General features: G+C 31.3%; 5 protein-coding genes across 6 annotated transcripts; 2 read left to right on the forward strand and 3 right to left on the reverse strand.

Moving 5' to 3' along the window:
* Positions 1–2,962: 2,962 nt before the first annotated feature.
* Positions 2,963–32,917, reverse strand: LOC143076991 (uncharacterized). Of its 2 annotated transcripts, none has more exons than XM_076252885.1 (13): positions 32,757–32,917; positions 22,782–22,967; positions 21,948–22,058; positions 19,709–19,863; positions 18,821–19,201; positions 17,815–17,876; positions 16,861–16,990; positions 15,881–15,999; positions 14,940–15,153; positions 14,140–14,211; positions 8,372–8,533; positions 7,812–7,875; positions 2,963–6,210 (listed from the first exon to the last, which is right to left on the reverse strand). In XM_076252885.1, exons 1-13 carry the CDS (start codon positions 32,890–32,892, stop codon positions 5,060–5,062), a joined length of 2,943 nt encoding a protein of 980 aa, XP_076109000.1. In that variant the 5' UTR covers positions 32,893–32,917; the 3' UTR covers positions 2,963–5,059. The 2 variants fall into 2 exon arrangements, with proteins under 2 accessions (XP_076109000.1, XP_076109006.1); XM_076252891.1 differs by lacking the exon at positions 32,757–32,917 and adding an exon at positions 28,067–28,134.
* A 215-nt stretch (positions 32,918–33,132) lies between these two features.
* Positions 33,133–49,656, forward strand: LOC143077008 (uncharacterized). The gene is made up of 10 exons (XM_076252901.1): positions 33,133–33,233; positions 38,146–38,296; positions 38,748–38,834; positions 39,676–39,769; positions 42,250–42,369; positions 42,591–42,740; positions 43,559–43,696; positions 44,061–44,249; positions 46,658–46,732; positions 48,762–49,656. The coding sequence occupies exons 2-10, from the start codon at positions 38,156–38,158 to the stop codon at positions 48,902–48,904; spliced, it is 1,137 nt and encodes a 378-aa protein (XP_076109016.1). The 5' UTR covers positions 33,133–33,233; positions 38,146–38,155; the 3' UTR covers positions 48,905–49,656.
* Positions 49,657–54,874: 5,218 nt separating this feature from the next.
* Positions 54,875–66,840, reverse strand: LOC143077019 (ankyrin repeat and SOCS box protein 11-like). The gene is made up of 5 exons (XM_076252911.1): positions 66,760–66,840; positions 64,954–65,192; positions 62,371–62,564; positions 61,027–61,155; positions 54,875–59,146 (listed from the first exon to the last, which is right to left on the reverse strand). Exons 2-5 carry the CDS (start codon positions 65,144–65,146, stop codon positions 58,886–58,888), a joined length of 777 nt encoding a protein of 258 aa, XP_076109026.1. The 5' UTR covers positions 65,147–65,192; positions 66,760–66,840; the 3' UTR covers positions 54,875–58,885.
* Positions 66,841–67,003: 163 nt separating this feature from the next.
* LOC143077030 (uncharacterized) lies at positions 67,004–86,245 on the forward strand. The gene is made up of 14 exons (XM_076252921.1): positions 67,004–67,059; positions 72,877–72,979; positions 73,285–73,377; positions 75,009–75,089; positions 76,719–76,787; positions 77,179–77,304; positions 77,896–77,955; positions 78,501–78,573; positions 79,350–79,413; positions 81,150–81,240; positions 82,355–82,449; positions 83,664–83,824; positions 84,182–84,256; positions 85,861–86,245. The coding sequence occupies exons 2-14, from the start codon at positions 72,881–72,883 to the stop codon at positions 86,058–86,060; spliced, it is 1,287 nt and encodes a 428-aa protein (XP_076109036.1). The 5' UTR covers positions 67,004–67,059; positions 72,877–72,880; the 3' UTR covers positions 86,061–86,245.
* A 5,600-nt stretch (positions 86,246–91,845) lies between these two features.
* Positions 91,846–110,301, reverse strand: LOC143077040 (uncharacterized). The gene is made up of 3 exons (XM_076252930.1): positions 110,222–110,301; positions 98,206–98,470; positions 91,846–97,596 (listed from the first exon to the last, which is right to left on the reverse strand). The coding sequence occupies exons 2-3, from the start codon at positions 98,419–98,421 to the stop codon at positions 96,034–96,036; spliced, it is 1,779 nt and encodes a 592-aa protein (XP_076109045.1). The 5' UTR covers positions 98,422–98,470; positions 110,222–110,301; the 3' UTR covers positions 91,846–96,033.
* Between the last annotated feature and the right edge of the window lie 6,853 nt (positions 110,302–117,154).

Genomic DNA, 117,154 nt, shown 5'->3' on the forward strand with positions numbered 1-117,154 from the left:
TTGCCAGACAGACAAAACAAAGCAAAAACTTAATATTACGTAATAAACCATAAAAACTAGGTCAAGGTCAAATAATACATGCCAGACTGTCTTGTATATAGTCATACACTAATTATAATTGACCTATTACAGTATTAGAAAAAACAGACCAAAACACAAAAATTAACCACTGACCATAAAAATGAAGTCAAGGTCAGATGACACCTGCCAGTTGGATCTGTACACCTTACAATCATTCATACACCAAATAAAGTAGACCTATTGCTTATAGTATCTAATAGTGGACTTGACCACTTGTTCAATGATCCATGAAATGAGGTCAAGGTCGAGTGAAAACTGTCTGATGGTTATCAGGACCTTGCAAGGTATGCACATTCCAAGTATAGTTATCCTTTTTCTCATAAGAGAGAAAATAAGAATACCATAAAAATGAGGTTAAGAACAATGGACATATGACAGACAGAAACTTCATAACAGGGCATCTATATACAAAATATGAAGGATCCAGGTCTTCCACCTGAAAACTTGATTGGGTGATAATATATTAGAACTCCAGCTCCTGTGGAGATAAGAGTAAACATAACATAAATATACAGATATAACACATTCCCATGTCTTTCTTTTGAAATAAAAGTTAATAGTCTGTTGGCAAAACTTTAAATGTTAATGGTATATTACATGCGAGAATTTAAAATATTTAAGAAAACAAAACAAATGTCTAAATCTTAACATTGTCAATTTTAAATGTTCTGTTTCAATTTCATGGTCCTTTTCCAGTACAGAGAACATTGATCAAGGGATGGAAATCAGCTCCTGCTTTAGTTAAAAAATCAGATATCTTGCTTCTATTTTTATCCATGTGACTATGATCTCACCAAGACTAACACTTTCTTCGATGCTAGCTAAATCTAAACACAACCGTTTCTCAGAAATAAGTTTTGTTGAGTTAATGGATTTGTTATCTGTGAAACACTTGATTGGAATAGATTCTCCTGCATTTAATTTTATCATCTCTTGAAGAATGCTCCTTACAAAATAGGAAGCATATAGTCCTTCAACTAGTGATAAATCTTTCGCAGCTAGAGTACTTTTAACAGCTCGTCTGATTCTTTGAAGACCAAGAAATTAGATATAACACCACCTTCTTAAATATAAAACTTTTTAAGAAGTTAGCTAACGCAGCTGCCGCCAGATCACTATCCCTATATCAAGCTGTTTGTGACAAAAGTCGCAGGCTCAACAAAAACTTGTTGTCTCATTGGCAATCATACCACATTTCCTTTTTTATATTCATAGAATATTATATATGCCATCAAGCCATTGCTTTAGATACACTGATGATGACATTTGACATGTGACATTAACTGTTCTTTTCTCTCACAATTTTTATATCTAATATACAATTGAAGAGTCATCAAATGAAGTTTCAATAGCTCACTTGGCCAAGTGAGTTATGCCATCACTTGCAATCAGTCATCCATCATCAGTTTTCCTTATACATTTTACATTTTAATCTTCTAGACCGCAGAGTTACTTTCACTTTCTTGTGCATTTAATAAATAAACTGTTTACACAGAGATATATCTCTGGTTTTGTAATTTTTATGGTATTATGAAAATGTTGAAATTAAAATGGCAACTTTGAAACATGTAAACTATGGAAATCATTCAAAGTCAATGAATCCTGTCAGGTGCAGGACCAAATAATCTCCATGGAAAAGTGAAGTGGAGGTAGGTCCCTTTAAATTAACAATGACACTTTTTAATCTGAAATTTATGTTCCGTAAGTATGTAATCTTAATTCCTGTAACACTTAAGGAAGGGTGACAAACTTCTTAGATTTAAATTTTCCAAATATTTTGTGTAGTATAAGATTTTCCCCTGTTTGCTCAACATGTGTTGGAAGTGACAATGCCTACATTTTAGTCATGTGGTGCTGGAAGTCACATGACAGATTCAACTAACAACCATTTTCCGGAACTGGCCTATATCATTGACTTACAATAAGTCATCCAAAGCAGTCTAATGACAAACGTTAATATGTATTTAGAATGCAAAACATTCAAAGTCATGACTGAAGCAATGAGTTATGAGATGCCAATGCTAATACATCTGCATACCAAATATCATTGACCTACCACTAATAGTTCCCCTTAATCTGACCTAATCACAAACCAATACATGTAAACTAAAACAAAGTTTTCAAAGTCAATAGACCATGAGTCTATGACTAAGAGGGTGCAGGGCAAATAATCTCCTTGGAAATGAGATGTGTCAAAAACTTTTAAATTATTGTTGACGCCTCCAACAATAACAGCATGCCAAAGTCTAGCTTTTTCTACTTTGTCAGTGCGAGACAAAAACAACAGGAAAGTTTGTACAGCAGATACTGTTACATTTTAAAGTTATATGTATTGAGTTGTAAATTCAACAGTGAAGATGAAAAACAGCAATAACAACATTGTACCTTTATTACATTAATTCATATCCTAGTAATTTAATAGATATTAGCCTCATATACAACTTTCCAAAATTCTTTTTTGTGTTCACCTTAAAATGGCATTTTTCTTTCTTACATGTATACACTTTTTGATGCTACTGTCATACAAGTCAGAGGTTGAGCTAGCTATAAAACCAGGTTTAATTCACCATTTTCTACATGAGAAAATGCCTGTTCAAAATAATATGACAGTTGTTATCCATTTATTTGATGTATTTGAGCTTTTGATTTTGCCATTTGATTAGCGACTTTCCATTTTAGAATTAGAAATTTCAGTATTTTTGTGATTTTAATTTTTATTCTAAACCAAACAATTCTTACTGAACTATATGAGTATTACTCCTTTAGCAGTATTGCACCCAGGGCAAATACTAATATATGGACAGGGTAAACCTGCGTCTAATTGCAATCCATTTCATTCAAGAGATGGAAATAAAGACTAAATTGAATTCCACGAAATTACTTTAAACAGTTAACAAACAATTTATTGATATATATTATCTAACAAATCTTCAAAACCTTATAGTACTAAACGTATTTAAAAATATACAATCAATAAAACCGTATTTTATAATATCACAAACTACGTATACACATGTATACTAAAAATAAATAGTTAACTTAGCATTCCTTATTACCTACATGAAGCATTACAATAATCATTCAAAATATTAAGAGCATTTTTAAAGGCAATTTAATTTTTAGTAGAAACTTATTACAATGTACCTTTAGTGCTGCTATTTGAACATCAGCTTTTACATATATGTTCTATATAGACTAGGACAGTGGGCCCAAAATTTTATTACATTATCACATTATTATTAGCTGTGTCAGTTATAAATCAACCTTATGCAAGTGCACATACTTGTATAAGACTTGATTGACTTGGGTACATTCAAATACAAAATGAAAGATGAGTGTTGGTCTGTTTTGAAGGGTTGTTATTAATAAGGTGGTACCCAACACTTTCACTAAAATTAATTTGGCTCGTTTAATTTTCCTAAAATTTTGACAAAGTATTAACTTTGACCATTTAACAAAAATATAAAAATTTCACAAATTTTGAACCAACCATTTTATCAGAAAACTTACACTGGTTATATACCGGTAGCAGTTTGACAAACACCAATTTTGATCACTGAGAAGCTTACTATTCCCTGTACAACACAACGTAATTTAAACGTTTAACTGACTTTACAGAGTTATCTCCCTGTAGTGTTAGGTTCCACCTTAACTCAATTTTCCTTCAATTATCATATGATACAATTCCGAACTTGAAAATGTTTAATAGATTGCAATATTTACAGCAAAGATACCCTGAATCAGTAAGGTTTCGCATCCAAACTATGACTAGTCTCATTGGGGTTCATCACATTTGGACGGTTATTATGCATTAAAATCATATATTCTGAAATCAAATCATTATTATATGAATTTTTCTATCTTCAAATAGTTTGGACAAATTAAGATACTTTACATGTGTTAAAAAAATGAAAGAGGTTAACAAGTAAAAATTGCACAAATTCTGTAAACAAGATTTTAAAAACTATCTTTTTTTTTAATTTCTTATAAAAATATATATGAACATAAACATGCTTAATTGAAAAAAATGATAATTATAGAAAGTTGTATCTTTACAAAAATTTGAAGCACCATTTGGAAAGAGCGATTTTCTTATTTTTTAAATGAAATAAATACTTTATAAATTAATTATGTACATACATGTAGTACTATTCTAGTTTTACCTTCTTTAGGAACTTCCAAAACTTTATGCTTAAAAGCCAGGGATGCAAAAAATACACTGAAACCAAAGGAGTTATATTATAACCAAAAGGGACCTTAACATTCTGATTTCATTAACATCGATGTATTGATTACATTTGTAAAAGTTAAATTGATTTGCTGCTTCCAAGAATTAGTTCAACCACAAATGGTTTTAGTGTTATGAGTGAAATTGAATGTTGCTTCTAAATTTTAATACATTGTGACAATTTACCATTACTTCTAAACATACAACTTCATTAGCATGATTTTGGTTATTTTTCTATTCTAAGAAATTCATGTTTAGTAGCAATTATTTTTGTTTTAATCTTTATTGACACGAAAAATCTAGGTATTTTTTTCTCTCTCAGAGGAAACTACTTAAAATGTTAACCACACTATAGCACTATAGCTCTAACATGAAAAAAATACTTTCAATTCTATGTTGTAAGTATGAATTCTTTAGTATAAATTAAAGTGCAGTATTACTGATTAAATGTAAAGGTTTTAGCAATACTGTGGATTCATTATTATTCGTTGGATACCAATTTTCGTGGGTTTCGTGGGTTCATGTGAACCATAAATTCAAATGTTCAACGAATATCATATTTTCAATAGGCTTTGTATACAGAGATTGACAAAACCACGAAATCCAATATCCATGAATATGCATATTTTTAGCAATCCACGAAAATTAATACTCTCGAAAATAAATGAATCCACAGTAGTTTCAAATAGTAAATGCAAAGATGACTTTATCTAAGTTGGTTTTAACTAATATGAAAAAAAACATGTTTATTTACACATAGCATTCCCCTTCTGAGGCCTCAGGTCTCCTTTGGAGCTGTTGCCAAGTAAAATTGTTTTTCTGTGATAACTGATTTGTTATGACATTTAAATTAACATTAACATCACCATCAGTTTCTATTGATAAAGCTGTACCAAAGTCATTGATTAAAGAATTCTCACTTTCATCTTCACAAATGTCTCCTTCGAAAGGTCTTTGATCACGTTCAATTAACTCTCCTACAACTTTTCCATTCTCATCACTCATCTCTCTAGCAATACTTTGATAATTATCACATTTCTGTCTGTGAGCATCCAGTTTGTCTCCCTGATCGTAATTTATATTTGTTTCCGTGTTTTGAATGGGAGCTTCAACATTATCGTCCATTTGACTGAATAGCTGATTTGAATCGTATTGTTCTTCATTTTGATCATTATACATATAAGCCGTATTTTGGCTTTGTACATCATCATTGTTCACTAAAGTGTTATCTTCATCATCATCTTCTTCTTCATTTTCACACACGGATTCATCAGAATACTGTGTGGCAAACATTAATTGCTGCTGAAATCGGGCAAAGAAATCGTCTCTAGATTTTGTAAACTTTTCCTTTACTACTGGGTCTTCTTCTGAAACTAATTTCAGATTTTCTGATCGTCTTTCTTCACGGTCCATTCGTTCTTGCTCCAAATCAAGTTCTTCTTCACACTCTGGCTGATGATCATCGAGTTGCTGAAGTGATTCCTCATTTTCACATTCAAGAGATGATTCAGTGGTTTCATTTGCATTGTTTTCTTCAATATTTGCAACTTCGTCACTATTTTCATATGTGTTTTCCTCAATTTGAATAACTTCTGCGTTTTCCTCTACAACAACCATTTCCTTAGTTCCATTGAATTCCTCTTCATATTTTTTAATCTCTGCTAATTTCTGTTGCACTTGGAGTTCCGTTGCAACAGTACCGGGAACTCTATGATCATATCCCATCTGGAGTAGTAAAGGTTCTGGTATAGGTTGACCTGGTGGGAATTGAGACAACATGGATGCCAAATGTGGATTAAAACTTGACGGATCAATAATCACACATCCACCGTGAGAACTAGCATCCACTACATTTGAATACTGCATAGTTGTTTGCTCAATCGTGCTGACTGAATCATAGACTGAAAAAAATATAGCAAACAATGTTAATTCTAAAAGTCAGATTTTAAAATGTAGTTCTGCACCTAGCCCCAAACTAACTGTCACATAAAATTAAAGAAATTAAAAAAATAAAAAATTATGCCAAATTCATATATTTGACATAAAAAGCAGAAATCATATCTTAGACTCCATAATACAATCAAAATTGATTTTTTTTTCTCTGAAACATGGCAAATGCTCTTTTACTGTAACATCAAAAATTTAAAAAACAAGAGTGCACACACTGAAATGTCTCGCCTTCTTTACTAACCATTGATATTATGTTGATAGTCCTAAGTATAAAGCGTTATTACAACTGTCACATAAACTTAACATTAAACAAGATAGTTAAACAAAGACCAATGAACCATGAAAATGAGGTCAAGGTCAGATGAACCATGCCAGGCAGACATGTACAGCTAACAATGCTTCCATACAACAAATATAGTTGACCTTTTACTTATAGTTTAAGAAAAATAGACCAAAACACAAAAACTTAACACTGTCCAATGAACCGTGCAATTGAGGTCATGGTCAAATAAAACCTGCGGGACTGACATATAGATCATAATATATTTCCATACACCAAATATAGTTGACCTTTTGCATATAATATTAGATAAAAAGATCAAACTTAAAAACTTAACTTTGACCACTGAACCATGAAAATGAGGTCAAGGTCAGATGACATCTGCCCGCTAGACATGTACACCTTACAATCATTCCATACAACAAATATAGTAGACCTATTGCATAAAGTATTAGAAAAACAGACCAAAACACAAAAACTTAACTATAACCACTGAACCATGAAAATGAGGTCAAGGTCAGATGACACCTGCCAGTTGGACATGTACACCTTCCAGTCCTTCCATACACCAAATATACTAGCCCTATTGCTTATAGTATCTGAGATATGGACTTGACCACCAAAACTTAACCTTGTTCACTGATCCATGAAATGAGGTCGAGGTCAAGTGAAAACTGTCTGACGGGCATGAGGACCTTGCAAGGTACGCACATACCAAATATAGTTATCCTATTACTTATAATAAGAGAGAATTCAACGTTACAAAAATTCTGAACTTTTTTTTCAAGTGGTCACTGAACCATGAAAATGAGGTCAAGGACATTGGACATGTGACTGACGGAAACTTCGTAACATGAGGCATCTATATACAAAATATGAAGCATCCAGGTCTTCCACCTTCTAAAATATATAGCTTTTAAGAAGTGAGCTAACACCGCCGCCGCCGCCGTAGCCGCCGCCGGATCACTATCCCTATGTCGAGCTTTCTGCAACAAAAGTTGCAGGCTCGACAAAAAACCACTGTGTTTGCAATTTATTCATTTTAAAATTATTGCTTGTCAGTATACATAGTTCGTAACATAAGGCATTTGAGAGCAAAATATAAAATATCCAGATCATCTTCCTTCTAAAATATTCAGCTTTATGCAAATATCTACTACCACTGTCATTCCCCCTGGTTTAGCATCGCTACATCTCACATTTTGTAACAAACCTTGTATGTGATTTATTTGAAAACTTGAATGCTATCAAACGGTGACTCTTCTTTCTTACCTCCATTTCTTCTATTAAAACTATTCATGAAATCCTCCTCTAGTTTTTCTAAATCTGTAAATGCCTGCAAATGTAAACATATATCTAATCACGTTTTTTTTTTTTATCATTTTCATTAAAAACATATTCTTATTTTATTTACTGATTGTTGAAAAAAAAACATCTGATAGATTATTTTTTTCAAAGTTTTAATGTTTACAGAATTTATTCCTAACTTGCTCTGAGCTTAAATAACTCTGAATTATCAGTGTGTGAATGAAATAAATAAACAAATCATGCGCAAAAGAAAAAGACAATAACATAAATAAAATAACTTAAAAATGGTACTAAAATTTGGGTAAGTAAGCTTCATGAAACCGATATTCCATATAAAATAAAGTGTCATTTAAATATGGTCAAATATGATATAATACAACTTTGGATATATAAAAATATACAATTTCTCCAAAAAAGATATTCCTGAATGTTGGACCATATGGAATTCTCCAGATTTGCAACAATGAAATGGCTTTTTTAATTAACACTCAGCTAGATTCAGTAGGAAAAATCCTAACACTTACCATTTTCATTTCTGGTCGACCTTTCTTTAATTTGGATGTGCATGCCTGGGCCAGTTTGAACACAGAATTATACAAATCCTGAGGAATGTTTTTATCATTTGGATCACACATGTTGTAAAATTTCTCTTCATTATCACCAACCATTTCAATTATATACTCAACCTAAAAAAAGAAATTTCAAATATTAGGCCACACCAATTTAATTCCTTGTTCGACGGACCCACCCGCACCTTTTTTTTCAAAACAGATTTTTAAAATTTTTTGTATATTCCCCCTTCCTGCATCTGGAAATGTAATCATGTCTATATCCCCCACCGTTGTTTTGTAAATATTATAAAAAGATATCAACATTTGTTTTTAATATCACAGTCTAACCTGTATATAACGATTTTAAACCCATAAGCACCCCATCACACTGTGTAAATATCTGTGTGAATATTTATTTCAGCATGAATTGATTTATCCCACGTGGGAGTGCTTCGATTGATAACAGTGGAAATACCTGTACAGAACAAAACATTGGTTTCTTTCCCCCTTACTTATATTCCCTACCAAAAAATGTTCGTTGTTAGAATAAAGTACAAAGAACTTCTGAATGATTTGCCTTCAACTGCAATTATATTGTATGCTGGCAAAACAAAACTATCCATAGCCACTGCATGTTTATTCACCCGTCCTGATTGATTCAGGGGCCTGTCGTTCAGCATTTCTCATTTGTTGATGTGGGTCATTTGTATTTTCCCGTTTGGATATATAAATTAGATAGTCGGTTTTCCTATTCAAATTGTGTACACTTATAATTTTGGGGTCCCTTATAGGTTGCTGTTTGGTCTGGATCAAAGCCCTGTGTAAAAGGCCGTACTTTGACCTGTGTTGGTTATAATCAGGTTGGAAACAACCCTCTTCTTCTGATGATGATGATATACAGTTACAGCTTCATTAACCAATTTAATATTGAAGATTACGAACTGTTGCATGCGCGGAGTATATGATTAAAAAATATGAACAAAAATTTATCTTTAAATTTGTAGAATACTTGGTGATATTTACATGAAAGAAAACAACAAGTGACAAGGGGTCATTTTACTGTTGTAGAAAAGGAAATATAAATACAAAGGATTTGTATAGTGCTACTATAAAAAAAAACCTTTGAAAACTAAGATTTTTTTACTCAAAAAGAGGAGAAATACATCACATTTTAAACAACTTTTCTAAAAGAGGGGTCCACTTATTTTGAATAATATGAAAATGTGTTAACATAGTTTAAGTCCAGAAATATTAAATAAACAGCTGCGCCATGAGCGCATGATACGCCTGACGTCTTATGTGGAAGTCTTATGCAATAATCATAAATAGTTTCTGAGAAAGTTTTAAGCAATAACCATATATTGTTTTAGAGACACGACGGGACATGTGATACCCCCCACCCTGTTTTTTTTTTTACAAAAAACTAAATATTACCAAAATAAAATTTTGAATCAAAACCAAAAAGTATACAGATCTTTAGATTAATATAACAAAGAAGTGTGTAAAGTTTTAAGCAATAATCATAAATTATTTTTGAGATACGGCACGACATGTAAAAAAACCCTCCCCTGTTTTACAAAATACTCAATAACTCAAAAAATAAAATTTTGAATAATCACCAAAAAGTATACAGATCTTTAGATTAATATAACGTGTAAAGTTTTAAGCAATAATCATAAATTGTTTTTGAGATACGGCACAACATGTAAAAAAAACTCCCCCTTTTTTTACAAAATACTCAATAACTCAAAAATGAAATTTTGAATCATCACCAAAAAGTATACAGATCTTTAGATTAATATAACAAAGACATGTGTAAAGTTTTAAGCAATAACCTTAAATAGTTTTTGAGATATGGCGCAACATGTAAAAAAACCCTCCCCCTTTTTTACAAAATACTCAATAACTCAAAAATGAAATTTTGAATCAACTCCAAAAAGTATACAGATATTGAGATGAATATAACTAAGAAGTGTTTAAAGTTTTAAGTCATAATCAAGAATCGTTTTTGAGATACAGTGCGACATGTGAAAAAAACACACCCTTGTTTTAGTTATAAAGTGCTGTAACTCAAAAAGTTTAAATCTTATGTTCACCAAAAAGTATACAGATCATTTGACCATCATAAGAAACAACTATATTAAGTTTCATGAAATTTGGATAAGTCGTTCTCAAGTTACGGTGCAACATGTTTACGCCGGACAGACGGACAGACAGACGGATGGACGGACGGACATTTGTATACCATAATACGTCCCATCAAAATTTTGACGGACGTATAAAAATTCTTGGACATGTTTTGACCATATAATACAAGATAGAGATATAGCTCTTTGGGAAAATATGAGCCCTGTCAAAGTACAAGTGATAAATCAAGTTTTAATATTTTCAAAACCTACTATTTTATGTTTACAAAAAAAAATATAATCGCTCACCTTTACTTTTTAAGCTTCGCCTCAAAAATTTGCAAATTAAATATTTTTTTATTAAAATTTTCAAATCGCTCGGCCGCCCCAATTTTTGGAGTCCAAATATCCGTAGAACAAGAAATTAAATTGGTGTGGCCTTATATATATATATATATATTATATGTTATTCAGGTCTCAGACAGGGTATATACTGGGACATTCTCGGCTTAAGAGTTTATATTCCCTGAGCCAAAGGCGAAGGGGATATAAGCCCTAAGGTGGGAATGTAACAGTATGTACCCTGTTGGAAACCTGAATTACACATATATTACGGATTACCCCTGACTTAATGTTATTTTCCAGTACAGGTATTTGTTGAACATTCACAATGCAGCATGTATATTTATTACATGTTTATTGTTTCTTTAATATTTTGAGTAATCCATTAATCCATTTAAATGCACCTTTTTAATCTTGACAATTTTTTCCAATAAAAAATAGTTTCAATAAAGTTTTTAGATATCATATTTTGAGTTTGTATGTGTGTGTGGCTTTGTTTTTTACAACACATATATTGAAAAACCCAACCTGATATGTTTGGCATACATGAAGGATTTTCTAATTTGCTGTGAACATAATTATATTGTGTATGTAATAATTTATAATAACACTTTTAACATTACATTTAAGTATTAAAAGTGTAAATTGCGTGATTTTGTATTAAAAATGTATTATTAACTGAAGCACGTCATTATTTTCCCTCTGTGAGCCTCTGACATTCCTTACTAATAGTGGTCTGTATAGCTTTTGACTACGTCACATAGTAACCGGTGTTATGATGATGTTTTTGAGGTTCCAATTAGGGATAAAAACATCGTATATACCCCGGCAGTTTCCTGAATATATGCTGACATCTCTGTGTTTTTATCCAATCACAAACCTCGACACATTTGTAATCCATAATATTATATATATTGATATATTGTGATGAAGAAATCCTAAAATTATATTTACTCTCAATATCTTTTTATAATGCAAAATATTGTAATTACCAGTATCATTAATGCGGTATAAATCCTTGAACAATGTGCATGTCAAATTCAACAACCATCAATTCGCCTTTTCAGAATCTAAAGGACTATGGGTAATCTCATAGTTCGTACACCAAAATGAAAATCACGTTACATTATTGGATGGATCTCCATTGTTTAGAACATCCTTATCCAAACACAAGGTTTTGGTGTACACTTTTGAAAATATTACCCAGAATGCACTAGATTCTGAAATGGTGAATTGATCAGTATAAACTAGACAGTTATGTCTCTAAAAACTTCAACTGTAAAACCTGTCTTGACAAAACCCCTATCTTAGCTTTATCCTAATTCAAAGGTTTTTGGTGTTCACAATTTAAAAAAGTAGAACATATTGATTATACCGGTATGTCCATTACAATAGATCAGTCTAGACAAGTTTCAAGTTTATTCTATTCAGGTCCTGTCTGTTTTTGACAGTTTTCACTTTAAATCATCATTGATTGTGTACAAAAAATCATGCATAATATGAAAAAAAATTATCAAACATTCCTGCAAAATATATCATGTGTAATTAATCCAACAACAAATGGAAGTTTTTAACAGCCTTGACTGGCTATACAGCCCTTGCATCGTCAGTACTTAATCCATGGCTAAGTGCTTGTTTTAAAACTGCCAATTTTCTTTCACACTTATTCATAGTCAGAACAAATGATTTTAAAAATGAAAGAATGTGAATACTGCATTGCACTAGACAAACACTTCTCTATAGTATTTATGTGCTCTTGAGCCGAACAGTCTATGATCATTTTCTTTAAAAGCAGATCACCGTCAAATAGGTATAACAACCAATCACCCAGAGCTCCAGATAAGCTGCGTATTTGCGTGATCACGCAATACAAATAATAAAAAACCCAATGCAATTGCCCATTGCAGGGTTCAATAATCCAATTAATTCAAAGGAAAACCCAATAATATGCCAAAACCATGAGTTCTCAACTCTTTTATTGGCTACTATTTGCGTTATTTACCCTTATCTGTTTACAGTCGTCGCGTAAACTATTTTTATAATATTTATATTTGGAAATTTCCTTTCGTTCTAAAAATAGATCCCTGCATCAAGTAGCTGAAATGGGTCCCTGTTAGAGTTTTCCGTTGCTCAAAGGGTACACATGTTTTTGAAAACATTTCGATCTTCTCGGCGTTTATCCAATTAGCGTGTGTCATGTAGTCATATTTTTTTCGCATTGCTCGGGATTTATCATAACATACATTGAATTAAAAAGAAAGTGAATGTCCGGTAAAAATATTGAATAGAAGCATGTTTTCTGCTTCTTTTGAAAAGCTGAGGAAAAGTTATGATGATAACAAGACTCAGCCAGTGTTTTTAGGAAGTGTCCATCAAACACACGGGCGTGTGTGCGGACCTTAACGAGAACATTGCTAATAAAAACAGGCAGGGTTTCCTCAAAAACGAAATCAGATGGAAAAAGTGAAAGGCCAAATCAATTATGACATGATAAAGCATCAGAAACCAAAAGTTCTAATAAAAGACAACTAAACCCAGATTTATGAAAATTGGAATAAAACAAAACCGTTCAAGTATAATTAGAGTTTATATACTATTTTGTTTTCATTTTATTGTTAAATAATGAATACACACATGCAGAATTTATTAAATAAAGGTATATTAGACGAGTGCCTGTGAATACATCTATCCGTTTTTTTACAGTTTATATGAGAAAATACAAAATTGGCAGAAGGTTTGAAACGGAACACAAATTAAACCTACAATTGCTCCTCAGTGAATAAACCAAATAAAACAGCTATCAAATAACCCTAACCCTAAACCAAATAAAACAGCTAAACAAAGAAAGAAACATATTTAAGATGGAAAAAATCTGGGGTTGCTATTGCCTAAATATTCAATATTGTGTTGATGAGAAACCCAATACATTAAGGAGCTTGGTGGTGAAAAACCCAATTTGATATTAACATGAGGGGTGAATTGGAATTGACCATGCAATTAAAAAACTTTTTCACCCAATTATATTTGAAAATAGTGGGTTAAAAACCCAATTTGTGAATTCTTATCTTGAGCTCTGAATCACCCCAAGCACTAGAGGTTAGAATGTTACTACGTGACCACTAAGGCAACTCAACAAAATGAACTATAAACAGCCAATGACTAAAAGTCATAAGAAAACATATTTCATTGAAGTTCAGTGAAAAATTATGTACATTCTCATCACTTAAACATTTTTCATTTGGTTTTGACTAGAAACAAATTATAATTACTTACCAAAAATTTATTATCAGATCCTTCTCTTCTTTCATCATAAGATTTCTCCCCTGTACAGACTTCATAAATTACCTGACATAAAACAAAAGCATATTTGTTTAAAACAAGATTGTGTCCCTAGTACACAGATGTCCCACTCACACTATCATTTCCTATGTTCAGTGGCCATGAATTGGGGTAAAATCTCTAATTTGGAATTAAAACTAGAAAGATCATACCATAGAAAACATTGCACTAAGTTTCAAGTTGATTGGGCTTCAACTTCATCAAAAACTTCCTTGACCAAAAAATTTAGCCTGATGAGGGACAGACTGACAGATTGATGAATGGACGGACGAATGGACAGACAGACCGAAAAACATCATGAACATAATGCCCCTAGGTGGAGCATACAAAATTACAGAATAAAAGAAGAAGAAAAAATAAGATGCGACTTTATGTATATACTGTGGATTCATCATTTTTTGGGGGGGTACCAATTTTCGAGGATTTCGTTGTTACAGGTGAACCACAAAATTAAATGTTCAACGAATGACAAATTTGTTTAGACTTATATATACACAAATATGCAAGTTTTCCTTTATCCACAAAAATTGGTACCCATGAAAATAAATGAATTCACAGTAAAATAAGGTCTGATTTCAATCTGAGAAAACATGATCACACTTTTCTTACACATATTCAATAGGCTGTGTTTAAGGGAACTAAAATTCAACTTTGTAAAGTTGCAAATAATTTGTTTACATTCCAAAAAAATAATGCAATCATAATATACTATTTATGAACATCAATATACTTACTACACCATATGAATAAGTATCTCCTTTGACAGACATTTTAGACCCTCTTTGAGCCTCAGGGGGCAGATATGCCCTGGTCTGATACTGTTTAGTATCAGCTTGCTTTTTTGTGATATGTGTCAGTAGACCAGTCTCGGAACCAGTTGTTGCATGTTGTGCCATTCCTAAATCTGATATTTTGGCTTCAAAGTTGCTGTCTAATAGAATGTTCCCACTGAAAAATTTATTAATTCTTATTAATTTTTACATTAAAGATCATCTACTAAAACTGCATGGTTGTAAATCTAAGAGAAATAATAACATTTCACAAAAGATGCATATAACCAAGGATTTGTATAGTTAACTATACAAATCCTTGATATAACTGATCTCAAATGAAGTATATTTAAAGATACAGTTAACTTAATTGTGAAAACTCAGGTTATTGTTCATCAATATTTCTGATATGAGCACAGATGTAAAATTTCATCAATGTCAGTGAAGTAAGTGTAGATCATGGTGACAACTAGTTACTGAGATTTTACTGTTGACACAGACATGCATGCTTACACCAACATGGATAAAGGGTTACTCTCATAGTTCTTCATCTAATTCATTGACAGGAACTTATGAAAATAATCAGAACTCCAAATTCCAATACCAGGCCTTGAAGGCATAAAACTTTGCTCAGTGCTCTGAGCACAAAAATTATGCTCGAAACATGAAATCCAGCAATTTGATTGGTTGATTTTCGAGTCTGAGTACAAAAATCATGCTTGAAAGTTTTATGACTGTGAGGCCAGGTTATTAAACCTTATGATAAGACATCAGTAATAACGCTCATAATTTAATTATAAAATTAATCATATGTTAACATTTTAATGTCCACATGTATGAGCAGTGATTCTGTCAATGTATGTAGAAACTGTAAACCACAGGCAGCACCTCTCAGGATTCCTTACCTTTTAATGTCCCCATGTATGAGTGGTGTATCAGTCAATGTATGTAAGAACTGTAAACCACAGGCAGCACCTCTCAGGATTCCTAGTCTTTGTTTCCATGTTAATGCAGGGGTATTGTTCTAAAATTACAGTTATATGTGAGGTTAAATCTAAGAAAAATATTTAAATATAAAATAGTTTTACCATGATTCAATTTATTTTATACTTTCTGCTAAATTTTTCATGAATTGTTCATTTTGTAAAAAATAGCAATAGCAAAAACCTGTTTTTTTTTTCTAAATATTGTAAACTCAATTAAGTGCTCTAAATTTTATTTTCAATCTTCATAAAACTTTTTTACATATTTTAAAAAAAAAAATAAATCCATTGTATAATTTTTAAATAATGTTAACCTTTTAAAATCATCGATTCAATTAAGATTCAGGTTGACACAAATGCATGAAACTTAGATTCGTGGATGATATCTCAACTGATATCATCAATTGATATACAAGACAAACATCAGCCATGGAGTCATCTGATTGGTCAATCATTACAGAGATATATACCTTGCATGCTATTCTATCTTCCAGAGAACCGTTAGGCATCAATTGATATACAAGACAAACATCAGCCATGGAGACATCTGATTGGTCAATCATTACAGAGTTTCATACCTTGCATGCTATTCTATCTTCCAGAGAACCGTTAGGCATCAATTGATATACAAGACAAACATCAGCCATGGAGTCATCTGATTGGTCAATCATTACAGAGATACATACCTTGCATGCTATTCTATCTTCTAGAGAACCATTAAGCATCAACTGATATACAAGACAAACATCAGCCATGGAGACATCTGATTGGTCAATCATTACAGAGTTTCATACCTTGCATGCTATTCTATCTTCTAGAGAACCATTAGGCATCAATTGATATACAAGACAATCATCAGCCACAGAGACATCTGATTGGTCAATCATTACAGAGATACATACCTTGCATGCTATTCTATCTTCCAGAGAACCATTAGGCATCAATTGATATACAAGACAAACATCAGCCATGGAAACATCTGGCTGATCAATCATATAGCCATACAGTAACACTATGTTGTTGTGTCTATACCTAAAATAGAAATTGTAGACAATATTACCCGGTAACATATTTTTCTTCTTTTATTTTGTAAAATGAATTTTGCCTGATCAAACACAAGAATTTTATATGAAAGCCAAATTATAGATCTTTCTAGCTTGTTACTCTGTTCTTCACTCATACATTCTCTAGCACTCAGTAAATAATTGAAGTCAGTAATAAATGGAGAAAACAAGAGAGTGCTGAGCATAACATCAATTATCACACTTAAGGTTCAAGGGTCGATTTCACAAAAAAACTTACGACTAAGATTGATCGTAAATATTACTGATTTGTTCATGACTTAAGACCAATCTTAGTCGTAAGTTTTTTTGTGAAACAAACTCCAGAGATCCATCAACAAACTTCATTCGTAACAAAAAAAAATGTAAAACATTTAATAATTAAGACACTAATATGTCTGACCCCGTTTTTGATTGTGTTAACAAATTTTTTTTTTTTAAGGTGAAGTATTTGTTTCCTGTTTAAATAACAAGAAGGCATGTTCATTCTTTAAAAGGTCATACAAGTAGATTTTAAAAGAAACAGATCCTTTTATTGAGTTGATATCAATTTGCAATGATTATTTGCCAGAAAGAAATTCATCTGATCTTGCTTAAATAGGAAAATCAAGAGAAGATCTACTGTAATACCTTTGTTGAGCACGAGATAAGTTTTGTTTGTCAGTTTGTTTTCAACTTATGAGTTTGAATATTCCTTTGGTATCTTTCAACTCTCTTTTTGAAGAACATGAGGAAATAAAAATCTTTAACAAAGGTGAACATGTAATGAAAATAAAGGGTCAAGTATCTACATACTTGCTTAAAGTTGCTAGCTCTCTTTTGACTTGCTGTTCTATATTGCCATTCACATCTTCTCTCTGTAATGGTTGAAACTAATATTATTCAAAATGAATGAAATGAAAACAAAAATTAGAAAAAAAATTGTGCTTCTGAATATTTGTTTTATTTATAGATTTAATGACTTTCACAGAATTTAAATCTACATGAATGGTCTCACAGCAGTGTTCTTGGATTAAATGATGAAAGTTGTTGGTTCCTTCCCAACTTGAGTTAAACCAATACCTTTTAAATTTGTTTTAACTGCTTTACCTCTTTCAGGTGGTACGTAAAACTACAGGGAGATAACTCCGTAAAAATCAGCTGAACGTTTTAATCACACTCTCTTGTAAAGGATATACTGTGGATTCATTTATTTTCATGGGTAGCAATTTTCGTGGATAAAGGAAAACTTGTATGTTCGTGGTAATTTAATTTCGTTGTTTTGCCAAGGTCTTCATACAAGCCTATATAGAGCATTTGTCATTCGTTGAAAAACAAATTTTGTGGTTTACCTGTACCCACGAAATCCACGAAAATTAGTATTCAACGAATAATAAAGAAGCTACAGTATTTGCTTCTCAATGATCAAAATAAGTGTATGTCAAACTGCTATATATCCAATGAATTTTTTTTATAAAGTTGGTGGTTCAAGATTTTGAAATTTTAAGGTCAAAGTTAATATTTTGTAAAAATTTTATGAAAATTAATTAAGACAAATTAATTTTAGTCAAGGTGTTTGTCTTTTGTATGCAGCATTTTACTTAACTGACATCAATAAGTCTCACATTCCGGGTTCGAAAATCAATTGAATAAATACATGTAAAAATACTGAATTCACAGTATTACATTTTTTTATCCAATATTTTTTGCATGTCAGATTGCACAATTTCACTAAACAAAACTCATAGAATTCTTCAAACAAATATGACTTTAAAATATACAAATAATTCTACATGAAATAAATCCAAACACAAATACTTACTGAAAATAGTTTTTTAACAGCACATTTAGTATTTTTCAAAACTGCATGGAAAACTTTTCCATAGGCACCCTGTCCAATTAAATATTCATCACTGAATCCATTCGTTGCTTGAACAATTTCTTTGTAACTAAAACCATGAATTCCGTTTAAAGCTATAGAATAATCAACATCGTTATCTTTGGATTTGTGGTAACTTGAGGAACCATCGTCAATATCTTTGGATTTTTGGTACCCTGAGGAACTTTTGTTATTTTGTAATCTCTGTCTTAATGCCGTATTAGATGCCATATTGTCCATACTTTTTCCTGGGCCACTAACTCCTACTTCATGCATTATTGTTTTGTCTTCACTTTCAACTTCTTTACTCATTTGTTTCTTCATCTGCAACATTAAAATATTTAATGAATAAATTAAAACTAAGTAAAATTACTAGCATACCTGGGTCTAGCACAGACAACATGGGGCTTTTCTCCCTTATCTTTTTACCTAAGTTTCTAAACACTGAGACAGATACATACTTTGATATTACAGAAATACATAATATTACAGAATGAAATATCATACCATTTCTCTACCAAAAGCCTTATTCCAATCCCAAATCATTTTCACTGACATTTCAATTACTGTTGCAATAAAATATGATTTAAGGTGAAATAGACATAACTCTTGAAGGAATTTATTAAGGTTAAATATACAAGTACAGGCCCGTAGCCAGGAATTTCCAAAGGGGGGTTCGTTGGACTAACAAACTCGACTTTAACAGTCACAATTCGAACAGAACATCGACTTTAACAGTGCTATTTGTTTTCAAGGGGGGGTTCGGACGAACCCCCCGAACCCCCCCTGGCTACGGGTATGAAGTATTGTGCAAAGTTGATTCAAACTTACTGAAGGTTTAGAAATCAATCCTCCATCTAAATGTTTACTACCCATTTCCATTTTGTCTTTGAATGTATCACATCTGTTTAAATTGACATTGACATCTTCAACTTTTGGAGGGGAAGTCTTTCTGTTTTGTCCTTTCCCTGGCGGCTTAAGGCTTTCTAAAAACACGTACAAAATCTAGTAAACTTTATATTAAATTACAAAACAGTTGATTTAGATAAAACCCTTAAAAATTTCACAACAGGACTTCCACTAATTTTTACTTCCCTATTTGATACAGGTGAGACATGCCCAAAAATATCTCTCACCTTTAATGAGATTTCTGCTGTAGTACATTTGTACTTAGAAATATATTGTTACTACTAAAACATAACAAAATCATTTGGTGGTTGTTTCCTAGAACATGTGATTTTCTCTTAAGGATGTACTTAGGTGAGGTTAGGTAAAAATTAAGAAATTAAGAAATTAAAATTGATACTATAAGCTGGTAGAGCATCTATTAAGGATAAAGATAAGCTAAAAATATTGATAGGTCATGGACCTCCTTTTCGAGATATTTGAGATTTAAAATATGGCGGGAAATACTGACTCGGACTTTTACCTTATATAAGCATTGGTACTATTTGGGTCTCAAAACAAAAGAAAGAAAATTAAGAATCTTCTAAAATTTTAGTAAATGACCTTTCATGAGCTATTAAGTCTTATATGAAAAAATAAAGGGGTGTTATGGGGCAAAATATTTTACATTGTATTGTATGGAAAAACACCAAGGAGTCCGAACATTTAACACAAATTCCAAAACCTCACCTAAGTACATCCTTAAGGTTAAACCTAAATAGTTTTCTAACACCTTTTGAATTTTATTTTTACTTAATGTCTAGGCTCTACTGCATGATGTAAAAAAAAATAATGAATGTACCATTAAAGCTTAAATACGAAACAAGGAAATATGATTGTATTGCCAATGACACAACTAAATTACTATATATCCACCATAGAACATAGGACAAGGATGTATTATTGTATATAATCACAGGTCATTTTTAAAAAGACCTTAAATGGAGCAATAACCAAAACTTTAAAGAAAGCGATACAAGGCCTGTGAATAGCAAAAAGATAAGATCTTCAAAAAATATGTCTTACATCCTGATTCAAGTAAAAATCATCAGATAATAAAAAGCAATTATGGTAGAAAGCAACAAATGAAAACAACTGAAGCATGTATTTTCAATATAATTCCACCTTATGTAATAATGCTGTATTTTGATTGGATGAGAAACATGGTATTTTTCACCAATTTCTATATATTGAGATTTTCTTTTCTCTGCCGGGGTATTTGCCATTAGGGAATTCCATGTGCCGGGGTATTTGCTAGCAAATACCATGGCAGATGGGGAATACCATGTCTAAAAATAATTCAATGAATTATTTCTATTCTAATATGACAAATTCATGGTCATTCTAAATATATGGTTCCAGATGAAATATTAAGGATAAAAAGCATCATTATTGAATTTGGACCGAATGATGTAAAAATTCCGGGAATGACGTCATAAATGAAACTCAACGAAAACGAATTGTCAACCGGTCACATAAAACTGGAATCCACTTGTATTACGCTTCACTGAAACTGATGAACAAAGTGTAGTAGTCAGCCGAGAACCAGCTTATTATCATTAAAAGGGAGATATATATACAGTCAGTGACTGTACATAAAAAAATTGATAAGAAATGATTATACGGTCAATGTAATTTGACTGCGCAAATAGCACAGCTGCAGTGTATACAAAATTATACATTCAAGTCAAAATTTCATATGATACCTGGTTATAATAACGTTCTGAGGTGGAATATTCGGTGGAATTAAACAATTATATCATGCTTACAAGGGGTATTTGCCAAAAATACCGGTTTCAAGGTAATCAAATTTCCCTCGCCTAACGGCTCTGGATATTTGTACCTCTCAACAGGTATTTTTGGCAAATATCCCTTGTAAGCATGATATATTTGTATAAAATTCAATTATAAAAACACAACTGTTTTTTGTTTAAGACTCAATGTTCCATGTAGTACAATTTTTTCTCTCATTTATTTGTAGTGTTTGGCAAAAATCACAAAATATTATATCTATGAAAAATATTTTTTCCTTGATCAACAATGAATGAATCGGCTGTTTTCCTTACTAAAAAAATTATTTCTTGCAACAATAATTTGCTTCATTAAATAAGACCCAAATACTTACTGCTATCAAAATTATCTAAAGCTGCTTGTATTTGTGATGCCGTCCGGTCATCGTTACTGTTAACTTTCTTTGGTGAATAAAATGACTGAGTATCTCCTGACTCACTCGTAACTAGAAAAAAATACCAAAAGAAAAGTTAAATCTATTGCAAGGTCATTTTTCTGAGAACATGAGCTAATTTTATCTTAAGGTTGATGAGGGAGGGGGGATCTAAATTGAAATAATATATTTTTTTACTTCTTTGCCTAAGCGTAGTTTTTATGATAATGTTTTCTAAACATAATAAGCTTACTGTAGTCTGTATGGATAACAGAGCTTTTTTCAGCTGTTGAATATGCAAAATTGTAGGATTTTGTTTATATCCTCTTGGAAAAAACAAAAAATATGTGAATTGAGAGAAAACTAAACAATAGAGGTTTGAATGAAATATAAGCAAAAAGTTCATATATTTTTTTTTGGCTTTAAAAAGAAACCCAGAAAAATGGGGTCAGGGAACTTGTTTCTTACTAAAAAAAAATAGATAAACATACATTATAAAGGATTAATTTCCGGTATAGCACTGAACAGGAAATCAAATTACAAGTTCATTTTAGTTAATTACAGTGGATTGGAATTCATAATATAGCACTTTGAAGAACATCATTGATTTTGGATTAGATTTCACTTGAACCTTTCAATCAAAGTTGGCAAATTTATCTCTTTCTGATAAAGGAGAAAAAGTTACTTTAACCTAACTGCATTTTTTTTTTTGAAAGGTTAGATCTAATACATAATGGCCTGCAAGTAAAACATAAATAAAATTAAATTTGTCAATAAAAAAGTTGATCTTCGTACACCATGCTTCTAAAATTTGCATCTCTCTTCTCCTGTTTATCTTGTGTAACTTGTCATGAAGATCTTGTGCTGTAGGATTCTTGCTTTGCCAATCTGTTAACACTTGCCGAGTAGGACTAACTCCAGGTCGCCTTTGTTCCATTTCAAATAGTCTCACTTCCTGATGGGTGTAACCTATTTCTGCAGCTGTAAAATGAGTGCAAAATGTATTTAATTCAGTATTTTGTTGGGATTTATATTTTATCAAACAACCTCTCAGGGAATACTATGCCTTTAGATTTTCTGTCAGGCTGATTGCATTACATACATGTAGTTCCTTTACCCTTTTTCAAATTCAGGGAGAAAAAAAAATCAAAATAATTGTGGAAAGGCTTTTATGTCATTTGGTCTTAATGCCATGATTGACCACTGAGTGAAATTGTACTTCCTCAAAGAATATATATCTTTTTCAGTTATAATACCGTTTAAACTAAACTAAATCTCTCAGAACTTTGCTGTTGTTGCTGTAGAAAGACGCAAGATTGGGACAGACATATGTAAAGTCTTAATTTACAAGATTGTGAATGCTGTATCCAGAACTGATTTTTTTTTTTATCTCAATACATATAAAGATGCACACAAAAAATGTGGATGCTGACTTCTAAAAGAGCATATATATATATATATATATTTATATAACCCACATCCACCATTGTCCCATGGAACTTGGTCACACAATTGACACAGGTCTTCTTGACTGAAAAAGGTTTTTATGCTCCATTTATGGGCATTATGTTTTCTGGGTGTGGGTCTGTGCGTCTGTTCGTGTCTGTTCATCTGTCTGTTCATCTGTCTGTCCTGTTTCAGGTTAAAGTTTTGGTTAAGTTTTTGGTCGAGGTAGTTTTTGATGAAGTTGAAGTCCGATCAATTTGAAACTTAGTAAACATGTTCCCAATGGTATGCTCTTTCTAATTCTAAAGCCAAATTAGAGATTTTATCCCATTTTCATGGTCCACTGAACATATAAAATGATAGTGCGGATGGGGCATCTGTGTACTTGGAACACATTCTTGTTTTAACAGTGATGAACATGTATCAAGATTTTTTTTAATGGAAGTTGATAATGGAACCCAAAAAAAGTCTTTTAAAAAATAAGAAGGGGAAAGGGGTTGGGCATAAAACTTTCAGGAAAACCAGCTTCACTTTAATAGAAATCATGATGTATGGGCATTTTATTTACCAGCAATATATAATTAATTTCTACTTTTAAGTTTGCTCTAAGGTTTTACAGAAAAAAAACTTTCTGATATCATAAATATGCATGACAATAACTCACTAATGAATCTTTTATTTTACGCATTATTAAAAACAATTCTACTTATATTAATTAATCATGTTAATTCGTTAGGCAAAATTCCTAAACATACTTGAAAAACCTGAAGCAAAGCAAGAGTGGTGTTATTGCTTTACTCCATTTCAAAATGAAGCATTCAATTTTGAGATAAAGTAAAATTTAGCAATCATAAAATTGAGAATGGAAATGGGGAATGTGCCAAAGAGACAACAACCCCACCATAGGTCTTCAATGCAACGAGAAATTCCCGTACCTGGAGGCGTCCTTCAGCTGGCCCCTAAACAAATATATACTAGTTCAGTGATAATGAACGCCATACTAAACTCCAAATTGTACACACGAAACTAAAAGTTAAAATAATACAAGACTAACAAAGGCCAGAGGCTCCTGACTTGGGACAGGCGCAAAAGTATGGCGGGGTTAAACATGTTTGTGAGATCTCAACCCTCCCCTATACCTCTAGCCAATGCAGAAAAAGTAAACACATAACAATATGCACATTAAAGTTCAGTTCAAGAGAAGTCCGAGTCTGATGTTAAAAGATGTAAGCAAAGAAAATAAACAAAATGACAATAATACATAAATAACATCAGACTACTAGCAGTTAACTGACATGCCAGCTCCAGACTTCAAATAAACTGATTGAAAAATTATGTCTTCATCATATGAATATCAGGCACAATCCTCCCCATGAGGGGTTTAGTATCATACCATCATAACATATATGAGAAGAACATAACCCATGTCATGCCAACAACTGGTTTATCAATAATAAATGAGTTTAGTTCTGATGCAAAGACCCTATTTAAGAATTGAATGCTTCTTTTTGTAACTTTATTGGGGTGTAAAAGCGTTGACCGAAGTACATTTTGTTTCCGCGCTTCATTCTAAAAATGTGCGCATGGTCAACGCTTTTACAACCCTATGAAGTTACAAAAAGAAGCATTCAATACTTATAATTACATTTTTTAGCTAGGATCATGAAAACACGATTTACATCAAGTTTTTATTTAATTTACCTGTGCACTTTATTATGGGACCTCGTGTCATCATGAATGATAAGTTTTATTGTGTGATACAACTGCTTAAGGAATAACACGTGATGTGCAGTTAGCCAATCAGAATAACGTATTATAATGAAACATACATCTAATGTAATTATAAGTGAATCAATATTAACACCAAAATATGCAATCTATAATGACCTGACAACAGTATTGTAACTATATCCCTTCTTAATAAGTCTATTTAAAGGTTTTGTTAGCTTCTGACATGTCTGAGGTGAATACAGACATTTTTGTGCTTTCTAAAGAATATTTCCATAAAATATTGGATGTGAAATACCTGAATGTATAAGAAGTCTGCATGTTGAGCTATATTTCCGAATGATGTCCTTATACCGATGATAAAATTTAGTAAATGTTTTGACTAGTTTGTGCGATATCGAAAACCCTGGTGTAATAATTTTTCAGTAATACATAAATTTCTCTCGTTAAAATCTAAAACATTGTTACATACACGAGCGAATCGTACAAGTTGAGATATATAAACACTGTAAGATGGTGGCAAGGGAACGTCACCATCTAACAAGAGGCTCTCAAGAGCCTGAAGCGCTCACCTGGTAAACAATGCCTTATTGAACATATTGAACCATGCCAGGCAAACATGTACAGCTAACAATTCTTCAATATTAACCTATTTGTAGATCTTACTTTGCTGATCATTTTTGCTGTTTACAGTTTATCTTTATCTATAATGATATTCAAGATAATGACCAAAAACTGCAAAATTTCCTTAAAATTACCAATTAAGTGGCAGCAACCCAACAATGGTTTGTTTGATTCGTCTGAAAATTTCAGGGCTGATAGATCTTGACCTAATGAACATTTTTACCCCATGTCAGATTTGCTCTAAATGCTTTTGTTTTTGAGATATAAGCCAAAAACTGCATTTGACCCCTATGTTCTATTTAAAGTAAGGGCGGCCATGTTTTTTGACAGATCAAAAATCGAAGCACACACTTTGTGCAGGATAATCTAAGGAACTATCATGCTAAGTTTCATCCAAATCCATTCAGTAGTTTCAGAGGAGAAGATTTTTTAAAGTTAGCAAATATGATGAACAAATTGTGAAAAATTGTCATTAAAGGACATTTACCCCTTAAGGGGTCAATTGACAATTTTGGTCATATTAACCTATTTGTAGATCTTACTTTGCTGATCATTTTTGCTGTTTACAGTTTATCTTCATCTATAATAATATTCAAGATAATGACCAAAAACTGCAAAATTTCCTTAAAATTACCAATTAAGTGGCAGCAACCCAACAATGGTTTGTTTGATTCATCTGAAAATTTCTGGGCTGATAGATCTTGACCTAATGAACATTTTTACCCCATGTCAGATTTGCTCTAAATGCTTCCGTTTTTGAGATATAAGCCAAAAACTGCATTTGACCCCTATGTTCTATTTTAAGTAACGGCGGCCATGTTTTTTGACGGATCAAAAATCGAAGCACACACTTTGTGCAGGATAATCTCAGGAGCAATCATTTTAAGTTTCATTCAAATCCATTCAGTAGTTTCAGAGGAGAAGATGTTTGAAAAATTGTTAACAACGACAGACGACGACGACGATGACGACGTCGACGACGACGGACGCCAAGTGATGAGAAAAGCTCACATGGCCTTTTAGGCCAGGTGAGCTAAAAATGGATAATTAACGATAGGAAATGAGAAATCATCTCTTTTATCATAAATTTTAGTATTAAGCTTTCCGTTATTGATATATTTATCAAGATTGAGAAGGGCAGAGGTCATTGTTAGTACTAGCTTTATTCAAAGTAAGTTCAACAGGATAAATTTCTTTAGTATACATACTGAAGTCGTCATTATTGAGAGCCAAAATATCATCCAAATATCTAAAAGTATTATCAAATTTGTGTATCAGATATTGTTTTGATGGGTCTTTGCTGATATTTGTCATAAATTGTAACTCATAGCAATACAGAAACAGGTCCGCAATAAGTGGCGCACAGTTAGTCCCCATTGGAATTCCGATAACCTGACGATATACGGAATCTCCAAAGCGAACAAAAATGTTATCTAGTAAAAATTCAAGGGCATATATAGTATCAAAGCATGTCCAATTGACAATTTTTTTGTTTATTGCTACTAAAAAATGACCTAAAAGAGTTCGCCTCTGTTATTATTCTAGTGGTGATGAAATCCTGGAGTCCATGTCTACATATCTTAAGTGCCTAAAAAAATATAAACATTGTATACAAAGTTCTCAATTCAAACATAGTTATCTCTATATTTGTATTGGTTTGAATAAAATGTAAATGGAATGTGTTTTTTTTATTCTTTTAAATATGGAAGAGCTCTTATATGAGGTGTCAGAATTTCAGGGAACTGAAGGGTATTTCTTATTTCAAAACCATAAATAGATGATGAAAATTCAAGATTTATACAATAAAAGGTAACACAATACAAAAATCTGATTATGAATTGAAAAAAAAGTAATGATTACATAGCTCTTATTTCAGAAAATGTTCATCATAAGATTTTAATGGACAAAATAGTTATTACCTTAACATACCTCTTTTCATTAGCGACAAGGAAAAGGTTTATGATTTGTCAAGAAGTTAAAAGACTGAATTTTTATTATACATTTATATTTTAAGTATTTCCTTATTGGAATTTAATTCATTATTTTCAACAGTAGTTAGATTGGAGAGTGTGTTGGCAATTACATTTGTACTAACGGATACCTTACTTCACTTCAAGATAAAACTATTAAAGTCATTCATTTTTTTTGTTTATACGTAAATTAATAATTCACATGTGTATTTAATTCATTTTAAATGAATTCCCCCAAAAAACAAAAAAGATATACAAACAATAGTGATTTATTAAAATACGAGAAAATATACAATTACAGGTAACACTTACCAGGAAAATAAACGATGATTTCTACAGGTGAATTATGTTTACATCTTAATAATTAATTGATTGATTAACATCAGAGGTTTATCATGCCTGTCAAAAACCAAGTCAATCGTAACAAATTCTTTTCAATTTTTTTCTGACATTTTCATTGGTTATTAGGCCAGCCAAACAAATTTTATTCTGTTGTGAAAGAGGATATTTCTACTTGAATACATAAAAGCACAATGTCACAAAAGGAAAAGGTTGCACTTGCAGATGTGACTGAATAATAATATGTAATCATGCTTTTAAAATAGGGGTTTCCTAGTGTTACTGTAAGAAAGGTCAAATTATTTGAATGTAAAACATGTACTTGATTAAATCAACAACTATTTTGGTTGATCATTATTATAGATTCACTCATATCTATCTGGTGGGACATGGTTAAAATTAGACATGAATATATTACCCTAAAACACAGAAGATATGTATCACCATTTCTTCTAAACCTGTAATAAAATAAACAAATACCCTCCTGCAGGCTAGTCAACTTTCCTTATTTATGGGCAATTTCTCCCATAAAAGATGTTGACCCAACTCATAAAATTGTCCACTTTAATAGATGACTTTTGATATTTTTTTAAGGTTGTATGGCGACTTATAGTTGTTTTACATAATTAAAACCCCAAGGGTAACTGGGGTATAAAAGTTTTTGGTCTTCTTCTGACTTTCAGTGAAACGCTTGCCAAAGAGGGGCGTCTGTTTGGCTGTGTCGGATTAACAAGTTTGCAGCTACATCCAATAAGAATGGGAACATTAAATCCAATGCCTCATGTAAAGAGAGTGCCACGCTCTCTGCACGTTAAAAACCCTTGCAAAAACTCTTAGAGGGGTCCATTGTTGGCCTGTTGCAAGGCAACAGTTACATTTCTGTTCCTTTCCAATATACCCTCAATTTCTATTGGCTGTTCAAAGTTCCCTGACCTTCATCCTGGATGGCCTCTATTACCAGACCTTCCTAATGTATGAATTGTTAATTTGTTCTCAACCTGAACATGCATAAAATATTTGCCACTGGATGTTAAGCAACCAAAAATCTATCAATCAATCAATAATTTAAAATTTGGTGGAGAGTTGTGTCATTACAAATCTTCATATTTGTATATGAATACCTCAAACAGGCATTTTTGAGAGTTAAAATGGCTTTTCACTTTTAATTAATTTAATTTAAACATATTTATTTATAGTGGATTGGGAAACAAGTTTTGCAACTTACATGTATATTAATCCCTTTCCACTTTGCGGGTGCGAGTGCTGCCTTGTAGCGGCATTAGCCTGCTCTTTTTCGAAATCTACAAGGGTGTCTTTAACGTGCAAGAGATATGGCTCTCTCTTAACACGGGTCAGCCATTTATCGTCCCCTTCCGACGGACTATCATCGTTTCCTCGAGACCATACTCGCAAATGGTGTCAAGGGAGAGCCGAAAATTCAGTTCCTGAAATTTTCATCCTCGACGGGAATCGAACCAGGAACCTTTGTGTTAGTAGTCTGATGCACTAACCACTACACCACGGCACTTTTAAGCTCATATACTTATTTAAAACCATATAATAGAAGTTTATTAACACAAATGCCATGCATATGATATGATATATGCATTAAGTCCTCTAGATCTGGTACTTCAAATTCCTGAATGGAGATTTTAAAAAGTTAACAGCTATGTCCCCCACCCCTTCAACAAAATTTTCCATAATATATTATCTTCAATAAAAAGCATTACTAGCATGACTAGTATGTCCAGAAGAAATATAAAAAAAAAATAGACCTTTTGCTCATCATTCTACAAGAACTAACAACCTAACTTTTTATCTTACTTACTACGAGCCTAAGAATGGAATTTGAAAATATATATTAAGGAATAAGATGAATTAGCATATGATGATTTACGACAACATGAAATATTGAAGAATTTGATAAATGTCAATCAATAAAATAAATAAAAATGTAATTGAATTAATCATCAATTAGCATATTCAATTCCTATGTCATCTGAACTATTATCTTTAATTTTAATGTCAAAAGGAAATGATTACAAAATCATGAGTTATTTCTCTTATTATGTAATATTATTGTTACCAATTATAAGGAAATTATGGCTGCAGTCAAATTAATTACTTTCCCTTAAACAGGAAAATAATTTCAATGCAATGAGTGACATTGTATAAATAACATGATATTCTTGATAGTCAAACTGCCTCAAACATGTTAGACATTGTAAAATTGCATTAGCTAAGATTTAGGCAGAATATTAAAATGTGACTTTTGGTTCAAACATTTTCAAATGTACATGTATTGAGTAAAATTTAAATATTTTTGTTATTAGAAGTCAATTTTGTTCAATTTTGTCAAACAAAGCTTAAAAAAAAACATTTCTAATCTTTAATTCATTGACTTTTCAGTGATTGATTGATGCATTGGTGTTTTAATGCCACTTTCAATACTAATGTGCTATTTCGTGTCGGAAGCCAGATACCCAGGGGAACTGTTGACCTTCAGAAAGAAAACTGAAAATCCTAGTCAATTAAGACCAGTGCAGGATTCAACATATGCGAACTCATAACCTCAGTGTTGACACGCTAGTTGGACTACTTTGACAGCTCACCAACTCAGAGGCCCCTATTTAAGATCCATTTTCAATTTTGATTACCAACATAAGGACCTATAGCAAGCTTTCATCTCAATTTTCTCATCTGTTTTTCAACATGTTCAAAATAAATGACACAGGCATCAAACCATCAAAATCATTTGAATATTTAATTTTGTTCCAATACTGAAATTTTTTCATTCCTGTATTTTCTAACAAACATATGGAGCCCAGTATCATTTCAACTGCACACATTTAACATTTTACAAAAATCCTTCAAAGACCTGATACACAATCTGTTGTCTTACCAATCAGTATGATCAGTGAACCACAAATTATTTCCTCTTTTACAAATTTGATGGTCTTTTTTAAAAAACTTTATGGCTTCTATACTATTAAACGAGAAGACCTCATTTTTGGTGTCGCTTCTCTTCTTTCCACAATAAATTAATCAACACGCCTCTGTGTCCTATAGGTACAGTGCATAGTCGCATTTGTCATTCATTCATATGATTATTCAGATTGAGTTATTTTAGGAGAAAAACGAGAAAAAAGGCATCTGGGTATTGTCCCGTCATTGTACGAAATTTTAAGTCAGATTAGACTTCCGGTTTGCGTTTTTCTGTATACTTTGAACATACATATACTAAGAATAAAGTGTATTTTCAGAATTTTATCTGCTATCATTTTATGATACCGCATACTCAGCTTCAAAAGGCCCCGAAATGACAATGTAAAACAATGCAAATGAGAAAACTAGCGGCCTTATTTATGTAAAAAAAATGAACGAAAAACAAATATGTAACACATAAACAAACGACAACCACTGAATTACAGGCTCCTTACTTAAATAAATGTTCATAACATACTAAATGTATGTTCATATTGAAATTAATAGAAAACCAAAAATTGGGAACTTTGGAAATAAAGGTGGAGGGTAAAAAAAAACATTTTCCTGTCCCCAATAACCTATGACTTATGATACTTTTGCTGAAATTCTCCAGTCATTCTGTATTTAACAAAATTCTTCCAACAACACTTTACCTACTGATACTTTAAACTACACTCTGAATGCCCGCGGTTTCGCGGGTGTGTTCTAGTAATTATTCATAATTGTAAAGTACATTTCAAGCTAATGAATTCTTATTTGACATTCTTCAAACGCTTTGAGTAGTAACACCTATGGTAAAATTCTAATATTTCATATGTCTATATTTAGCATAAAGGACTAACCACTGGTAAAATACATTGTAACAGTATATTTTTAAAACATGTTTAAGTCCACATGAATTATTTCTTAAATTAAAAAAAAAGTGAGATCAAAGACCTAGTCAGAAATAATAAATTTAAAGCAATTCAATAGAGAAAACTAACCACCTAATTTATGTATTAAAAGAAAAACAAATATGTTACACAAGATTCAAGATTTTATTGTCCAATCATGGGTTATACATGTACAGCAACTAACGATAATTCGTTATTATCACTGAATTACAGGCTCCTGACAATGCCAGAGTTAGGACCAGCATATACATAACGTCACTTTGACAGTGTTTAACTATTAAGAAGACGTCAAACACTTCCTCTTACTTTGGACAGTGGTACAACAACACAAAACAAGAACACAATATACAAAAGAATAAACTAATAACAAGTATGATAAAGAGCAGCAAACAACTACCACTCATTTACAGGCTCCTGACTTGGATCATGCACATAAATAATGAGGCATGGTAATTACCCTCCCCTAATCTGGGATAGTGGTGTAATAGTACAACATAAGAATGAATTATAAAAATACCCTACATTTATATCAAAGTTATGTCAGTGTTTTAAAAAACATACAAGACAAGGTTTCTTCATATTCTTTACAGGCGTCAAAAATTTATTTTTTGGTGATTCCTGTTATATTTTCTGTGAATGTAATTATCAAATGAAAAACCCATAATACATATGAAACGCATTGTAGTTATAACCTGTCAGAGGTTGTAACACATGTAACTTTGACAGATTTGTAAAATGGGATCTGGTAACATAAAACATAAAATAACAATGAATTTTCCACAAACCTAAATGTTGCCATGCATTGTCGATGTCCAAATTTTGAGCAATTTGTCTTGTTATACTGTATGGAAGATGGTAAATGTATCTGTTCTGTTTTTCGTGCATCCTGTCTTTCAGTTTCGGAAAAACTGTAGCAGCCATATTGAACAGGAAGTATTTTGATATTAAGGGGGTTTCCCTTAATTTCAGAATTATTTTTAGAACATGAAATATTTTTGACGTTTTATGTATAAAATAAATCAATGATATGTCATTTAAATTTCCATGTTTTCTCCAAAATGCTTCACATTTTGAAATCATTTAGATATTTCATATTATTTTATATGCCATGAGAACAATTTTGAATAGAATGTAAAATGAATAATATAATCTCTGCGCAATTTTAGTTTCGGAGAACCATGAGTATCAAAAACATTTGCTATCGGTTTCCTGTTTGCCTCCCACGTGAAGTATTTCCCTGTCAGTGACGTCTGAAGTAAAATGTGTGTAATTCATCCAATGAAACCTTGTTTACTTTATATTTGTTAGGAATTGATAATAGTTGTGTTCAACAAAGTTGATCACAACGGATGAGAATAACAATTTTCACTGGTTTTTCAAACGGTCCACTCGATCACTTTGTTTAATAATGCTATGACCTTTCTGTAAAATCAACATTAACTACCTGGTTCATGACTGATGGGTTATATACCCTGCTGTTTCCACCATGTATCCTGACAGCCCCGTATACTCTTCGGCCCAGTTCACTTGAACTGTTGAAACTCTCGAGTTAACTTTACTTACTCGGGTTTCAACTATGGCCGAGTTCACTTGAAACTTTTGAGGTAACTTTACTTACTCGAGTTTCAACAATATGATTTTACTTGAACGACTCGAGATAACCCCTCATACTCTAGTTCCAACCCTCACTGAGCCAGGGTTAAACTCGAGAAACTCTTGAATGATGTCAAAGCAATGAGAATATTTTATTTTTTATGCTTGGTCAGGGCCTTACCCTAGAGTTACTTAGAGTTGTTCCGAAATATATCAACTCTAGTGCGTTCATGTGATAATCTTTTAACTCTGACAAATGTCTGAAGTCGATTGTAGAGTTTCAAGTGAACTCAGCCTCTGAGGTAGCTTACAGTGGGTTGCTCTTTGATAATATCTAATGAAATTTATATACAACACTTTATTTTCTGCAGAAACTCGGAAAAAGACCTTCTGTGATGTTCAGATTTATCTGGGACTTGTATAATAACTAACTTTAAGGTTCATCATAACAAATGGACAAATATGGCCATCTTTTCACCTAAAAAAACTACTCTGTGTACAGACTTACCTGTGCTGTTTGGAAAGTTTTAAGGCCTATAAGCATCCACTAGATATATAAAAGTTAAATGCATTTTGTGTTTTAGAAAGATAAAATCTTTCTTGGTTTTTAATGGGCATTTTTTTTCCTTTCTGCAGAAGGTGTAAAAATAAACAAACACCTGAATTAGTTTGATACTGACTCAGATAAACTCTGACTCACCTATAGTTGTGAAGATACCTCTTGTCCATGTCAATTAAGGACAATCAAAACAATACAAACCAGTTTTTACCTAGGGAGCATCTCAAAGATGTACCACAACTTAGTTAATTTTCACACCTCATGCATGAAGGAAAAAAAATGCCCATCAAAATCCAAAAGAGATTTTATCTTTCTGTAACACAAAATGCATTTAACAATGATATATCTAGAGGATACCAGGCATTAAAATTTTTCCAACTGCACAGGTAAGTCTGTACTCAGAGTAGTTTTTGGCATGTAAATACAGCCATATTTGTCTGTTTGTTATGATGAACCTTAAGTTTTAACCATCTTGCTGCCAGTAGTTTTTCAAGGTTGAATTTTGTGTGCCAGAAAATATGACAACATGATGGCTGTGACGTCACAATACCAACAATGACTTCATTTGATATATATATCGTCCCGCCATAAGGCCAAAAAAAAATATATGTCTGTTTAAGGTTACATGCTTCATACCTGCCAACTTTTGAAAGTGCCCCTGGGGGTTTTAGTGCGCGACAACAATTTCAAAGTTTAAGTTCTTTGCGACATATTTTGCGCGTGCTGTTTTGTGGTCTAGAAAAGGTGTCATATTTGTATGATGAGCTTACAAGCCTTTTTCTTAAGGATATTTGCATGATTCTAGTTATTATATCAATAGAAAAGATGAACATGTAGCTATAAGACCAGGATTTATTTTCATGTGTAAAGATATTAAATGATTGTTGGCATGACATGCTAGGGGTAACCCCTCAATGTAAGGCCATTAAAACCCACTTTTTAACAAATGAGCACATATTCATGCTATCTGAAGAAATTTTCCCAAAGAACTACAAATGTATACATCTTATGATCTATCTGGTATTATATGGTCAACACATGTACAATAATTTTGAAATGGTCTGAGACCTAAAAAAAAATTGGAATCCTAATCCTCATTTAGAAAAGTTTTTCCAAATATAATGAATTTTCCCATTTTCAAGTAAAAAAAAAATTCTAATTTATTTTTTTATTATAGTCAAATGACCCTTGTCTTAGGGACAGTTCCCCATTTACCTGTTTGTTTGGTCCTTGTGAAAAATAAAGAATAGTACATTGTACTTTAATGATTTGGTTATGTATAATTGAATAGATAAATAACATATGTTAAAGCAAGTGTAATGTCAATAAATTAGTGAATAAACTACTATTTATTATCTTTATGGTAGTACTGCATCATTGAATTTTGTCAATCAGCCATGCTTTTATTCTTAATCTGTGTAAGAACCTCATTGAAGGTGAAAAATCACCCATGTTCAAGATTTTAAAATTCTACAACACAAGTTCAAAATCTAGCACGTTAGAATAATCTTGAAAGAAAACGTTTTTGATTGGCTCATTAATTTGATCACAAGAAACACTGAATTTGATTGGCTAACACGATTGTCTCCCTTGAACACAGTTCAAAATCGGGAACAATGAAATTTTTCGTGTAAATTTACACAAAATCGTGTTTTATAGCTTTTTTCACGATCACGATCGTGCAATCGTGACAAAGGGTCAAAATCGTGTAGTACACGCCTAAATCGTGAAAGTTGGCAGGTATGATGCTTTAAAAAATCGGGTAGGTAGGTCGGTATTTTCATTTTTTTTTTTTTAAATTTTGTGACATGATTTTGAGTGTGCAGTTACGTCTTGTCGTGGTCCAAGTTGATCATGGGCCGAGTTTACCTGTAATTTTAATGATTGGATTATTTCCCTTTGTTTTTGATTGGGGGAAAATGGCTACAAAATGTTTATTTCATCACACGAGTCACAAATTTCCTTAAAACAGCTATCATATTCATGATTATGAACATTGGGGTGTATCAGGCAACACTATCTTCACTTTTAACACGAGTTCAGTTTATTTTTCACTTTACAACGGAAATAAAATGGCTTAGGGTCGGCGCTCAAAATAGGGTCGGTCGTGTAACCGTAAACAGACATATATTTTTTTGGCTAATAGGGCTCTTTGTGGTTAGTTTGGCCATATTGGATAGGTGGCAGATTTTTTTGAAAGAGGTGGAAATAGTATGAAAGTATGGGAAATCCTATGCATGTTTTCAAGAATCAAGCTGCGCCCTGCAGAGCATTTTATTTATCTGTATAAGAATGAGTTTCTATACGACCGCAAACATTTTTTTGGGATCGCATAATGGTATGATGTTGTCGTCGTCTTCCAAAGACACATTTGGTTTCTGGACAATAACTTCAGTTAAAGTGAATGGATTTCTATGAACATTCAACACCACCAAAGGAAGGTTGGGATTGATTTTGGGGATGATGGTCCTAACCATTTAGGAATCAGGGACCCAAAACAAGCATTTTTCTATTTTCAGGATAACAACTATTGTATAAGTATTTTGATTTCTCTGAAATTGTCCCACAATGTTTAATACCACAAGTAGAAGGTAAAGGTTGGGTTTCATTTTGGTGGTTATGGTGCCAACAGTTAAGGAATTAAAGGCTAAAAAGAGGCCATCAATAAGCATTTTTGTAGTTTCCAGACATTTGCACCTGTCCTAAGTCAGGAATCTGATGTACAGTAGTTGTCGTTTGTTTATGTAATTTATACGTGTTTCTCGTTTCTCGTTTTTTTTATATAGATTAGACCGTTGGTTTTTCTGTTTGAAAGGTTTTACACTAGTAATTTTGGGGCCCTTTATAGCTTGTTGTTCGGTGTGAGCCGAGGCTCCGTGTTGAAGGCCGTACATTGACCTATAATGGTTTACTTTTTTTTTTAAATTGTTATTTGGATTGAGAGTTGTCTCATTGGCACTCACACCACATCTTCCTATATCTAATAACTTGTGTTTAAGTGTATGGATCTCTCTTTTCAAATTTCAAATTATTTTAAAAGTTTCAGGAGGAAATCTCCAAAAGACAGTATTGCACAATAAATTTGTAAGATTTTTGACCCATTTATTTTCTGTCAGAAACATGTTTTATTTCAAATATTTGATCACAATCCAAATTCAGACAGTATCAAGATTGAATATTGTGTCAAAATTTGCCCCAACTGTTTAGAGTCGATCTCTGCGGTCGTATCAGGCTGCGCTCAGAGAAGCATTTTATTGTAGATTGAATCAGTCAATCAAACGGTCTACTCTTGTTTCACTTTCAATGTTGACATTCTTTTCCTTTTATTAGCCAAACACACACATATCATGTGTAACCCGTCTCTAGCTAAGAGGTTCAATTGAAGTTTACATGAATACAGATTTAATGAGGTCAAATTATTCAGTTGTCCATGAATAATTTATTAACAATGTTTATTTGCATAATTTAACAAAACTGAAACAAATTTGCTGCTAAATAAAGGCAACAGTAGTATACCGCTGTTTGAAATTCATAAATTGATAGAGAAAAAACAAATCCGGGTTACAAACTAAATACTGAGGGAAACGTATCAAATATAAGAGAACTACGACACAACAAAAACACACTAAAATGTAACATACACAGAAACGAACTATAATGTAACAATGGGCATTTTCCTGACTTGGTACAGGGCATTTTATGAAAAAAATGGTGGGTTGAACCTGGTTTTGTGGCATGCCAAACCTCCCGCTTTAATGGCAATGTTAATTATAACATTAAAATGACAACATTACACAACAGGGCTACAATAAATAATTGGGAGAAAATATAGGACAGATAAATAAACAAATAATAGCCATCAAAAGGTACCAGGTTAGAAAAAAAAAATTATATGCCAGACGTGCGTTGCGTCTTTATTTTGTTTATTTGTAAGCAGTTGTATTATCTTTCTGATTTACACATTTGGCTATATACATATACAGGGTTTGCAGTCTTTTATTCTTATATTTCTATCATTTTAGATCAATAAAAATGGGATCAGAAAAACTGGTGTCAGAAATGACAAGGTCAGAGTTAGAGCAATACAAACACAGTGCAGAAACAGAGTTAACTGCCTTGGTTTGTCAGGCCTGTGAAAGTGGAGATTTCAATTTGCTAACAGATTATCTCAGGGTATTATATTATTGATGATGTGCTATGTGGGTTGAAATTTTCAAATAAATTGAATAGAAAAATAAAATATTATCTTAGGATTGTAAAATGAGTACAACAACACATTTTTAAATTCATGTTGGTTGGCTATTTGAAATAGATGTTTACATTTGATAATAATTTAAATTTTGTAAAGTTTGTAGAGTAATTATTAAACGGAATTGGTATGTTAAGTTTCCTTTTGGTCTCTTGGTATGAATAGATCTTTATATCTTAATTTTTTTAATTGATAAAAAAAGTGATTAATGTATAAAAAAAATTTAAGGAATGACTTATATTTTTTCTTTCAATTTCGACTTCACGGTTACATGAGAAAAATGTGTTTACAAGCTGATAGACAAAACACTGTCAGCCAATCAGAAGACATGTTACATCCAAAATTAAATTATAAAAAGATAACCCTATTTTTCAGATATTATGGGATACAGACCCACAAAGAGTAAATGCCACAGATAAAGCAGGAATGACTGCATTACATTTTGCTGTTTCTTGTCAGAATGTAAGTTATTGTCTTAAGTTTATTTTCTAACGATTGAGGTGTGTTTGTATAGAATAAACATTTTGTAAAAAAGTTAGATCTACTTTAGCAATACTTTTCAGAATTTTTGCTTTTTTCATTCATTTATTTCACACTTATTTTAAAAATCTTTTTAAAAAGGGTTAGACCATTTATTAATAATACAATGCTATTCATATTTCTATACTTCCAATGATGCTTATTTAAGAGTAAAATTATGTTAAAAACATATATCTACTCAATATTTATATGGCATGTATATAGTGTAACAAATTTTATTGTGATGAAAAATGTCTATGATATTGCTGTTAGAAAATGGTGTGTGCTCATTTAAAAGGGCTAATTGTATAAAGCATGTGTTTTATGTGGTAATTCAGCATAGCAAATTATGGCAGGGCAGCATGAACAATTACATGTAGTTGTATCTCCATAGTTTAGATAGATTCACATCCATGACATCTTTTAAGTCTAGTTATAATTAATACATCTTTTTCATGTCAGACTCTTAAGCCTGTTGACATATTTTGTTTTATTGATTTATTGTTAATGTTTTTTGAAATTCCAAAATTTATGGAATACTTTACAGTCATGACAGTAAAAAATGTAGAAACTCTATTGAAATTTTTATGATTTTTTGTTTTGAATTTTTTAAGTTTTCATATTTTTCAGCCTTTACTGCATGACTGCTTGATAGTCCATTCATGACTTACATATCATTTAAAATAAGTAAAAGCAGCTTTAAAACAAGACATTATCTGGGATATATTAAGTTTTGCAAGTTTATGTTTACATCTATTTTATATCACTTATTATCTGACAACAGATTACTGCAGTTAAGATACTAATGACCTATGGTGGGTTAGCATCAGTTCACATACAGGATGCTTTAGGTTTCACACCATTGTTTTTGGCCACAGGTCGGTAAAAGTTCAAAAGTTCAAGTTGTTGCACAGTTGGCTAACAATGTTTCAGTTTATTTATAGTTTTAAAATGTATAAATATTCATTTTCTTAGATTATTTTTTTAGCATTTCATCCAACACTTCAGATTTATTCCTTTCATTATTCCATTTCTGTCCAATAAAGAATAGGGTTTTATTCATAAGTCTTTTGAATATGTCATTTCATAACTGCCAATAGTCTAAATAACAACACCACGTCATAATTTTAGTCTGCAACCTACTTTTCATCCAAGAATGTCTTTTGTTAAGTTACATGTTAATATCTCAGAAATCTTTAGTTTAATGTCAGTGATATTTCACCTGAACCATGATAACAATATATACACTTCATACTTGAATGACCTTTTAAAATCTTTTGCTTTCAAAGGCTATCGTAATACAATAAAAATCATATAGTTATAACCACTAATTTCTATCAATATATATGAAGTATATCAAGAGTCAGCAAGAAATGTGTCAAATCTGACAAGAATTTTTTTCATAGCTTTTACAGCGTTGTTTTACAGATTATCATTTAATTAGGAAATATTGAAATTTATGAGAATAAAAGACAAATAAGAAAATGAATATTTATAATTCTTAAGATCTCTAACACAATTAGTAACAGAGGGCTAATTCAGAAATGTCTCCAACTTATTGTTCAAAAGCAAACTATGATTTAGATATATACATGTACTTTGTATAAAAGCAAAATTCTAATCTATTATGGGTGGTGATGATTTTGCACAGTTGGATATCTTTTGATAAATAACCATACATTGGAATGACAACATTTGTATTCTGAATTAGTCAAGTTATTTTGAACTACTGTTACTTGTTCTTATCTTGTTAAATTGTTAAAAAGTTATGCCAGTGATCAAAGGAGGGGGTATTGTACATGTTGTAAGAGCAATAATCTAAAATTGTAAGGTTTTTGGGGAGATCACTCTCAGATTGATATATGAGCTGCGTCGTATAGAAATCAACCTTATGCAAATGCACGTATACATGTATATTTATAAGACTGGTTGATTTTGGAACATTCAAATACCAAACAGAAATTGAATTTTGGTTTGTTTTATAAGATTCTTATTAAATAAACAACACATTTTTCAAAGATATACAGACTTTTCGTAAAGATTTGTTTGACTGGAATTAGGTGAACAGATGCATTGATTTCATTTGCATAAGGTTGATTTCTATCTCATTTGCATAAGGTTAATTTCTATCTTATTTGCATAATGTTGATTTCTATCTCATTTGCATCAGGTTGATTTCTATCTCATTTGCACAAGGTTGATTTCTATCTTATTTGCATAAGGTTGATTTCTATCTTATTTGCATAAGGTTGATTTCTATCTCATTTGCATAAGGTTGATTTCTATCTCATTTGCATAAGGTTGATTTCTATATTTGCATACGGTTGATTTCTTTCTGACACAGCTCCTATATTAAATACATGGTTGATTTTAAGGGGCCAAAAAGTGACCTTTATCATACCTTCCTCTTAATGAAGACATCCATGGAATGTTAGTCCATTAATGTTATTCAATAGACTTTCAGGATAAAAAATTACAGGGTTTCTCTGTAGCCATGTTTATTTCAAATTTGTGTTTTCATAATTGGATTTGGTTGATTCGAAATTTATGTGCATGTACCCTAAACTGTGGATCAAATAACAACAAACATTGTTTTTTCTTGATCCATAAAGATTTGTATAAAAATAATGAGTTCACAGAAGATTGTAGTATACAACCTGTTAGTTTTGTTATTGCATGAAATCATAAGTTGGACATCATGCATGCATCTCAATGTTATAAAGTTGATTCCATGAAAAGTTCTAATCTGATAGATCAAAATAAAAGACATAAGATTCAATCTGAATACTTATTTGGACATATACATCTTAAAATCATTAAGAACATTTATACAACATATTGAATGGCAATAGATAGTGTCTAGTAATTCACATTGTTCTGAAAAATATTTCAACCTTTGAAAAGAAATTACTTTTAATACAATAAACACAATTTTAAACCTGACCTTTTGTGAAAAATGACAAAGCTTTTAACAAATAAATCATTATACAAATAAATCATTATAATTATGACCATAAGCTGCAATCAATTGATGATTTCAAAAATGTTCATGGATAGGACTTGATATCTAAGTCTTCAAAGGTTTATCACTACCTTTGAAATACACAATTTGAAATTTAAATATTGTGCATTGACCATAAAATTCTATACATCCTATCCATGAACATTTCCAGAAATTGGTCAATGAAATATATTCTCAGATATTTGAGTTATCGCCCTTGGTCAAGAACACTACAACCAATACTTTATTTAGTTCTAATTCCCACTAAAAATAATTTCAATCTTTACCCTTCAGTGCTTACAAGCACTTTGATTGACATTTTACTAACTATGTTTTGTTTATCTCTTTAAAAATCAGGTCGCTATCCTAGTGTTGAAATTTCCAAACACTTAATAGAACAAGGTAAAGCTGACATAAACCTGAAGACATTAACAGGAGCCACACCTTTACATGGAGCAGCCTTACAAGGAAATATAGGTATGATATTAACAGAATTAACCTGATGGATCCTGACTCTTTGGACATGTACTATAAAACCTTGGTGCATTGTTTAAAAGGAAAGATCATCTGAAATTAGAAAAACTATAAAGGTCTTTTCTAACATAGTGGGAAGACCTTAAAGATGATAAGGGTTTTAATGCATTGATCATGTTCATAAGGGAATACTATAGCTATATATAGTTATTGTTACTTTTCAGATTGTATAAGATTACTACTTGTGAAACATGCTGACCCCAGGGTGGAAGATGAAGATGGGACAACACCCATGGAACTGGCAAAAGATGATGCATCTAGAACGTTACTTCATGATGCTGTCATTGATGCAGATTCTAAAAGAGATGCTGTGGGTAGGTTTTAACACACATCTGTATGATTTTCTTACTGAAACATTTCAGTACTGTAAATTCAGAAATTAATGCAGGGTTTTATTATTGCCAAAAATGCGACAGACTTGTTAACACAATAATTTAAATTCGCATTTTGAAATATATATTTTATATGAATTAAACAGGATTTTTCTCAAAATCGTAAAAATTAAAATTGCATTTAAGTCTAAAATGACAAAATCGCAATAATAAATGCACTCAATAATTTCTGAATTTACACTACATTACATTTCTATTCAATTTGGTCAGAAAAAAATACTGCTTTACAACCTCAGTGATTTTTTTGCCTCCTAATTGTATAGTTATATGTTTAAGTAAAAAGGTTGTTAATTGAAATTATGGATTCCACAATTAATTTTACCGTATAGTGCGTTACTTTCGTGGATGTAATTTAATTTCGTGATTTTCATTGAATCAGGTATACAAAATATTTTGGCGGAATTCATAACTTTTATCAATACCTTTGCATATGCATTTTAAATTAGAGGAATTCAATTTGGTGATTTTGTTCTATCCGCAAAAATAAGCGAAAACTTGCACCCCGCGAAAATAACCCGCTATACGGTATACTTCAAATTCATCTACTCATATGAAATTTATTTAAAAAGACATATATTGAGGGAAATAGTCTTTCTATCAAATTTTGTATATTACAATGTTTTAAAAGATTCCTATACAGATGAATAGTATGTTAGATCTGTTTTGTTCTATATGACATCAGAGAGAGATTAAAAAATCATGTTCTTATAAAATGTATACAAATATTTATAATAACATAGATGCAGTTTGCGCCCAGTGTAAACAGATACCAAAAGATGGTTTAAAGAGGTGTGGCCAGTGTCATGTGACCTTATACTGCAGTAGAGATTGTCAGTTAAAACACTGGAAGTTTAATGGACATAGGAGCAATTGCACAGGTACGAAAGCATAAACTTTAAGGGATTCACCTTAGAATATGAACAACCAATAAATGGTGTAAACACATATCTGCTATAACTGTCAACCATATTTGATATATATATAGCATCCATAAAACTTTTGAAAAGATGATCACCAAAGGAGTAAAACTTATGGAAAATATAAGATCTTCTCTGCAGAACATAGATTTATATCAAAGCTTATGAAATGATCACTGAACAGATTGGATTTTTTTTTATTTTAAATGCATGCAATGCATTGTTGAACATATCTTACTTAGATTTAAACAAACACTTTAAATTCTTAAATGATATAGCTTAGATGTTGACTATGAATGATTCAATGATATTACTTCTTTTACAGGATATGTGATTGCCAGACCATTTCATTATGGAGAAAAGGCTGGTGAAGGATTTCATACATCTTTCTACAGAGTGATGGGATCAACTAAATCTGATGTTAAAGTCTATGTCAGAAATGCAAATGAAGCTGCACAGAAAATGGCTTTTCTCACCAACAAAAGATTTGTTGTCAAAGTACAGGTTCCAATAGGTTAGTCTGACAAGTGTATGCCTTTCATCTATCTGTGACTCAGGGATTTCATTGATAAATTTTGTTTATAATTTTCAAATTTTAACTTAATGAACAACTACAAATACATGTAGTTAAAAATACTGATATAATACACATTAAAAGATTTAAAGATTCTTAAACAAATATAAATGCTGGCTGAAAATTACAATACATTTTATAGAATCCCAATTATACTTGCAATACCTTGTTAAATGAGTGAAAAATTTAACACTCACAGTGAATAAGATCATAATTATACAAACCATTTCAATCAAATATGTGTTACCTGTTACCTGTTACCTATTCTGTAATTTCCACCTTTATCAGATGAACCACTTCAGTTGGAAAATCCTCTTGAAGTGTAGAATCCCTTATTATTGAATATTCACTATTGGATTAAAAAAAATCTTCATTTAGTAGATTTCTTAGTAGTATAATGAATTTCCTTCTCACTCCTTCCAATGAATTACATTTTATTAGAAAGTGCATTAAGTCTTCAGATTGTTTAAAACACAGAGGGCATAAAGAACTTGTTCTGTTTCCATTAAATTTTGCTCGATCAGCTTGAAGAGTGTAAGTCCCACTTATTATTTTGGCTTTGACACAGGCTCTTTTGACAGATAATAGTTCTGAACCACTACTCTCCCAGATATTATGAACTACACCAACTTTAAAATTTTAAAAATTAAGCATTTTCATAGATACTTTTGTCCTAGCCTCAAGAATTAAGATGTTTTTCAATAGTCATTCACTGCGTTATAAACCAATTTTTTCCAAATATGCTTTTTATGCCCCACCTACGATAGTAGAGGGGCATTATGTTTTCTGGTCTGTGCGTCCGTTCGTCCGTCTGTCCGTTCGTTCGTTCGTTCGTTCGTCCGTCTGTCCCGCTTCAGGTTAAAGTTTTTGGTCAAGGTAGTTTTTGATGAAGTTGAAGTCCAATCAACTTGAAACTTAGTATACATGTGCCCTATGATATGATCTTTCTAATTTAAATGCCAATTTATAGTTTTGACCCCAATTTTACGGTTCATTGAACATAGAAAATGATAGTGCAAATTTCAGGTTAAAGTTTTTGGTCAAGGTAGTTTTTGATGAAGTTGAAGTCCAATCAACTTGAAACTTAGTATACATGAGCCCTATGATATGATCTTTCTAATTTAAATGCCAAATTATAGTTTTGACCCCAATTTTACGGTTCACTGAACATAGAAAATGATAGTGTAAATTTCAGGTTAAAGTTTTTGGTCAAGGTAGTTTTTGATGAAGTTGAAGTCCAATCAACTTGAAACTTAGTATACATGTGCCCTATGATATGATCTTTCTAATTTAAATGCCAATTTATAGTTTTGACCCCAATTTTAGGGTTCATTGAACATAGAAAATGATAGTGCAAATTTCAGGTTAAAGTTTTTGGTCAAGGTAGTTTTTGATGAAGTTGAAGTCCAATCAACTTGAAACTTAGTATACATGAGCCCTATGATATGATCTTTCTAATTTAAATGCCAAATTATAGTTTTGACCCCAATTTTACGGTTCACTGAACATAGAAAATGATAGTGCAAATTTCAGGTTAAAGTTTTTGGTCAAGGTAGTTTTTGATAAAGTAGAAGTCCAATCAACTTGAAACTTAGTATACATGAGCCCTATGATATGATCTTTCTAATTTAAATGCCAAATTATAGTTTTGACCCCAATTTTACGGTTCACTGAACATAGAAAATGATAGTGCAAATTTCAGGTTAAAGTTTTTGGTCAAGGTAGTTTTTGATGAAGTTGAAGTCCAATCAACTTGAAACTTAGTATACATGTGCCCTATGATATGATCTTTCTAATTTAAATGCCAAATTATAGTTTTGACCCCAATTTTACGGTTCACTGAACATAGAAAATGATAGTGCAAATTTCAGGTTAAAGTTTTTGGTCAAGGTAGTTTTTGATAAAGTAGAAGTCCAATCAACTTGAAACTTAGTATACATGTTCCCTTTGATAAGATCATTCTAATTTTAATGCCAAATTAGAGAATTTATTCCAATTTCACGGTCTACTAAACATAGAAAATGATAGTGCGAGTGGGGCATCGTGTACTGTGGACACATTCTTGTTTGGGACTAGATCCAATACCTCTATTGGGGATGGCAATTCATACATTTCTGTTAATTTTATAATTTGAATAAACCAGCTTTCAGAGTCTCTTGTTTTCAAAGCAAGCTGTCTTTGAGCAATACTGCGTTCAACAGAACCATGATTATCAGCAATGTTCTGAAATAGGGAAAGCATTTTTTTGTGAATTTCAGATTCTATAGGAAGCTGACCAGTTAGATTTATATTTTTGATATTTTTCTTTTATTACGAAATTACATTTTTGATCTCTTTTTTTTATGAAGGTGCATCTTCAGGAGAGATGATGGTCTACAATGCAGACAGAAGTGTGGAGGGCTATGTTTATCATACAGAAAGAGGTAGTTAATGTTAACCAGTAACATTGTATATAACATTAAAGTTATTAGAAGCTTTATGTGTACACCTACCTTTCCTATAATTTCATCATGAAATTAGTAAATGGAAAAAAATCATTATGGTACACAGTGTTCTCCCCAGAAATTTTGGATAGCATCACATTTTGCGTAAAAAAATATAACTGTATTTTTTTTTAATGTCATTTGTCGCGTCGCGTTGATGCTCTATTTCCTTTATATGTTTTAGTTTATATTGTTCAATTCATAACTGAGAATACAATTAAACTATAACCACAAAAACAGTTGTTTCAGTTTATGTTTTCTTTATTCATTTATAGTTACAGAATTATTTTTTTCCTCTTGTGCCAAACAAAAATAAATATATGGTTTCAGTTACCCAACAATAAGTCAAATGAATGAATAGTTCATTATAGTGCAACCTGTATATATACAAAACTAAATATCTAGTACTCAAAATTTACTAATTTTTATATTATATTAATAAGTAAAGATAAAGTAGCAAAAGTAGCAAAATAATCAATTTATTTTTTTTTTATTTTATCATTTTTATGAATATCATTGTTTCATGGCACTCAATGAATTAGTCCCAGTTGTTTCTTATCTTTACATCAAAATGATATGTATTTTTAACAAAGTTATCTAACAAATAGTCTGTTAATGCGTAGTTTTCTCAATTGGTATATTTTTCCTGTCTACTGTCCATCTGTTGTCATTATCGTGAAAATGCGGATTTTTGTCATATCTGGTCGGTTCTAATCCGTAGTTTACACAAAAATGTGTAATGGCGGCCGTAGAAAAATTTATGAAAATGAGTCCGAGAATAAACATTGTTTGACAAGAGATTGTGAATGAATAAGACGCTTTTAATGCATTAAATGGATTAAACATAAACTTAAGCCAATTATGATCACTTTTTAAAGAAGTATAAAACTTATTTTAGCTCAAAACCAAAATTCTCGTTCTCGTACTACCGGAAGAGAAAGAAAGTAATTTTTGGAGAGTTGCACAAAATAAACGACTTTTATAAAAAAAAAAAAAAATCGTTTCAATCTTTGAAATTTCGTTATACAAAACGTAGATTTCGAATTGTTTTGGGATTGCATTTTTCCATGTCGAAATAAATTTGGTGATTGCAGACACGTGGTATTAGTCATGTCACAAGTATCAGCTTTGGATATTCGCATCCAAACAAACAGTTATAACCCTGAGGGCAATTAACACCTGGCTATTTAATCTCTTAATTGCCTTTAGTGTCCGACTTAAAGGGATTACAATTAAAGGTGATCTAATTTTTATGATCATAATCGATAATAGTTGAAAGTTCAAAATTGAGGACAAGTAAAATAGCATCTTCAAAATAATTATAGCGTCGCGGGAATTATTATAGCATCACGGTGAAAAAATATAGCGTCGCGGTACCGCGACGCTAAAACGGCCTGGGGAGAACACTGGTACACAGGACCAGGGATAATAATGGCTATATTATTGTTTTCTTTGTGTTTATAAGATTTTTTTGGCTATATTTCTTTATAATAATAAAGTTATTAAATAATATAATAGATACATAATAAATATGGTAAATAATAATTAGATACAGATCTGTGCTACTACAATCATTTAGTGCTGATATTTTTACAGTTCATGCATCAAGATTAGTCACATAAAAGTCTACACTCAAATTGTGACATCTTGGCCTTCATTTTCCACTTGAATGACTGTGATTGCGTTCTGTGTTGATATACATTGCTTTAAAAAAACATAAGAAGATGTGGAAAGTAGCCATTGAGACAACTATCAATCAGAGACCAAATAATGTAAAACGTAATCAAGAAATAACTATATTCTATTGCTATATTGTGTATATGGCCAATTCATTTCTTTATTCATATAAGTTTTTAATCAGGAATTGATTCTTAAAAGTTGCTGTTATAATCATAATAATTGAAAGCAAGTGAGTTGATGTATTGACCTGTATGGAGAATGTAAACTTTGAATAAATTTTACTTTCCAGGATATGAAAATTTGACAAAAAGAATACAAACAGAAGGATTTATGGGTGTAAAAGCATTCTTTTGGGCAGAAATCATGACAGGTATTGATGAAGGCTGTTTTAAAATATTCCATGGAAAGTGTGCACCCTACCAGCAATGGTGAATGAACTGCATTGTTTATTTGTCTAAAGACTTGTAGCATTAATGCTTTATTTTCTTTGCTATGGTTGTAATTCAATGAAGAGTCACCATATATCTGACATTCAAGACATGTATGCAGTAAGCTGAGTTTGAACAAAAAATAGTGTGGTTTCTAGTGCTTACAATGAAAAAAATTGTTTGTTTGTTTTTATATTTACAGTGTATTCTATGTGAAATGGTATGTAAATATTTATATACATTGAATTCTGTCTGAAAAAAAAAACCATTGGCTTACACCTTTTCAAGACTTATATTCAATGATTGTACTACTCTACTAAGCTTTAAAGTTGAACTTTGCTTTTCTTTTATTTACTGTTATTTGGCCTTGGGTATAACCATTGCCCACATATTTACCAGTGGGCAAACTCATGACTGTTTGTTTTAACGGTAAAAGGTTTGACTTTTTGCAAATATTTATCGAAATACACTACCTTAATTGAAATATTGTGTTTGAAAGAATAAAAAAATCTATTTGAAAGTGCATACATGCTGTTAACAATTGTTTATACAATAAATTTGAATTTAATCTAAATTTTCCATTGAAGTCTAATTTGTTATTGCATCAAAGCTTAAATTAGTACAACACATAAAAACTTCACCTATGTCAGTTTCTGCTCATACTGAAAAATTTTACACTTTCAAGAGAATTTTTTTCTAAAAAATGCAGACCATCTCAGATTGTTTATATGTATGTTATATGTTTGTTTTCTGTTATTTTTAAGTCTCCCAAACAAAGTTTGGAGACTTATTGTTTTTGCTCAGTTCTTATTATTTTTATTAGTCTTCTTCTTTTTCTTTTTCTTTTTCTTCCGCCACATTAAAAATGAACTTGTCCGCAGCGTTTCTCCAAAACCCCTGGTCAGATTAACTTAGGGTTTCATAGAATGTTAGACTAATATGTCTAGGTGAGCCATCGATCTTTCGTTTGTAGATTTGGGTCTATTAAGGGGTATTTTGGGGGGCAGAAAGAAGGGAGGGGTTTACTATCGAACCCTATGGGATTTTTTTTTCTATAATTTTCAAATGAATATAACTTGAAAACTATAAGTGATAGATACATGTAGTCTTCAGAAATGATTAAAGGACAATAAAACAAATCACATTGAATATAGGGGGAGTCCCTGGGGGGTCATCCCTACCCCCTTCAATTTGAGAATATGCTTTTATCTTGTAAACGGTCCAGATCCCCACCCCTAAACCCCATATATTCTTGAATGGGACAATAAAACAAATCAAATGAAATTAAAGGGATTTCCCCGAGGGTCCTCCCCATCCCGTTCTATTTGAAAATGTGCTATTATCTTGTAAACGGTCCAGATCCCCACCCCTTAACCATATATATTCTTGTAGGGGACAATACAACAAATGAAATGAAACAAAAGGGAAGTCCCTAGGGGGTCACCCCACCCCCTCTAGTTGGAAAACTTGTAAACGGTCCAGATCCCCACCCCTAAACCTCATATATTCTTGAATGGAACGATAAAACAAATCAAATGAAATTAAAGGGAAGTCCCTGGAGGTCCTCCCCACCCCGTTCAATTTGAAAATGTGCTATTATCTTGTAAACGGTCCAGATCCCCACCCCTAAACCATATATATTCTTGTAGGGGACAATAAAACAAATGAAATGAAATAAAAGGGAAGTCCCTAGGGGGTCACCCCACCCCCTCTTGTTTGAAAACTTGTAAACGGTCAACATCCTTACCCCTTAACCATATATATTCTTGTATGGGACAATAAAACTAATCAAATAAAATTAAATGGAAGTTCCTTGGGGTCACCCCACCCCGTTCAATTTGAGAATGTACTATTATCTTGTAAACGGTCCAGATCCCCACCCCTAAACCATATATATTCTTGTAGGGGACAATAAAACAAATGAAAATGAAATAAAAGGGAAGTCCTGAGGGGGTCACCCCACCCCCTCTTGTTTGAAAACTTGTAAACGATCAACATCCCCACCCCTAAACCATATATATTCTTGTAGGGGACAATAAAACAAATGAAATTATATAAAAGGGAAGTCCCGAGGGGGTCACCCCACCCCCTCTTGTTTGAAAACTTCCCCACCCCTAAACCATATATATTCTTGTATGGGACAACAAGGCTAATCAAATGAAATTAAAGGGAAGTTCCTGGGGGTCGCCCCCATCCTGTTCAATTTGAGAATGTGCTATTATCTTGTAAACGGTCCAGATCCCCACCCCTAAACCATATATATTCTTGTAGGGGACAATAAAACAAATGAAATGATATAAAAGGGAAGTCCCGAGGGGGTCAACCCACCCCCTCTTGTTTGAAAACTTCCCCACCCCTAAACCATATATATTCTTGTATGGGACAATAAAACAAATCAAATGAAATGTAGGTACTTTACCTGGGGGTCATCACCACCCCCTCCTGTTTGAATACTTTTAAATGGTGGAGATCCCCACTCGTAAGCCATATATATTTTTTATGGGACAAAAAATCAAATCAAATGAACATGGGACCATATGAATGGTGAGTTATGGGAGCTTTGTTTGGGAGACTTCGTAACAGCATCCTGTTACAATTACTTCTTGTTTATAAATAGTTTACAATAATCACCTGTTGATCTCTAGATGTATTATTGATTTTTTTTGTGTCAGGCTGTTGTATATCTTACATGCTTACTTATTGATAATATATAATTGTGGGATTTGCATTCAGAAATTATCATTATTATTCATTTATCAAAAGGTATCAATCATTTCATGAAAATATTTTTATTTTCTAAAGATGCATTTCTCGACAACAACTGATTCTTAGATTTTTAAATATATAGGAAAGAATATAAACTGAATATTGAATTGTTTATAATGGTTGTCTTTTTTCCCTGTTTGTTTAAAAAAGATATTGAAGATAATGTATGTGTAATATTTTACATGCATATTAGTAAACATTTATCTTTTCAACATAACTTCTATTAAGATGCAATTGATAGATATGTAGTTCATTGTTGATGAGAAGGTTAAAAAACAGATTTTATATAACTCAAAACAAATCAGTCTTTTGGAAGTTAAGAAATGAACATATTGAAAGTGAATAAAGAAAAGATGTTTACAGAAACTGTCATTGCTTAAATATTATTTCTTTAAATGAACATGATTTGAGTTGTCTGTATATAATAGTCATAAGATGTTATCAACCATTCAGTTGTTGACTTGTGTTAATCATTCCAAAAGGGGAAAACATTCCAAAAGGGGAAAACATTCCAAAAGGGGAAAACATTCCAATTATTTTGTATTCTGTTTTGTACAAATATTGTTTTTGCTATTAAAGAAAAAACATTTAATACAGTCTTGACTTCTGTTATTTTCTTTTATAAATTCCAAATATAATGTAAAAGAATACTAATTATCAGGAAATTTTTGTTGTATATCTAATTTCTATGATGTTCATGGGAGTAGATATAAGAAGATGTGGTATAAGTGCCAATGAGACAACTCGTCACAATTTATAATAGTAAACTATTATAGGTCAAAGTACTGTGTTCAAAACAGAGCCTTGGCTCACTACGAACAGCAAACTATAAAAGGGCCCTGAAAAATGATAAAATCATAAAAACGGGAAAACCAACAGTCTAATCTATATAAAAAAAACAAGAAATGAGAAACGCTTATAAACCACATCAACAAACAACAACTACTAAACATCAGATTCCGGTTTTACACATTGGTACCAAACCTTCACCCTTACCTGAAACAATAGTGAAACGTCACAACATAGGAAGCACACAGTATAAAATATCAATTGAAATGGCTTTACTCAATTAAAAGACATATTAACACAAGTGGACAAATACTGAACGAAGAAATTTGTTCTAATGATACAATTAAAATACAAAATCAATAAAATAAGGGATGAATAATTAAAGAAACAGTATTATATCGCTGTGAAGTGTGAAACAATTTCAGAAAAACAAAAATAAGCTTGCTTTGATATGTTTGATATTCTGTTTCAAAGCTGAGACATGTGGTTAAATTTTCAGGGTACAAAGAGAGATTCATTTTTTCCATAAATTAGCATACCCTGAAAATCCTTTCGTGATGTGGCTCTTCGTGGTAAAAAATCCCTTTTTTCCCACAATAAGTTTCTTGAAAATTTAATACTTTGAATACATTTAATAATCCATTATTTTTACACATTTATTCTGTGGTCCTTTTCTTTCCAAATCAACACAAATGGTTAAGCTCAATTGCTTGTTAAAAATAGAAACATGTCCATTATCACTACACAGAGAGGGCATAAGGGATATTGACCCAAATGACACAGAATTTAACAACTATATTAGGTCACTTCAACAATGAGTAAAGCCCATACAGGATAGTTGGCTATAAAAGGCTGTGAAATGACAAAAGTTAAACAATTTAAACGAGACAAACTAATGGCCTAATTAATGTTCAAAATGCTGAATAGAAAACATATTTAACACAGTTACAAACAACAACCACTGAACTACATACTCCTGACTTGGGACAGACACATACAGAATGGATCAACAATATTTTGAATGCACTATTCTAGCATGTGAAGCAGGAACAATGAACACAGCAAATAATCAACTTCAAGCGCTGAGGCAAAAGCATGAAAAATATATTATACCATATTACAGGCAAATTACAAAACTTTGAATATAAGAAGCATTTTGATATATTGCTATGTATGAAATACCATACCTTCTTCATGTAAGTTTGATGAGATAAGCATTTTAAGATCTGTTATAGATGTAGATCTGCATTTCCATGTGATAACTTATTGAGCCATAATATTTATTTAAAGATACCAAAACTTTCAACATCTACCGGACTAGTCTGTTTCCCGGCCGTTATTGAAATTCTTGACAATACTTTGTATATTCCGAAGGCATACTGAATGTTTTACGGAGGGGACCAACCTACTACCGAACCAACTCAACCTATGAAGCATTAAAGTTTTATTTCTCTCAATGTTTCTATGGCCAAACAAAACTATTGTTGCAAAATCACTCAATTAAAAAGAATACATAATTTCATGCTTGCATCACATCTGTAGATTGACCAATCAGATAATTAGATTGTGTTTATCGATTTAAATATTGGAGTTGAAGCGGTGGCAAATCCTCGGGTTTTACCATATATAGGTACACAAACTTAAAACACAATTTATGTTTTGTTGAAGCATTACAATTTAATTTGAGATCGTTTTTTCAATTTTCCTTATCATATTAGACATGTGTTTTAAAAATCTTTGTGATATCTTTTACCGTTTGGTTTTAAATTGGAATTAAAAATTGTATTTTCCCATAGAGTTTGACGTAAAACCCTGAGAATCTCACCTCCTAGAAATTTAAAGTGCCAGGATGTTCGAAAATATGTATACAACTCGAACTGTAACTTCTTGTGGTAGGGTTACTTTCCAATAAATATCTTATCAATTGCTAGAAATGTTTAACCCTGCCATATTCTGTATGTATGTGTCTGTCCCAAGTCAGGAGCCTGCAATTTAGTGGCTGCTGTGTTTCCTATTTGATTTTTCGCTTATTTTTTTTGTACATTAATTAGGTGGTAAGATTTCTCGTATGAATTGTTTTCCATTTGTGATGTCAGGGCCTTCAATAGCTTACTAAGTGGTGTGGGCTTTCCTCGTTCTTAAAGGCCTTAAAAGGAGACCAGTCACAAATAGTTGTTAATTTCTGTGTCATTTGGTCTCTTGTGAAGAGTTGTATCAATGGCAATCATACCACATCTTTTTTATATAGGCAAGTTGATTTTAAAAAAGCACACACCCCTAGAGTGGGTTTATATATAATTACAAATGTTTACTGCTGCAGATGACAATGGACACAAGTAAAAGCAAACAGTCAAGTGAGAAAAAATTAACTCAATAATTTGTTTTTTACATTTATTTATAATCAACAAATGAAATCATGATCAGTGTTTATATAAAATTTAATATGTATATTTGTATATATATTAATCTGACAACATATACCACCAACACCAGACACTACAGTAACATTTCGGACACTGTTATGAAAAATGCTCAAACAAACAATAGGACATACACATATTCATACAAGTTTTGTTTCTGTACAAGATCTTTTAAAGATATTGGGTGGTATATTTGCACGAGAAAATTTTAATAGTACAACTGATCAAAAGAAATTACATATATAATATGAAATAATCATTGCAATAAAACGAAATACCTACAACCTTAGACAGGAATCAGAAATGGCTATGGCAAGATTTCAATTATTTTTATTGTAAAGAAATGAAAAACTTTCCCCATAATCAGTTTCTCTTTGTCAGGCTTTTTAAATTTTTGAAAGTTGACCTGTCCCATTATATAAATAAAATAAATATTGTTCTCAGTTTATTTAATGTGACCTTAAAATTTCTCCTTGAATATAATAACAAAAATTTCAGTGTGAAATCTAGAAACACATATTTGTAGTATGTAGTTACATATAGGTTGTTGTTAAATGCCAATGTGATAGCAACCAAACATAACAGGACTCTTGTTAAAAGTAATTTAAGTCATATTGACAGCAAGGTATGTGACAAGAAATATTGCACATAACTAAATGAACAATTTTAGGGATATCAAGTGAAAGTAGAGAAGGAAAAAAAATGGAGAAATAAGATTACTAAAAATTATAAAACTGTAATAAATATGCATGTTCCATCTTTAGAGGGATAAATCTTATTTTATCATAACATTAATTTGATTTCAAGATCTACTTGATGTTTGGAAAACTAAACTACACATAAGGCAAAGTATCTCCTGAAAGAAAAGATATGTATATGTTACAAGTAGCTTTTTATGAATAATCAATAAAAGTTTTCAAAACATTTAAAACAGTTGTCATGTGGAGAATAAATTTTGAAAAAAAATGCAGATTTACATGAAAAGATTGTCAATGCAAAAGTAAGCATATGATGAAACATGTAAGGCAGTTATACTGATAATTCTCAACATGTAAGGCCATATACCAGAGAAAACTTCTCATTCTCTTTCCATATTAAGATTACATGAAGGACAGTTCTAGCAATAAATAAATGTAGGTTGTTGCACAAGATACTTTTATTCCAAAATCATGTAATGAAAAGTTGTCAATCACACCATTTTTAACTAAATATCCAAAATATTGTTTGTCAGATTTAAGGGAAACCTTCCCCATCAATCTTTACATTTGACTTTCATTGATGATACAAACCTGACAGGTTTTTTTTCAACAATCATGTTATTTCTTTTCAATTGTTTTCTTCTACTAGTTTACAGTATGTAAATATAATTCAAACATTTAACAATTAAGCTAGAAACTATCATACAGTCTGCATCTTTCTTTGGCTCATAAAAAATGGATGTTAAAATACACTTTTGTACCTTTATAAATAAATATGTAAAATAAAAAGACAAAACAAACATGTCAATCAATTGAACTTATAAAATTTTCAAAGATGTACAGTTATTTACTCCGTAACTGAAAATTTTCCCTTTTGGCCAAAGCTTTCATAAAACTTTAAAAAAATATTCAAGAAGATTATCTCCTTTTGAATATAATATTTATGTTTATATTACACAAATTCAAATTTCAATTTTTTTTTAAATTCCTCAGTAATCAGCTTTGATCCAATTTTAATTGTGTCTAAGAGAGACAAAAACAGAAATCTACAATGCTATTATTGCGAACCCAATTGAACCTTTCCATAGGTTCACCTGATAACTACCTGTCCATTTAAACTTTTGGCAGTTCTATTGTCCCATTGAACAAATACAACAGGTATTGTTCTCTGTATAGTTTATTCACTCAGACCTTTAAATTTCTTCTAAGAGAAACCTTAGTGAATCTATGGAAAGGTTCAATTGGGTTCGCAATAAATAATATAGGAATCAGTGAAATAAAAGTATAGATTAAAGCAAAATGTAACTCATAACAACATAAACCTTAACATGTTATTTGGCACATGAAACTTTATAAATTATAAAGCCTTCCAAATGATTTTTTTTTTATTTCATAACAAAAATCTCAAACAACAGAAATTATAATAAAACATAACAAAGTTGTTTTCAACACTATCACTTTGTCTCTTTCATCCTCTAGTGGTGGTACAAACAAATCTAATATAACCTCTAGACCTAAAATTTCACTGCCGTCAGATTAAGCCATTTTTTCCACTTTTTCTCAAGTATTTAGAAGTAAATATTTTTTTTAATGAAAGTTTTTCATGATTTATTAACCTGCTTTAACTTAATATGCTAGATAATGTATAAATGTCTGTAAGACAACTGAAATTTTGCAATTCAAATTTTATGAAAATCATTTAAAAATAAAGATGTAGTGCTTAATTTGTGCAGGAGGTGATAATGGTACTGTAAATTCAGAAATTATTGGGAGGTTTTTATTAATGCGAAAAATGCGACTTGGTGAGTATCGCAATAATAAGAACTTGCATTTTGATATATAAAACGTAGATCTAAACTTAGATTGTTCTGATATCGCATCAATTAAACTCGCATTCTTGTCCATTTTTGAAAAATCGCAATAATAAATGCACGCAATAATTTCTGAATTTACAGTAATCTAACAAGATAACTTAAACAAACTGTCTTATCTTGTGTAACAATGATTTCCATTCCTAATAAAAGCTTCAATAGCTGTAGATGATTTGCTATATATTCAGTGCACACAATTTACCATTATGATTAAGCCTCATGATTTATGAATGTCATTTGCAGAGTATTTACTGTACACAACTTATTAAATTGATTCTCAGATGATTTTGCTAGCTTGATTTTTACTGATAATTTTTTTTTTAGATCTAAATAATAATTTATAGAAAACAATTATTAGTGAGCAAATACATATTTTTTATACCTGTACAATGTATATATAAAAGCTGTTCCAAAATTGATAGAAGTTAGGAAATGGGAGGCACTTAAATCAAAAAAAAATTGTGGGTTTAGTGAGCAAATACATATTTTTTTATACCTGTACAATGTATATATAAAAGCTGTTCCAAAATTGATAGAAGTTAGGGAATGGGAGGCACGTAAATAAAATAAAAATTTGGGTTGTAGCATTTTCCTGAAAATTGAATAAAAATTGTAAATAAAATATTTTTTTTATATAATACGTGGTTTTGGTCTAAAAGAAGTGCCTCCAATGCAATTCATTTAAAAAATAAAACTAATCAAAAACTAAACATAAGTTAACCCCCACAAAAAAAAACATAGATTTAGATATTGGTACATTGTGTGCTATTCTATTCATTACTTAAAATCACTGGAGTTTAAGATGAATTGAAATGATTTGGTCCCCTTGGATGTTACATTGTTCCTTAAAGTCAATCAGAAAATTTCATCTAAAGTTGTTATGATGGACTTAAAATTAAACAACATTGACAAATAATATCACACGCATGAAAAACATAAATATAATACATAAACTTAAACAAATAATTACTTATATACTTTCGCACATGTATAAAATCATATCAAGCCATATGCAAATAATATAACATTACTAAGAGCAAAAAAAAACCATTTTCCTAAATTCACCAGCCATTACCCTGGTTCACTGGACAAGATAAAAATGACTGTCAAATAAATTGTTTGTATTGCAGCAAACAGAATTCAATAGTGTACTATCTAAATCTTCTGTACATAAGAGTAAAGGCATACATGCTTATATTTGACAAATATGAACATTTCACTCAATACATAAACACTTTTAAAATATACAGTACATATAACATTGGCAAATATCAATATTATTTGTTATCCAACAAATTAAGGCAGAATCAAATTTCAACAGAAGCCGACATTTTGTCTACTAAAAGTGATCACAAAAACTAAATTTTTAAATCTGAATACATGATATAAATTGTACATTTAAATATTATAACCTTAAAATTCAAATCATGATGCTATCACATTAAGATTGACAAAGCACATTAAAGCTTGAAGGACTAGATTGTTTCTGTGGCTGAGATTCATACTCAGCCAATGATAAATAGTCCTTCAATGTCCTTGGGACTGCAAGATATTTTATTTTAACATTAGGGTGTTCTTTCATTCTCTGTCTAATATTTACTCGACACAACTGTTGCAAAGAAGGTGGATTCTTGGATAGGCTTGATAAATAATTGCAAAATTCTTTATGACTGTTTAACTGCCTTGGAATCTCCCCAGTTTTCTGAAAATATATATACATTATTATACAGAACTATGCTCTTCTGTCTTTAAAAGTAACAAAATAGTCAACCTGTAAAATAACTTTCAAAAATATCACCAGCAATGATAAGATTTAAAGAATTTATTCAAGTAAAAGATAATTGAGTGCTCTATTTTTGTTTATATATTACTAAATGATTTAAGTATATAACAGTATAGACAAAGAGAATGGATTCACTTATTACAGGGAATAGCACTGTCACACTGGGATTCACAGATTTTACTCCAAAATTCCTCCTTTTTCATTACTGTTTAAAAGAGTATGGTGTTGGTGTAAATCTTGAGTACATTCCAATAAAGGAGTAGGTCCGGTAAGGACCGATTTTGGCCTCAAATTTCAGGTTCATCTGACAAAAGATTTTGACCTCTTTTTATACACTTTAGTGTCTATTTCATTTGATTCAGTTAGTTTTTGTGAAAGATTTTAACTGATTTAGTCATTAAAAACGATCCGATACAAGCTCAAAATGAAAAATCAACTTTTCAGATGGTTTTTGTCAAAAATGAAAGTGGCCGCATCCGTGTTCATCCTAAACCTTTATATATGTTATGTATTATCATAAAATATAACTCTCATTCCAATATTAAGGATGAACACGAATGCGGCCACTTTCGTTTTAAGCGAAAACCGTCTAAAATTTAACTAAAATGATAGAATTGTGAAGATTTCAGTAATTTTGCATGACTTAATGGTGCTAGTACTCAATATATGTGCATTGTATTGTCAAAAACAGCCCATATTTATGTAGCAGAAGCATTCTACTGTCCAATAAATAACTAAAAGTTTACATTTTAACAATTTGGTAAAAATGCTATATTTTGGGGCCAAAAAGGGGTCTTACCGGACCTACTCCTTTATCTTTTCTAGTTTTATTATACCCTAGAATTTCTCTTTCGTTGACCTATATCTCATATTATTCAGAATTTGTTTGTTTCTTTGTGGTGATAAAAGCCATTGCACCAGATAAATTGTGGCTTGATTTATAATTGGCGGAGAAAGCCAGATCACTGAACTATCATTCATAGTTACCCTTTCATGAAGGGATAGATGTTAGCGCTATAAGAAAATTTTGCTTTTCTTGTCAAAGTTTTTATAAGAGTCATTCCCTAATCGGGTAGTTATTTCTATACAGCTTAAAAACACATTATCATACTTTAGTCTTTCTCATATATTTTTTTCAAATCAATAAAAGAAGATGTGGTATGATCATGAGTGCCAATGAGACAAATCTCCATCCAAGTTACAATTTGTAAAAGTACACCATTATCATGATTATAGGTCAAATTAAGGCCTTCAACATGGATTCTTGGCTAACATCCAACAGTAGCTCTAAAGGGCCCCAAAAATGACAAGTGTAAAACCATTCACACCTGAAAACCAACAGTCTAATGTATATAAAAAATGAGAAACACTGATGAACTACGTCTACAACCAAGTACCACTGAACAACAGGTTCCTATATGTTGGCTATATCAATACCCATTTCTACTATCTTTCCTATTACATTAAAGCATACTGTGGATTCATTATTATTCGTTGGATACCAATTTTCGTGGGTTTCGTGGGTACAGGTAAACAACGAATTCAAATGTTCAACGAACAACATATTTTCAAAAGGCTTTGTATACAGAGATTGGCTAAACCACGAAATCAAATATCCACGAACATGTAGGTTTTTAGCAATCCACGAAAATTGATACCCACGAAAATAAATGAATCCACAGTATTGTGTAAAGAAGATGCAGTAGAAAAAATACCTGGTATAATGAGTTTTCAAAAGGAAAATACTTTGTAGAGAATTAAAACCAAGAAAAACAGGAACAAAAATAATAAGACTATACCTTATTCCTGACCTCCGGTGAAGCACCCGAAGCCAGCAGATATTTCATCACTTCAATCTGTCCACTGGTGGCAGCTAAGTACATTGGTGTCACACCCCAGTTATCAGCTAAATTTACATCTGCACCATGCTAATTAAAGAATACAAAACAATATTCATAATTATTTTCTTTCCTTAGTCTTAAATTATATATATTTTTATATATATATATATCTCTAATTCTTCATCAATTTATCAATTTCTGCACCCATTGTATAAAAAAAATTTAATCAACGTGTGGTTTGTTTGATCCTAGTTCTTCATAAGTTAAAATCCAATTATGACGTCGAATATTCTTTTTTTCCTCTGAATTTCATATTGTGACGGCATGAAAAGGCGACCATGTCTGATGACATCACATAGAAAGAACACATCTTTTTGCAGATCAGTCGCAAAGAAGCAATAAGTTTGCCTGCGTATTGTTTGAAAATCATAAGAGAAACAGATTCCACCACCAAGTCTCATGTAATACGATATTTATCCACTCTCGACATTTAAATTCTAAATATTTAAAACGCTCGGCAAGCCTTGAGTTATAAAATTGAAAATTTAACTGTCTCGAGTGGATAAATATCACACTCAATGCAGTGGTAGAATCTATATATATACAGTATGTTATAATGTTTTATTTGGGGTTATCAATAGGGAATTATTGGAAAATCCCTGATTTATTAAATAAAAAGTATTAATCTGAAAGAAAATAATCCCAGTTCTAAGAACAAAAGAGCATTGTATACTTAAACTGTTATCATACTAATGCACTAAGCCTTAACATAAAAAGAAGCAATGCTCAAGTACACACAGGTTTTTTTTTTAAATAACACTTACAATGCTACACAGTCAAAGCATTCAACAAAATGTTCTTTAATTAGAAGAAATCAAAGTGTTTGAAAGCACTGAACAGTAAAGATTGCTTCAATTTATCAGTGGGAAGTAATATTAAATATGGCATTGGTTGTAGTTGATTTAACAGCTATTCTAGGCAAAGGAAGATAACTCCAATTTTTAAAGACGAGGTTAACAATGACATAATTTATATTTTTGATATTAGATTCCTGCACCTTGCAAAAGTTATGTAATTTTCTTGACAAGTGTAACATCATTTTGTGCCTTGAATATCTGAGCATATATTACATTGATAAATTTCTGGAAAGGATGTATAGAATGTTATGATCAATGCACTATATTTTGTTTATATTCTTGGAACATTTAGATATCAAGTCAGTTCCATAAGGTTTTGATAGCATTTCATGCAATCTTTTTGCATTTCATGCAATCTTTACCTAAAAACAACATATGAACTAACCTTAATTAGAAGTAAGGCACATTCTGGATATAAACTGACTACTGCATGAAGTGGAGAGCCACCGTGGCGACATTTTGTGTTGACTGAGGCACCAAACTTCAATAATTCTTCAACACAACCTTTATGACCTTTGTATGCAGCCCAATATAAAGGAGTCTTTCCATAGTAATCTTTTTTATTCAAGTTAAGGGTACCTAAATAAAACAAAAAGTTGCAACATAAATTTTAATTTAACAAACCAGTCAAAAATTATATTTTAATTTATTTTCCATATTTTAGATTCTGAATAAAGGTGTATACCAATGAGTCGTCAACCAAGCAAAAAACATCAAAAAGTCAACCAATTGTCTTCAAACAATAAACAGGTACATGTATATATGTACACTAAATTTGGTCTTACATGAATATGGTCAGGTTTAATACATGAAATTCTTACTCAGTACAATGATTATAAAATGTGAAAATTTTCATAATTAATTCAAATTTAACCATTCAGTTTAGACATTTCAACTTGCAAGACACAATTGTTGAAAAACAAGAAAGAAATAAAATATCTTACAAGACAATAAACATGTAAAAAATAAATATATATTTCAGCTTACTAAAAGTATTTTCATATTTGTTACTTTGTCATCATTTCTTAAAACTAAGTCCCAAGCATTATGCTCAGTTAATATGTGTCATCCTCATGCTGTACGAGATAACTATAATTCGCATGTAATCCCGAAAAGGAAGGTCATCACAGACAAACAAGACATTGAATCGTCATTATACGAACAAGAAAAACAGTTCTACGTTGCTTTGATATTCATCAATTTTCAGGAAACATTGCGAAAAATGATCTTCAATATATTTCAAAAACATGTGAAATAAAATTGCAAACACGGTGGACTGTTGAGTGTCAACAAACGTAGTAGACTTGTCCACTAAAAAGACAAGGATAATGGTTTCATCTGACATTTGTCATGCATACCCAGTTTTGATCACGATATCCAAAAGGACGTACTTTTTTTCAATCTATGAAACTAGAAAATTCCAAATTGTAAATATCTCATCATCTGGACTGACTTGGCATCTATCATGTTTGGAAGGGTCCATTTCATTAGAAAGGTGATCATGATCGATAATCTTACAGAGTTATGACAAAAAAGGAAAACAAACTTATTGTTATGTGTTTTTAACAAGTGTTTTGGTCCACTAAATTATTTGCGCAAACAAAGTTTGTCTATTTTTAGATTATAGGTAATCATTTAACACTACGTATAACCTGTGTAGTGGTTTTGATTTTACGATAAATTTATGAATGAACAAAAGCACCTGACCTCTTAAAGAAACACCAATAAAACATATAAAACTGTGTTTAATAAGAGATAATTCAGTCAAATTTTCAATACTAAATCAACAACTGAAATGATTCCATATTTTGTTGAAACATCGTAAAAACGGTGGAAAATGGAATCGCTGGTATCAAAATGCACTTTTTTCACTCAGACTTATATGTTATTTGATTGTCAATGGTTGTCCCCCTAAATACAAGCAGGTGCTTCGCAGGGTGCAGCTTTATATGACCCGGATGTTGAACCCTGAAGAATTGGGGCAAGTATGGACACAACATTCAAGCTTGATACAGCCCTGAATTTGGATTGTGATCAATTTTTGACATAATATGAGTTTCTGACACAAAACAAATGTCAAGCCCTTACAAATCTATTGCGAAATATTGAACAATTAAAGAATTCTTCTTCAAACTTTTAAAAAATTTGGAATTTGAGAAATTTGGAGAAAAAAAATTGAAAACTACACCCTCTTTTTTTGCAATTAGTCCAAAACCTGACATTCCTTTATACATAATATACAAAAAGTGTAAGGGAGGTTTATCTGAACATACCCAACATTGTATGTTAAATGATTTTGAGTTACCGCCCTTACACTGCTTTTAAATTGTCTTAATTGTCCATTTACCAGAAAAACCTAGTTTTCCCCCTTTTTTGCATCTAATTCCAAAATATTTTGAGCCATAACACTCCAAAGTCAATACTAACCATCCTTGATGGTATGGAAACTTGTAAAATAATTTCAGAGAGATTCATACACTTAAACACAAGTTATTGTTTGAAAACTGCAAAAATGCACATTTTGGGCCCCCTTTTTGGCCCCTAATTACTTAACTATTGGGACCATAACCCCCAAAATCAATCCCAACCTTACTTTAGTGGTATTGAACCTTCGGGTAAAAATTTAAAGAGATTCATTCACTAAAACTAAAGTTATTGTTTTTGCTGTCGTATAAAAATACATCTACAAGAACATATCTGAAACTTCTTAAATCCGTTTTTTAAAAGTTTCAAGCTATGTATTGCATTAGAAAACATTCATAGGTGTTTAAGAATGACAGACCAGGAGCCTATTTAACAAAATACTATGGTTTGATCTGGGTGGAGTCTCTGATCTGGGTCACAAAGATGGCCATACGCGATGGCATAAAAGCAATTGCTTTAAAAGTTATACACACATTCCATACAAGTCAGTTAACAATTAAAAACATTAAATTGTTGAAAATGTTATGCAAGTATTTTTATTTACCAGATTTGTGTATAATTTCTTGAATTCTTCGGACATTTCCATGACTTGCTGCATAGTGTAGATCAGTCCAGTTGTAGTTATAGCTAGGGGGAGGTAGCTTGTAGCAATACAGATAGTTTGATGGCTTGCTCTGTGTTGAGAAAGTTGGTGGGTTGTATTCACACCATATCAAACTACTGGCCTTGCCCCCCATCACAGCTTGCCAGACATCAGGGATTGAGTAGCATTTAGTAAGGCACCTAAAATTCAAAAAGAAATTTCCAACTTAATTTTGTAAATGTAGATAAAATTGGATGCAGTATTTCTCCAATGAATTAAGCTCAATACTATAGTATACATTATATACATTGTACCTTACGTCCAATACACGTTCACACCTTGCATGTTCGCACCCTAGGTCCGTCCACCCCAAATTTTTATTCAAATTCCAGTTGAATTATTTTATATGTATATACCAAATAAATTATATTTTCTTGAATATACATTGAGGAATTATTAGATGAGTTTTGTTTATTTATTTGATGATTAATTATTTAACGTTAATTATGTACCAGTATATGATTACTGCTAATCATGCTAATTGGTATTTATACACAGCTAAATTTTGTGATATTGTTTTGTGTTTGAAAAACATAATTGTTGTTTTAACTTACTTTGATGTAAATACTGCATGTACATGTACTTAGTTTGGTATGAGTAAAACAATTCCTTACCAAAACACGATTAAGATTTATTTAACAAAAAACAAAAAATTCAGAATCTTTCTTTATTTTGAAACAATGAAAACATAATTATAGCAATAAGTTCACTAACCAAAACATGATTATGATTGATTTAAAACTCAAGAATAAAATTATTTATGGATCATCATAACAAAAAGACAAATATGGCCATATTTTCACCTCAAAAACTACTCCGTTTACAGATTTACCTGTGCAGTTTGGAAAGTTTTAAGGCCTGGCTCCAACTAGACATATAAAAGTTAAATTTATTTTGCATATCAGAAAGATAAAATATTGTTTATCTTTTCATGACCTTTTTTAGCTGACTATGCGGTATGCGCTTTTGTTTTGTTTAACTTTTCATGACCTTTTTTAGCTGACTATGTGGTATGGGCTTTCCTCATTGGTGAAGTAGAGAAGTACAGTAGAAAAATTTTAAAAAATAAAAAATCAGGAAAATTTCCCAAAATTTTCATGTACTATAATGAACTCAAAATCGTTAACTTTTTTATCACTTTTTTTAATTCCTGCATTTGCATAGAACGCAGAAAACTACTTCCTGCTTCCTGTCTCGTTGTCATGAGACTTTGAGTAGTCTAGTAAATGTAGGAAATTAAGGAACACAATATACATGTACCAATTTCATTTTTAATAATTCTTTGTAATTGATATGAGTAAACCTTACCTGATGATGTGTTTATTTGTTTACATTGAACATGACGTCATAACTTAAATAACGTCACAAGTAAAATCCCTAACAACAGAATGAAAATCGGAAATGTTACGGTATTTCCTTTTCTTTTTTAACAGATTCTGAAGTTAAAAAAATTAATTCATACAAACTGCATCCTCTTTCACAGGTAATGCCCGTCTTATATTTACTTCTGTGTCTTTAGTCTATTGGGGAGAGTTGTCTCATTGGAAAATTTTCATAACGCATCTTTTTTATAAATCAAGAAACGGGAAGATATAATTTGCGATGGTAGCAGTTCATCTCGTATGATTTAGCATTAATTACGTGAAAAAACAAAAGAGAAAATATATAATGCTATGTTACACTGATACAGAATAAATTAGTAATTACTTGGTATTTGGGACCAGACAAAATTCTTTTCTGTATTTTTTACAAATGTTGTGGTTTTCTGATTTCACTTCCGGTATACGTTTTCTGGCAGGCAGTAAAATATCCCTGAAATTTATTAATCAACGAAGATTTTTCAAAGTAAAATTACGATGACATAATTTTGAATGCCTATGGATCGATCTTTTGATCATACATCAGTTATCCAATATTAATTAATTTGCCAAATTTGCACTTTTATATTTTACGACTATATACCGAAAGTGAAAAGACACCAAAGTTTTGACACGCACCTGTTACTAGGTAATTTTATGAAAAATCTCATTCACTTAAACTATCGAGCCTCCACATTTTACTTCATTATAGCTATAAAATCAAGATTAATGTTGCAAAATTAAGTTTGAATGATTTGCATAGCGGAGAAGGGAAATTATACAACATTGCATGACTTGTATCTTTTTAACTGTTTAGATAAACATCAGAAATGATTTTGTAAAACTGCATTCGTTTAGACTGAAAAGAGCTATTAAAGCACCTCCTTTTATCACCATCATTTTTTTTGCTGCTCATTTGGTTTTTGGTGATCATGGTGATATGACAAAACGAATCCAGGTCCGTCCGCCCTGATTCTGGTTCGCCCTAATACCTGTTCGCCTCGAGTCCGTTCGTCCTGTTTTTATTTTTTAGTATAGTGTTGCGTTGTGTGTATATAATTGAATGTGTTGAAGTCAGTCTTAAATTTGGCCGAATATTTACGATGTTTCATGTTGTTTATAGCTAGCTAGCTGCTACTAGGACTAGGTTATAAGTTTCTGTACATTTCAGGACTACAAGATATTGTGGCTTCAAGGTATTGCCTTGAGGACTAAGTTTGTATCTGTATGTTATTACGTTACTAGGAAATTTAAGTTTCTGTGAATTTCAGCACTACATTGTATTTTTAAATGTAAAACAACTGAAGACTAAATTATTTGTATGTAATTAAATATGTTGAAGTTTACATTCACCGAATATTTATTTATGATGTATATTCTGTGGTACTGCTATCATAGAAAATAAGTTTCTCGGAATTTCAGCACTACCGTGATTGTATTTTTAAATGTGAAACAACTGAAGACTAAGTTGTTGTCTTGCTGCTACGAGGATAAGTTTCTGTGTATTCAAAGACTACAAAGTATTTGACATAAAACAACTAAAGACTAAGTCTATATTTAACTTTATTGATATATGTTAACAATATAGAAATATTCAGTAACAGTTATAACAATTAAGATCAATTCCGAACTGTACTTCACACACCTTTATTTCCTAAACGAATATTTAAAAGCACTAATTTGAATTACTATTAGTGAAACAAATACCAAAAACACAGTCACACTGCTGTACATTGATCACTTGTCATCAGTGTTTTTGCCCATCCAAGCTTACTATTTTATTTGAGAAAAATGTTATTTTCATTATTAATCCATCAAAGACAATTCATATAACAATCAGTGATATCAAAAATTTCAAATGATACCTTATCAGCAATCAAAATTTTGGCAAATATTCTGTATTGAACTTTTAATAGATATACATATGATAATTTTCAATATATATATATATATATTATCGTTCATTAATGTAATATATACATATCACATTAATGAATATAGGGCGAACGAACCCAGGGCGAACGGACTATCAGGGCGAACAAACTCAGTGCGAACGAACCTAGGGCGAACATGTAATCAGGGCGAACGATCCTGATACCTGACAAAACCATAATCAATGAAAAGTAAAAACAGCCAAAATGAATTGTGACTTTTTGTCCTGTGACTTTTTGTCCTGTGACTTTCTGTTCTACATTCGAAAACTTTAATGACATGTTTATTTGCTTGATTGGTGATTACGGCAAGTGTCAAAATGGGTTAATGTAATTAGATTCTGGTACATCGTGTCAGTGAACATGCTAAGGTCTGAAAAATACAGATATACAGAATATATAGATGCTACATATATATATATTGAATCTACATATACGATTTCTAATTGAATACAAAATTTGGAAAAATCTGAAAAACTGCTGCAAATTTTATCAATCCGAAATATATTTTACATATATCTATATTGGTCAAATGATTTTTCCCAAATTAAGTTAAGGTGGGTGTCAGTGAAAAAAATGTGAATTAAGTTTTTTATCCTGCAATGAACTCTTGATCTCATCCCTTAGCCAAGTTTAAATAACTTAAAATAGATATAGGCTTAACAAATTATTTAAATCACTTTAATACAGTTTATTAATTTGTTAATAAGTTAACAACTTTAATTAAATGTCATATTAACCATTTTTATTATTTATCATGGTTATTGTCACAACTCTTAACCATGTTAACATAATATCAATAAATATAAAAAAAAAAAGTGACAAAAAAACGGGTCTCACTAATTAGCGACAACAAGCGTCAAGAAGCGTCAACAAGCGACAAGAAGCGACAACAAGAATTATTTTAGCGACAACAAGCGACAAGAAGACTATTTAGCGACAAGAAAACATTTTTTTTTTATTAGATATAAAGAAATTTGTATTTAATGTTTTTTTTTAAATATACGAGCAGATATGTCTAATTAAAATGTTTTATTATATAGATAGACAAAGAAATGAAACATTTGTGAGGAAGAATGAGGGGGGATAGGACCTTTATTGGGACTCCGGGATCGGGTGTTTTTAAGCTCGGGATTTCGGGATTTACCCCTTCGGGATCCAGGAATTCTTTTTTTCAAATTACGGGATCCGGGATTTAACTTTATTTAAATTCGGGACCTCGGGATTTCATGTTTTAAAGCCGGGGATTTCGGGATCAGGACCCCTCCTACCCCCCTCAAGAATGAGATTGTGAAGTTTATATAAGTATATTGGTAGATGAAGAAATTTAACATTTGTGAAGAAGAAAGAGATTATGCTTCTTTTTTTTTATTTTTAAATATGAAAAATATGTATAAGATAATGTATGTATCTGTTTTCATCAAAGTCAAAGTATGAATAAACGAATGGAGATATATATGGAGCGGGCATAATGGAATAAAATATTTTGATTCATTTGCTTAATACTATGCTCTTAGTGTACTCTTGTTATCTCAATTCGATGCTTTATTTATAGAACTCTCAGCCACGCTTTGCCATCTTTATTATTTAAGCGTGTTTCTAGACCCCACGACGAGGACGTGGTTCTACCTTGGGGTCCATATATTTTTTTTTTTATTTTTTTTTTTATTATTTTTAGTCATTATATAGTAATATGTACATTCTTATCTAACATAATATTTATACATTTTGTACATGGTGGTCCCATTTTGATAAGCAAACATGTGGAACATCAAATGAGATTAACGAGTCGCGTGTCCCCTGTTTTATTGCTACATTAACATCCAATTAACACCTTCAACTTTGTACACGCGTCAGACTATACAATTACACGCCCCAGAATATACAATCATTGTAAATAATGAACACCTGTTGAAAACTCAAGATTGTCATTAATTTCCTTTCATCTTCAATCAATATGCATAAACATGATAAATATCGTTTAATGAGGCAATAAACAAATAAAAAGATGAAAACATTCACATTTCAATTTTCTTTTCCTCCTGTTTGATTTCAGTTCTTTGTATTTCACAATTTGTGTCAATATTTTCAGGACAATGATGCACAAATAATTCATCTTGCGAGCTTAATAAATATTGCACGAAAAGAGTTTTAAAAAACAAATTATAAGATAAATAGTATGTTCTAAAACACAAGGAAAAGTAATCTCATAATACAATAATTAAACGTAATACTGGCTGTTATTCATAATAGATGATAAAATATTATGTAAATAATGTTTCATTTTTTTCTATCAATTTTAACTTTCTTGTCGCTAAAATTATTTTCTTTTGCATATTCTTTTAATATTTATTGCAATAATTAATTTTAATTAAAAAAAAATGTTTTCTTGTCGCTAAATAGTTTCTTGTCGCTTGTTGTCGCTAAAATAATTCTTGTCGTCGCTTCTTGTCGCTTGTTGTCGCTAAAATTCTTGTTGTCGCTAATTAGTGAGACCGAAAAAAACAACTAACATTGACTAATAAACAAAATGAACTTAACAAATAATAACGAAATGCATCTAAACATTTTCAAAAACTAATACATGTGTAAAAAATTCCCCAAAAAGATTAATGTTCATGTACCACGTGTATACTAGTATTCAAATACAAATAATCTTTGTATATTATATGGTTTTTATAAAAGTTAAGGATTTCTATATGATTGGCCATTCAGTTTGGGACATAGCGATAGTGAGTCGACCCTAAATTGAAAATTTAATTAAATTGAATAACAAATGTCAAATCATAAAAATTATTACAATAACACGATAATAGTGTCTGACATATTAATATTTCGAAGTTCTGTGGTAAATTAAGGGTGTTCTGTGGTATATTTTGAGTTCTGTGGTATTTTTTATTGTTCTGTGGTATATTTTGAGTGTTTTTTGGTGTTCTTCGGTAAAAGATGCTCCCAAAACTGATACCGTGACCACATCTCGACCCCAATAAACCAAAAGTGCACATAGCATCATTATTTTGGGGAGAAAAAGTGCATAGCATCCATAAAAGGGCATGGTGTCAGGAAAAAAGGGCATGACATTTCACCATGCTAAATTGCTTTAGATAAAACACCAATGTCAAATTTGATGAGTGAAACATAATTGACCAGGTCTAGAGATAAAATATCATTTTTTTTAAAACTGTGTGTAAAATAATGCATGTCGTTTCCTAACCTGGTCGTTTCCTACCGGGTCGATTCATAACTGTGTTGATTTGTTACTGAGACGTTTCGTACCTGGTGTAATTACATGTATATATGGTTATAAAGTGTTAGTTTAAATTAATTAGTTTAAATGAAACAGTTGAAGTTATTATTTATAAATGATCAAATTGATATAATAATAACAATATTGTAATGTATATGTACATGTATACACTGTACATGTACTTGATTATACTGATGAGCCGTAAGGCTCAAAGTTAATAAAGAATTTAAATTTGAATTTTAAAATCTTAAATCTTTTTTAACTATTGGCTAATTGGCTAATCGGTAATTACGCTCGGTGACAGCTTTAATGTTTTATGACAACTAATGACAGGTAATAAAAAGTAATTATAGTAGGTGTAAAGTGATTAAGTTGATTAATGGCACATGACCTATGGCACACGACCTAAAAATAATTATTTTCTACTTTTTTCTCACTTTTGAGTTGGTCCCTATACAAAAGCACACCTCCTTAACAGCAACATAAAGATGAGTGGTGTCAAGTATTGGAGACATCAAAGCATGTGGCAGAAGACTTAATACTTTGATAAAGACAGGGTACATCTAAATGATGATGGACAATTTAAATTCTTCTGTTCTATTCGCATGTGTGCAAAACTGTACTTGTAAAGTGTAAAATTATGTGCAATCAATTATTTAATAAATAAATATAGATATATATGTACATCAATAGGTCTTTTTATTATATATTTTAAGTAACATACGACTCATATTATTATTATATATATATATTTACACCCGTATAAAATAGCCAATTTTGGTAAAGGTTTTAATTCTGGATTTAAGGACTTAGGCTGTTATGGCATGTAAGGTGCACATGATTTGAAAGGTAACCTTTTTTCTGAAGACACCATGAAAAATTCATTATCTTGATAAAATATTTAGAAGCCATTAAATGAATTCAGTTTTCCATTTACATAAATATATGTACCACAATATTCATGGCATTCAAATTAATGAAATAAAAAATTCTATTAATCTTATATCTATCACTATAAATCAATACCTGAATAATGTCAGGTCCCTTAAATGGGGATTTCAGTTCTTTGTATTTCACAATTTGTGTCAATATTTTCAGGACAATGATGCACAAATAATTCATCTTGCGAGCTTAATAAATATTGCACGAAAAGAGTTTTAAAAAACAAATTATAAGATATCATCCAATATAAATATAGAGATTCACTGATGTCAAAATGGATTAGTTATTTCACTTACACTTATAAACATAAGTTTTTCAAGTTAACAAAATTGTGACTCTTTTTCAGCAAAATGTTAGAAACTGCCTTGAAGAAAAGACAGTTACTTATTTTTGTACTGGGATGGATAGCATACGCATCTACATATCTACTCAGAAAACCATTAGGTGTTGTAAGTATACATATCTTACTGTCTACATTTATATTAAATGAATATTAATATTGCTTACTAAAATAGAGAAAATACTGAGAAAGAGGTGTTATATGGCATTGAGACATTTACAGATCTTTACACATGCTGTCAGCCTGTCAGTATAGTTTTAAATTAAGTTTTGTTAATCATTGATACTGTGAATTCATTATTTAAAGTGGTGTGAATAAGCACAGGTTTTGGTCTGTCAGTCTGTGACTTATTTTTGTTTCTGGATTCTAATTCAAATATTTTCTATCACATTAGAATTATTTTCTTTTACACAGATAAAATCAAATCTTGAAACAGATTTGCACTTTTCAAAGACTGAACTAGGATGGTTAGATACAGCTTTATTATTTCCATATGCTGTCATGCAGGTAAGAAATAATAAAAACAAGATATTTTAAAAATTTGTGGTCCATTTAAACAAAAAACAAATCCACTAAATACATGAAGATCATTTTCGGTCCATTAATCTGTTTCATTCAGTTTTTTTTGGATAAAAATGAACACTCCAACAGCCATATTGATAATGATTTTTATATGATTTGTATATCTTCAAACACTTGAATGTTTTCCTTGGTTTACACTATGATAAACTGAATTGCAGAAAGTGCTTTGGTAACCTATGTAAATACCATAAAATTGAGAATGGAAATGGGGAATGTGTCAAAGAGAAAACAAACCGACGAAAGAGCAGACAACAACTGAAGGCCACCAATGGGTATTCAATGCAGCAAGAAAATTCAGCATATGGAGGCATGTTCCTCTTACTATTATAAATTCATCCACTAACATATAAATGTAATTCAAGGGTACCAGATAAGCTGAAATTCAAAGAAAAGGTTACTAAAGAAATGTTTAGTTATTAGGATTATACGTATGTTTTATATTTTAGTAATTTATGTGTAAACATTATGTTTTATATACTCCCTGCTGCTGAAGATTAAATTTTGAAATAAATCTTTAGGAAACAGAAGGAAAAAAACGAAAATGAAAAAAGATCAATGACAATTTACACATAAAGATTTTACCACTGAATGGAGTGTGATACCATATTTATCACTCGAGACATTTAAATTTTCAAATTAAAAAAACAGGTATAATATACACGTCAGGAAAAGGATAAATCAGTTAAGAATTAAAGAAATGTTCATATCTAACATTGTGATAACAAAAGTTTTCATTGATAATGGTTTAATTAACATGAAATCAGATAAAAATAAATAAAATATAGAATAAATTGCATAATTTTTATTTATCATATGTTTAGTAGTAAATACAGTAGTTTTGCATATGTGATAAATAGCCTGCTGTTTAATCCATATCGCACAACTTTGATGCGCACCCTTTATCGCATACCCTTTATCACACCCCTACCCTTTATCGCATACCCTTTATCACACCCCTACCCTTTATCACACCCCTACTTTTTCTTTTTTTTTTTTTTTTTTTTTATACATAAAGTCAGTTTTGGTTTTTTTTTTGCTTAAGAAAAATTTTCCTCAAAATAGGTAAATTTTTTGAATGACGTCATTGTTTGGTATGTGACGTCACGAACGTCGAGTTTTCATATTGTATGTGACGTCACGAACGTCAAGTTTTCATATTTTTTGGCACACTAAATGCAACTATGAAAAATACAAAACACACAAATTAATACATTAATAAACAAAATATTTTTAAAACAACAGCACGCAAATTGTAAGCTAACCCAGGTGCTTCGGATAAGTAATTGAGCAGTTCTTTTAAGGCCTTTGAAACAAGACAAAAGTAGAACTGAAGGTAACCCAGTGCTATGGATCAGAAAACAGTTCATATAAAATAATACTCTTCTGTTGAAATATATGATAAAGCGTATAATACATGGCAAAATCCGTATCACATGCCGTATCACCCTCGACCAATATCATCCCTCGGGCCTAAAGGCCCTTGGGCTGATATTGATGTCTCGGGATGATACGACATATGATACGGATTTTGCCATGTATTATTCTCTATTTATTAGATGCTATTAGGACCACTTGGTGACAAATTTGGAGCCAGGAAAACATTCAGCTGCTGTCTTATTTTGTCTGGTTTGTCTATGGTAAGTTATACATCAAATATTGTTTCTATATACAAAATAGCAAATGTGATAAACTCGTAGGTGAATGAATAAATCCAAATATTTTATTTCCAGCCACACTTCTGAAGAAAAAAAATTGTCATTTGAAGATTAGATGGTTGTCATATATAGAGCTGAACTTATTAGGGCACTTTGAAAAAAAAAAATTATCAGAGTTTATGGCATGCATCTGTATTTTCTGGCCCCATTGGTGGAAAAAAACAATGATCATAATCTGACTGGATGATTGCAAAAGGGGCGACTTTAGGCTTAAATTAAAATATTGTTTGTTTGCCCTTTACCGACCGACCCTATCAATTCGTTCCGCCTGAAAATCTTTTATTTGTATTTACCAGCAAGATTTTATTTTATTTTATTTTTTCGTTCCTACCAAAAATCTTATATTTGTATTTCCCGCTCAAAACTTTTTTTACCGGAATCCTCGGGTTTTATCTTTACGTATAAGATCCAGTCCGTTTGGTATCACCTGAGCGTTTGACATGAACACTTGCATTTGAAGTTTCAAAGCATTTGTTTGAAATCGATGTTGAAAGAACGCTTTCTGAAATCATGATATGAAGTACGTTACTCTGTACCTTTAAAATTAAAGAGCAGGGTTCATTTACAAAAAAGTTCGTTTGATACAAAAGTATTAACGTGTGTACAAAACTAATTTGTAAACGGACGTTGTATTCTATGTAGGGATGGCCTTTTGTGATCTGCATATCAGAATGATTATGTTAACGATGCCGCTAAATTATTTATATCTGACATGAACCAAAAGTGACAAAACCCTGTAAAGTGGAGAATATCTGGCAGTAAAATCGCCAAGTTTTCCATACAGATCATTTATAAATGTGATGCAAAATACGTGACAATTGAGTTTTAAGTCTTATAGCATTTTTATTGGAAAAAAAGGCACACACGAAATTTGTAACACTCTAGGGACTTTTTCTACTAGTAATTTATGTCTGCCCGGACATTATCTTACCAGTACAAAGTTATCTCTTATATATTTTTTTTTCAAAACTAATAGTCCCAGCGGAAAACTTATTTGCAAAAACAAAACGGACAAAAAATGACATTATGCAGATTTTGTATCTATAAAATAAAATATTTTACCTACCTGCCTACCCATGACAAATAATATACCGAGCCAAGTTAATTTTTTTGGGAAAAAAATAAAATATTTTACCTACCTACCTACCCTGTTTCAAAACATAGGGTCGGAAAAGGGCAAACAAACAATATTTTAATTTAGGCCTTATTCCAGCACTTTGAAAAGAAAAGTTTATTCAGAGATTATGGCTTCCCAAATCAATTATAGAGTACTGTCTTATAACAAATGTATGATTTTAATTGAACCTTTTCAAGAATGGAAAAGGGAAAAGCGGAAATAAATTCTGCCTTTATTGAAGGGAATTACTCTCTAAATTGGCATGCCATTACTGTTATGTAGAGAACTTAATGTATTCAGAGTGTAATTCACAACATGACTCATAGTGAAAATAAGTACACTACTGAAGTTACAGTAATTAAAATTGCATGAAGGCGAGTAACATCTTGGTGTCCACAGTTTATGAATTTATTTCTTCATAAATTATCTTTCAGATTTTGTTTGGATGGACAGATGGATTTTATGGAATGTTCGTTCTTCTTTTTCTCAATGGAACAGCTCAGGTGTGTATTTCAAAATAGCTTATGCTTAGGTCTAAATCAAATGTATCAAGAGCTATTTGACATCTATAAAGTAAAATATACTAAGTTATAGATAGGATATTCTAAAAAATATGCAATATTTAGGATAAAGAAGTTTTTGAGAAGAAGTTGGGATTATCAAAATCTGATTCAATTCCAACAAAAAGTGTGTCGTTTGAAATTATGAATATATATTACAAGATAACAGTTTGCAGTTTAAAAAGAATGAAATGAACTTTAAAAGTAATTATAAGTGTAAGTTTAGCCTGAAATATACAATTTACAAACATGAAATGTACTTTGTAATTTAAAGTTTTAGTTTTAGCTAGAAATGAAGTAAATAAAATGAATTGTTATTTAACATTTTCTGTAGGCTCAATGTTGGCCAAACTGTATGAAGTCTCTTGGAGCCTGGTATCCAGATAGTGTCAGAAATACAGTGTTTGGTATGTTTGGAACTTGTGCTTTTGCTGGTGGAATTGGAGGAACAGCTCTGGCAGTAAGTGGCAGTTGACATAGATTTTCAATAATTTAACATTATATTGTATGACTAAGAATCTTATAAGCAACTGTATTATAATGAAAATCTAATAAGATGTTGAACATTCATTTGATTCATTGACAAAATCCATTGTTTAAAAATCGTTATTGACAAGAAAACCTGTTGGACAATACTATATTGAAACAAAATCTAATGGACAATACAAAATTGAAATAAGATACAATAATGAATTAGCCAGTATATCTTCAAAATAAAGTTGCAAGAGACTGCAGGCATTGTGAACACACTGAGATCTGAGAAGCTAAAAATAATTTTAGCCTTAAGTCAAAACTGATAATATTATGAATTTAATTGAACCTTTAAGTTTTCATTTTATTTTTTATTGGTATTGAATGGTATCATGATACAGAGCCATTTTGTGAAAATTATTTATGAACCCTTCAAACAATGTCCTTGTCTGATAAGCATCAACCGCTTAGTACATAACTTAAATCTTAAGTTTGAAGTGTTGTTTTGTTTTCTCTCCAGAATTTCAAGGCACTATAAATTATATTGAAATGTTGTATAAATTATTTTATTTTGTTTTAGGTATACCTACAAAAAGTCTATGGCTGGAAAAGTGTATACTTTACACCATCTGTAATAATTGTATGTATTATCTCAATTGTATACATATCTAATTATTGACCAGTTAATGTGTTAGGGTTTAGTATGATGTTCATTTTTAATGAACTAGTACACATTTTTGTTTAGGGGTAAACTACAGCCCGTGTCTGGGTGTGGAATTTTCATGCTGTATTGAAAACCCATTAATGGACTTCAGCTGTTTTCTTCTCTTTGATCAAATAGTTGTCTTTTTGACACATTCCCCATTTCAATTCTCAATTTTATGTGAATTTATGGTTTATTTCAATGCTTGCAAAGTGTAGGGTTGTGCAGGATATGTTTGATTGCTTTGAAGTAAAAAAAATTAAAATAGATATATTCCAAAACTTGACAAAATCAATTTTAAATGTTTTTTTTACATTGCAAATTATATCAGAAATTTTGTTTAAACAGTTACAAATATTCATCAAGTCTTCAGTTATGATAGTTATTTTGGTAATGTAGGGACTTTTTCCATCTATATGGTTTACAATCGTCCCCTTTTTCTGATAAAATAAAATAAATTGAGTGTTCATATACCATTTCAGATTGGTGTTGGCATATTGGTTTGGGTTCTGTATCAACAACCAGATGAAGTAGGAATTGAAGTTCCAGGCAAAGGTAATTTCCACCATTTCAGAATTAAGAGGACTATGGTTTAATTTCATTAATTTTTTTTTTACATTTACAATTATTTATTCATGTCAAATAAATCTAATCTACTTCTGCTAGTTTTGAGGTCTTAAGACGAGGAAGGGTTTCAGTGATACTCATTTTATAAAGATTTTCAACCTTTGGTTATTTTTATGCCCCACCTACGATAGTAGAGGGGCATTATGTTTTCTGGTCTGTGCCTCCGTTCGTTCGTCCGTCTGTGCGTCCGTTCGCTTCAGGTTAAAGTTTTTGGTCAAGGTAGTTTTTGAAGAAGTTGAAGTCCAATCAACTTGAAACTTAGTACACATGTTCCCCATGATATGATCTTTCTAATTCTAATGCCAAATTATAGTTTTGACCCCAATTTCATGGTCCACTGAACATAGAAAATGATAGTGCAAAGTTCAGGTTAAAGTTTTTGGTCAAGGTAGTTTTTGATAAAGTTAAAGTTACATCAACTTGAAACTTAGTACACATGTTCCCTATGATATGATCTTTGTAATTATAATTACAAATTATAAGTTTGACCCCCAATTTCACGGTCCACTGATCATAGAAAATGATAGTGCGAGTGGGGCATCTGTGTACTATGGACACATTCTTGTTATTTTTATTTTTGATAAAATTGTTTCAAACCTCATATTTTATGATGAGGAAGATGTTAACAAATCTGAGCAGTTATTTTGGTGTGCCTTACACAATTAACTTATCAGTGTTAATATATCTGTATTTTCTACTTACAGAAAGGAATGCAACTTCTTCAAAAACAGCTGGAAAATTAACATGGCTTCAGATGTTGAAGATACCGTAAGTAGTTTCCCAAGAGATATGTACTTTGAGTTCATTATTATTTGTGGGGGTACTTTTCATGGAAACTGTTAGGATAAGTGACCCCTGATTTTTATAAATGTTTAGTAAAAACAAATGTTTTATATATGCTTGTACACAGAATTTGTCAAAACCAAAAAATTGAAATATCTCCAAGAATATTGAACAACAAAAAAGAGTCATCCAAAGAACAATGCATATATTTAAGAACATTTTCTATAATTCCATTGTTGGATCATATCATAACATACTGTTTTGGTTGATATGAGTGCTTAATACAATCAGAACAAAAACAATATTTTTACATAGTTATCAAAGGTACAAAAATGTACCAGGATTATAATTTAGTACGCCAGACGCGCATTTCGTCTACATAAGACTCATCAGTGACGCTCATATCAAAATATTCATAAAGCCAAACAAGTACAAAGTTGAAGAGCATTGAGGATCCAAAATTCCAAAAAGTTGTGCCAAATACGGCTAAGGTAATCTATGCCGTATACACAATTTTTATCTAGGAAAGAGTATATTTTTTCATAGGTTTGAGATTTATTTTCAACAATGTTTTTTTTTGGTTTGAAGTACCTTAAGGGGGCTCACCGGTCTAAATCATTTTCATTCGAAATAAAAAAAGAACTTAATTACAGCAATCGCTCAAATTTTACAATAATTAAGTTAAATACAGCTTATTAAAAAATTATAATAAAAAATATAGGTCACTGATGAGTTAAAAAAGATATTTCAATTTTAATGCCAAAAACTGGCATTTTTGCACCAAAGGGAGATAATTTGGAGCTTTTTCAATGATATCTACATTTAAAAAATCCTCTGGAGCCAACTCGGATTGATTTTTTTGAATGATTTTTGTACCATATGATAAAGTAACAATTACTAAAGGAAATAAATAAAATTTGCAATGAAAAACAAATGTCTAATTTTTTTCTAAAATATTTATACCCTCGAGCCTCCTTTTACAAATCATTTCATTTGTACTTTCATTTTCTATGTGAAATACTAAATTTTAATGCCCCTGTTGTAGCAGAGTAAGTTTTACACTTGTCTTTCTGTATGTATGTATGTCCTAAAGTTGAATTCCTTTCTCTAACTTTAGTTTGCCTCAACCAAATGATATGAAACTGATACATAAATTAAAAAAAGAAGATGTGGTATGATTGCCAATGAGACAACTCTCCACAAGAGACCAAAATGACACACACAATGCTTATTACCATAAAATACAGATCAAGTTTGAATTTTGATGGCATCATTGCAACTGTTCTAGAGTTACGCCCCTTTACAAATGAAAGAATGGTTGAATATTTCGTTTCTGTTCTCTAACATAAGTTTGCCTCGATCAAATGCTTTAAAACTTGTACATGATGCTTATTACTACAAAACACAGATCAAGTTTGAATTTTGGGGTTGTCACTAAAAAAATTCTAGAGTAACTCAGTTATGCTCCTTAACAAATAGAAAAATTGCTGATTTTTTTGTTTCCATTCTCGAACTTAAAGTTTTACATCAACCAAACTTTATGAAACTTATACACAATACTTATTACCACAAAACTTAGATCAAGTACTAATTTGGGTAGGGTCACTTCTACTGTTCTTCAGCTATGTCCTTTTATAGCTTTATATGATATGCAAGCAAGGGCATCATCTGTATGGGACACATTCCCCATTTATTTACATGATAATGTAATTTTATTTCAGTATGTTACCAGAGATAGCTGTTTCAATGTTTTGTCTAAAAGTTGTCAGATATTGTATGTACATGTGGTTACCTATGTATTTACTCCAAAGGGTAAGACTGAGTTTTTACCTTTTTTGAATGCCAAATTGTACAAATGCATTGCTGATACATGTATATGTTATTGGCTACCTTTATTTTTTTTATAAGGGATAGTGAATTTCATTTTAACTGTAATGTGAGGGTATCCAAATTGCACCTACCGGTATTTTGACCGTTGTTTAACCTACGTTTTTTAATGCTTCAGAGAAAAGTTTTCATTATCTGTTTATTTTGTAGATGAATCATTATTTATGATATGGTTTCACCAATTTAATTTTGAATCCATATGGAATCATAGAAAAATTGGTCTGAACTGACTTCAAAACCATCAATGATTCTGTAATGAGAAGTACCCAAGTTGCATCCATGCTTTAATTCGCATCATCAAAAGTTGAATAACAAAGCTTCTGTTTAATTTCTTCAAATATTTTGAACAATTGGATATAAGTCCATGCTTATTCTTCATTTTTAAGAAATGGATACTTGTAACATATTGAAGTTGCTAATTTTATAAAGATGATATTTGGCTTTTTTAGTAAACACTTCATCTGTTGATGAATACTGTGAACGTTTTGTGTATATATCTAAATATTATTACCTATGTTGAAAGATGTGCATAGTAGCAAATCAAAAATACAAATTGTTTTGTCTCTAGGAAATATTGTAAGATTTCCGCTGCTATTTTTGCTAAATAGGTGCAATTTGGGTACTTGGTGCAATTTGGGTACTGTGACATTAGTTAGTAAAGGTTAGCTGCCAAACCAAGACAATCATTAGAGTTGACAAAAATATTCCCTTTCCATACTTAGAACCAACTAATTTTGTGTTAGCCATTTATTGATTTCATTTATACAAATTATAGACAGCATTATAGAGTTGTTGGTTAAAAGACACAAGACCTCTAAAAGATTTGAATTTAATCTGCAAACTATAAGATTTTGATAAACTTGCATAAAAATATAGACATCTTCTATGAGCTCTAACAATTTCCTGTTCATTGTATTTAAAGTAGCTTAAATCACTTTCTACTGTACTATACATTTTCTAAGGTCGAGAAGTTCTTTTTTTTGACTTCATCAATATTTGAAATACATGTATGCTTACAAATTTTTGTATCTGTTTGCAGTTGAAATATACTCCAGCAGTATCTGGAATGTTATCCACAGTATTTGAAGTAGGTGGTGTATTAGGTAGTGCTGTTATTGGCTTTCTCATAGACAAGTAAGTAAAATTATATCAATAGGGTTTTATATAGGTGGTATATCAGATAGCGATGTTGTTGTCTTTACCTGTGTCAAATTAATAAAATTTTGACAACAATATAATATCTAGATGGTACTTTAGGTAGTACTGCTATAGGTTTTCTTATGGACAATTTTGTAAAAATGTTAACAGCAACTTTAATATAGTTATATACTTAGGTTGTTTACTTAGTACAGCTGTTATCTGTTTTCTTTGGAAAACAAACTGACATGCAAGCAAGAACATTTGCAATACTTGTGTATAAGTTAGGTTTTCATATGTGAACAATTAATCCTTGAATGTCACACACATGACATAATGTATGAAAGTTGTATGCAAAACTTTCTTTACTTTTTAACAGTTGTGTTGTCATCAGTTTTAGTGGCTTAGGAAACAATAGTGTCAAGAGTTAACACTAACCTTTAATACTGAATACTGTGAATTGATTTATTTTCGTGGGAACCAATTTCAGTGGATTAAGGAAAACTTACATGTTCATGGATATATTTAATTTCATTGTTTTGATGAAATCTGCATGCAAGCTTATAGAAAAATTATTATTCATTTAAGAATTGAATGCTTCTTTTTGTAAATTCATTGGGGTGTAAAAGCGTTGACCGAAGTACATTTTGTATGAAGCGCAGAAGCGCTTCATTCTAAAAATGTGCGCACGGTCAACGCTTTTACAACCCTATGAAGTTACAAAAAGAAGCATTCAATACTTATAATTACATTTTTTAGCTATGATCAAGAAAAAACGAATTTTATATTGTTTTTATTTAATTCACCTGTGCACTTTATCGTGGGACCACATGTTATCATGAATAAAAAGTGTTATTGAGTGATGCAGTTGCTTACGGAATAACACGTAATGTGCTGTTAGCCAATCAGAATAAAGTATTATGATCAAACATACATCTAATGTAATTATTGAACATTGAATTTCGTGGTAAATCTGTACCCATGAAATCCACAAAAATTGATGTCCAACGAATAATAATGAATCTATAGTAGCTGAAAGGAGATAGGGTATAAGTCAATGAAACATCAACCAATTGACACAAGAAAGACATAAAGATAGGACAGCATTATTACACATTTGGAAAAAGATTTCAGTTCTTAAATGATTACTGCATGAACATTTCAGGAGCTAAATTGACATAAATCTTGTAATATATCTATTTCTTTTTCAGATTTTTCAAAGGAAGGACAATATTTGGTACAGGAGTATCTGTATTATTATCAGCTATTTCCCTTACTTTGTTTTTACTGACCTGTGATTGGGGCTGGATGTTTAATGTAACCTTTATGTTCCTGGCTGGTGCATTCAACTGTGGACCTGATAGTTTATTGGGTAAATTTTGTGAACATTTTATGTTATTTTTTTCTTTTCAAAACAGGAGGTTGGCTTTTCACTTATTAATTTTATTGTTTTTTAATTGAGTATATGATAAGGAATTTGAGTAGTCTTTAAGAGAATGTTTGCTACTGTGTTTCAAAATAACAAAATTTACAAGATTGTTATAAATTGTTGATAGTAGATATATAAACAAATGAACTAAGTAAGCAGAAAAATTTAAGGGTCAGTTTGCTTGTTTTCAAGATATAAGTCATTTAAAATTTGGTGGGAAATGATTATCTCTTAGATCTGGCTAAAATTCAAAAACAAGAGGAGCAAACCTGAATATCATATGTATACATTATTTTATAGGTGGTGCTGTTCCAGCAGAATTAGGAGAACAGGACGGTAAAAATGCAGCAGCATCAACAGTTGGTTTAGTTAATGGTTTGTGTTCATATATTTAATATTTTTATACAACCACATAAATATTTTTGGGATCGTATAATGGTATGATGTGGTCTGTGTTGTCGTCATCATCCGAAGACATATTGGTTTCCAGATAATAACTTGGTTAAAGTCTATAGATCTTTATTTAAAAAAAATCAAAAGTTCAATACCACAAAAGGAAGGTTGGCATTGAATTTGAGGATGATTGTCCCAACTGTTTGGGAATTAGGAGCCCAAAAGGGGCCCAAAACAAGCATTTTTTAATATCAGGATAATTACTTGTGTTACTTGTGTATGAATATTTTGATTGCTCTGCTATTGTACCACAATGTTTAATACCACAGGTAGAAGGTTGTGATTAATTTTAGGGGTTATGGGGCCAACAGTAAAGGAATTAAGGGCCAAAAAGGGGCCAAAAACCAGCATTTTTCTAGTTTTCAGACAACAACTTGTGTGTAAGTGTGTGGTTCTCTCTGAAATTGTATCACAATGTTCTATAAAAAAGGAAAGTCAGAGATTGAGTTTAGGGGTTATTGCTCCAAGGGAGGTTTCAATAAGTTGGAGGGGGAGGGGGGGGGGGGTGTTACAATATTTTTAAGGGATTCATATTTTTTTTCAAAATTTTTCAAATTTCATATTGACAGTATTGTGCAATAGATTTGTAAGATCTTTGACCACATTTATTTTGTGTTAGAACCCAATATCATGTCCAAAATTTGATCACAAACCAAATTCAGACAGTATCAAGCTTGAATATTGTGTCCAAATTTGCCCCAACTGTTCAGGGTTGGACTCAGCGAAGCATTTTATTGTAATTGTTAGAATGTGAAAATTCATTCAGAGTAGGAAATTGTTTAAATGTTTCTTTGCATGGTATAATTTTACATTGGTTTTTTCTTATGGGCTATGTGAGACATGCAATTACATGGCCTCCATCATTGTAAAATTTTTCAAATCATCTCCATTGAAATCATTATCAACAAAATATGGACCGAATGATCCTAAGAGTTTCTAGAATACTTTTTTTGTTACTACCCAACAATCAACATGGAGCCATGGCTAAAAATAGAACATGAGTGTTAATTGCTAATAATTGTTGAATATCTTAAAATCAACATTAGATGGTGAAAATCTGACAGGGCAAAATCCTCAAATATATGTTCTTACAGACTTTTTTTTTTAAAACAGCATCTACATAACCAAGTTAATTCATCACTTCTTGGATACATACTTTCTGGAAAATACTTGGTTTTCTTTTTAGCCAATGACTAGGTGAACAGGTGGTCCAAGTAGTTATTACTGTATTCACTTGCAAGTCAACACTGAGGTTGTGAGTTCGAACCCCACTCGTGCAGGTGCACTCGACTCCAATCTTAATTGCCTAGGATTGTCAGTTTTCCTATCGAAGGTCAGTGGTTTTCTCCGTGCACTCTGGTTCTCCTCCATAAATAAAACCTGGTTGCCAAGAAATAGCCCAAAAGCAGTGCTTGAAAGTGGTGTTAAAACACCAAAAAACAAATCAATTTGTACCAATGTTTTTTTTTAATATTTTTATATTGTTGAATTTTAAACCCATTGTTTTACTTTTTCTTGTATTTCAGGTTTTGGCAGTTTTGGTACATGCTTAGAAGGTCCAATCATTGGCTATATCTCAGCCCAATATGGATGGTCGGGGATGTTCTATATGATGATTGGATTATCATTTGTAGGAACTGCATCAGTGTTTAAAGCAGCAGCAATTCATAAAAATAAAACTGGCAGAATTCCAGAAGCTGTACCTCTTAATATGGATGAGGTGTAATCAAAATATATATTAATAGTTTTAATGTGGATTTAAAATACTAGGTACAAATGAACTGGGAAATAATGTGATAGCGGTCTCATGTCGAATATTTCTTGCGGGTTTGTTATCATTGATCATCATTTCTACAAAACAAAATATATTTTTGTTCCATTGTCATTAATCTAATATATGAGTGTCTTGAATTCAGTTAATGAATGGCTATTATCTATTTTAAATTTATTGAACCATAAAACTAATTTTTGACTCTTCACATTGAATAATCCGTGAAAATTGACAACATTGAAAATAAAAACTAATAATTTTAACCAATCAGAAGACAGTAAAAACACCAAATTTATTTATAATAGTATGTTATCAGTGAATAAATTATGGGTGTGATAGAAAATGCATGGTCTGATAATTTTAGGTGGCATTTTATGAATGTTGTTTTTAGTCATGATTAGATAAAACAAAACTATATTTTCTGGACAATATTTACTCAATTATTAAGACGTTTTATACCAAATAACAGTTTAACTTTGGCTTTAGCTCAATTCTTCATTATAATGAAAGACAAATGATAATCATTGTTCACAACACTTTGTTTTGTCAATCTAGCACTTGTATGTTTGCATGAAAATGATATGTTAGTCATGTCAAAATTTTATGTGGATTGTATTTATTTGTTAGTTATCTGTTCACTTTGTTGGTTCACATGGCATATTGGGAAGCTAAACCTCAAGAGCAGCAGAGATGTTTGTAGAATTTCTTCTGTTTGGGAGATTGACAGTAGTGAAGATAGAATAAAATATAAATTTCAATATAATTCTGTGGTCATGCATTTGACAATCATCATTTCATATTTTATTTCATATTTTTAATATTTAGTCTTAGAATTCCTGCAATCTTTATACCTGGTGCTATCATGACTCGTGGTACACATGTATGTCATCTATTACTGTTTTTACTTACCTGTGATAAAGATTGGGGTTGTGGGTTAATATTTTATTGTCTCTCCACAGTATTGAACTATGTTAAAAAAATAATACATTTGTTTCCGCTAACCTGATCTACCCTAATTTTTAGTGCCTACCCATTACTCTTTTTATGCCATTTTGAAACAAGCACTGTTAAATTCAGATTGATTCCCCATTAGTAACCAGTTAAAAAAAAATGTAAAATAATAGGATATTGCCTTCCTACCTTCCCTATTTTTTTTCATATATTTTTTAGTGGAAAATGTATAATTTTTTCACTTTATTCTATGTCTTTTTTATTGCTTTAGGTTTTGTTTAATTCATTCAATGAATGGCTATTATCTATTTTGAATTTATTAAACCATAAAACTATTTTTTAACTCTTCAAATTGAATAATCCGGGAATCGGATTATGTAAAATGTGAAGAGTCAAAAATTAGTTATATGGTTCAATAAAATCAAAATAAATTATTGCCATTCATTATAAATAAATTTCTATCAAAAATAAGGCTCAAAGGACTTTTTATATTATTTATATTAAAAATAACAATGTACACACATGTTGGCGTATGAATACACAACGTCAGAGTGGACGTGTCGCCATCAAAATTGACAACATTGAAAATAAAACTGATAATTTTAACCAATCAGAAGACAGAAAAAACACCAAATTTATTTATTTTAAGGTGAAAATACTGTCTTATATGTATTATATATGTGGATTTGAAGCAATTTAATGGTTCAGTTAACAGGTTAAAATTTTCTTTGATTACAATTTGTTATTATGATTTATTGTTATGAGTATCTTAATTTGCATTGATATTTAGAATACTGTTGATTCTTTATTTTTAATAAATAATTATAATTCATCAAATTAATTTTAAAAAAAACCCAGATATTTCAGAGTAATTCTCTGAGCATTTGAATATTTGATTATTGCAGGAAAAGATGTTTGTTTTGGTGTTAATGAAAACTATAGGGTTTGATAGGTTTTAAGCTTTACCCAAAGGGATTTTCAATATGAATGAATCGTTAAAATATAAGATGGAAACATCTTTAAATTTTTAAGCTGTGTAGGTAAAAGCTTTTGTAATGAGAATATATTGGGTTTATTTTTTTCAGCTACATCTTAAAAGGTGTTTTGTATCTTTAATTTATTTACGTTAGCTCTAAGAGCCATTGTCTGATATTATCCATTATTCAGAATATATTTGCTCAAACTCAGTTTTCTTTTCAATTGCAAATTTTTATGATTTGTTTATACAAAAGAATTCATATGTCTTTATGCAAAAGTAATTAATCAAACAAAAAGAGTTAGGAAGTTAACTTTTTATTATACATGTATATTAGCACCTGTATTTATTTTGTAAACTTTTATGTTAACCTTTTATTTATTTGGATCAGAAATTAAAACTAAACGATTTTCTTCTTCGTCTGCCTCAGTGTAATAAGCGTTTTTAGCCCATGCACATAATTAGCTAAATAATATTTTATAGAGATATACTAGAGGGGGGATAGGACCTTTATCGGGACTCCGGGATCGGGTGTTTTTAAGCTCAGGATTTCGGGATTTATCCTTTCGGGATCCGGGAATTCTTTTTTTCAGATTTCGAGACCTCAGGATTTCGTATTTTTAAGCCCGGGATTTCGGGATTCCGTGTTTTTAAGCCCGGGATTTCGGGATCAGGACCCCTCCTATCCCCCCTCATACTAGTTGGGTATTTTTATAAGAACATTTTCATTCCAGTATAAATTATAATATGTATAAATGATGTTAAAATGCTTGTTCTTGGTTTTGTAAGGGAACTCTAAATAAATAGCATTTCAGTTGTCATAAACCAATTTATTGTTATGCAAGTGTTTTTTGTTTTACAATTTTATATTTATTATCGTTTTTTTAAATTTCTAATAGTGAAATATTCATAAGTGAATGATAGAAAAGTTATTACTATGAAAGATGTGGGAGAAAAACTAAATAAAATTGTACGTGTAGAGGTATGAAATAAAAAATATGAAATACTTCATTGAGACTTGACTATTTTCTTATTATGTAAATTTGTAAATTCTAGGTTATCTTTCCTGGCATAGGTGTTCCTTAGCAAGTTTTGGCATCTTTTTTTGTTATTTTGGGTTTATTGCTGTCCAATCTTTACTACATATTAGTTTCGTTGGCCTTGTTAACACTATCATTGGTACAGTTCTTGCCAGATTTTAATAAAACTTATACTATAAGTTAATATTAGCAATAGCTCAGACAAGTGTTTTAATCATGGTCGATCGCCTTTTTCTAAAAGAGTTATGCCCCTTGGAAAAATAAAAAATATGCAACATGGGGAACATTGGAACTCTGTTCTTTCATTCATTTTTGGTTTCATGATGCTCATATTATTCCCCCACTCAAAGGTGTTGCAATCACTTGGTATGTCTGTTCAGTGAGTTGGTCCAACAAAATTTTCATCACACTTTTCTCAGAAACTACTATATAATCAGTACATGTATAACTCATCTGGTCAGCAACTCCACATTGACAAGTTGAAATCTTTGACCGCTAATAGGATTCAACAGATGCCTACAGTCGTTCCTGTTTACCAATAAATCAGAAAATTTTAATATGAGCAAAAGTAATAATTTTCATCGCCAATTTCTCCAATACTATTGAACAGAATGACTTCAGCTCAACAGTGATGATTTGTAACGTGTGTGCTTTTTGTATCTGTCAGACCAGTGGCGGATCCAGAACTTTTCCTAAGGGGGGGCCCGCTCCAGTCATGCTTCAATGATTCCTTATATAATCAACCAAATTTTTCCCTGGATCTGCCTATGCAGACACTTTCTTCCTTTTTCAATGCTTTAAATTATATTTATGGATATGCTTAGCATGACAACACATGCATTCTTGTTGGTTTTGAAAATATGTACCTTAATATATAAGATTTGAATGCACCAATATGTGGATGCCAATAACCAATGGTCTTGGTAAGTATTGTTTATAGAATCAGAGAAACAGACCTTGACATTGATCAATGAACCCTGAAGGATAAGGTCAAGGTCAAATAAATCCTCTACCCTGCAAGAAAGACTTGAACATTTTAAGTTCATTTCAATATAGTTTAAGCAATACTATACTGAACCGCAAAAGAAACATTGCAGCAATTTATAGCAAAACCTAAGAAAGAATAAATGCTATATTTTTTTATTGAATGGCCGTATAAATACCCTTGTTATTTAACAAATTCTCATCATTTCAGTTCATTCACTGTTCATTGATAAAGTTTTTCACCACCATATCACGGTCAGTAGCGTATGTGTCTGCCATTAGCGTTGAGTACGTGGATGATCATTTGTACTCTTTGTTGCATTGTGGCGTTCATGTAAACGTTTGATGGTGCGTACATTGCAGTTAAATGCATTTGCAACGACCTGAGGTCGTTGTCCGGCATTCAAACGTCATATTGCCTGTTCTCATTGTAGTGGGTTAAGTTGTGGCATCGGTACTGCATCAAACAGATTATGATGAAACAAAAACTTTGCACCTCTTGAATACCCTAATAGCGGCACGTATTCAACGTGCATCTCATCATCATAAAATTTGACTGCGCCACACTCAGTGAAACCACTATTAGAACGCCTGAATTAATAAACGCAGTCAGCCGTAACGGAGATTTTGACATAATCGTAGCATCATTTGAAGGTTATTTACCTAAACCAAAATACATAAATATTAATTTCAATGCATTTGAAAATATGGGTTTTCGAAAAATACGACTTTTTTTGCGGTTCAGTATATGTAAGTAAAGTATCTTATTAACCAATGAACCATGAAAATTAGGTCATGGTGAGGTAAGATGGACCCTGCTAAATGGAGATGTAGACTTGCAAGGACCCGTAAACTCTATCTAGTACTCAAATAATTCATGTCAGAAATTCACATGATAAAAATCTATCCGTAAATGAATCATGAAAAAGATGCAAGATCATACATGTAACAGATGAAAATTTCAGAACTTTTAAAAGACATCTGCATCAAGTATCCAGGTCTTCGAACCTTGTTTATAGTTTATGCCCACTTTGGATTAGCATCCCTATGTCTTGCATTCTTTAACAGCTTTCATCACAGGCCAAACCAAAGGTTATAGTGACTAATGAACCATGAAATAAGGTCAATATTGGATAATATCTGCAGACATATATACATATATGAGAACTTTACACTAAATCCATTGGATGTTGGATGTGTACTGATTGATATTTTAGTCTAAGATGCAATTTTTTTAATTTGTTGTTACCGGTATTGGCTTTGAACCAGCTTTCAGTAACTGTAAGTCCTCTCATATCTGTTCTTTGTGTCTTTTTGTTGTGGGGATGTATAAGTACCCATCCATGTTCACTGTATTTTTAAGATGTATTTTTATTTGTATCCATCTGATAAATTAAGCCTTTTTCAACTTATTATTAAAAAAATAGTTTGTTCTATGTTGTACTGTTACATCACTGTCCCAGGTTAAACAAGGGTTGGCACCTATCCCAGATCAGGAGCCTGTAGCTCAGTGGTTGTCGTTTGTTGCTGTGTTACATATTTGTTTTTTGTTTATTTTTTTTACATTAATTAGGACATTAGTTTTCATGTTTGAATTGTTTTACAAATCTCATTTTGTAGTCTTTTATAGCTGACTTTCTGGTATGGGGTATGCTCATTGTTGAAGGCCCTATAGTTGTTAATTACTGTGTCTCTTGTGGAGAGTTGTCTTATCATACATCTTCTTCTTTCTATTGAACCATATAAAAAAATTGATGTGGCTGAAGGGTAGTAAATATAAAGAGAAAACTTTTTATTTTATAGGTTTATTCTGTTTGAAATAGATATATTCCTTTAAATGACAAAAGTGTGGGAAAAAATGTGAAAAAAAACGCAGCCAAAGAAAAAAATACTCATGTGTTGAAGTTGATGATAAAGTGCAACACTTTGGAAAATTCTGACAACAATCTGTGGTTTCTTAATATCAGGATTTTTAAAATTGCAAATATACCTACCTACTCTAACAATTTTCACAAAACACTGTATGAGCCAAGAAATTTACAACTTTTTATACAAAAAATAAAAATATGATGTAACTGGACACAAATACAACTTTAAAGTTGGTTATGATATAAAAATTTGGTTACATGCACAAAAATAAAGTTTTATACCTTAGAATATTATATATTAGTATTAAATATGGTAAATTATTTCTAAATATTTAAAAATTTAACCTTGTTAGCACAAACCAATTTTATAAAAAGTTTCACAACCACAATTTTTATTTTAAAGATGGCATTTTTATTCATAAAAATATATAATTGATGAAAAAATCCTTCTCATTCTTCAAAATTCTAAAATCTTACACTATCGGATGATTATGCAAAATATCAACACAAAATATGAAATGGCGATGATAAAAAAAAAATACCTGCAACAGCAGTAATGCTTTACAAAGCTAAACACAATAGGTTTGAGGTATATCAACAAAATGGGATTTACAAACTCTCAGCACCACCAACTGTGCAATTCAACACACAATTAGATATAAATAAAACTTTAGGGTAGGGATTAGGTTTTGAATCCACTAACCGTTTGAGATATAATGGTCGTCATTTTTGCAAGTTTCAAAAGATATCATTTGCACAATGCAAACATGACAATGGTATTGCAGTGAAATTTGTTTCATAAATTCTGAACAAATAAAAAAATAAATGAAATTCTTTACCTCATAAACAAATATTTCAAACAATTCTAATGTGTTTAAGAATGAAGTTAATGCCCTATTTTGGAACAGCTGTTTTAATTAATATCATAACAAGAGTAGTGTGGAAAATTAAAGGGATGAAATTTGTAATAAAATGCTTCTTAATAAAAAATAGATTGATAAATGAGGGTTTTTTCCCACAAATTTATTTTTTGTTGTCTTTTATCATTTATATTTTTGGAATCGTTGTTATCTTTTTAATCAAATAAAGATAGATAATTGTGAATATATTAATAACATTTTATCACAAACAAAATAAAAAAAAACATAACAAATCTAAATAAAAACATAAAATTAAAGAAGCAACAAGTCATGGAACAATGGTTTTTCAGTAAATTAAAAATAAGGAAAAATTTCATGCTTATGAATTTAGTTGTCATTTCCAGCAAATAGTAAATTCTGGCCTATGAAAGGCCAGATCGACAAATTAAGACCCTTAAATTCACAGGGTCTTTATTACCACCTCATAATCCTTTCATAGTAGCTATCAAAACTATCTGATTCTGTACTTCTTGCAATCTCAGGGAAAGACTAAGTTTCAATTGAAAAGTCAAAGTCTTCAGATTTTTATATCAAAAGAAAAAGTCTGAATGTGCAATTTAGAGTCAAACCAAGCCACAAACAATTTTGGAAAGAATATATATATCAAGCTTTTTTCTTCTGGTTATTTCTTTTTCACTTCCACATGATATTTTCATAACATTACCAAGAAAAGTTCTATTTTTAAATCATTGTCATGACTCTTTCAAAGACCTCTAAATTCGTAAGCATGACATTCTAAAACAAAATAAAATAAAATAGTTTGGTCATTTTTTCTTAAAAACAAAAATCAGATAAAATTATATGACTAGTATAATATTTCTGTTTCAAACAGAATCGAAAAATAGTTATAATACGAAAATGATAGACCATTCTATCTAAGCCGAAAAAATATCGAAAGTTTATCTTACTACCATGACCCCTATAGCATTTACATACATACATGCTGAAACTAAAAACACAAAAATTACACAAAGAAATTTAAAGGCTTAGGTATTAAAAGTTAATGTTTGTTTCTATTGAGTACATTTTGAACTAACACAAGATGAACATGCTTGATGAACATAGAGGCTACAAACATTTTTTTATAACAGAAATTATGCTATAGATGAACTTACATAAAATGTTACCAAAACAAATACATGACAAAATTTTCATAAAATTCACACTCAATGCAAATTTGACGAATTCACACAATAAATTGTGTTTTATTTGAACACAGACAGACAGACAATTACTAAATGCTTTACGAATCATAGCAGTAAAATGTACGTAGAAATGACGTGATAATACTGATATCTGAAATGGATATGTAACATTTCGTTAACAATTATAATTAGGTCAATTAACAATTATTTGCTCCTTAATTTCATTAAAAACTGACATGATGACAGCAACCTGAGCATAAAACACAAGTAGGAAGACTAAAAGAAATAGAATATACTTGACATTTGAATTAAAGGTCATAAAATATTGCAAATTGCATTTTTAATCATAAATATTAAATCAAATACTAAATTGCATTTAAAAGTTAAATTTGATAAAATAGAATAAATTGAAAAAGATCATTTGTCATTACAGTTTTCTAAAAGGACAAGAACAAAATTTATAAGCAAACATTATCCTAAAAAAGGGTGACAATCAAATTTAAACATGATTTTCTTTCTACATGTGATATACAGAGATCTGTAAAAAGAAAATCAAAAATCAACTTCAATAAAAAAAACTTCTTTTTTAGAAGAAATTCCATCTTTCCTTTTTTGCATATCTCTGTTCTTTGGTTTTATAACCCGATTACATAATAAGATGAAGTTTCCCAACAAACCAAAGATTAAAAAAATACACAAATATAAATATCTTATATAAAATATATTCCATTTACACAATAATAAATATGGTTCAATTAAAAATCTCATTGCATATACTTAGGTACTACTAATAATAATAAATATGTCCAGCACAAAAAAAATAGAGAACAAAGTCACTTTAATAAATAATAAAATTTTGAAGAAAGTTTTAAATTAATGCATCCGTCTATTATTTCAAATTTTACATTATCTGCTATTTCAAGATTTTCATTTTCAAATTACACTTCAAAATATTTTTAAAATCTGTTACTGTTGCCTTGTGTGTTAACAAATTGCTTGCATGTTAACATTGCAATCCTTGGCATTATTCTTTTAAGACACCATAAGGGCATACACTCTAGATCATGTTGATTTGGTCATTCCAGCCAGCCCCTCAAATATTTATACTAATAGTAATTTGAAAACTTTGATTCTAATGGATAAACAAAAACAGTGCAGTAATTTCTGAAATTATATTTTTTTTTTTATATAAAATTGGAAAAAAATAATCAGAAAGTATTTATATCTTCAGATCTATAAGAAAAAACTGTACAGGACTGCATGATAAACATGATAAAATTCAAATAAAAATGGTACATTTTGTAGTGACCTTTTATAAGCACTTTACTTTCAATATGGCAGTAAGTTATACACATTTAAGTCAAAATCAAATTGGCAAAATCACAAAGCATACCACTAGAAATGACACATTCCTCACTGTCTCAGACTGAAGAAAATACCTGGAAACTAATAATTCAGTCACAAAACCTAACCAAAACTTATCTACGTCCACTGAAGCAATCAAAAAACTTAATCTAAATCCAAACATGCTATCATAATCGTCATCTAAATCAACCAAAGCAATCACAAATTATTCTAAATCCACAGAAGCAATTACTATTCCACAGTTCCCACTCAATTTTGATGCAGGAATCTCCAAAAATGCAACATATTTCAAAATATAAATAGGATGGCACCATCATCATGATCATATATATTTAGTTCCAAAATCAATCATCAGATTTTGTAATTACAAACTATTTTGTGAACATTAATCAAAAGTGTTATTTTTTTTTCTGTCTTGCATGTACATATGTTCATATTAAGATATTGCATATTTAGAACAATCCCTAAAACAAGGCAGATTTTGTGAAAGAACACAGATAAATATCTACATAATCAATTGTAAGATATGAACATTAGAAGTCGTAAAGGTGGAAACCTGCATTTAATATTGTGTTACTAGTATAACAATTATGAAACGTTACTATGTATCTGTTCTTTCACAAAACCATTTAAAACAAGTCTTGACTATTGACAAAATATTGCATAAAATGAAGAACTCTTAAAATTCTTCATGAAATAGCTGAGTTGCTAGAACCTCCCCTGTAACAATAGTTTGACATCCCATTTCTGATGTTTTCTTCTGAGTATTTTCTGATTTTCCCTCCTGTCCAACTTCACCATTTACTGTACCATTATTTGCCTTAGTTGTGCTTTCATCCTCATCATCTCGGGGACTGTCTCCTAGTACTGAACGGTTCATGTAATAACGCTCTGCTACCATGGATAAACTTGGAGATTCTCCCTCATCACTTAGATCTAAATCATCAACATCTCTAAGACCTGCCAATTCAGCATGTTTGAAATTCCAGACTGGAACGATTCCTGCTCCACTTGGTGCTGCATCGCCAAAAGCATAGTTGACACCTCCAACACTGACTGGGGTGCATGCAATAGTACTGTCATTCAGTTCGGGAATTATTTGTCGCATCTCTTCATCAATGTTTGTGAGGGGACTTGGAGGCTCTTTAAATGGTATACCATCCAATGGCAACTGTAATTGTGTAGCTACCTTTTCAATCAAGTCCTCGATGGATTCATGCTCTTTCCATACTTTTATTGCTCGCCATCTTGCACGACTGCCTTTAGGAGCAGGAATTGCATCAAAGCAGCACATTTCTCCAACGTGCAGCAATTTGTTCAAATCATCGATGTGTTTCCCAAATATTGACCGATCGATGAATACATGTTCATGACGGCCAAGATCAATGATACCCCAGAGTTTTGCAACATGATAAATACGGCCTTTCCTTCCAGTAACAGTTGGTTTTGGACTTGCTTGTGGTCTGCTGCCTGTGATGAAAACATTTAGACGAGCATTTTTAATTACAGAAACTGTCTCATCATCTGCTACAACAAATATATTTGCATGTGACAGAAGAAATTTTTCTAAATCTTGTTTTGTCCATCCAATTGTATTTCTTAAACTTTCAGGAGCTTGACTAAAATGTCCAGTTAAACTGCATAATTTCATATCACCTTTCTTTTCTATTATGCCTTTAATAAACATGACAGCCTTGTACTGGTTTGCTGTCATTTCTGTTGGGCCGGATTTTGCACTACCTGGGGTAATTGCACTTTTTATGGCAGGTGATCTTGGTGACATCAGTGGGGACCTAGGTTCCAACATATCTAAAGATTTAGGCCTTTTCTTTAATTTAGGTGTACTCTGTAATAATAATTGATCTCTTTCTTGGTTAAAACGAGAGGTTAAGGCACTGTCTTCAAGAAATGGTTCGGCATTAGGATTCACAGCACTGTATGTTATATTGTCTTTTAGGCCAACCATGTCACCTTTAATTTCAAATATCAGTGGATGCCTAAGTATCCACTGTTTAAACTCATTCTGTGGGCCAACACATTCTCTGATATCTGGAGGAGCTTGTGATAAATGTCCAGCTAGACTTGCTGTTGCCATCCATTGTTCTCCTTTTTTGAGCATTTTGCTGCGAAAATACTGAACTGCTTCAGTTTCAGTAGATACTTCTTGGGGATTTGATGATGCAGGGCTGCTTTCTCGAAAATTAGACTTTCCAAGATCGTTACTTCCGTCATTCAAACTAACCTGAAACACAATACCAAAGTTATAAGTCAATATTTAATCAAGGATACAAAATATATGCATTCTATTCCATTCTAAATTTTATGTTCAAGATTATTAAATAGGGAAGGTTTATAAAAGCATGCATGTCAACAGCAATTATACTATTAAACATGTTAAAGTTGATTTCCTGTACCTGTATATAACAATAAGTTTCTGTGTTTTCTTGAATACTTGGTGATTTAAATGATGTCATAAGCTATTTGTATTGGTTCAGTCTAGGTATGTACTGATCTCCCTCAACATAATTAGTACAAGAAAGAATACCCAACTGCTCCATTTTTTTCTACATGTACATGTTTTAAATACCAATGTTTTTTTTCTTTTTCTTTTGTACTATTTGTTTCCTTATATTGTATAATTGTCTTTTAACAACAATACTACAGTTATTTTCATATTATATTAAACACTAAAACAGGAATAGTTATCAATATTTTAATAGAAGCTAGACAAGTCATTTCAAAATTTAACTGAAAAGAAATAAGAAACAGAATATTTATCCTTCCTTAAAAATCTACCCAATCGAGCAAAGGTAACAGCCTTTTACTAAATACCATATAGGCCAAAACTTACTAAATTTCCATTCACTGCAAATAAAGATGGATATTTTTGTAGGAATTTCTTTAAACCAGCTTCATTCCCACCTGCACATTGTCGCATGTCTGGTGTAAAGTTACGACTTCCAAAGCGCCCTGCTAACTGACTGATGGTATAGGGTGTTGCGCTATTCATCAATATCTCCAAGAAATACAACATGGCTTTGTGTCCTGCATCGTCAGCCATGGTCATCTACTTAGTATCGAAAGGCGAAAATGAAGCTAGAAAACTTCTCTGTTACCTACAATGGTATAAAACCAGATGCTCCGCAGGGCGTAGCTTTATACGACCGCAGAGGTTGAACCCTGAACGGTTGGGGCAAGTATGGACACAACATTCAAGCTGGATTCAGCTCTAAATTTGGATTGTGATTAAATAGTTGACACAGCATATGTTTCTGACACAGAATGAATGTGTTCTAATGAACTTAAAATTTTTGTTTTCTCTTAGAGCAATTCACTATGCTGTTGAATATTAATCCTCTCAAAAAAATGTTTGAAGAAAATTTCTTTTTTATTAATGAAATTTCAAATGAGAAAAATTGAACCCAATTTTTTTAATCACATCCCCCTTTCCCTTATTCCAAAACTAATCTCAATTAAAATTTCTAATGGAGTTTGCAACAATAACTACTCATTTAAATACATCATAAAATATTAAGATGTAAAAAAACTGCTTGTTATCACTGAATGGTAAAGATTATTTTAATTTATCAGTTGGTAGTAAAAAGTAAATATACATTGTATATTGTATATAACAAAGATTTAAGTTGATTCTGGACAAAGAAAGATAACTCCAATTTAAAAAAAATCTTGCTATTGCACAATATTTTGCAATTAGATATTTCTTGCTTACTATTCTGGACAAAGAAAGATAACTCTAATTAAAAAAAAAATTGCTATTTCACAATATTGTGCAATTAGATATTTCTTGCCATTGCGCAATACTGTGCAATTGAAAAGACTTGCTATTGCACAATACTTAATATAATAATTTTAGATCCTGATTTGGACCAACTTGAAAACTGGGCCCATAATAAAAAATCTAAGTACATTTTTGGATTCAGCATATCAAAGAACCCCAAAATTTCAATTTTTTGTTAAAATCAGACTAAGTTTAATTTTGGACCCTTTGGACTTTAGTGTAGACCAATTTGAAAACAGGACCAAAAATGAAGAATCTACATACACAGTTAGATTTGGTATATCAAAGAACCCCATTTATTCAATTTTTGATGAAATCAAACAAAGTTTAATTTTGGACCCCGATTTGGACCAACTTGAAAACTGGGCCAATAATCAAGAATCTAAGTACATTTTTAGATTCAGCATATCAAAGAACCTAACTGATTCATTTTTTGTCAAAATCAAACTAAGTTTAATTTTGGACCCTTTGGACCTTTAATGTAGACCAATTTGAAAACGGGACCAAAAGTTAAGAATCTACATACACAGTCATGACAGTTAGATTCGGCATATCAAAGAACCCCAATTATTCAATTTTGATGAAATCAAACAAAGTTTAATTTTGGACCCTTTGGGCCCCTTATTCTGTTGGGACCAAAACTCCCAAAATCAATACCAACCTTCCTTTTATGGTCATAAACCTTGTGTTTAAATTTCATAGATTTCTATTTACTTATACTAACGTTATGGTGCGAAAACCACGAAAAATGCTTATTTGGGTCCCTTTTTGGCCCCTAATTCCTAAACTGTTGGGACCTCAACTCCCAAAATCAATACCAACCTTCCTTTTGTAGTCATTAACATTGTGTTTAAATTTCATTGATTTCTATTTACTTAAACTAAAGTTATTGTGCGAAAACCAAGAATAATGCTTATTTGGGCCCTTTTTTGGCCCCTAATTCCTAAACTGTTGAAACCAAAACTCCCAAAATCAATCCCAACCGTTCTTTTGTGGTCATAAACCTTGTGTCAAAATTTCATAGATTTCTATTAACTTAAACTAAAGTTATAGTGCGAAAACCAAGAAAATGCTTATTTGGGCCCTTTTTGGCCCTTAATTCCTAAAATGTTGGGACCAAAACTCCCAAAATCAATACCAACCTTCCTTTTGTGGTCATAAACCTTGTGTTAAAATTTCATAGATTTCCATTCACTTTTACTTAAGTTAGAGTGCGAAAACTAAAAGTATTCGGACGACGACGACGACGACGACGACGACGACGCAGACGCCAACGTGATAGCAATATACGACGAAAAATTTTTCAAATTTTGCGGTCGTATAAAAAAATTGAAGAACATTGATAATTTGTTTTATTCATGCTGATGTTCAGTTCTCATGTCCGTTGTTTATAGTCATCCATGTTTTTTATGTCCTTAAGCTAAGGTAATTAGGTGCCTATGGCAGATTATCGTTTATCAAGTCTGTTTAATTTTAATTTTACAACTTTTCTAGACTGTTGAGATATGATTTAGATTTTCAACATATATAACACACATATATATTATATACAACCTTGGCTTTTGTTGAAGACAGTTTAACCCAGTAAACCCACATGGTTGAAATCTATTTTTTTTTATTATTCTTTGTGTCTTCATGCATTCATGTGCACGAACTCATTGTTCCTTGACTTAACTGTACATCCATAAATACACTAATAGTTACTATAGAGACAAGGTATATAAAAAAGCATGATAAGTGCATCATCAGGATACCATGTGATAAAAACTCTCTCAGAAAAATAATGCATTCAAATAGTTAAACTATGATTTTTTTTTTGGATTTTTTTTCTAACAGCACATGTACAGATTATGCATGTTTAAATGAACTAATTTGTAAAATTATTCACTTTCAATAAAGGTTCAAATACAAGTTACAAGCTGTGTTTAACAGTAAGAATAGTAATTATGATAATGAGCTGTAATCAATATAAAGAAATGTAAATTTATATTATTATAATATATTTACATTGTTGTTTATCAATTTCTGAATAAATAAAAATAACAAACCAGATGCAAGGGTAATCAGAAATCTCAGCATGGAAAAAAATATTTGAGCTGATAATAAACTGATTAATTACTTAATGAAAATGTTGGCTTAATGATGGAATAAACCATTGTTGTAAATCTAACGTCGTTTACTTATGACGTTATCTTGTACTTCAGTCATGGATACAATTCATACAGTTTAGATGTTTTTCTTATTCTACACAGAGTTTTAGTACAAGAGTGAACACGCTGAAATGTCTCGCCTTCTATACTAATCATTGATATTATGTTGATAGTCCTAAGTATAAAGCTAAGCTTTAATACAACTGTCACATAAACTTAACATTAACCAAGATAACTAAACAAAGACCAATGAACCTTGAAAATGAGGTCAAGGTCAGATGAACCATGACAGGCAGACATGTACAGTTAACAATGCTTCTATACAACATATAAAGTTGACCCATTACTTATAGTTTAACATGTTTAAGAAAAATAGACCAAAACACAAAAACTTAACACTGTGCAATGAACCGTGAAAATGAGGTCACGGTCAAATAAAACCTGCAGGACTGACATAAAGATCATAAAATATTTCCATACACCAAATATAGTTGACCTATGGCATATAGTATTAGATAAAAAGAACCTTGAAAATGAGGTCAAGGTCAAATGAACCATGCCAGGCAGACATGTACAGCTAACAATGCTTCTATACAACATATATAGTTGACCTATTACTTATAGTTGAAGAAAAATAGACCAAAACACAAAAACTTAACACTGTGTAATGAACCGTGAAAATGAGGTCAGGGTCAAATAAAACCTGCGCGACTGACATAAAGATCATAAAATATTTCCATACACCAAATATAGATGACCTATGGCATATAGTATTAGATAAAAAGACCAAAACTCAAAAACTTAACTTTGACCACTGAACCATGAATATGAGGTCAAGGTCACATGACATCTGCCCGCTAGATAGCTACACCTTACAATCATTCAATACAACAAATATAGTAGACCTATTGCATACAGTATGAGAAAAACAGACCAAAACACAAAAATTTAACTATAACCACTGAACCATGAAAATGAGGTCAAGGTCAGATGACACCTGCCAGTTGGACATGTACACCTTACAGTCCTTCCATACACCGAATATACTAGCCCTATTGCTTATAGTATCTGAGATATGGACTTGACCACCAAAACTTAACCTTGTTCACTGATCCATGAAATGAGGTCGAGGTCAAGTGAAAACTGTCTGACAGACATGAGGACCTTTCAAGGTACGCACATATCAAATATAGTTATCCTATTACTTATAATAAGAGAGAATTCAACATTACAAAAAATCTGAACTTTTTTTTCAAATGGTCACTGAACCATGAAAATGAGGTCAAGGACCTTGGACATGTGACTGACGGAAACTTCGTAACATGAGGCATCTATATACAAAGTGTGAAGCATCCAGGTCTTTCACCTTCTGAAATATAAAGCTTTTAACAAGTTAGCTAACACCGCCGCCGCCGCCGGATCACTATCCCTATGTCGAGCTTTCTGCAACAAAAGTTGCAGGCTCGACAAAAACCACTTTAAGATAATAAGCATACGTAATATACAAAAACAGGAATTAAATTTTTACAAAATTTCCTTCTAGATACTTGCTTTTGATCATACATGTCACAAACAAGCTTTGGTCCAAGTTTGGTACAAATCCAGAATAGTTTAAGAAAGTTATTAAAATTTTAATATCTTTAATCACACAGTCAATGTAATGTTCATCACTGGCAGAAAAACTAAATCCATTTTTAAGAGAAAAAAAAAAATTGTTTGGATACTATCTTTAATATGATCATAAACAAGCTGGTTTGATGGAAGTCCAGGATATTTTAAGAAATACGAAAACAGAATGTAGGATTGATATGTCTCCCTTGTGGGTCAAAAGTCACAGGCTTGACAACAAATGCAAATGTAACTGGGTATCCAGGGTGCACAAGTGGGGTGGAAAATAGAAAGAGGTCAAACAAGAATATAAGTGAGTGTGATTTTGGGGGTATAGCTCCAGATTCCAAATTAAACTACAAGAGGCATCCAAATGGTATCAGGTTCGTTGTTGATAGTCTTCCATATTTTTTTACAGTACACGTTCGCACCTCTCATGTTCGCTTCCCAGGTCGATCCCAACCTACATGTTCATGCCAAATTTGTATTCAATTTCCTGTTGAATTATTAGATATTTTTTTATATGTACATGTATACCAAATAAATTATATTTCGTATAATGGTCAGAATATTGATCTTTTTGTATTGAATGAAAAAAAAATTTTATGAAAAATAAATGTAAATCGTTTTTTATTAACCTACTCTATCATGTCTATATTCCTGAAAAATATGAATGAACATCGTTTTTTCCCAAAGTTCTCCTTTTATTTTAGATGGGTTTTTTTTGTAGGAAAATCCCTTAAGACGTAAGGTGCTTGTCATTTTGATATTTTTACAAATACAATTTTGCTTGGCCTGTTTTGTCTGCCACAAGATTCAGTGTTTTCCCCAGGATTTTTGGATAGCACTGTGGTAAGAGTGTGGTTTTCGACAATTCTCTATAACTTTGTCGCGGCGCACGGTTGGTTTGTAATTGATTTGTTATGTGTTTTTCTTATACTATGCTATTGATGTTTTCTCTTGTAATGATGTCCTCATCATGCTCATGGAAGTTACCCCTTTGTTTTCTTATGTTATTTACTTATTGTATGGGTATAGACAGGATAGAAGAAAAGTCTTTTTTTGTCCATTGTAAATTCATATAATCCTCATATTATCTGTGTATAAAACCCAAGGAGAAGTCTTCTTCTTTAGTTGCAGAAAACCATCAACATTTTGAAGATTACATTATGGCGCATGCCTGATTGAGGTTGCTTTTTAAAATTAATTTCAATTTTTCTCTACTTTTTTATAAACTTAACAATTTATATTGGACTTTTAATTTTTACATTTTTTATTTTATTTTTATATTGAGATAAAAACACTAGGTACATTTAGTTTAAGTGAGAAAAGGTTTTAAGGAGTACTTCATGGGTAAGTCTGTAGAAATGTTGTTTTTTCCATGATGGGTCTATACCAGACTGCCTATGTGAAGATTTCTTATCACTAACAGGTGGTGTTGCAAAACATGTAGGACCAACAAATTATAAAGTCATTCATTGTCAGCTTCTGTATTTGGTTTTGTAACCCACTGTAGCAGTGTACTGTTAACCTTACGACGTTTGACAGGAATTGACATTTTTTAGCATAATGATTTGTAATTTTTCTGACCTTAACGTTATATAACATTCAAATGGCTTCATCCAAGCTGGACATCGAGAAAGTGAATTTCTCAAGTCGTATCAGCTGGTCCGAGAACACAATTAATTCGTAGTGCATTTCTTTTAGAACATAAATGAAAATTAAAAAAATCCCACCTGCGCTTTCTCAATGAAATTTTTACAGTGTGTTGTACAGTTGTACTACTTTTGGGACAAATTATATCAAAATTATAGAAAACTTCATCGGCTCTAACTCAAAATATGGACAATTTTATGTTTCGGGCGTCTTAAAATCTTTTGACAGCTTCCGTAGTGCTAATTTTTAACCTTTTCCAGCTGGACCAAATCACTACTTTCCTTTAAAATTCTGGACCCAAATTTTTTTACAGTGTAATTTCACCCCCTACTTCCAATTTGAGGCATAAAACATGGAGAAATAAATTTGGAAGGGGTATGAAAAATATTGGCAGGTAACCCACTGTCAACACTAGGGACTATATTCGTGAACAACAAAAATCAAGGGATGACAATTGTGGTCCCGGACCTAATAGGATAGAAGGAGTTGACCAATCTTAATAAAACTTGGTATGATTAAAGCTTAATAAATTATAACACTGCTTACAAGGTTTCATAGCAATAGGAGATATATTATAGACAGTATGTTTAATTCTATACTCAACTTTGCGTGTTAAATTTTGACGTTAAAATTGAAAAATTTCAACTATCAACATTTGGGGCATTAAAAATTAAAAAATTGCAAAAACATACTTTTTAAATGCCTTAATATATCAATTATCATGTATTAAATGCAATAGAGTACTCATTTTATTTGTCAGACTCAGCATAATTAAAAATGTATTCAAAAGTCAAATTTATATGAGCCTGCACCTAAAAATCAAGGTTTTTCAATGAAGGGTGGCCTTACATAAAGATGTAATTTTTTCCAGTAATTTTAAATTTGTGAAGCTTTTTGGTTATAAATAATCCTTACATATGTATTGAATGTACTTTAAATGGAAAGAAAAGTTACAAATAACATATCATATTAGTATAAAAGGGTCTTAGGCCAAGTAAGACTGTAAATAATTTAGAGTCAACATGGTCAATTTAGGCCGTGCCACATATTTACATTAAAAAATGCATATTGAGGCTATAAGAAATACAAAATTGTGTCTTTTTTTATCATTTCTATACTCATGTGACATGATACAACAAATCTGAGCACAAAAATACTGTTGCATTTAACTTTTCTTGCAGACAGTATGGTCTGATACAAAGATTTTTGCCTTTTTAGTGAATAACTTGCATGCAATTTTAGTGTCAACAGGCTTATCTTTGAACCACTTGCTATTCTACAGAAGAAAATTAAGATATTATGTGAAATGAAACAGGTACAATAGACATAATAAAGTGCTTTTTATACAAATTTAGTAAGGTCTTTATTATGGACCAACTTTTATTTACCAAGCTCCCCACTTTTGACTTCTTCCAAACAGGGCGTTAGGGACGACATCAAAAGATCGATGTAGGATAAAAAACTTAAATCGAATAGTTTGGGGGTGGGGGGGTCAACATTGCTGCAAGTTTTGTTAATCTAAAATCGATTTTACATATATCCACATAGGTAAATCAATTTTTCCCAAATTAAGTTAAGAAGGGGGGTAGGGGGGTCAGCGAAAAAACTATGTGAATTAAGTTTTTTATCCTACATTGAACTTTTGATGTCCTCCCTTAGGCAAGGGTCATTTATACAACACATTTTGCACATATTGTCTGAGATAACCTTCTTTTGTGTAGATTCAGAGTTTATAAATAAGTAATTGAACTGGATAAAGGCATAGAAACACAAATATTGACACATAAAAACCTGTCAGATAGAAAGTCAGGATGCAATTTATGCATCAACATTGAAAAAGCTATAAAATGCCTATTTTGACCATAAAATACCAAAATTGGTCATTTTTGCAGAAATTCTATAAAATAAATGTTTCAATCCTTTAGTTTCATGCTATTTGACAAATTATCACCATCAAATAATTCAGGGAAGTTGCCAAAGTACAGATTCTATATTTACAGATTTCATCTCTTAGGTCCGAGAACACAATTAATTCGTAGTGCATTTCTTTCAGAACATAAATGAAAATTAAAAAAATCCCACCTGCGCTTTCTCAATGAAATTTTTACAGTGTGTTGTACTACTTTTGGGACAAATTATATCAAAATTATAGAAAACTTCATCAGCTCTAACTCAAAATATGGACAATTTTATGTTTTGGGCGTCTTGAAATCTTTTGACAGCTTCCGAAGTGCTAATTTTTAACCTTTTCCAGCTGGACCAAATCACTACTTTCCTTTAAAATTCTGGACCCAAATTTTTTTACAGTGTAATTTCACCCCCTACTTCCAATTTGAGGCAGAAAACATGGAGAAATAAATTTGGAAGGGGTATGAAAAATATTGGCAGGTAATCCACTGCCAACACTAGGGACTATATTTGTGAACAACGAAAATCAAGGGACGACAATTGTGGTCCCGGACCAGCTTGGGGTTTGTTTTTCTAATCATATATCCTCTCAATTGTTTTCAAATGGTAAAATTTATTACTGTAGAATTGCTGCCTTACCAATGATTAGTTTGAAAAGGTTATAATTAATACTTCAAAGATTTGCTCATTTTCAAGGTTCGTATGGATAGTAAGACCGGCAAATTGTAACAAACCCCTGTGTTTAATCGTTTTTAAAATCATCGTTTGTTCTCAAACTTTGTTCAACAAAATTTTGAGTGTCGTCAGCAAATGTGGTAAATTTATTTCATCTCATTTTATTCATATCAGTCAGGGGTGCTACTTAAACAAGTGATTTCATTATCACCTATTTCAGTGATTTTTTATATTCAGTTATCACCTATTTAAGTGATTTTGGTGTTTTCTTTGATCTTCAAATGCTAATTTCATTGATTTTCCATATTTTCACAAACTTTTCTATAATTTTCCTACATAAATCAATTATCCCTTTATCTTTTGATATCAATTTCACCAGTGGGCTTGGGCAGTAAGTTAGTGCCTAAAGCTTATAAAAGTACCCTTGGGAATTGTTCTGTAATCAAATATTCATTAACTACTCTTACTACCAGACAAAGGTCAACAGTATTAGGTGACCTGATTGGTTTTCTTTAGAATTAGAATGATTTATTTTAAGGTTATGTCCTGATCTACAAATTATTCCAGTTTTTGCATATTCAAATAAACTGTAAACACTGGCAGGCTTATCAAGCAAATGACGATTTCTGCATGTACATAGTTGTTTTTTTCAATGGAATTCTGGTCTTTTTACCAATAAAAAAATCAAGCTTGTGGGAAAAATATCCAAAAAATGTTATAAACACTTATTGAAGTGATTAAATTTTAACTTCTCAAATTACTTGTTTCAGTGATTTTGAAAAGTCTGTGCAAAAATTTTAAATAATTCACAGCCAAAATCACTCAAAGAAGTGATTTTGAAATCACTTGTTTAAGTACCACCCCTGACTGCATATATGCCTCTATATATTCTATCAATTAAAACAATAGATGTCAATGTTGAAATCTTTGTTTATTTTCATCTTTAAAAGTCGCCATTTTGTAAAATTTATTAGACTGGTCCCGCGGAGATACTTAATACAACGGAAATAAATCATCAGAAATAGTAAACCAGTCGATCATGTGATCCGAAGTGAAAATAAGGGGGAAATTTGAAAAATTACGAAAATTTATATGAAAAAAATATATGGATAGCGCTGCGGTCAGTGCAATAGAACTTGTAATAGCGCTGAAAATCGCGGCACTAAAACGGCCTAGGGAGAACACTGAGATAAATGTCAATAATGACGCTGAATGGAATGTACACAAAGCAATGGAGTCCGGAAGTGGGATTTTGTGAAGTTTTGAAATGTTTTTAGGCATTCAGGAGTCAGGTTTGAAAAACCCATTATAAAATTGGTATCTATGTACTGTATTTTTGAATAACAATGAAAAAATATCTAGAGAACTGTTTTATTTAGACACATTAGAAGAGTAGAAAAAAAAAGTATTCTGCACTAATTTTGAACCCTGGTATTAGCGTAGTGATGTCAATGACGAGTTTTCCTGTGTGATAAGTACAATAACAAAGTCCAAATGAACCAACAAGATGAAAGATTTTAGACTACGGTAGGATACAAATCCTTGACAATACCAATATAATGTCAATAACGCCAAACGGTGCAAATGTGTAAAGGGGGAACAGACTTTAAGTGCGAACTTGTAAGGTCTAAATGTGAAATGGAGCAAACAAAAATGGTTGCGGACATGTCAGACCTGCCAACTTTTGAAAATCTCCATGGGGCATTTAGCGCACGACCAGATTTTTAAGGGTTACAATTTTAGCAACTTTTCTGTGTGCATTGTTTTTTACTCCTAAAATAGTCTAAGTTCCCTTCTTTTTTCTTTTGGTATACTAATGATGAGCTTGTAGGTCTTGATTTCTTTTAATTGCAGGATTCTTGTACTATTAAATTATAAAATTGACAAACTAACTGAAGAATAGAGAAAAATGGCATTAAAAATAAAGGATTCAAAGTAGAGACCCCCCACCTTTTCCCCCTCCAAAGACCTTCTTATCTATGAACCTTGACTCAAAAGACCTAAAACTGCATGTTCTTAAGTTAGATGGATGAAGACAGATTTGGATTTAGTCTTGCTTATGGTCCTATCATTATCAATGAGAAAATGGATAAAATTTGAGTTATCTTTCTTTGTATTCAGAGGTGCTCTTACCTGCGGAGGCTTATACAGCAACACAGTAAAGTGAATACAAAATGGCGTCGATTTTAAATCAACAGACACATGACATCTGGTTTCAAAAATTAAACGGATTTCAAGATAAACGATGTTTTCTTGAGAATTCATTACAGTTCTCATCTTTCAACTAAATATGATTTTGTTGTGGAACTACGGCAAATCTTGCAAATTGTGCTTGTACGATAAATTGATTAAAATTAAAAGGCTGTTTGACCAAATTTGTGTATCCTATACAAATTAATTTTGAGGACTGTTACGACCCATTAGGTAATCTGATTACATACAACCACTAATTATGACACCTGTTGTGACTGTTGATTAGCGTAGTCGTTAACTTGTCATAATATGTCCCCAGGTAAAATTATAGATTTTTTTAAATTGATCAGAAAAACCTCAAAATCGGTAAACAATATTTTTTTCAGATATATTTGGTGAAAATCGGGATTTTGACTAGTTTTACGATCCCGATATCGGGATTCGGGTTGAGGGATAAAAATCCGGATGATACCGAGAAAATCAGGATAGTTGGCAGGTCTGACATGTTTGAGGGCGAAAGGACCCGAATGCCATCCAAGAAGAAGTGGAGAAAACACTGCCTAATAAAAATTAATTAGTGCAGTCAAGCTAAGAGTTCCAACTATATTACTCATTGGACTGCCTAACGAAGATCTAAATTCTAAATCTTCATTGTGATCTCTTCTTACAAATCCAGTTTTCCATTAACACTAATGATTATTGCCTGTCAGATCACTAACGTGACGAAGAGCTGTCTGCAAAAAGGGGAAAGGCCTTAAAGGGTGTGTCGATAATTGCCTATTTTTGGACAACTAGCATCATAAACATAAAGTGCTTCATTTCCAAACCTGATCCTGATATTATTTAAGTGTATCTAGGTGAGATTAATCGTTAGTTACCTTCAGATGTTAAATATTTGACGTGAAGTTTTCTTCGAAAGTGACCATCTTGGAAAGTTCTTGTGTTTATAAAATTACAGATTTTCGTTTATGAAACGAAGTTAAATCTGGAACCTTCAGAGGACTTCAGATAGATATTTGTAGTGTGTCTACTGTATCCCTTTATTTAAAGTTCACAACTCGGAAAAAGCACAGTATTATTTTTTTTTAAATATCTGCTCTTCTTAAAGTAAATCCTTTTCTTAAACATAATGACTGTCCAAATAAGTTTTTCATAATTATATACAAATCCTTGGTCCAATTTACCCAAAAGGATGACCCAACACAAATTCTGTGTGAAATTAGAATAATGTCCTGCGAAAGTTGACAAAATTGTGTTATTACTATTACCTGCAACTTTCGTGTATTTTGTCAAGGAATTATATAGCGGTTTCGTCTAGCCTGGCTCAGCGATTATCAGTACTCAGTTTTGTTAACTTTCTGTTGCCTCTGAACTCAGACCTTGTATACATTAAAATGCAATTGTAATTACCACTGGTCTAAAACTGATTTATCACCAACATATTTAAAAGTTATTTTAAGAACTATAGAGACAAAAAACAATAAATTCCATTGATTTTGCACGCGTGACACTGTTTTCTACCATCTTGGAATTACTCAATATTGACTATTTCTCATGATTGAAAGACTGAGTTCCATATGGCAACACCAAGTTTTAAACTGAGTTCTGAGATATACCATTCACTTCATATGTTCATGCATGAGAAACTTTATTGAAATAAAATTTTTAAAAAATATATTGATTTAAGGTTGTGAGGTATGCATGGTATGTCCAAGACACAATGTTGATTCGATATTGATACACGACTTTTCGTATGTTTGTTTTAATGTCAACACAGCCTGAATCCCCTGTCTTGAATGTTGTTATCGTATCGATATCGACAAGCATTCCATATCCCTAAACCTCTGTCTTTGTTGTCGGCGATATCGACGATATCGACGAACATTCCATAACTGGAAAACGTCGACGATATCGAGAATCATCCCGTAACTTGAACAACGCCCTAGAACCTCTGTCTTGGTTGTCGATATCGATATATGGTGCAAACAAAATGTGAATCCTCATAAAGTTGCTGCTTTCAATTCCTTTAATACCGAAACCTGCGAACAAACATTTAATTTTATTTCAAAATTCAAGCATAGAAAAAAAACATATCAGTCAGGATTCTACTTCGTCAAAATTATCTCCCTATTAGGCCAGTTCATTTTCACAATCGTAGAACTGGAAGCCATTGTAGGGATGACGCGCTGCCAATTTTGCTCTTGAAAACCGATAAATTTATCCACATAGCACCATTACAATCCTAATATGTCAGTTGTATTTTAAAAGACAAATGTATCTACTAGCTAATGAGGGTCCGTGTAACACTTATCAATTCAAAGTTTTAAAAAGTTTTGAAATTTTAGATTTTTGGAATTTTGATCAAAGTTTTAAAATATCAAAAATTTCAAATTGTGTAAAAGTTTTGAAATTTTGAAATTTTAACCAAATTATTAAAATATTAAAATTCTAAATATCGTTTTTAAATTTGATAGTTTAGGAATTTGATCAAACTTTTAAAATACTAAACCTTACGTGCAATTTTAATTATTTCACTTTTTGAAAGTTTGATTTTTTAAATTTTTGATTAAAATATCAAAAACAGAAAAGGGGCAAAAAGAGGGGTACCTGTAAAAAGCGAAACGAAATAAAAGCGGAACGAAACGAAATAATATGAATTGAAAACATACTGATACTTAAAAGTTAATGTATGAAATAAAACCACAGACAGACAGTTGTATGCGGTGAAAAATTGGATGACAAAATAAATATTTCTCAAAAGAAAAGAATTCATTTCAAAACCATACGTACGGCTCTGATAGTGGCCATGTTACTTGCTGTTTTTTTTCTAGCACCCATATTTTAGGAGAAACAGGAGTAACAGTAAAAACTGAACAACTCGCAGTAGGTCAAATAGTATGGTTAGGTTGAGCATGTATATATATTTTCTACTGAACTCTAAGCAATAAAAAGGCTCAATACACAGTGTATTATCTCTTTTGATTTCAAAATTTTCTGTTTTGCTCTACGACTTCTTACTTTCTGCAATCATGTTGGCTAAAGAATATATCATTTCATGTACATTATGAACGATCATCTTTAACGTTTTAATCTGTTCTTTGTAAGTTGTTGACCTTAAATATTCAGCTTTGAGCGTTCCCTAAGAAGGTCGATCATGAAAAGCGCTTCGGTCGTAACTTTTAACGTTATGTTTTCATTTTTTTTCGGTTGTATGATGATCATAATTATATTGACTTGTATCAATGATTTTGGTTAATATTTTTTTTTTTGGAACGGTAGGAATACTGAATGCATGGTGTCCCAATTAAGGTTGTGCTAGTCTACAATGTGGGAGGTTTTTAATATATATATATATACATGTATCTTATTTACGCTGAAATTAAGAGTACTGAGATCAAATATTAGTAGATTGGAGTCAAGATACTGTTACAAGGTATCTACAAAAACTCATCATAGATGGATACCAGGATATAAATTTTGCCGTTTTTTTTTTAGCCAGACCCGTGTTTCGTCTACAAAAGACTTATCAGTGACGCTCGAATCAAATTAAGTTAAAAGGCAAATAAAGTCAAATAAAATTAAAAAGGCCAAATAAAGTAAACGTTTAAGGTGGTATGGGAGTCTAAAATAAAAATGATAGAATTTGTTCATACTTTGCCAAAATGTAGTATCTATTGATACATGTTCAAAAATATTATAAAAATGATAGGTCACCGTGCTTTTTCTCAAGCTACATGTTGTGACAAAATGACAGATTGTGTATGGATTATACAGGAAAAACACAATTTTGTGAATAGAAACTAAACAAAATGATAGAATTGTTAAATACTTTAGGAAAAGATAGCTTTCAGACAATGCTTTGAGAATATCAAAAGAAAAGATAGGGTCACCGTACGTTTTTTCCGGCTAAAAGATAAAATAGGAAAATTCCATGTATAGTCCTTCAGAAAATGCACTGTTTTAGAGTTATCTCCCCTTAAAATGCCAATTTGAAAATATTTAAAAACAACCAAAAATAATCAACACTTGTAACAATATTAATATTTATAAGTTATGTTCTTATAAATTGGTTCTTATAAATGAAAATTCACATTAAATATCTGCATATCGCATCAAATTTTGCTAACTTGATAGAAAATACGGACCTTAGATTCTCTGTTTTTTACAATCCAAGATGGCGAAGACACCCATACCACCTTAAATCCAACTTATAGCTCTGGTTTTGTAAAAGTTGAAACCTTTCATATCATATATAAACGTATACCATAAACATTTTTTTCACGAGCATTCATATTTATGTAATAGTTGCCGCTGTACTACATTTAGCGCCCATCTAGCAGTCATATTTATGTAATAGTTGCCGCTGAACTAAAGTTTATATCAGCGATAAATGGTAATCTTTTGGGGAATCCAATATATAGATAGTCACTTTTTTTTTTTTTACTTTGATACTACCACGAGGGGCTTCGATAATGGTACATTAAAATATCCTGATTCCCAATTTGATGAAAAAATAATATTCTGTACGTGCCAGCAGAGGACAAAAGAAAAATTCTGAATCCAAATTTTCTCCATGCCTTATAGTGTTAAATTTTGAACCAGACAAGTTGATTAATAGCGATGAAAAACTTTATAAAATTGTTAGCGCTTCGAACAATCTAATTAAAAACCGATCTCTCATCGCTCCTGTTTCTGATATGTCGCGTGGGAGCTCGCGACATATCAGAAACAGGAGCGATGAGGGATCGGTTTTTAATTAGATTGCGCTTCGACAAAACAACCACACCCCACTTTTAAAGTTAAATGGTTGCTCCCTTATAGACAACGTTTGGACTGATTATCATATACGCAGCTACATTATGGGTCCTAAATCAACCACCGTTTTTAAATAGTAAATAAAAGGAAAGGTTTTTTTTTGTAGTAAGGGATATTATTTATTGTTCCGTATTTGTATTTTGTTATTTGAGCATTTTTAAGTTATCGTATAACAATCGACTTTGAGCAAACTAAAAGAACACATGTACATCCAATCAGAATGGGGCGTGTAAAGAGAAGCCACACTGTCAGCTGCATGATGGATTTTTCCATTTTTGGCCGTATAGCAATGTTGCTCTCGAAAAATCAGTACAATGTTAAACGCTGAATTTTAAGTAAAGAATTCACCTACGGAACGCTGAAACTGAAATTTGAAAGCCAAGAAAAATAAGAACCGAAACAATTGAAGAGGTGTTTGGCCAAAGTGAAGTTAAAACACATCAAAATCCATCTATACGGGCTACTTTGTCCGAGGGAGTTGAATCCTACGTTTCTTCGTATATAATTTGTACGTAAACAACCTATTTTTAAATTATCGATTTTTTGTTGCCAGTGACAAATATTTCATGAATGTTCCGGAACAAATTAGCAATAAATACAACAGGGAGAGAGTGTGCATAATGAAGACATAACCTTTCAATTAGTTTAATTGAGGTCTGGAGCTGGCTTATGGCAGTAACTGCTAGCCGTATATATAGTAGTCCTTTGTTAATTATTTATCGTTGTCATTTTGATTAGTTTCTTTTGTTTCCTATTCTGACATAGGACTTTTCAAGTGTGTTTTACTGTTCGTATTGCTGTGTGTTTTTCATTCTTTATTGGCTAAAGGTATAGGGGAGGGCTGTGATCTCACGAAACATGTTTAACCCCGCCGCATTTGTGCGCCTGTCCCAATTCAGGAGCCTCTGTCCTTTTAAGTCTTGTATGATTTTAATTTTAGTTCATTGTCATATTTAGGAGTTAAGTATGACATCTATAATCACTGAACCAGTACACTTTTTTGTCTAGGGGCCAGCTGAAGCACGCCTAGCACAACGTTCATTGCGACGCTATACATTAAGTATTCCTTCTGGAACTGAAATAAATCATTAAAGGCAATATATTATCGTCATGCAATCGATAAAAAAGAGAACAAAACGTTTAAAGTTGCATGCGACCGAAGCGCTTTTTCTGGATCTACCTTTATCAGGAACGTCAAAAAGGTGAATAATACTATTTGGTTTACTGCGCGTTGGTCAGTTTTCACTGTTACTTCTAAATGTTGGGCACTGGGAAAACAAAATAGCTCTGAATTATTTATCTCAAACGCTAACCTTATATAAGAGATTGAAATCAACTTATTTGATTCCGGTTTAAATAGGTTTAACTAATTTTTTTTTGATAGATGCACAACCTTAAAATTTCAGGATACTGTTATCTCATGTGATGTCTAATATGTTTCATAAAAAAAATCAACTTCTTCTTTTCATTATTTATTTTGTAATTAAAAATGATTAGATATATTTCGTGCTATTTATTTATAACTAAGAATGATTGTTATCAGAGCCGTGTTTACATCAGTGTTTACAGATACCCCTCTTTTCGCCTCTTTTCTATTTTTGATATTTTAATCAAAAATTTTAAAAATTCAAACTTTCAAAAAGTGAAATAATCAAAATTGCACGTTAGGTTTAGTATTTTAAAAGTTTGATCAAATTCCTAAACTATCAAATTTATAAACGATATTTAGAATTTTAATATTTTAATAATTTGGTTAAAATTTCAAAATTTCAAAACTTTTACACAATTTGAAATTTTGATATTTTAAAACTTTGATCAAAATTCCAAAAATCTAAACTTTCAAATCTTTTTAAAACTTTGAATTGATAAGTGTTACACGGACCAATGAGCATCAGTTAATGATCCTGTCTGCATTGATTGAACTTAAAACGATTGTCTGATCGGTTGTCAGGTAGAATTTTCGAAAATGCTTAAACATTCAAAAAAAAATCTAATTAAGGGGCAGACTAAAAATGTTCAGTGTTTGAAGATTATAAACCATAGTTATCACACACACACAAAAATATATTTTTTCGAAGATATGAGTGAATGATATGCATTTTCATCATCCAACTTAAAAGACTGTCGTCAAGTACTTTTAGTGAAAAAGTAGCTATTCAAACACACCTACTCTGTTTTTGTGATTCATTAGATAGGCATTATACTTGACCCATATATTTCATCTTTTCGTACTGTGATTTTTTCGTGTTATAAAGTCAACCTGTAGCTTTGATATATACAAATGATAGAATATGAAGCGAGATGATATATCAAATACTTTTGCTTTGTAGGTTTAAAGACAAAATATACACCTCAAACACGCCCTAACATAAAAAGGTGCACTCGATTTTCTCTTTTCGATACAATTGTTACCCATTTTGGGGATTTTTTTCTTAAGTCACATAATGGAAGGGCCGACACGAAAATTACTGAACTAATAGATTGATATGTTCTCCGTCCTTGGTAGTTTTTTTTTTTTTTTTAATCGGAGGTTATGCATTTTCTACATCCAACTTGTTAGATACCCATGTCGTCGACTTGATATCTAATTGTTCTGCATTACTATGTAATAGATAAATTGAAAACTTATGCAAATGGTGTTTTTAAAATAAAACACTTTGTACTAGTAATTCAGAAGAAAATTGTCGCTTTATTTGTTTCTATTAACTTTTATAGTTTTTGTTACTATAACCATTACAGTAAGTATTTATCTCCTTCTCTAACAAAGAGCTTTGATTCTTTTGTTCTATTTCAACTGGGTTTCCGACTGATATGACATATGGGAGATTAAATCTTTTTCATTTAACAGTATGTTGTATATACAATAAAGATAAAATGGTTAAATACGCTAAACGAGCAAAGTAACTTTGAAATATTTTAAAATGAATTGACAATTTGACACAATTGACATTTTGTCTATGATGTTGTTTTATGTAAATTTCTATGTTGATTATTTT

The sequence above is a fragment of the Mytilus galloprovincialis genome, chromosome 1 (assembly GCF_965363235.1).
Source record: "Mytilus galloprovincialis chromosome 1, xbMytGall1.hap1.1, whole genome shotgun sequence".
Taxonomy (NCBI): Eukaryota; Metazoa; Mollusca; class Bivalvia; order Mytilida; family Mytilidae; genus Mytilus; species Mytilus galloprovincialis.

Coding starts and splice junctions, on each gene's coding strand:
- LOC143076991 (XM_076252885.1), bottom strand. CDS start 32,892: ATGGCTGCTACAGTTTTTCCGAAACTGAAAGACAGGATGCACGAAAAA. Junction 19,202..19,708: donor GATTGATTTCTAAACCTTCA/GTAAGTTTGAAT, acceptor TTAATGTTGCAG/ATGAAGAAACAAATGAGTAA. Junction 14,212..14,939: donor ATACTTATTCATATGGTGTA/GTAAGTATATTG, acceptor GTTTTATGTCAG/GTAATTTATGAAGTCTGTAC.
- LOC143077008 (XM_076252901.1), top strand. CDS start 38,156: ATGGGATCAGAAAAACTGGTGTCAGAAATGACAAGGTCAGAGTTAGAG. Junction 38,297..38,747: donor TGCTAACAGATTATCTCAGG/GTATTATATTAT, acceptor CCTATTTTTCAG/ATATTATGGGATACAGACCC. Junction 39,770..42,249: donor ACCATTGTTTTTGGCCACAG/GTCGGTAAAAGT, acceptor TTTAAAAATCAG/GTCGCTATCCTAGTGTTGAA.
- LOC143077019 (XM_076252911.1), bottom strand. CDS start 65,146: ATGGGGGGCAAGGCCAGTAGTTTGATATGGTGTGAATACAACCCACCA. Junction 61,156..62,370: donor GTGCCTTACTTCTAATTAAG/GTTAGTTCATAT, acceptor TTCTTTAATTAG/CATGGTGCAGATGTAAATTT. Junction 59,147..61,026: donor CACCGGAGGTCAGGAATAAG/GTATAGTCTTAT, acceptor ATATATTTTCAG/AAAACTGGGGAGATTCCAAG.
- LOC143077030 (XM_076252921.1), top strand. CDS start 72,881: ATGTTAGAAACTGCCTTGAAGAAAAGACAGTTACTTATTTTTGTACTG. Junction 77,305..77,895: donor TTGGAGGAACAGCTCTGGCA/GTAAGTGGCAGT, acceptor ATTTTGTTTTAG/GTATACCTACAAAAAGTCTA. Junction 78,574..79,349: donor AATTGAAGTTCCAGGCAAAG/GTAATTTCCACC, acceptor TTCTACTTACAG/AAAGGAATGCAACTTCTTCA.
- LOC143077040 (XM_076252930.1), bottom strand. CDS start 98,421: ATGACCATGGCTGACGATGCAGGACACAAAGCCATGTTGTATTTCTTG. Junction 97,597..98,205: donor TTGCAGTGAATGGAAATTTA/GTAAGTTTTGGC, acceptor ATTGTGTTTCAG/GTTAGTTTGAATGACGGAAG.